The sequence below is a fragment of the Dipteris shenzhenensis genome, chromosome 6 (genome assembly GCF_047967505.1).
Source record: "Dipteris shenzhenensis isolate YYH24624 ecotype China chromosome 6, Dip_SZ_1.0, whole genome shotgun sequence".
Lineage (NCBI taxonomy): Eukaryota > Viridiplantae > Streptophyta > Polypodiopsida > Gleicheniales > Dipteridaceae > Dipteris > Dipteris shenzhenensis.
In genome coordinates, this window is record NC_141601.1 from 5,974,743 (window position 1) to 6,111,071 (window position 136,329).

Below are 136,329 nucleotides of genomic sequence, written 5' to 3' on the forward strand. Positions count from 1 at the left end.
TTGACATTGGGAAACCCCCTCAATTCGCCAAAGTTAGTCATGTGGATGATATTTTCCAAGCGGGAGTTTCCGACAGTTTAGACGGAGATACTATCCCGAATTGGCCTTCTTTGCAGGATTTGGGTTTCCCCGCAGCAAGGGTCGATGCAACCATGACGAGGTCGTGTGCAACCTCTTCGATGTGGTCGCAGTCGTCGACCGACGATTTTAGCATGGATATCTGCAAAACGGATTCGGAGAGTATTCCGGCCTTAGCTTCTGCCACGACTTCTAGTGGTCTGCTTGGCGAGCTAGAGATGGTTTCTGAGGACATTTCTAGCAACAAGAGCTCATCTGTCGGTTGTGGTGAGGTATCGCCTGAGTTTGTTGAATTCTCGAAGCTACATCGAGAGGTATCTTGCGGGACAGCGCGGCCGAACACATTCAGCGCTTTGCTGACTGAGGATTCTCCAGAATACTGGAGTAACATGCTCAAGCAGATAGTGGATACTCCAGTGGAGCATGAGGGTGCTGAAGCCATTCCGTTTTAGAGAAGTAGGCCCAAGCGATCGTGGCACTTGTCTATGTCGGAAATGGCTTCTCACGAGGCTGCGTTCCTTGTTCAAAACGTCTGAACGATAGTTTTGCTGTGGAGTGGAAGAATGCATTGCAAAGACGGCGATGTTTTGCCCTGGTTTACCTGGAGCCGGATAGTTACCAGAAACAGTCTGAACCCCGCTCCACCTGATGTTGCCACTCGTCCCTTAGGAGGTCCTCAGTATTCGTTGGACAAGTATAATGCTCAAGTAACGAGCTAATTGTCGTTTAATACTGCGATAACATTATTCTTTACAGTCCATAATAAATACACGGGGATAGAGGACAGATCTGCACAACGTCTCAACGACGTATCTTACTCTTTAGTGTGTAATCGGTTAAGCCTCTATGCTTTTTGTACAGCTTGATTAAATGTGGCAATATCAATTGGTGTGTATCATGGATCTCAAGTTTCACGAGGTTTTGCTAACCAATTTTGCAACTCTGGGCGTTGTACTTGTGAATGTGATTGGAATAGCGTTCAAGATGAAAAATTGCTCCACGGCTCGTCACAACATGCTATTTTTCTCTACAGATTTGCTAATGACTCGCTGGAAATTGTGACACGAGTCGTAATAGTGATTGAGCAAAGGGTTGTTTTTTTTTTAAAATTGAAAGAGCAAAGGGTTGTTTTACATTTGCTTTTGATCCCGTTTACGACTGCTTTTGGAGTTTTGAATATCTACGGAACTTCGATGAGGATTCAGGTCGTATCTAATCCGTACGACGTAGCTCCTCTTTTACCATATAATGAACCTGCCCACCAGTAGATTACTTTTGGAAGTCGAAAATCTCACCTGCAAAGTAAAATCCCAACTTCCCAAGTTACCAATAAGAAAAAGTATGGAGAGACTCGAGATGGAATGTGCCAATGGCTATCTTGTTGTTGATGGGTAGAGTCTGCATTGATGATTGGAATGCTGAACAGGGCTTGAATGCACCTTTCTTGTTCAATAAGATGGGATGTCTTGTCACGTACGTAATATCGGAGGGACCTGGGAAGTTGAACTTGTAGTCTTGTTGACGGTTTGCTAGCACAGAGGTCAGCCACGCTTCATTACTGGCCTTTTGGCATTTTGATCGCAAGTCCTCTCCTTGTGACGCAAAATTCGATGCTTGAAATTCCGTTAGCCCATTCAATTGTCGCACTGAACTTAATATCGCCGAGCCATTGAATTGTTGGAACTTGGAACTTAGAAAGCTTCGTCAATGGCCCGCTAGTTGAGAGAACTGAAAGCTTAGAAATATGTTATGATTGGAAATATTAGTCGTGCCAAATGAAAAGGATTCACGAATTTACGTTGCCCTTTTTGCTCAAGAGGCTATGTTAGTAGGGTTGTAAATTACATGCTCAATTGACAAACTTGATGAGCCCAAGGACGCTCATATATTTGTGAGCTCAAATAGGATCAATGGCTCTCAAGAAAAACCAATACAAAGTTTGGTGTAAAACTTTAAAATGTACATATACACTTGAAATGTGTGAAAATTGTTTTTTAAAATGAGTCTTTACCTTGGCTTGGCCACATGAACTTCTCTTCATAGTCTTTGTAGATGGAGACCTAAGAGAGAACCTCTCATCCAAGGAAAGCATACATTGTTAAAGAGTTCATTATTTTTGGGTACGATGCTTTTTCACATTGATGTGCTTCTGAAGGACCCTCGCTAGGCTCGTCCTCTATTGGTGCCAAATCTATGCTTCATTGTAGATGCAGATGTTTTCAAGGAATGTCCACTTTCTACATATTAAATTTTCATCTTTTGGGCAACCCCTTGTAACATGCTAATGATATTGCTAACTTTTCTAGATTATACTATTAAAAACTTCTTCTTGTTGGCATCCCCTTCTCATATATCCTTTAGTGTTATGGCCATTTTTAAAAATTTGTTATTTTTGTGATGAATGAATACCAATGATATTACGAACTGTCAAGAGATTTCTACCCTTAACATGTTCTTTACTTCATCTTCATTTTCTTAATAATAACATTTTTGCTATATTAGAAGAGGCTTTATTTGTGTTAATATTTGAAGACTTGGAAATCATATGATGAAAAAGCAAGTTTGAATTTATTATTAATCAAAAGAACAAATGTTAGTACACATATATCATAAAACATTTAATTGTTCATATCAAACATGAGAGCATACTACATATGTCCTTTTAGAACCCAACACAATGTATTACAAAATGAGCTCATCCACCTACACCAATTGTTAGACTATGAAATATCTCTAGTAAGCTCAAATCATGATCATACTCGAATCTAAGCAATGTTGAATGTATAAGTGTATTATAGCCTCAGTACCTCTCCTCTCTAACTACATGGTACCTTCCCTCTATCACAATGTTACATCTACACCCAACCAACTTGCTCCTCTCTAGCCGTTCCATCACTTCAAATGGAACCGGCATGACATGTGAGAAACGGCATGATATGTGGAATGGGCATGACATGTGAGGATGAAAAGGCATGTAAGAAATAATAATGATAATGATAATTTTTTGACATAGCGTGCATGGGATTTTTCAAAATTTTAAGGATGCCATACCTCAATTACATGCAAGAAAGGAATAATGGGGAACTTAGGACTTGCTCATTCTGGTATGAAGAGAATCACTTCCATACTCCTTTTGATGATGCACTTGAGGAGTTCAAATAGTGGAAATTTCATCAAACTAAGGGGAAAGGCTCAAGATAGAGCGTGTTCTACAAATACTTTCATACTGGAGAGGTTTGTTCTCTAAGATCAAGCAAGAGGCTTCCACTGGAGTGATTTGAGCTCTCGAAGTTGGAGTTTCTTATTTGTAGAAGAATACATTAGACAATGGAAGCATTTTCTACTGTAGTATTAGAGGGGTATTATTTTCCCTAAGAATAGTTTGTTTCTACTAGAACAAGAGGGGGTCAAGGAGACTAGGTGTTATTGTTGCTAAACCCATGTATGCCTAGATAGAGAGATCAAAGATGGCCATCATTGAATTCCAATAGTTAAAATTCATGTGCGATGTCTTTACTTTCATATTGCATCAGTTTATGCCCCTAATGGATCGAAAGGCTAAGAGAGGACTGAGGTGAGTGTTGCCATACCTTGAGGAATGTTGCAAGAAGTCTCAATTGATGCATACTTGCTACAAAGTGGGGATTGGAGTATGGTTGAGAAAACCAATGATAGATCCAACGGAGATAAGAACAAGGAGCATCAAAGTTGGATGCTTACGAATAACTTATGGATACTTGAAAGGTCATTGTTTGTATAGAGTTGATGAATCATGTGTATCTCTTCTTTTTCAAATGGTCAAGTTCCTTCGTTTTTCCATCTTCATGCTTCCATTGCTTTTATGCTATTTAAGGTGGATTATCCTTTGTCAAGGAAAGTAATGCAATCCTACTGCCATCTCTAACCATAGGCTTGTTTTGCTTTACATGGTTTATTCAAAGAGTAAAGATACCCCCTCACATACTTATTTTCTCATCTCATGACTCTTGAGTTGACACCACTATTCTTGAGCTTGGTCATATGCTCCCTTGTTATTAAATGGGGTATAGGTATCAATAGTTTACTTCTCAATTTGGTCAGATTAAGGCTTAAGTGATAAGGGATCTTGCATCTCTCTTTCCCTGAGCAAAGAAATTAGTTTTAGATTGCTTGTGCATGGATCATAATGATGGAATTCAATTAAATTTTGAGGGGAATTGGTTCTTAAATGTAGAAATTGGAGATGAATAAGGCACCAAGTAAGAGCAAGGAAATGTTTGCAAATTCGCGATTGCATGTCCAAAGCTCTCTTTTAGAGCATTAGAGAAAAGTACTATTTCAAGAGAATCTACATAGTTGGGACACATTATGTGCTTGCAGCTAATATGCCAACTAGGTCCAAGAAACTAAGAAATTGCTAGGTATCTCTCAATCTAGAAAATTTGATGGGGATTTCTTGAGCCTAGGGTTAACTGCCATGGCATGATAAATTGTGGTGATTTCTCTTATATATAAAGAACTCTAACTTAGAAAGATGACTAGTACAAGTAAAGGAAAAATTCTATGAGGGTTACACTAAAAAACCCAAATTAGGTCTTTGAGGAGATACCAACTTGAAGATGGAAAGTTGGTGAGAAAAGGCATTTGATGATCATGGAGAAGCCTTTTCCCATTTGAATTGAAGGAGATATTACAAGTTGAGTAACAAGGTAATTTCCAAGTGTTACACATCTTGAATCCAAGTAAAAACCATTGGCTATCCATATATTCAACTTGAATCATTAGCAGTTATTGCTACTTTTGAATATTTTGGAAGCCCCAAATGATCATTATCTAGAATATTAAAGAATGGTTGGTGGGTTGGTGCACTAGGAAAGGAAAATACCTGTGTGAGATGAAAGATGTGATTGATATAAGAATTTGTCTTATAGTAGAAGAGTGTTTTCTTAAGGTGCATATGGATTTGGAATAGTAGGAATCATCCAATTGCTTGGAAGAATGGATTGAGCTACCCAAGAGTTCCCCAATTCTTTTTAAAACAAATGAAAATTTACACAATTTGTCATTGTGTAGTAAGCTAGAACTTTTTCTTCAAAGATTGATACCAACCACCCTTTCTACAAAGTTTGCTAAATAAAATGTCTCCGGCTTGTTTTGGTCATGCCAAATCCAAATTCTAATAGAGTCACTTAATTGAATGAATGATAAATATAAAGAAAAGAGGCAAGAACTATAGAGCTAAAGAACGTGAATATCATGATTGGAATCTTATATAATCAAAACATAAATGTGACATGTATTTATCGATCCAATTATGGACATGCCTACCCTCCTCTACCATCATATTCCTTGGTGTGCAATTGATTTATTATGAAAAGTAGTGTTGTATCCTTATAAGATGATCATGTGACTTAAAGGCAGCCACACACCGATGAGGCTCACTATATCCATATACCTTGTATCGCATACATTCAAGGGGTAATTATTAATGTCTGCTTACATACAATTGATTAAGTTATATTTGTTCTAGAGTAGGTGATTTCCCCCTTGTGTTGAATAAACATACAATTTATTAAGGTATATTTGGACTGGATTCTGTGATTTCCCCCTTTTATTGCATAAATAGACCCCTATGCGTGTATTTTTGTCTCATTTTTGTGTGAAAAGTGGTATTACTAAAAAATCCTCTCTTATTTAATGCATGGTTTAGGATTACATATTTTCCAGTAACCACCTAGAGGCTACACATTGACAATTGTTGGATCTTTCATTTGGGTGTAGTTAATTGTCAGATTTGGTAGTGATGCAATGAGTTGAAGTCTAGTCAAGATGATGGTAATTGATGCATAAGAGTTACAACCACTAGATGAGGGTCCTATATAAGATCTTTAACATTTAGTGAATGTCCATATCAATATAGAGGCAATAGCTTCTACCTATCAATAAGGACTCCCCTTTTGTATTATCTATAAATGAAAAAATTTGAGGCCAATTTCGCTCAATTTAAAAGGAATATGCACACATGCCTAAGTAAGGAGGAAATATCTATCATTTTTTGGGTTTTAAAAGTGCATGTAATAGCATTCTAATTTTGAGTGTTGCTTTTGTATTATCTATAAATGAAACATTATGAGGCCAACCTTGCTCAATTTAAAAGGAATATGCACACATGCCTAAGTAAGGAGGAATTATTTATCATTTTGGGTTTTAAAAATTCATGTAACAGCATTCTAATTTGTCCTTTGAATTATTGTCTTAATAGAGTAGCCTTTTTCTCTACAAGATTCTTAATGCCAAATCAATTCATGAAAACTCTAATAGGAGAATGATATAGAAAGTGTTTCAAGGCTATAAAATATATGTGTATCCCATTTTGAAAGTCAAAATGGAAGAATTTGTGCAAAAGAATTTGGAATTGGAAATGAACATTTTATCTCTATTTTGTTACTGAGATTATTTTGGGCTTTGCATTAGCCCACTAATCCATTTCCTTACAAGGCCCTTTTGAGATTTCACTTCTCCTATAATGGTATGTTGGGTTGTTCAGAGCAATCCCTAGAGAAATACCTCACTACCACATTGGCAACCATGAAATCAGTAGACACAACTATCTATGATGTGTTGCTGGATGCAATCCCCACCCCCCCTCCTCCATCAACTAAACCCCATGACAGATTCCAAGGTTCCATCAACATCGCCTAAGAGCAGCCTATGGATTGCAACCAAGCTAATATGGTGAGTAAATTTGAATCATTCTTGTAGAAACTTCTAGCTTCCACCATTTGTATTGGTTTGCTAATTGTATGTTGTTACATTGTTTTGCAAATCATGGGACCTTAATCTCTTAGATTATACCTAGTTATAATGAGGTTTTAAGACCAAAGATTGTGTGGGATTTTGCCCAATGAGTACCCTTTGATGCATAATCCATGATTTAGAAGATTTGATATCTGATTTCTTTGATCATATTAGTTGGATGGAATGTTGAGTGATCGATATGGTTAAGATTGCAAGCAAGCTTGAATAAAAATGTGAATGTGACAACAAAGTTTGTAGTGCATCACCTATGGACAAAGATGGAAAGGTTTTGATGATCACTTCCCTATATTTTGATCCATTATGAACTAACGCATGCAAGCCAAACCTAGGCATGCTAGCTCTCCTAGAAAGAAAGTTATACGTATAAAGTACTTGATTATGATAGAGACATGTTTGAGATGAATATAATATGATAGCAAGGTTTTATATTGCCCTTTAATTTTTAGTTAGTCTTGCAATTCTAAAACAATTATTGATAGTATGCATACAATGCTTACCATACAAAGCATTCTTTATTGCTACTTCTATGCAATCATGATAGCTCAAATAACCCTCATCCTCTCTCAACATGAATTTATATGTTGCTTTATTGTTTGGAAAAATAGTTCCATCCTTCTAGTACCCACTTCACATAGTTTAAAAGAAAGTAAAAACCATTAAATTGAAAATTTGACATTTGTATTCCTTGACTATACTTGCAACAAGCCCATGTTCATCTTTTGAAGCCAACATGTATGTCAATAGTTGGTGGAATTACTTTCATTGGTAAGGAAATCATATTCTTTATGTGTAAAGCATAGTCTATTACATATCATATATTAAGGAAATTACACAACAAAACGAAATCTAGTTTTGATTTATTCATTTAAAATTTAAAGTTTTCATTGAGACAATACTTTATTAGTTAGAAATTCTCTATGAAATACACAATTTATAAGTTAAAATCAGTACAAATCTTCAATAGAGACAAATCGAACTATGCACATTCATGAGTTATATGAAAGAAATTATTGATATCAATGAATTATATGAAAGAAGCATAGTTACCTTGATAGAGGCTACTAAAGCATCGTTAAACTTTGAATAAAGTAGCTAAATGGCCTATAAATGGTGCAATAGTTAAATAAGGGAATTTATAAGTGTACCTTAATAAGTTTAGTTTTAGATTGAGTATACTTAAAATCCATGTTCATGCAATAACTGGTAAAAGTACTATTAGCTATATTATATGCTTTGTGACTTCCATTATGTATCTGTAACAGTTTAGACTTGAGTTGTATCATAATCAAGGGTGCGAGGATTCCTCCTAATAGCAAATGGCAAACCTAAAATCTCTATGTGGCTCATGTTATGAGATTGGGGATTTATGTTTTGTTTTCATATATAAATATTCAAGGTAATCATCTTTTCTTAGAAGATATAGAAGGGAGATCTAAATTTAATATCCACCAAATATGTAAACATTTGGTAGGTGGTAAACGATTATGTTAAAAGCATGCAAAATAATTATCTGGGTATTCGAAGATATGCTTGGATATTTAAATACAATTTATAATACATATGTATTTAAAGACAACACGAGTTTTTAACAAGTGTCTCCAAAGCATTAAATGCCCTCTTTGAATAACTGTGTATTGAATTCATTCCAATTGCAATAGTTGTCAAGACAACACATGTGTAGCTCAATCAATAGAGTCTTGATCATTGTGAACAAGATCAAAAGTGGCCCCTCTGATAAAGAGACACAACACTTCATGTGAAGATAAGAAGTACCATCTCAAGTGAGCAATTATGGAAGAGTCATCAACATGAATTACTAAGCATGTTAGTTGCTATGGAATTAGAGGCTTTATGACTTAGTAGAGAACCTCTTATTGTCAAGTAGCCATACAACTTTGCTTCCCAACCCCTCTTGAGGGTAGGGTACCACCCTAGCACCCCTTATTATGTCCAAATGAAGTTTTTGTATATTATCAACCTTCTGTAAGCATGTGCAACATAAAAACGTATCATTGTTGCTTGCAATAGCACAGTGCAGCCATGCATCTATGAAGTGAACACCTCCAGCTATAGAGGTGAGGCTACATTGAAACTATATTTTGAGGTAAGCCTACATTGACACTTTGTGTTACTCATTGGTGCAATCGATGGCTCACTCCACTTACTAGTGGTCTCCAAATTTCAAACATACCAATATGGGTGCTCTAGTGCCCTCCATGAGAACAGGCAGATTGTCGTTCAACCAACCATATTATTTAGATATGGAGTGCTCTTTCCATGCCCTCTTAAATACAATTTGGCAAGTTCGAAAGCAGAATTGGCCAGCCCTTCAGAATTTGATATCACAACCTAGATTTAGTAGATTCTAGGGGTCTTTTGAGCCACCTCAAAATTTTTAATATCTAGCTGTACCAATTTAAGGGAGCAATTGAAGTAGGGCCTATACATATTTATTACATTCTATGGAGAGATAAGCCAATGAAATTGTTCAACTTCTCCTATAGCATATGAATGGTGCAATGTGATGGTCTTGTGGAGGCCTTAACTTGAGCACATTTACACAGTGCTAACTACAATGGCTAATTGGCCATTTTAGTTATGATAGTGAATCATTTAGGCCACATGCTTAGAAAAATCAGGGCAAAATGGATTTACTCAAAGTGGGGGATACTTTAGGTGCTGAGGGCCAAATGCATGGGGAAGTTTAGTCCTTGGAGGATTGCATGTGGACACACTAGGGCTAGGTTATGGTGTTTACACATTGGGCACCCAAGTTTGGGTAGTAAGGGCATGCCTTGAAGTGGTTGCTACTTGGTGCTTGGTGATTTGTGGCGCATTGCCCCATTTCAGCCCACCCCTCACCCATTCCTTGATTCCAGTTCACAAATGGTTCGCATGAGCTTACTTTCTAGTAGGAAGACATTGCTTCCTTGCAAACATGTCAGTTTAGCTTCTTACATCCAGTTGGTGTGTAACCACACGCTGCCCTGGTATACATCACCATTGGGTAGGGCTCAGGCACTCTGACCGTGTGTACCTACCCTTAGTCGCTCGAAGGATGTGTGTGGCAATACTCTTAATTGCAGCCCCATAGTTAGGGCCTTAGCACATGGATGGGGCTAGCATGGGTTTGGGATGGGAATCTTTTTGTCATCATTACTCCCATCCTACACCAAGTGGTCTAGGATGGATTTAGAATGGGAGTAGCCACTTTTTCTCCCATCCTGGACCATGGCCTCTAGACCCTGGCAGCCAAAATGGGTTCCCCCTTTTTAGGGATTCAAAAACATGGAAGGATGACATGTGTCCTTGTCCCCATAAGGTCCCCACCTCTTAAACACATGAAATGATGCCATGTGTTCTCTTCCTCCTAAACCCATGCCTAGTTCTTTTATTCTTAGCACTTGGTGGGATGGGAATAGGATAGAAATATGCATGGGACCACTTGGGACCACTTGGGACCACTTGGGACCACCTTTCCCCATTCCCATCCTATTTCTTCCCATGTGCTAAGCTCCTTAGACCAGCCACAGCATGGGAAGGCACTTGTCTTACTCCAGCATTCCAACGGTGGACCGTGGGTAGTTTAGCATCAACCGTCGTTATAGTAAAGTGTATCGTTATAAGTATTGGCCGATTCATTTTCCACCGCCCTGCGAAGTAGGCAGTCCGTGTTCATTCGATCAACTTTCAAGGTTGACGGTGGAATTGCTATCAGGCAATTGTTCAGTTATCACGGGCGTTCTGCTCGCCCTCGTGAAATCGTGAAAATGATCAAGAAATTCAACGAGTCACGACTGGAGTTAATAAGGCTGGCCAGTCGCGACTGGCCAGTCGACCGGGGCTGGCATGATCTTGATCCAAGCTCGGTGACAATGGTACATTCATGGGACTGCTCATCAATGCCGCTGGCGCATGCTGCTGTTCACTCCTTCATCATTCCAAAATTTCCCGTCTACAGAACGCATCACTGCTTTGAAAGAGTGACCTGTGGCAGAAGCCCTGACAACACGGAGGCGTATTAATGCGAGACTTGACAAGCTGATCTTAAATGCTTTGAAAGATGTTGGACAGTTGGAGTCTAGAGAGAGGGCGGTGGGGGGCGCTTGTTGTGGTCCGCGGTGTGTTGTCTTGTGCGGGGATCGATCATCGATTATAACACGGCAACGTCGATTCCAAGTCACAAGGATCAAGCTGTCGAGATGACTCTGGGGCTGGCGTGGGCGTGTTGGGGAATCCAGTCTCGGCCAAATTCGAGGAGCACCGGAAGTTTAGAACGTGCAAACAGCTATTCTGGAATCTGGGGCTCCAGCTCTCAACCGATGACAGCATACATTTTGATGGTTTCTTGTTGCTCGTTCTCGACAGCGGAGATTTTGAAGGTTTCTTGGAATTCTTGTAGCTTCGGAATCGTTCTCGCTCGCAAAAGATCGAATGTGACAATTGAATTGATAACGGGAGTGGAACGTGTTAGCAGCAAATGGCCGCACCATCTCATCATTCATCAGCTGCCAGCATCTAGGCTAGCTGGATTCTTTCTTCTTCCTCGCTTGCTTTGGAAGTTGGCAATATTTTACATTGAAGCCGGGCGGTTTGTCTTGCAGTGGCAAAAGGTTGTAAAGGCCGAAACACGATCCGTTTCCTCAATCAGCGCTGCTACTCGCGCGGACTTTACGTGATAGCCGCAGGCGACGGAGATTCCCAAAATCCGCCCAACAATTTCCTATACCTAGTAGAAGCCAAACGAACACAGGAGCTAGCTGGAAACAACCTTGTTGTGAGAACTTATATTTAACAAGGCCTCTCCAATGTTAATGCTCATCAAGATTCTTCGTCGAGAAGAAAATTGACACTCGAAACTTTTTATAAATTATTATTGTCTTCAGTCTGAGCGGGAGTCACGACACCGGTGCGTCCAGGCAATGCTGTATCATGTGCGATGACCCACATGGTTTCAGCTTTCAACCTTCGATTGTCTACCGTCTAGAACGTGACATTCTGGGATGTCAGACCCATTTTGCTGGGGCGTGCATGAATAGTCCTGAATCCTGAGTCCTGACCCCCGGGACAACAGCCCATTTTACGTCGGAAAGAAAAAGAGAGAGCCTGCCAAAAGATCCTGATGATTGCATTCACGTCCAATTGCTGATAAAAAACACATCGCACAGCAGCCAGGGCTGCCAGGCTGCAGGCTGCAGCAACATCAACAGGCAACGAAAACATGTGGCATTGAATGCCCACTCTGCACAGGCTGCCAAGCCTCAGACTCCAGTCCTGAGTCGGGACACAGCCGTCCGTCCTCCATGGTCTATTTGCAATTTGGCAGCTTTGGCTGTTTGTCTTGGCTATTCGTCTTCACACACAACTTTTTTGGCCTGCCCCATGGCCCATGGGGAAGGCCTTAGAGCGCATTCCCGTGTGTGAGGCTTCCTAGCATTTCTGCTCATGTTCTTGCATGATGGAGCATTGGGTAGCATGGGTTCCAACGTACCTCGTTGAGTCCCTGCAAGGTATGGGATCCGATTGCACACAACTGCAGCTATTCATTCAAAGAATTTGAGGGAAGCTTGCAAGCTTATCGGCTGGAAACCTTGTGTCAGGGAGGTAGCACCGCAATGCTTGCTGGGAGTTTCAAATTTTTTGTCTCCAGCAGGGTGGTGGAATGCCATGGATGAACTCCATGAATGTCAGGACAGAGCATGGGAATCGTCTAGGCATGGATGAAAAATGCCAATTCTTGGCTATTCCACTCAAGCAGGGACGTACTCTTAGAGCTTATTCAAGCAAGGGGTTGGTTTGCAACCCAGCCTGTCCATATCAGCACAACTGGTTGCTACTTGAGCCCCTCCTCTTGAGTAGGGGCCATCAAAAAAACCAGGTTTTCCCTCCAAGTGAATCCAAATTCAACTTTTTGGTTTGCAATCCTTTCCTACGCATGAACAGTGATGGTTCTTGGTTCTTCTTGGCAAAGGGAAAAACATTTTTCTCGATTATTTGAGAATATGAGAAAAGGTATGATTGGTCCACTTGTTGATTGTATTCAATAAGCACCTCGAATTTCAATGTACTTATAATGTGCCAACATATTATGGTGGAGGAGATTTGGACGTAATCAACCACTCTTTCATTTTGTGTCGCTCTCCATGCTCAGGCTTCCATGATCAGCCCTTGTTTCTTCTTTTCATAGTCACTATTGAAGGCCACCTAGTTGCCTGAATAATCCCGGTAGCATTTGGATGAAGAAGAAATAGTGAAGCTAGTGTACATTCCACCACTATGCCATTCCAAGTAGGCAAACACAGAAACCCTACCAAGCATGCCCACCATGAGGAACCACAATGTTAGTGCTCCATGGATGGGCTCCCTTGATTCAAGAATTGGCCTCCTTGGAGATATCGACATTGCCTTGTTAGCTATCTATGCTATAGGGACTTTCTTTGCTGGACATCTTGGTGATTGAGCTCCATAGGCAGTTCTAAGGATAGATAGAGGAGTGGAGGTGAGATTTGGTGAACGGCAAGGCAACCATGATCGAGATCTACTATTGTGCCTATTAAGTTTCAGGGATGAGGAATGGGAAGCCTCTAACGGATGAGGATGTGAAGGATGACATTTTGTTGTTCTTGTTCGCAGGCATTCATATGAGCATGGTGACTAAAACGATGGTGTGCAAGTATCTTGGCAGAGCATCCGGTGTTGTTTGATAAAATCATTATAGATTTTGATCAATGAACAATCCATGGAGTGTTAGGAATTCACCCATCCTTGATAACCATTATAAATTCCTCCTTTCAATTGATTGCTTGATGACTGCCAATAGCTGTTTGATTTCGTTACTTCTTTGCCACTGCAAAAGTAGATAGCTGCAGCGAAGAGACCGGAGGATCCATTGAGCCGGGCGAACCTTCCATGCATGATGCTTTCATGGCGATGGTGCAACAGAGGCTCAAGCTGCAGCCACCAGTGCAAGGAGCATTCCGTGTAACAATCAAAGACATCTCCATGCCTGCTTTGTTGAGGTAAGGAAGAGTTGTGGTATTTTCTCACTTTTGCGTTCTCACCTTGGTTGTCCCTATTTCTCCTTGCCTTGTAGGAGGGTTGCTGCTTTGGTGTATTCACACTGCTCATAGAGCATTGCTTTCCATGTATTGTTTTCTTTTCTATACTTTTATCAAGCGAAAGGTGCACTTGCATTGTAGGCTACATTGGAGTCTTAAGATTCACTACTCTTCCTATTTTGTTGCTATTCAATTTCTATCTTGCTTCTACACAATGAGTTTTATAACTTTGAAAATATAAGCTAAACAAGATGCTTTCCTTGTTGCTATCTCTCGTACTCGAACAAAGATAGTTATGAGCTTCAAATCTTGCTTGTAAAACTGAATCTTTTAAGAGACCCTGCACATTAAGGACCAAGTCTACCATGTTAGCCGTGTTGGAGTGGTAGAAGCAGTTGTCACTAACAAATTTACACAGCCCAATAGCATAGCCTTCTCGCCTAATGAGGAGTGCCTCTATGTGACTAATATCAGCTCCTCCATTAGGAAAGTGCTTTTTGTATCAATCGTCTAATCGTATTGTCTTCTTAATTCCTTGATCTTTGTTAATCGAAGAGTGCGCTTATGTAGACATTTTTGCGGCTTTTGGTGGTGGATCTTATGAAGCCATACTCCATTACCATATTTGACGTACAAGAAGATTGGGGGGGGGTCATGAATAGGCAATTGTTTGCATCGGTTTATGAACTTGGTGCAGCATCTACCATGGCATTGGGGCATCGGACAACATCAAGGTCGACTGTGTCGGGAGGGTACACACATCCAGCTCCAATGGAGTGCAAGGTGGATATTGAATTTTAATTCTCAATCTATGGGGTTCCACTCATTGTTGATGGGAATCATACCACTCTTATAACCGATGGAATAATGATCCTAATCTATATCAATGGGCTCATTATCAACTGAATCCCGAGGGATACTAGTATAGGATCATGCTTATTCACAATTTATGGAGTTTTTGGTCGATGATCAAATGGAAGTTCAAGGTGAAGGAATTCCATTCATGTTGAGCTTATAATTTTCCGGTTCACTATGAATTGAATACCCTCAATCCCTAATAGCATATTATAGGAACTATGCTCATGCTCATGGGGCCCTGGGTGGCAAGGATGGAATTTTAACTCGAGGATTTGGGTGATGTTTTTTGTAAAAGAAGGAAAAGACCGACTGTATTAGTGGGGTCGTTATCCCCTCAAAAAAGGAAGACCGTATCCAAAAATTGGCCCACCAAGGGGCTGAGTGCCCTAGGCATACATTGCATGTAGCATACTCAGACTCACCATGAGGGGATGTGAACTCAGATTTCTAGAAGGGTATGACTAACCACCGGCTCGATCAGCCAGATTGCGAGGTTGAAGTCCCAAAGGTTCCCTCTTACCATTGACATTAGCACCTCCTCTTTGAAACCCTCTTTGAACTCCCACTCTACCAGAAGAATCAATGCCTTGAGGTAGGGCCAGCTTGCGACCAGGGTGGTCGGAAGTGAGGAGAAATCCCCAAGGGGGGTATGCAATTTGGGTAGTGTTAAGTATAAACATAGGGAGGGAGGGAATTCAAAGAGATTGGAGCCAATGAGTTGCTTTAATTTTGCTGCAACGAGTTTGATTCTTAGGTCATTTAATAAATCGCATAGGAGATGCCAAAGATGAAATCACATTCCCATGAGTAGCTTGAGTACATCCATGATATATTTTTGTTGCGTCATGAGAATATGGTCTGTGTATTTCTAAAAGTGGTTCAAGATTTTGTTAGGCCCAATCCTATTAACAATGTATGAAACTGCATGCACGTAATTGGGTTGTATAGACAAACACAATCCTTGAGGATGTCACTATGCAAAAACCCATCCATCACATGTGAGCAAGCATACCTTTCATAATATGTTTAAAAGCTTACATTCTTTTAGATATTGTTTACCCCCTTCCACTTTTATATACCTATTTGGATGATTTTTTTTTAAAAGAATCACTATTTATATTATTAAAAAGCTTCTGATGATGGTGTTCCTTGTTGCATGGCTTTCCTTATTGCGTGGCTATCCAGTTACGACTACCATAATTACATTGGATGAGCATTTTTAAATCCCTTCATGCATGCAAAACCACATCTTTGGATGAAAATTTTAAAGATTCACTATGCATATTTACAAAATTAATTACAATAGATAAGCATTTCTAAAATTCCTCATGCATGTTGGTTGTAAGTCCCCTAGCTGTATCACACCTCTCTGCCCCCTTCCATCAAGTAAGGTGCTAGGTTACATGTTTATAATGTGCCTCCTCTCTCCCCTCCACTTCCCTCCCGATCCTCGGGCTCGGGGGAAAAGATATCTCTTGTAGTTGGTACGATGGTTGCCTTTGTTATAAACCTTTGGTTACCTTCATTGAGGCATGTGTAGGTTGTTTAGGGCTATGCTAGACATAATCAAGTAACAATTGGATTATGTTTGATACACTACTATAGATCACATGTCTACATTTGCAACAACAAATATGCAAAATGTAAGATTGAAAATGCGATGGTAATGGAGTTGTACTAGTGACTAGGCTCATCAATATGCGATGCTCATATCAACTCATTTTGCACCAATTTATGGTGTATATTTTTTAAAGAAATTGCATCACTTTGCGACTAATTTATTTTTAAAAAGTTGCATCTTACACGATGCATCCAATTGTTTTTTCCCCCTTGGGTAGTAGTAAGTTGGGCTTTCTTTCTTCTAACGACTTTAATGTACGTACATCTATACACACATACAAAACCCCTTCTTCTAAGTAAGTTAAGTCCTTTAAAAAAAGCAAGAAAAGCTCCTATTTTGCTTGATAGAGTTACAAAACTTGATACACTATGTAATGAAAATTTAAATGTCTATTTGGACTTCAATTCTCAAAAAATGGAATTCAAATTACATTAAACTAGGGTTTCTATGAACACTAATTTTAAGAATGTAGTGCAAATTGAGCTAGAGCCACACATACTTGGTAAGACTATTATGAAAATAGATATAGGACAATGTCCATGAAGATAATAGTAGCAGTAGTGATGAAATCAGATTCTATAGTGATGATTCCTATTTCTTCTATATCCAAATTCTTGGTTCTATGACACGAAAAATGGCACTCATCGATAGTAGGTATGAGTATGCAATTTGATTAGATCCAACATACTATATAGCTTGTAGATCAAGGCTGGGGTGATCGATATATGATGAGCTAGGTATGCTACAAACTGAACCTTGCATATAAAACAAACTTGCATGATCTTTGACAACTAGCATGTTAGTCTTAAAATGAAATGAAATACAACCATTACAAGTGGTTACCACTTACTATGGTTGATCACAATGCAAGGCAATATTTGTCATATAGATTTCACTAGGGAAAAAATGGGGTCTCAAAAGGGCCTCATAAAAGGAATGGATTGGGGAATGGGTTAGGGGCTGATGCAAACCCCATCGTGGGGTCTGAAGGGGGACTTAACCCCCTATCTAGGTAGGTTAAGCCCACAATTGAGCTAGATTCCTATCACATTTATACATCGGTGATGGGAGGGCCACTTCGAAATTCACAATTCAAAATTCAAAATTTGAAATCCTTGTCCCCCCTCCCTCCCTCCCTCCCTCCCTCTGTCTTCCTTCCCTCCTTCTCCTCTTCCTCCTCCTTCTCCATGCTAACATGCTCCTCCTCCTCCATGCTCTACTGCTCCATGCTTCCTCCTCCTTCTCCATGCCTATTGCTCCATACCTACATGCTACTTCTCCTCCACACATGCTACCCCTCCACTTTAGACCCTCTTCTTCATTCTTGCCTTATCTTTGATTAGGGCATCCCAAGCTCTCCCTACACTCATTAACTACTCATGGCACCATTTGAGGGCATCTCCCATGTGAACTTACATTTGGAGGCTCAATATGCAAACACAAACAGTTAGGGATTTGGGGAAACTTATGAAAATGTGCTCCATTGTCTTTGTTTGCAAGGAAAGAAGTATCTTGGCCTTCAGGGAAGGAACCTCGTATCCTATCATACCGTGCCAAGAAGAGAAAAAGTGAATCTTACCAAAAATAATGCAACACCATAGTTGAAAATTTCATTGAAACACTGGGGAACCAACCTTATTAATTAGTACTAAATACCACTAACTAATACAAGCTAAGTACTAAAGATGACTATTTAATACTACTAAGAAGTAACACTAAGCAATTATTTAGTTGCTATTTGGTACTACTAAAATAACTATGGAGATGACTACTTAGAAGTGACACTAAGCATCTATTTAGTACTAATAAAGATGAAATCTATTGTCTCATAGTACTAAATAATGTTTCTAAAAGTTTGTTGAGAGTTGTGGTGCCATGAGCACATGTAGAGCAAAGGTATGAGTAAAGGGCAAGCTGGCACATGGCATGGAGGAGATATCCCACATGTGAGCAATAGAAGCTCCACACAACAGCTTCACAATGACCCATGCTCCACGCCTTCAATTCCAATAGCTTGTCGACCATCAAAGCCTTTAGCGACCTTTTGCTTTAATGACTCCTCTGCCAGCGCCTCATGTCCAATGGCCAGCTCCATCGATGCCCACAGCAATAGCTCCTACAAGCTAGCCCATGCACAAATGATGACCAAGCCTGGCCTCCAACAAAGTAGCCGCCTCCATCAACGATGTTCTTCAAAACTACCATGACACAGAAGCCATCTCCTACGAGCAACGCTTCGCAGTCAACTGCCCTACATACACAAGCTCTGACACTCAACCCAAACAACTCCCAAGTGGCTTCTGCAGCACTCTAGCCTAGCCCAGTGTGCCATCTATGACCTTCACAACCCTCTCCAGCAAATAACATGCATGGTTCAATAGCCTCCCACCAGCCGACCTGAGCGCCACAACTCCGAGCTCACAGCGGGTCACAGCTACTCGAAGATTCCAATGAGTTGATGCCTCCAACGAAGAGCAGCAACTACTCCAACTACTATAAAATCCCACAAGACTTTGATTCCTGCTCCACGAGCCCGAATTCGCAGACCTTCGCATTCGTCGTCCATGTATAGAGAAGCAAAAGCTTTCCTTCTTTGCTAAGGTTCCAGCCTTAGACCATGTGGCAAATAAGCCACTCAACTAAGCATGTATGACCTTAGATTAGTCTATGGTTACGAGTTTGACACTTGTCAAGATAGTATTTAATTGTGGTTAGATTAAGAATCGCCATCATTAGGTTCAATTGCTTGGACCATGGTTAAGTTTTCTTAGACTTGGGTTAACCAAGCTAGGTTAAAAAGTCACCACAGTGCCACCTAAGCATAGAGTCCCTTGCTAAGCACAGTATGGAATTCAACATGTGAATCCGTGCGCCACATCATCAAAGGCCCTCTTCTTCACAGAAACTTCGAGAAGCTGTAACTTGCAATCCAGGAAGAATTTAGACATGCTCCAAAAAGGAAAAGTGATCGTCTTTTTGAGCTCTACACGTTGTCAGATAAGAATCATTGTTAGCAATTAGACACTACCAATATTGAAAGAAATCAATTGGTAAGACCTTTGCAACAAATGACAAATCAAAGCATGAAAGCACACATCATTGTCATAAGCATGCCAAAAGCACAAGTGCATGAGATGACCATAGCACGAGTCATGGCATCCACATATAAAGCATCAAGGCACATGGAAGAACAAAGCATCATGCATTAAGGTACGTCAAGCGAAGAAGCGAATGCCATCGACATGAAGCATTGAAAAGCAAAAACCTTGCCAACCTTGCCTATATTTTGTAAATCAAACCTGACCACCTGAGAGTAGCCATGTAAGCACCCAGGGGAGGATTTGATATTGTAACTCACATCTGACCACCTTGCAGTAGCCAAAGGATCATGGCACCAACGGAAGGTGTTGAGAGTTGTGGTGCCATGAGCACATGTAGAGCAAAGGTATGAGTAAAGGGCAAGCTGCCACATGGCATGGAGGAGATATCCCACATGTGAGCAAGCATATGGATGTAAGTACCCTCATCTATAAAATGGAGGTTCATTTGAAGTAATATCAATCAAGCACTTTGCACTATCTCAAGATTCTCTTTATGAGTCCAAGCTGATCTATCTTGGAACCTAATTGACTTGAGGTACATGTCATGAGCACTCTCTTCATCATGTTTCCACACAGGTTTCATCCACCTTAGAGCGCTCCATAGATCCTGAGGCACGCATGTTTTAACAAACTTTTCAATGTTATTAAAATCATGATTGTAATCAATTAAAGTCTTACTAAACTATACTATTTCTTGCACTTATATAGTACTAAAATACTACTAATAGTAGGTAAAGGGAATGGACATAGTGGAAGGAGTGTTTAAAATAAATAGACAACATGATATAGCTAGTACTAATTAGTACACTAGACTTGATATTTGTATAAACAGTACTATTTAAGGATTATACATAGTTGTTCTCTTCATTGCACTAACCCTTTCTTGATGATTGAATATATAGTGCAAAATGAAAGCCAATCAATGCATTGGCATACTTATCAATGTACCGTCATGATTTAGATTTGCTATTTTTAGGAGATGGAAGAGATAAAAAAGCAATCCTCCTTTACATTTTAGATGATAAGTAGCACAACACACTATTTGTGCAACATTGCTTTATGATTGATTACCAATAACTCATGTCTCAATGACCAAAGTTCAAAAGACATTGGGTTTGGTTAAATGGGGCAGCATCTTAGTTCAAGCCAGCATGCCCATTTTACTTCATTGCAAGGTTAGGCATTTGATTGTTGGTCCTTGTTGTTTCTACATCATTGTGAATATGCTGCAAATTTTAAAGTGCTATATGAGGATATGCTAGGTATTTCTTTTTGACTGGAATTCAATTAACATGGAGATTTTTGGTAGTAGCCATGGCAAGGGAGAGCATGATGATGCTAGTGTAGTCATAAAGCACGATGGTGTTGGTGTAGTCATAAAGCATGTACTAATGGCCAAGCAATTAGACAAAAATAGTGTGAAGCTTTAGAGTGCTCATGAGATTGTGGGATGGTTGATCTGAAAGATGGGAAATGATTTGAAGAAAAGACTTTTCATGGAAGTAAAACTAGGTGATATTGATAGGACTAATGCATGGGATTGCGATACCATCAAAGGAACTCACTTGAGGCATTGCATATTTGGTTTTAGTTGCAAATATCCCACAAAATCCTTGCTTAGAGGTTTATCATGTGTTTGTTAATTTTGCATGGATCAAACATGGGACAAGTGCACCAATTTATCTCATGTAGTATGGCAACCTACACAAGCTAGAGCCCATCCATGGGGACAAAATGTAATAGCGATAGAGGATGATATAACATTCTCAATGGATAGAGACTAGCTGGCTAACATTCTTGAGATTGGTGACCATTTTGCATTACTCATGACTCTTAAAAGCAATGACAATGATGAGGACTATTATGTGGTTCTATGTAAGCAACCAAAACCTTCCTCATAGAGCAAGTCAAGGATGCCTAGGGTAATATGGCCAACATTGGAGATGAACTGGTGTATGGAATCTACTATGCTAAACTCCCTACCAAAAGACATAATAGTGTATCATGTCCCCATGGAGGTGCACAAAGAAATCTTGGCAAACTTTTCGTTGTGAGGTCTGCATGATAGTGAAGAGAACTATGTGCAAATCCCATTTGGACATCATAATTCTATTTGGTATTGTTGACACTTATTACAAGTAGCTAGTGCTTTAATTTTGTTTTAATACTGCTTTAGCATTATTTTATCACTCTGTAAATAAACAACCATAAAATTTTCCATCACCTTTCCTAGAAAGCAATAATGCATGGTCCTTTGTATTTTCTGTAATTGAGCTACAATCCATAGTATGACCCTAGACTTTTGCAAGAACCACTTTAGGAAAGGTAGAGTATTTGGCCTAACCATGCGATTGACATCTTTAAACTGGGTGCAGCCCATATTGAGCCTCAAGGACCATGATAAAATAATTTTGGAACTTGTTATAGGCATGCAAGAGAAGCCTTGTCATGTCAAGTATGAGGCATTTGGTGGGATGATTTGGGTGCTGCCTTGTGATTGGCTCTACGATCCATGGTTCAAGGGCTAAGAATGAAGTCTCTTCATTGAGTGGTGATGAGGGGATGTTGCAAGCCAACAATGAGGGCTTCTCACAGGCTGATGATGGTGGCAATGAGATGTTGAAGGCCAATGATAAGGAGCTTGCACCATGAAAAGATATGTAGTTGCTCAAATTCTACTTGCACTGCATCCATCTTCTGTGCATCCAACTGCCTTGCATCCACCTTCCCTACATCCATTGGCTTTACATCCACCTTCCCTACATCCATTGGCTTTACATCCACCTTCCCTACATTAACATACTCCGCATCCAACTACCATGCATCCATCTTCCCTAGATCCTACTACATTGCATCCCTCTATGCCTTGCATCTAGTTTCCCTGCATCCACCCGCTCTACATTCAACTTCCTTGCTTCCATACTTCCCTATATCCACCTTTCCTACATAAAAAATCCCTTATACACATTCCCTATGCCTTGCATCCAACTTCCCTACATAAAAGATTCGTGCATCCACATTCACTGCATCCACCTACCTTGAATCATGGCTCTGCATTTAAACAAAAAGTAGCCATTTTAATATAATTACAAGGATAATGACACTTGGTATAGTTATCCATTTACAAGCTATCTTCAAGTCCTATATAATGGTGGATACTATCTAGCAAAGAGGTTTGTGCAAGCAATTCTTGTAACATGTCATGTGGTAGCTTTGTGATTCTTTGCTGCATACCTTGCCAATTTGCAGGCTTTGGATCTAACCTTAAAAATCTAATAGTACTTTTTGCATCAGACATTTCACCATATTCTCTAGCAATCACATCAATGAATAGGTCAAATAGATGCTCACCATGTCCAACTACCATGGCACTGATGAAATGGACCTCATATGAAATCCTTTTGGGATAGTTTCTCCAAAATCTACTAGTTGCATCAAGTATGGCACAACAAGTACTTTGAGAGATCCCATCATTGGGATCTCCATCAAATTGGGATGGAGTGGTGCATAATTGATTTGGGTTCCATGCTACTATTCGATCATGTCATCAATGAGCACTATGTGCATTGGATTGAACTCAATGCCATGCAAAGCCAATGTGCTAAAGGGCTTCGGAGGTAACACAAGTCCTCTAGTCGTATTTGATGGTAGTGAGCCATGAAGGGCTCTAGATTTCTCTCATACATACTACTACATGTAGCCATCTCACAAGGGGTCTACAAAGCTACCAAAAATTTCATCAAGCCCGGCCATAACTCACGGTTCCTAACTCATAAATGTCACCCCATTGGACTGTGAGGAGAATTCTTCCACCACCACTTTAGCAATATGCCATCCATATAAAAAATAAGATGCTTCTTTTGAGGAAAGACATTTTTAACATCACCTATAAGGAAGAAGGACATATGAAAAATGTCAAAAATAATACTAATACGAGACCGTATATGAAGACATGAAAAATCAACAAGTCTAAATACAAGACTAAAAACAAAAAACAATAAGAGGTGTGCATAGATAAATGGATAGTGCACAAAATCACAAAAATAGCTCAAAGAGCATTTCATTCAAAAATATCAAAACCATCTCAAATACAATGTTCTCAATGCTTTGAGGATCTTGTCCTATTATTGGGTGTGGTCATTTTGCAGGCTCATTTATAGGATCCCTTGGATTCTTTTTTAGACTATGTTTTTCATTTGAGCTAACTAGGAGAAGGCTACCGAGCATAGTGTCATCCATCATGTCATCTTATTCACAACTATAACGTAAAACAATAGAAATGATTTTAGCAGCCTCTTTAAACTTTTATGAATTATGATTCCCATCTTATCTTTCCTTTCTTCCTTCTAGTCTACTAAAACATCCATGTCATCATTCATAAGCTTCACAGCTTCCTCTATAATCCCATCCAAGTCATCATCTTCAAGGCTATCTATGTCTTTGTTTTCCTTCTCTATAGTGTCAAAACAAAATTATTTTACACCAAGAATGCAATTGAAATTAAGCACATACAAGACTTAGAATATAACTCCAAACCCTTGCTATCATGTTTCTTCTTACTATTGTAGAACCTTATAACACTTCTCTATTTTGGTTTTACTTCCTCCCTTCATTGCACCAATAGCCTCATCTTTTGACCTGCTTTTACCTTGTGAAATAGATAAGAAAATACAATAAACTCTACATGTTTAGTCCATATGTAATGCAATAAAAAAGAAACAAGAAAAAGGGAAGGATGCCAAAGATAAATGTTACCTTTATTCATGGCCATAGCCATAGCCTCTCCCTTCCCATCTCCCTCTTCTGGCTCTGAACCCCCCTTTGTAAATTCTCTCTCAATGACCTCCTTTGACTTTCTTTTATCATTTCCAAACATCATCTTTGTCATAATCTTTTATCTCCATAGGGGTTCTCACCAAACACTCCACTTCCATCTACCATGATATCCTCTATGGGTTTACCACATGAGGCTTGTGCAGATCCATGTTGGTCTTTCTTCATGTTGGGGAATAATGGTGTATTGCCCGGAGTTTGAAAATCCAATCATGGATAGGTGCACTCCCAACCTTCTTCGTAGCTTATGTAACATGAACTCCACTTGCATTTATGTTCAGTACTGTAGGAAAATAATTTAGTACTAAACCATATATGCCACTTTTGTTCACACACAAACTACTTTTACATCAAATTTGGGGACATATTGACAAGAATTGATTCCAACACAAAGAAGCTAATCACAAACTAATTTATCACTCAAAGGGGGGACATATTGACATAATGACATGTTGTAGAAGAGTCTCCACCTTATTTTTCATTTAGTACTGTAGGGAGGCATTTTTCATTTAGTACTATAGGGTTGTAGTTTGGTACTAAACCAACTATATAACCTTCTAATACTTAGTCACTACTACAATACTACTAAATCAATACTAGCATAACATTTGTTAATTTTATTGTTCATAATTGCCGTGATTTTTTGCTCTATGGACTTGAGCTAGGTGGCAATTGTTTCCTGTAGCTTAACCACTCACGACTAAGTAGAGAAATAGAAATATCAAATTAATGAAATTAACAACCAATATGTAACACTACTCCATTCTTGAGACTAAATGAAATTAACAACCAGTATGTAACCCTACTCCACTATTGAGACTAAATGAAATTAAACACACCTGTTCTCAATACCATTTCTAGTGGAAAACTTCCATAAAATAGGGTAACATTATCTATTTCCAAAAGAACGAGAGATCCCATGTGAATATGGGGTGGAATTCCAGGTTGACTCCTACTTTTTTTTGGGGGAAAAAAGTGTTTACATTATATATTGACCAAAAGATATACAATCATTTCCAAAATTACAATCTTAAAAGCAGTAAGACTTTTCCAGAGTCTGGCAACAAGAGTCTGGCAACAAGGTAAGTAGTAGCAAGAAAAGAGCTCATTCTAATTCTAACTCAGACTTGTGGTAGATGGTTCCTTTGAACTGACATTCTTCATTGAAAGATTTGAGGTGCTCCTACTCACGATCATGTATCTCTGAGAAGAACCAGTCAAGATCGTTGTCATAGATCCAGGAGGCCTGCTACCCAATAAGCAAAAAGATGGTTTGCATTAGTAACATTCAGGTTGAACTGATAATCATTTTTGGAAATCCAAATAAACTAGAAGGCATGTGCATGAACAAGTTCCCAGTCAGTGTGTTTAACTTTTGTTGCATCTGCAAACAGTATGGCTTTCCAATTCACTGGCTCTCCTAGCTACATCTGAATCATTTTCCATGCTTTTTTAGTAGACAAAAATGCCATGAAGAGATGGAAGACAGCTTCTTGGGTAAGATAGCATCTACATTTGCCATTGCCTTTTCCAATCCTCAACCCCCTCGAGTTGGTCCACACCGCTTTATGCCAGATAAGCCAGAGTAGCGTAGACATCTTCTTGGGGATAGATTTTGACCAACTATAGAAAAACCTCTGCTTTTAGCAATGAGAGGAGTCAAAGGTATTCCATGTAGCATTCAGGATTGGGATCATGTCTCCTATGTCCTCATATGGAGTGGACACAGGAAGCAAATGAGGGGAGAGGATCCAACTAAACTCTAAAGCATAATTTAGAACCGCTCCCCCCTTCCACTGGATGTCCCCTTCCCATAGAGATAATCTATTAGTTACAAACATAGCATCATAGTTTGTAAGTCTGAATTCCCTTTTGATTCAAAGCATAGTTTTCCATATGAAGTTATCACTATGCCACAGCTGTCCCCATGATTGTAGACCCTTGTTAGAAAGTAGACAAGCTATTGCTTAGGACAACATTTATGTGAATTGAAGAGGACCGAATGGAGTCAAGGCGCATAAATGAACATTTCCCAAAAAACTTGAGCTATGCTTTAACTACAGTCCATAAGGATTTCCACAAGGAGCTTCCCTTTGTAGAACAAGGTTTTAGGCGGTGCCGCACACAATTGAACAATGATTTAATTCATCTATTGGCTACTACAACTCCACTTGCATAGCTTCATCACCACCCTTCCTTACTAGATGCTACTTCTTCTTGAGAGTCCTAACTCCTAAGTCATCTCTGCAAGCTTTGGAAAAGCGTCTCCTATAATAGCTAGACTCTACACTATAGCTTCCTTTCTCCAAGTAGGCTTCTATTCATCATAGACACTACACTGGCTATATTTGTCAAGTTGATCTCTCTCATATCTCCTTTTAAGCAATAGCAAACTTGTTACTTGCCAATCCCTCCATTATGCTCATGTTCTCAATCTTAAGCTCATAGCCTCATGTGAGGCTTCTTCTTATAAGTGTCACATCAGAGAGGAGACGGATGTGTCTCAATCATCTTTGGATCTTGCAAGCGTTTTGCTTGTGTAGCCTCTTCTTCCACTTGCTATGCTAGAAGTGTTAGAAAGAGTCATGTTCTTTAGGTATCTTTAAGGTGAGAACTCACATCATTTTGGGATGTTTTTAACCTTTGATAGGATATTCTATGTAGCTATAATTTTGGGATTATGTCTATCAAAGCCTTCTAGTTCTCAAAAGTATTATGCTTATAAATGAAAGAGATTGATGGTGGGATATGAAAGGGCATGGATTTTATGTGATCATTGCATTGCAACTACAATCAAGGGAGGGCCATAGTAACTTTGTTTGAATATTTCATTGCAATACACTTCATGGAATGTAATTTGATGGTTCAGATTTCAAAACTTTTGGGCATAGTCTTCTACCAACAAATCCTTATGTTTCAATTGTCGAAGTTTCTTCAGTATTGCTTCTGGTGTTTTCTCTTATCTGAATCTTGACAGAAAAGCTTGTTTCAAATCATCATAATCCAAAAAGTGATTCATACCATATTCAATGAACCAACTCATGGCCTTGCCCACCAAGGTTGCTGCCAATTGTTCCTTCTTGACTGCATCGCCAAGCTGACCTTCGAAACCACTTGCTACCCATCAAGTCTCAAATTGCCCAATGTGACTATCAGGGTCTTGTTTTGTCTTACCACTAAAATTTAGCAATGCGGACTCTGGGGTTCTACATGTTGACTACTGGATTGATTGGAACTGCAGGTTTTGCTCGATTTACTCGAGTGGATCACACAATTACCTTTGCACTCCTACATATGGCCCAAATGTTGCATGGTACCCAAAAGTTGCCCGAATGAAGGTTTTTGATGGAGACCATGTGAGATTTTCTACATTAACTGCATCTTGGTATTTTGAACTTCCTCCAGAACTAGTGGAACGATCTTCACTGGATGTTCTATTACCAGGAACCCAGTCTTCATCTTTCGAACTCAGAGCAGTTTCATCCAATTCTGGCAGGATTCCAGATGGTTCTCCTACCTCTTCTTGCTTTCCAACCATCTCTCCAAGTCCTTCCTCATTTGCATCAATACGACCCCTTGCCTGGGCCCTTGTAAAGTACTGATGACTAATATGCCAAGGAGATGACTCTGTTTCCCTCCATGTTTGGCATCCGCTACCACTCTCTCCATGAACATTCTGTGAGATTGCTCGACTCCTCCTTTCGGTCTTCAAATTGAATTGTATGTGCTAGCCTCAATGCTCCCTGACATTTCCATCCATGATTTCTCTTGCAAGGAATTCTAGCCTCTCTTACTGCAAATCATGGATTAATTCCCACACATTGCTGATGATCTCTTGAAGTGCTTCACAATTCCCACCATTCACAGTTGCCTGTTAGAGGTTCCTTAGTGCCTAGAGAGCACGGTAGAGAATATTGATTTCTCTCTACAGGTGTTGGACATTCTCATTCCACAGACTGGATGCTATGTGTGCATGTTCTACCACATGCGCTCCATTTCCATAGCATTTACATGAAGGAACCATATGCTCTCTCTCTCATGTTCACCATGAAAAGTGGCTAATTGCTTTGCAGGATTGGATTACTTGTAGGCACGGATTGTGTTGACTTAACCGCTTTAATCATTAACTATTTCAAGATTCAATTCATTTGTTCTGATTGTCCATCCCCTTGCAGGTAGAACACCTACAGCTTCGACATGTTGACTGCCTTCTTTGTCTTTCAACTCATTTGCTGAGATTAAATCCCAAAGTCAACCTATTAGTAGAAATACAGCATCTTCAAGAATGCATTCAAAACTTCTGAAAGAAAACACATCAATTCAAGATTTGGTGCAACATGGATAGTCGATTAAGCAAACAACTAAACATTACTTGTATTATAAATGCTTCTATCACAATAGCATACATAGAATAGGCATAGAACTAGACAAAACAGAGTCCGATCAGAAACATCATATCCGCATTCGGAATACTGCATGACAGATGTATGAGTCGAACAACTAACTTCCTACATATGGTAGTTGCTTACTAACTTGCATACGTGCCTCATCAGTGGTTGCACAGCTAACTCCCATTAAGGTTTTCCATACATCCTATATCATTGCTAAAGATAAATAGTTCATAAATAGGTTTGCTCTACACTCACCCACAATAACTTGTTCATAAGATTGTTTCAATGGAGTTATAAGAATGCCCAGATGTTCTTGATACCTTAGATGTTATAGCATGGATTGTTCCCTTCTTTGGAGATAACAATATTCTTGGAATTTTCTTTTATAATCTTGATCTTGTTCCCTTGGACATGGCATGAGTGTATTGGGAAATATCTAAAATTTTATCAAAGCCCAATGTGCACCAATGACCAATTTGCCATTAATGGTAATACAAGCATGCTTGGTGAATTAGTATTATGTATGGAGAAAAATAATATCACATTTGTTGAACCTTTTGTGCTATTTTCCAATCACATCAACCAATAAAAACTTCTATCCTTGACCTATGAGAGAGGGAGAGATGGAGGATGTGAATGAGAGAGGGAGGGAAGGACTTATGCAAGAGAGAAACCTAATGAGCAAGGGAGGGACCTAATGAGATACTAGAGATGAAAGAGACTGAAGAGAGAGAGAGAGAGAGAGAGAGAGAGAGAGAGAGTACTACTAGAGGGACAGAGAGAGATTGATAATCCTCATTAATCAGCAGAGTGATCAAAGATCACAGAATCCTAGATATGCAAGCAAAGATTTGTTGAGAGTTGTGGTGCCATGAGCACATAGATTAAAGGGCTAAGATATGTGATAAGAAATGTATTAAAGTAGCCACCCTAGGATGTGGACTACATGATGTGGAGAGGCCTATCATGTATTGTTGAACACCTATTGCAAGAGATATAGATTTGCTATCTCCCTCTTATGTCTTATTTAGTGTGCTTTGAGCCCCCTTAGTTCTTCCGCTGATCTTGTGTGCACTAGGCTAGTACGATCTGCACTTTGTCATGGTATCAGAGCACAGGTTTAGCTCTCTTAGTTTAGCTCATTAGTAGTTCACTAGGATTGCTCCCATTCCTAGATTAGTTTTAGAATGTAAGATTAGTTTTAGATCTCGAGAGTTCTTTATTTAGAGCATTCAATTCATTGTGAGCTTGAGTGTTCCTTGGAGAGAGAGAGAGAGAGAGAGAGAGAAAGAGAGAGAGAGAGAGATTTTCCATCCCCATTGTTCTCGTGAGAAAAAGATAGGGAGAGAGGATTAGAAATATGATTTTGAGAGAAAGGTAGGCTTTAGAGGATTCTATCAAGGAGAGCAGCACCTCTGACGAAACGACCTTCTAGGCTGACTCTACAACCAAGGCTCCAAGACTCCAGCTATGCCTACAACGACTACACGAGCAGCCCACACTCACGCTCCATAGTCTTGAATAGCACTCCTCTATGCTAGCAAAGACCTAGCCACAGTGGACTAGTAGCTCCATTCAGGGCACCTCGAGCAACTAAACGAATGCCCAGAAGCTCCTGCAGCAACCTTTTCTGATTTCGCTTTGCTTAGAGACATACTCGTACTCGAAATCACCTCTCATCCCATGGAAGCTGCGAATATGCACTACGAGGCTTCATGCCCAAGCGAAGAGAGCTGCCATCAATGACCACTCTCTCTTGCGCCTCCTATAGCTAAGGCTCCTCCAAAGTGCACCCAAGGCTCCATCGCCATCTATAGCTGCTAACGACGCATAAGCCACCTAACCAACTTCTCGGACAGCCATGCACACCAATGCATTCACAACTGCTACTAGGGCAAGCGAATCCTTCAACAGCCAGTCGCCACAGATGGCTCAACCACCTGCAATAGGCTACACCGACCATCCTCGACTGAACGATAGTCTTCACCCGCTTCATAGCCGGGCCCATCTACGTCTCGACTCCTTCTGGTCCTTCTGCAATAGCAACGATGCTTCTCTAGGACCTCCTGCTCCATGGTGGCTCATAACCAACAACGGAAGATTCTCCTGCATCGTGGACTCACAGGCACAACTTCAAAGCGGACGTGGTTTCTTACTCCATCCTTCAAGCAACATGCTTCGTGCTTCATCGCAACACACACATAGCCCATTCACGATAGCAGCTCTAGAGCATACGCCACCGCATCGCCATCATGAACACCTCTGGTTGATAAGTGTCATCGTCGTCATCGCTTTCTCCGAATCGCCATGCCCACGCCTCTGATGTCGTAGCAGAGAAGCTTCAAAGCTTCCATTTCTTTGCTAAGGTTCCCATAAAAAGCCACGTGGATAAGGCTTAACTGTGGTTAAGTTAATCCAACCACAATTAACCTTGGTTAGTTGGGTGTGATCATTGACTGCTAGTTAACTTAACTTGGGTAGAATTAACCTTAGTTAGCAAGTAGATAGGGTTAGTTAAGCCACATCAGCATCCACAGTCAACAGTGCCTTCTAAGCACACAGCCTCTTGTTAAGCACAGTATGGAATTCAGCATGTGAATCCCTATGCCACATCATCAAAGGCACTCTTCTTCACAAAAACTTCAACAAGGCGTAACTTTCAATCCAGGAAGAATTTGCACACACTCCAAAAAGGAAAAGTGATTGACTTTTCAAGCTCTACGTGCTTGTTAAATCAGAATCATTGTATGCAATTAGACACTGCAAATATTGAAAGAAATCAATTGGTAAGACCTTTGCAACAAATGACAAATCAAAGCATGAATGCACACATCATTGTCATAAGCATGCCAAAAGCATAAGTGTATGAGATGACCATAGCAAAAAGCATGGCATCCACACATAAAGCATCAAGGCACATGGAAGAACAAAGCATCATGCATGAAGCTACACAAGGAAGAAGATTGTAGATTCAAGAACCAACAGGTCAACTACACAGCATCGTCATCAAGCCGTGAGCCAAATGGTGACATCAATGGAATGTATTGAAAAAAAAAATCCTTGCCAACCTTGCCTATATTTTGTAATCAAACCTGACCACCTGAGAGTAGCTATGAAAGCACCCAGGGGAGGTATTGACATGTAAACCACACTTTACCATCTTAAGTAGCAATGCAAGCACTAAGGGGAGGTGATGGAATGTAACTCACATCTGACCACCTTGCAGTAGCCGAAGGATTATGGCACCAAGGGGAGGTGTTGAGAGTTGTGGTGGCATGAGCACATGGATTAAAGGGCTAAGGTATGTGATAAGAAATGTATTAAAGTAGCCACCCTAGGATGTGGACTACATGATGTGGAGATGTGGATTGAGGATATCCACAAGGAGTGATGTGGATGAGAGGATGACACATGTGTTGACTATTCAAAGGGCACTCTCTTTATAATAGGCCTATCATGTATTGTTAAACACCTATTGCAAGAGATATAGATTTGCTATCTCCCTTTCATGTCTTATTTAGTGTGCTTTGAGCCTCCTTAGTTCTTCTGCTGATCTTGTGTGCACTAGGCTAGTATGATCTACACTTTGTCAAGATTTTGAATTTTATGCAATACTACTATACTATCTATATGTACGGTTAGAACTCCTTTATTTTTGTAAAAAAGAGTACTTTTTAAATACATTATATCAAGCTTAGACCCAATTAGGATTCACCATTTTTGAACATGCTTTGTTTTGCAATATGTATCACTAACCAATAGAGGGTGCAACCTATGTGCCTAATCCACAGTCTGACAATTACCATCGCAAACTTTACAATTGTTATTGCCTTATTCATCTTACAGATGGAAGATATTAAGAGAGCTTATTGGATGCACCTAGGAAGGCCATGACTCTAATAGGATTGAGTAAAGTAATATTGGCATTCTAATCAAATCACCAGCCACCATAAAGGTAAAAATAATTTCAAAATATTATGGTTAATAAAAGGCCTATCAATACCCACCTTTGCCCCACATGTGGGCAAAGGCATCAACATGATTGACATATTTGATAAAGTTGAGGAGGATGAATATGTCTGACACAATCTAGATGTCGATTTAACTGTTCAAAGTTGATGTCATAAAGAAAATTGACAAATATGCATTATCTCAAAATGGAGCTCTATCACAAGATGGCACTCTTATAGAGTTGAATTTCAAAGCACCAAAATCGGGTCTCCAAGACCTCATTGCCACAGAACAAGTGTTTGAAAGGGAACTCCAACACTCTTGGTGTGTTAAGGAAGATGAATTGTCTAGCCTCAACCTAGACTCCAAAGAGAATCTGCAAATCATTCAGCGAAAAACTCAACAAAGTTTCTTGCATGTGGCTAGAAGCACTTGACTTAGCGTTCTAATGCCTCAAGTTAATATTTTCTAGTGTCCATATTGTCCAACCACCAAATTGGAGCAAACCATTCCACATTTATGTTGATGCATCTTCCCTTGCAATTGGTAGAGGGTTGATAAAGAAATAATAGAGCCAAAATGGTCTCAATTGATCTACTACAACAGATGCACACTATCAAAGCCCAAACAGAACTATTGTACCATAGAAAGGGAAGCTCTTGATCAACGAACTTTCATACTACCTCATTGAGAACAATTTTGTGTTCCATGTCTACAATTTGGCCTTGCTATACCTTGTCAACAAGACATATCTTACCAATAAGCTAGCTCATTGGATGCTACTCATACAAGAATTTGGTTTTAGTATTCTGCCTAGTCTAGGTTCCACACATGCAATCATGGGCTACCTCTCTTGACTTGAAAGCTGAGAAAGGCCAAATTTATCTACCAATAATTCTTTGGATGTGAATCTATTCGAGGTAGAGGACAAGGATCTGACTTTTGTCCTAACATTGTATGAAGATACGTTCCAGATTGTCGATATGAAAAATTTTATCAATCATTTATCTCATGATTGACACAAAAAGCTCACCCTACAAATTCTTCATCATTGCAAAAGACAACTCTGCAAATTCTTCATCATTGCAAGACAACTCTACCACATCAATATAGATACTAAAATTTTGAGTGATCATTTATCTTTTGATTGACACAAGAAGCCCTTTGCAAGTTCTATATCATTGCAAGACAGTTCTACCACATCAACATTGATACAATTCTTTAGAATTGTGTGCTACCACATGAAACAGAGGTCATATTACACAAAGAACACCAAGGGGTCTCTGGAAATCACTTTGCTAATGACATCATGGGTAGAAAGGTCTTAGGCTAGACTCTAGGGGTTGACAATTATTGGCAATGTCGTAAGTTTGCCTAGCAATGTGTTGTATGCCAAAGATTGGGGTGCCCCACCATCCAACATTAGATACTGCACAATGCATTTATTGCCATCAAGCCATTCTAAAAAAGGGTCTTGGCTTCATTTGATCTTTCAAACCAATAGCTAGATGTGCCAACAGTACCTACATCTTAGTAGCTATCGACTACTACACCAAGTGGGTGGAAATGCAAGCATTGCACAACAACTTGGTAGCAACTATGGCACAATATCTATATGAAATGGTTATGGCACATTTCAGTTATTTGGTTGAACCAATTAGTGGTTAAGGAGCACATTTGTTAGACCAAGTCATCCAACGATTGATTTCCCACCACTGTGATGTGATCATATACAAAAGATTAATAGTATAACACCCTCAAGAAAATGAATAAGGAGAATCATCCAACAAGATTTTGCAAAATATTGTGAAGAATCTGTTCAATGAGAAGTGAACTAACGGGGATGACAAATTGCACTCCATTGTATGGGCCTTCCACACATTGTTTAGGGTAGCCACTGGACTGACCCCATTCAATATCTTCTATGGTATTGTTCCAATGGATTTCTTAGTTTTGGGGCTCCAAATTGCTGTGTCTAAATGACTAAGTCTAGACAAATCCCTTTCCCATCAAATGGACCACCATAAATACAACAAGAATCGCTCGCAGAACTACAAATCCTCAAAAACACAATGAAATCTATACACCAAAATATGCATGATCTTCCAAAACTCACAAATGGAAAAGATAACAAGCGTGCTGTGTGCAACTCCCCCCATAGGAATGGTGCTCGTCTTCCATTTCCTATGTATTTGATTGATTCAATAAACTTGAGTAACAATTGATACATGAGTGCTCATGTACATCCCAACATGCACAAACTGGAAGTAAGCCACACACACCTTTCAAAATAGCTTGCCTTTTCTAGAAATAGAGTTTGATTTTCCTAGTTTCGCTAGTATGCTTAGGCCAAGCCTCTAATGTTCCAAAAATTAAAATATGTACATGAGCATTTGTAATTTCAAAAAGTAGGCTTTTTAAAGTAAGCCTTGTTTATTCCCTGCATCACTGGTTGTGCCTTACACACATAAAAATATGGTGAATCATGCTTGCCGCCAATAGCCATCGCCCAATTAGTTACTCTTCCCTTGAATTCACAACATCCATCAATAATGAAAATATTTCAAGAATAAGAAAACTTGGAATCAATCACTATTATTCAATCTTTCAGCATTTAAGAGATACAAAATCAATAAATTATAGATGGACGGTGCACACATGTGACACATACCATCGCATGGTGCACACAATGCTACACATGCATAAAATCATACAGATGGTGCACACACTACTGCTACACATATTGTCATCGCATAAGTGGTGCACACATTGCTACACACTCATAATACAGCCGTATCCATATATCCAAACCATGCATACAAATGGTGCACACACTGTTACACATACCATTGCTCGTTGCATAAGTGATGCACACATTGCTACACACTCATCACATAAGTGGTGCGCACACTACTACACACTCATACAAACAACGAGCACACACTGCATCAGTTGTGCGACAAAATGCTAGATCTCACAACTAAATACTAAAATATTAAAAAATAATGGGATAATCCCAATTCTCATAACATTCCTCTTGCTTGATATCACAATTTTTCCTCAATTGTGTGACAGAAAGGTAGTCAACAAATCAAGGTACTGGCAAAAATATCTTGCAAGCATCTACTTTGCATCCTCTACATGGTGGTTCTTGAATGTAACAAGATAAATGGCATATGAATTTCCACGTCTTGTCTTAGTGACTTGTGTGTTAATGATACAGTTTGGCTCTAATAGCTGGGTCTCTCCTTGAAGCAAATTTTCCTCCTCTACAATGGTCAAATCAGTGGGTTTCCACCACGAAAAGGTTTCAAGAGATGACATGAAACAAATTATTTAATTTGGTTATTTCACACCGAACATCACCATATCAATTTAGATTGTTTTTATTCTAGTAATGTCCTAATATGGTGGTAATTCTAACCAATAGGCATTGTCATTGATACGCTCTAAATTTTTAAAGGGACCATAGGATTTAGGGGCCAACTTTACAACAAGATGTGTCACAGTACTCGTAAGTTAACGCTTTTCAATTTGTAACATCACTAGGTTGCCTTTTTCCAATATAACTCTTTTTCTCCCCTTGTTTGCTCGTTTATTATATACAACTCGTGCTCTATGTTCTTACGAACAATAGTCGAAATTGTAGAGAAGTCCTCAGTGAATCGGTCAGCAACCTCTATAATTTCCCCCTGGTTGTACTAGAGTTTCAATAGAAGGCACTAACATGTTCTCACTCATTACTACTTCCTCTACCTTGAACCAGCTCTTAAATAATCATGAGAGATGGTAATTCTTCTACGTCAGGGAGCTTTTCTCGTACATAAGCTGCAGTCACAAATGACTTCCACTTCTCATCTTCTTTAATCCATTCAATCCTACAAACAATAAGTCATCATCATCTCATTCGGCTCCAATGGATCACAAGGTATCAGCAATCCCTTTTATTTTCAACACAGTCATTCATGGTGGACATATTTTTCTTCTTGACATTATTGAGCTCATTCCTTGGCTATTGCATAGCTTTTCAAATGTTTCCCATGCATCTTATACAATCTCCAAATCCTATATATGGCCAAATATTCCATTAGTTACATTTGTCAAAATTAAAAACATGCATTTCTTATCCTTCTCATTTCATCCTTGCTAGGACTCTTGAGCTGATCTATAGAAAGACTCTCTTAAAGGTCCATTGGTTGCTCTTATCTCCACTTACATATCCCAAATATCTTTACCAATCAAGTAGTTGCACACTCTTAACTTCCAAGTTGATAGTTGGTCTTAGTTAACTTTTCAATGCAATTTTGCCACACATTTTTTCGCTCCATAACTTTGGACAACAAGCACAAAAAAAATTTCATTCTTCATAGCAAATGCCTCAATTTATAGCTTTTGCTTCATTTCTATGATCCCAAAATAGGTACATCAAATTTCTCTACAAGTTCATAACAACACAAATCCGTAAAAACTGAGTCTAGATCAACACAACATGAGATGGGCCTTTAGATTAGGTCTAATAGCCCTCTTTGTGTTGTAGTGGTTTACTCAAATTCTATTCTTTTGAGCATATAAAGTGCATATCTAAAATCATGAATGTGTGTTGGGAAATAGAAATGAGCAAAGGAGTTTGAGTCAACACAATACAATATGGGCCTTTGGACACAAGTCGCTTCCTTGCGTTGTAGGTACTTTTCTTCCACTTCTTCTAGAGGCTTTCATTTTTGCTCTAGACCTTGAATTAAGGTGAGATAAGAACATTAAACAGTAGCTCTGAATCTTCTCTAAAACTTTAATTCAAAAATTAATTCAAGATTTAGCATAAATCTTTAGATACCCTATGTTCTTCTTATAGGTCCCTGCAGGCTATACCTTCCCCTTGCCACCTTTTGATGTAGAGTCTATTTTGATATATAATGGTTTCCAAGATTTAGAAAGCAATAGAGAGCCTCTTCTAGCCTTGAAAATGCAACCCAACATTCCTCTAAGGTAATAAAATTTCCACAATTATGTCTGTAACATGAAAATCCTTTCAACAGTCTACAATGTCTGTGGATCTCAGTTTTCAACATTCCACACACTAATATTGGATGAGATGTCATCCTCCACACTAGTGGTAAATGAAATACCAATCTCCACAATGACTATGGATGAGATGTAATCCTCTTGATTGAGGAACACACATACCATTTACTTGTACTAGATCCCCAACTGTGTAGTGCAAGGAAGAGGGAGAGCTTGAGCTATACAAGCATAAGTAATGGAGGCATACATAGCTCTTCTTCTCCTATAGTGTTTCATCTTCTCTACACAATATAAAATAGTGAATGGCTGACTGTGTGTCTAGCTAGCTATATAGTTATGATAGCTCCACTCTATCATTATTAACATAAAATATTTTGGTTAGGTCCAGCAATGGTCACACTACTACCGGCCTTGATCAAAAGACAACAAAGGACTTGATGAGTATGTTGGATACATTGTGTGAAAAACCACTAGCTTCTAACAAGGTATTTCTTATGAAGCATGTCTCGATCTAAAGATGTTAGAAGGTGGATCTATAGGCTGATCATTTGAATTAGTTCAATATGAATACAAGCCAACTAAGGTCTATAGGAGTAAACTTTGATGATGAGGTTCGAGCTCTCCTGATTTTGTGTTCATTGCTACAAAGTTGGGATGGCTTGGTCATGGCTATGTGAGTAACTCTATTTCTAGGTCGATGTTGTTGGTGTTCCTTAGTGAGGGAATGCGACGAAAAAGCATAGGTGGAACATCAGGTAATGCTTTAACTCTTGAGAATAGGGGAAGACAAAGGGAGAGTGGAAAGAGCCCGAGACATCACAACATGTCAAGAAGAGTTGATCCAAATTCAAAGGTAACTTAATGTGCTAGCATTGTGGGACAAAAGATGGAACATGAATCTACTCTCACTCGCACTCTCACTCTCAATCGCAGAGCTTCTTGGGTATGCCGTCTTGCTTTCTCTGCGTATTTTGAGTTTTTTACTTAATATATCACCGAGTTTGATCTCGACCTCTTCTCTAAAGTTGTAGATCTCAATCTCAGCTTTCCAACAAAAAAATATCCCCCCAATCTGAGTTTTGGATCAAAAGTCATGATAAAAATAGTGACTATTGTTTTTGTTGTGGGAAGATGCGACCTTCTTTTCACCACTTTTAGCTTCTTTTTCCACTTTAACCTACTTTCCATGCCCTTCACGACTATCCTGCCCCTTCCATGGATCATTCTAATCATAGTAATATACTTTATCTCTTTTCAAGGCTCATATGGACCCTCCTTTAGCACCTAAAAAGCTGGATGCTCCTTTAAACCTGCAAAGCCTTAACACAACTCCAATGCATATATATATATATATATTATTTATTTCATTAAATACAAAACCATTTGTTAGTATTTTCAAACCTCAAAATCGACATGAAAATAAATTCCACAAATGACTACTGATATAAGCAAAATTTTTAATCTAAAAAAATATGAAGCATCACAAAGTTGCATTAAGATTTAGATCAAATAAATAGGTAAAAATGTGTCCTAAAGCAATATACAAACCACAATTATATTAAATAAGTACTTTTGACCTTCTATCCATAAATAGACCCAATATTTAAAACATCCCCTTCCATTAACAAACCTACTATGATATGTGTTTATAAAGTTACCACACTGAGATGGTAGATTAGTTGAAAGGTCAATGATCAACCCAAAGCAATGATATAGGACCTGAAGGAAAGCTTAAGAACCAAGCATAGTGCCCATGATTCAAATTGGGTAGACACTGGACCACAATGTGAGAAGGTGCAATATTGGTAGGATAACCATGATTCCCTGCTATTAGCTTTTGATAATTTGGAGAGGTAATCCTCTTAAATTTGTGAAGTTGAAGGTAAGGTGACTCTCTTGCACCACACCTACTACAAGGTTGTCAAGGAGCTTGCCCATAGTGAGCATTAGAAAGGTACTCATGTGCAAAAGGTTTTGCACATGAGTACCCACTCACACGAACATAACATAACATTTATCAATGTTATAGGGACACACTAGGAAATACTATGAAAAATTTGGATTTCATAATTTTTTTGGTATCATTAGCAACCATCAAATTTCATTCAAGGGGACTACCCATAGTTGGAGTTGTAGCTGCTCATTTCAAATGTCCCTAAGCATAGTGTAAATGAGTGAATGGTCAAACCAATAAATATAATTTGTTCCTACCTTCCTATTTGACCCATTATTTCTTGTCCAGATGTGGTCCAATATGCTGTTGTTGGTGTGCAAATCAATTGTTGAAGATTTAGTTGTTTCATGAGTGAGTATAGGGGAGACCATCTTGTTATGGTATTAGTATAGTCAATGTTGAAGTTGCCTACTATGTATGTGTCCATTTGGTCCGTTACTTGCATTATTAGTTTTTCGATTGTTGCAACAAGGTTTACACTTTTTGTTCTAGGTGATTTGTAAACATTGATTATAATGTACAAGTGTCCTGAGTCGGAACAATGGATTGTGAGTAGCGCCTCAATGCCATTGTTGCTGTGGAATTCACTGCATATCAATGTTTTTTTTTGGGGGGTAACATGTCACAATGGTTAGGCCATTGTTGCCACAAACTACTTTGAATCTAGGGAGTTGGAGCTTTTGTACCTATGAGTCTTTGCAAGTAAAGGAAATTTGATGATAGAAGTCTGTGACAGCCTAAGATGTCTTCTTTGTAGGCCTTACTGATCTCGTGTTGAGCGATTGCAAGTTTGGAAATTTATTCTGAGGTAGGGAGAAGTCAAGTTCTTTTGTTTCCCATTTTGATTTTGTTCGGAGTCTTTAAATTTCTTGCGATACATTGTCATCAATTTTTATGTGCGTTGTCTCCACTTTGTTAAGTAAGTATAAATTTGAAGGGTCTTGAAGAGAGGGATGTGTATAGCAATCCATGAGTTCTTATGTTTGATGGATTGAATGCTAGTTTGTCCATGCATAATCCTTGTGCTCGATGTAATGTTCTTACTACTCCTAGTTGGATTGGGAATTATGTTCTTGTAATAGTGTTTAGGCTGTTCCTTCCTGTTTGGAACTCTCTTGTTACTGGAAGAATTGGAGTCCATTGTTGATTTACTATTTCATTGCATAGATAATTGTTTTGTGCTCTTGTTCTCTTTCCAATTCTTTTGTCGGTGAGCTCAACCCATTACATTCCTGTGTTGCTTCTGTTTTCATAAGCTTTGAATAGGCCATCAGCCCCATTTACCAAGCGGTCCTCGACATCGAGGTTTCTTGAACATATTTCAATAAGCATTCCCTCCTTCACGTTTAGCTCTATGTGCAATCTAGCAGTTGACTTAGGGTCAGTTGGAATTTTGATTGTTTTACTTCATGTTTTATGCCGTGTGTCCTTTGCTTTTAGTGTATAAGCCATTGTTATAATTTGAAAGTCTTGATGATTATGTTTGTCCTTGAAAGAGTTTGTGTAAAAAAGATGCATAGTAGTATGTTTTTCTGGAGGTTGTTTTTGAAAATTCTCGTTAACACACCTAACGTCTTCATTTGTGTGTTGGTCACAACACATATTCTACTCAAAACTTGAGGGAGGTGTGTGATTTTTTGATGCATGGGCTTTGTTAGCTCATAATGTTGAACGTCATTCTTTCAGATAGAAGGCAACATTGTTGTGCTTGTAGGTCTATCCGAGAAGATTCATGCATCTTTTGTAGGGCTTGTTTGGCATAAGTCCCCACATAACAAGACATCCACTCCTCCAAATGGTTACATGTGGTTGTGTTTAATCTCATGCATGTGCATGTTTGCGGCGGCGATGAATGTATTCTGACCTATTGGAGAACCTTCATTAAAAACTATGAGCTCCAAGTTCTTGTATAGGGTTGAAAGATGTAGTAGTTTTTTTGATGATAAGGTAGTGTTGTTTGTTGTTAGAAGAGGCAAGTGCAATACAGAGTGTATGGTTGCCCCCTGAATGTTGCCTTGCTAATGTACGCCAACACCAATACCCTAGGTAGGTCAATGTCAGTAGTTTGCTTGTGGTTGTAGTATCGCAAAAGTACTTGAACCAAATGTAGTAATGTGTATGTCCATCCTGTGCCCACATCCCCTGAGAGGAACAAGGTCAACTATTTGTCGTACTCCATAGCATCAAATCTTCTAGGAGGAGGCATTGTTCGCTTGTTAGCTGCCTCACCTTCAAGTAAAATTCTTGATTTGGCATAGTTCTGTATGTCAGCTTCTCACACGGTAGAGCATGCTTATTTGTATGAGTTAAATGACGTTCCACTGCAAGGTCAAAGCCCTCATGTATTTGCTCTTTATCGGAGTCACTTGTGGATGCGTTCTTTGCTGGAATGACTTTGTTACCTATAATGTCATCAAGCAACAATTTGTTGTGCTGCTCCTTGTTCTATAATTAATTGTTGGTTTGTGTACTTGTCGTGCCATGTCGAAAATTCAATGGACAATGTATGTTCTTTTTCCTGGAAGGGTAGGTACAACAAGCATAGCTCCTTGTAATGATTTTTCGAATCTTTTACTAAGCTGTAGTTATTGAAGCCAATAACTTTTTGCCATTTTCTTTTGCACGAGCCTTTTAAGCTATTGTTGTACTTTGCAAGGCATAGGTTATGCATGCTGATGTTGCACTTGCAATACTTCTTTATGTGATAGTCAAAGAGAATTTCTGAACGCTCAGGATCCATAATTTCCAGTTGGTTATGGCATTTCAATAGAAGTGTCCTGTCTTCTGGGGTGCTTGTGTTAATATATGTGAAGTTTCTTGTGCCACTTGTGAGAGGTAGAGACAAGGCAACATATACAGCTTGTTGAGAACTTATGTGTTGTGTGTTTAAAATAGCATTTCCTACCTTTTGTACTCTCTCACATGCTATAGCATTCGAATCTATGCATGAAGTCATTGCTTGTTTGATGCTTGTGTCGTTTCTTTGTCTGTATTTGTCATATATGATGTGTAGTATGATGTTGCACCATGCGAGTTTAAGACAAATTTAATGTCTGTGTTTGCACCCCACCGTTTGAATATTTTCTTGTTGAAGTTGTTGGTGTAAATGTCTTTTGATTCTGGTTGTAGTAGCAATGTGGGTTGAGCTAATTTTACATGCAAAGTGTAAATGTATTCTTCCTCTGTCAGTGCTAGTTGTTTTAGAAAGTTGTTAAAGTTGATTGTCATAGTGGAAGGCTCCATTAAGACCTTGTTAATCTTCTTTATCTTGTCCTTCATGGAAAATGTGATTAGCATTGGATCTAGTGGCAAAAGAATGGAAGCTTCTCTCATAGGGGGTTCTAGAAAATCCAAACCTACAGTGCTTGTTGGATCATCTCATCTAGCACTTGTTTGCACGCATCAAAAATGGGCCTGTGCCTTTCTTCTCTTACAAGTTTTCTTATGCTTATGCATTTGAAGATCAATATTTATCGGTGGTAAGTTGTAGCTATCTGTTGTAATGTATTTTTTGACAAATTTAATGATGTCTTCATTTGATGAAACCCTATATTGTGGAGCGTTGCACCCATAGAAACCCGTGGTCATGTTGACTGCCTCTATTTCGGAATTCCATAATGAAGAAGTAGTTAATGACTTTCCCAATGATTGATTGATATCGCTTTAGGAGTCATTTAATTGATTGAAACCTATGAAGATAGTACCATGCTATTATCACAGGATCGAACCTTATAAGTTGTCTAAAGGGGCGTTGATCAGGTGTTGGTCCTATTGGATGTGATGTGCGGCACAACTCTTGCAAGCATGTAGTGAGTGGATTCCAAAGTTTCTCTATAGATGAGAAAGTAATGAAAAATGTGGGCCGTCCAAACTATCGAATCATAGCAAACAAGCTCTTTTTGAGCCTTTACTTGTAATCCAGGGACGTATGAAGGCATTGAAAATCTAATGTACCCAATGTTTGATTGTAGGAGCTTCTCGATGTTTGTAGTCTCCTTCCTTGTAGCTATCCTTTTCTCAGTCATAGCCAAGTAGAAGAAAGGACCTATCGAACCAAAATTTTCATGGGCTGCTTTTTGATTGAGTATGCAAATTGACGATCTTTGTTCATGAGCTCCCATTGTGCCACGTCTTGGTAGCTTGTACATTTAGGTATGTCATATTTCCTTGACTGTCCATACAACAAAGTGGGAAATGCAAGCTCCTCACAAAATTTGTCTTTGATTATACTAAGTGGTGAACATCCTTCTGAAGGAGCAACAACGATTGTTTTATTCTCATAGTCCACAACTTGTTAAGAGGTGTATATACCATGCACTAATGTATCTGTGTGAATTTCATCATCTCCAAGGAGTGGATTGTCGTTACAATTGTTTTCTTCATGATATCGAACACCCTCCTAAAGATTGAGGATGTGGTCAACCCATAAAGGATTCAGTTTCACATTGTTCTCCTTATATAGTGGTGTTTCCAATAATTCTTTCAAAGTGTGTATTGTTAATGTGGGATGTACAATGCCACTCATGAAATTGTGTGTGTATTCTAATTTTCATTTAGTAGCAACTAACACTGTTGATTCGTCTGTCCAAAAGCAAAGTACTCTTTGTGCTCTATCGACATAAGCAAGAACATTAATAAGATATCGCAAAAACCATACTGCCCATCGTATGACAACTCTCTTGTTTATGTGAATGGAATTCTTATTGGAACAAGTCTACCCTCAATTTCATTAAGTTTGCATGTGTATGTCATCTTGTTCAAAGTTTCATATGCGTGTGAGAAAAAGCATGGGCACCTTATTTTGCTTCACTTAGTTTGCACACAATGTTTCTTTCATTAGTGCAGAGTGGTTCTTGTGTCAACCCAACCTGGCTCATGAAGTCACACCAACATTCCCTTACTTTCAATATTTTTCTTTTAAACATGAGAGAGCCACAACAAGCACATGCAGAGCAGGGAGTGTCTTCAATGGCCCGTTTGTATTCTTCTTCAAATCGAGTGTTGCTTTGCTTTCTCTTATACTTTCTTGATTGACTAAGGTATAGAGCAGGTGCTTCTATTGTCACTTTATTTGGAAGGCTTGGTCTTCTTCATTGTTCCCATCAACTAAGACCGAAAGGGGCACTCTCACTCTATAGATTTTTCGTTCTATTGCCTTTATAGTATATGTTTTATGTGGGAAGCCATTGTAATACATTTCTGCTATTTGCACAGCAGGCAAAGACTTGTAACTAGTGAGCATAGTTGTTGAGCAGGCAAAGATATCTTGTAACTAGTGAGCATAGTTGTTGAGCAAGGCTTGAACATGCTCTTGAGGCAATGGCTCAACATCATAATAATGCACTGATAGCTTATACCAAGGAGATGTTCGGCTTTCATCACTACGAATACTTTCTTAGAGTAACATGAAAAGTTGTTCGTATGAGAACTTCTTGAAACAAAACGCTATGCAATGGATGACATTGGTGCTAAATGGGTATTGCATATTAAATTGTTCGATTTTATTCTTGTCTTATTTGCTATCAAAGTGTTATCAGGTCAGCCCAAAATGAATTGCACGAGTGCTTAAATCACATGCAAACTAAGAATAGATTGATCGGAAGCTTTGTGACAGTAGCTGAATCACGAGTTAGCGATTGAATTAAAACACATTCAATGCTCAAATTAAAAGGCACTCAATAAAGATTTCGCAGACACTCGACAGAGAATCAAGCAAACTTACCTTTGAAAGCGTTGCTCCCTTTGTTGCGTAATATATGTTCATATCCTTGTCACAACCTTTTCCCTTCATGTTCTTGTGGCACTTCCTCGAAAGATATTGCTTTGCTTTCCAACTCCACCCCTGTCAGTTCGCTAAGGCACTGTGACAAGGGAGAGTAGCCTACGGACGAAAAACCAACCGTATCAGTAATTGAGTCCAGGTAAAGAAGTGCGAAAAAAAGATGAGGGGAATCGAACATTAGAGATAAGGACATGCATGAAATACCGATCGACTCCGAGTCCACACCGTTGCTTTTTTCACCAACACATTGCCCAAACTACTTCTTCAAATATGAAGTGACCAAATCGTCAGAAAGAGAAGAAAATGAAAAGGAAGTGAAGGAAGAGCAAAGTAGAACATGAAGTTACGAGATTAGAAGCGGAGTAAACCTCTCGAAAACGTCATACTCTCGGTGTCCATGGGCTCTACTAAGGTATCCACAATCTTGCTCCCTTCCATAGTCGCTAGCAGAGATGAAGGCTGATTCACAAAAGACAAGCTGAGAGGCAAGCTGTTGCAGAACACGATCGTGCGCGTTTAAATGGAACACAGTAACCTGGAAGAGCACGTAGCATCGACTGAGCGGTGGAAGCCCGCCAAACATACAGAGAATCCCAACAAAATGCGCCATGCACCAAAGTCGTGCGCCAATCAAGAGGCACACGTGCCTAGAGCACTACCCCCAAGTGGCTGAGTTGCAAAGGGCCTCAAGTTAGCAACTTTCTAGTAGCTAGAGCCTTGCCCCTAGCTAGCGGGGCAGTGCTAACAAAATTTTCAAAAAACCGACATCTCTCTTACGTTAACTAAGCCCTTCCCTATTTCTAAATCTGGGGAACTGCCTCTAAATTATAGAATTCTATTCCATTGGTTGGCACGCACTCATACTAATGAGAGGACTTTTTGTCCACCGTGTCACCAAAAGCTGATTTCATAATCGTCGCTTGCCTGTTAGTCCTTGAGCTACCCATTACCAGGTCTGTTGCCTTCATCTTCCGATCGAATCATTTCCAAAACCGACCATGGTAGGAGATGGCAATCTTGTGTTACCTCCTCCCAAAATTGCCCCGTCCATGTTGTCATCAGATTTTGCTAATCTGGCTTCAGAGGCGAAGCGCATGGAGGCATGCGGAGCAGACTGGTTGCATATGGACATAATGGTTAACTCTTCTAATCCTCCGTATTCTTGCAGAACGATTTGCTGCTATAGATTGAGTGCATCGCTGTCATCTAAAATTATGATATTTGATGGTACTCATTGTTCAATTGCGTGTTTTGCTCGTGCAGGATGGGTACGATGCTTTCTCAAGTCTATCTCATCTTTAGAACGTTTCGTGATGTGCATCGTCCTTGGACTACTAAAGAATTCGTATTAGCCGTTTCGTGATGTGGGCTGGTAAACATGTTTTCGGGATGATTGTCCTTAGCGATGTTTGTGGATTCTGTACCATTGGCACCTGATCACACCCTCCATTGATGAATTGAAGGTTTGTTTAAGGCTAGCATCTTGTTTTCTATTGACTCGTGTAGGTAGGTAACGAATGTTGTGCGTACTCACAGGTCTTATCGAATTGTCATCCTTTTATCTCTGTTGTCTTGGCCTAAGATGCTTTTTTATGCATTCGATATTTGATCTCCTTTTAGGTGAAACATCAGGTCTTATCGAATTGTCATCCTTTTATCTCTGTTGTCTTGGCCTAAGATGCTGTTTTATGCATTCGGTATTTGATCTCCTTTTAGGTGAAACATGCGGTCCACGTAACTGTCATTTCCATCCACGGCTTGTTGAATTCACACGTGCTGCTTTCCGTAATATGTATCGGGCTGATGGAAGCTTTTTTGCATAGGATTTTCTATATGAGTTTCATCCTTTGCTCTTGCAGACCAAAGTTGCTTTGACATGCCTGTCTGTCTTGCCACCCATGGACATGCTGAACACACCTCAGCTTTAAATTTATTCTTTTGGAAAACTAATCCTAAAAGTTGCGATGTCTTGCGATACATGTCTGTCAAGGCGTTCAACCGTCTGACACATGGCAGATTGACCACCTGGGGGGCTGATTGATGCCTCAGCAACTGAGGGCCGATGGATGGCTTCCTGGCTGACAATGCTGACCAGACTTGCTGAGGGTACCTAGTTGACTTCAATTTGTATACGGGAAGTCCCCCCTTTCCTCATTCTGTAAAGAGAGCATTTGGATTGCTGGACTAGGATTGATGCAACAGCTCATTACGGTTTTTATTGAGCACTAGCCATTTTTCGGTGCATGCCCTATTCATTGTGTACGCTTTCTTTTTGTCATAGCATACGTAATACCTTACGTGTCAGAGTGGTTTTGGCTCATGCGAAATTCTCTCTGATGTGGAGGTGGCATAGCAGTGCTTCCCTCTTCTGGCTGAGTTTTCAAAGCCAGCATCAGCCTGACTTTGAACACATTTGGAGCAGCGAGTCTTGGCAGCTTTTCAGCCTTGACATTGCTTCCTCTTGAACATGGTGGACTGCTTTGGTTGAGCTCAGTTTGGTGAAAATGTACAATCCTAATGTTATTTTTGGTAGTACGTTTTATTTTATTATCATTTATTTCTTGTTACACATGTATTGACTCATGTGTGTGTTAGCCCTTTTGTGTGACAGATCTTAGACGTGATGATCATCTGGATACAATTTTGAGGATTCTCATTCCAGATGTTACATGTTTGCATACAATATCATCCTCGGGATGATTAGTTATCTTTCTGTAGTAATGGTATCACCTTTCCATGATGATGTTACTGTTCCGTGGTAACTGTATGCATCATCATCTGATGATAGAATGATCAAGCTGCTGCATGTGGTGTTTATCTCATATGCTGGATCGATTGGGCAAGCCAAGGTTGGTACCGAATTACCCTGCACATGGTCATATACTAGTTTACTTTCCAATATACAGATTGGTTGCTCACCTGTCTAGGGCATCTAGTTTTTGGTGGTTAACCAACACATTCAGAGCCTTGGTGTGTCAGAGGAGATACACGATTATATGAGATGTGACTTAATGCCTTTGAGAACCCATGGTAAGTGTAATGGGTATGACCTCCATAATGATTTAAGCCCTAGTCGAGAGTAAGCATTTAGGCATCGCATTTGGTGAGACCTCTGTGCCTTGTTTAAAACCCAGATGCGTTTCTTCTGAGTGTTTCTAGCTTAGGTTTTTGAAATCTGGGAGTTTGGTCAGCCCAAGTGCCCGAATCTTTACGTTAACCGCAGGGAAGGGGATAATGTAAGGGCAGTGAGGTTATGGGCTAGGTTTAAAACCCTAAAGCTATCTCAGGCCAATCCAACCTTTATCAAGCCTAATTTTACTTTTTCGGGTTATGTGCACTTTTAGTGAGAGGAGTTCCTGTTCGAATCGCAATTTCCTGCGTAACTCCTTGCTTGCTACTCGAAATGGCATGTTGTTTGCTCTAGTGCATGCCCCACGGTAATTGTTGGTAGATTACACAGGTTTGGTACATGTTTGATAGTTTTTCCAATTCATCCTGTTCCAGGTTACCTCTCTTGGAATTTGTAATTTTCTTCGAGGTGTCTAGTTCACTCCCTGCTTCACCAAATTCAAGTTTGTTAGTTCTAGAAGAGAGCCTAAGAGCAAATTTATCCTTCCAAGCCTCAATTGCTGACAGATCGCCACCTGTTGACAACAGCGTTGACAACTTTTTACTTCTGCTTGCTGAAAACACTTGTTTTGGATTCGCAACTTAGTTGCAAGAAACATCCTAAAAGGTTAGGAAACCCCGTTTCCTAACGTTTCCAAAATTGAGACGCTTCCGAAACTTAGAAACGTTTTGGAAATGCGTAATCTACAAATGCGCCAGAAGAAAAGCCAACAAGGGCAGGTATTGACAAGAGATGATGGCAGGCTCTTGCATTATCATGGTGGGTGCATAGCGAAGGCTTTGGAAGTAACACAAGACTCGGATTAGACGATCTACATGGGTAATGACTAATTCATCAATGCACTACACAAATCACATCTTCAAGGATCATCTGCTCCGTGCCCTCCAAGAATCCAATTGCTTGCCTTGCGCACACATCTAGCTTATATGGTGCATGTTTTGTTTAACTACTAGCTTTTGTATGTGAGCAGAAATGTACTTTATTCAGCGTACCCCTGCCGTTTCCTATCAACTCAAGTGGCATTTCAGAAATGTTTTCCTGCATGGAAACGTTTCATGCAACATAGATTTGCAATTCGCCTATCGAAGCTTTTGCTGTGCTCTTCTCCAACGCTTGGTCTTCTGATAGCTATTCTAATTTATGTCCTCACCCTATGTTGGTTTTCGCAAGGTTTTGTTGAGATTTTTAAATGCAGATTTCTAGTTTCGTTGTAGATTCAGGCTTGCATGCATGTGGAATAGCTTTGTTTTTGTCTATTTTTCATTCTAACTTATTTTAGGCCTGTATGGAATCTACAGTCATAAGTAGCTAAAAGATTTATTGATACCCTATCCGGGATGTTTTAAGGAGCTTTGGACACCCTGTGCTCTCTCTCTCTCTCTCTCTCTCTCTCTCTCTCTCTTCCTCTCAGAAAATGTCTTCCTAATCTGCCTCATCCCCTTCATGACAGAGGAGATGGTAGAGGTTATGATTGATGCTACGGAAAAGGAGCGTTGTCTTAGAACCCAATAGATTAGGATGGAGTCGGCTGAGGATATCTATCAGTAGTATGCCTCAAGAGGCACGAGTGAAAGAAGCAAGGACACCATAAATTTCATTCGTATACTTCAGCTTCATCATATGATGGTTCAGCCACACGTCACTGTTTCAAGAAGATCGAATTTGGAGAAAAACATGTTCAGATTCAGGTGATCATAAGGTAGAAGTATTGCTATCTTGGATGCAGCAATTTGATATATACTGTGAGGGAGGAGCCTGAAACCCAAACGAGATGAAATCGCAATTCACTTTGGCACCGTGGGACAGTTTGCAATCAATGCGGGACTCCTCTAGAGCAAATTGCGGTACTCGGGGCAAGATGCCTGGCGCTGGAAATTCCGTACACCCCTTGGAAAACTGCTGAAGCTGTGGAAATCAAATTGCCAACAAGATAGAATGCTGGGAGAGAAGGGTAAGCAGCAAAACACAGCACTAGGGCCCAAAAATAAGGGCTGGACAGCCCCGAAGTTCTTTATTGCAACATAATAAGGCTTTGTACAACTGGCTCTCACAAGAGCATGGACTGAGTACAATTTGTGTGTTCTAGAGCTCTGAGGCTCTTCTTTTACTCCAACCTGAAGGCAAGAGCTTTCTAATAAGCTGGGGCTAGCTTTTAGCTTTTTCCCAAGCCTAAATTAGGCGTACTTTTCTTAGAAAGCTGAGCTTTCCCTAAAATCATCTTTAGGGGGCTTTTCTTGGAAATTAGGTTGGAATTCTTGATTTGGCCTTATGGGGTCCATCATAAAGTAGGCGTCCACATCTTGGTGCTTTTTGCCTTGTAGGACCTGTTTTTTGCACTTTTTCCTTAATTCTAGGGCCTTTTTACACTCCTCTTGGTCCTACACATTGCCACAAACAAAAACCAACACTTTAACTGGTTAAAGGTTAGACTAATGCATGCATTCTAGTTCTTGGACTATTTCTAGTCCCTTATGGGCGTCCCCACAGTTCTCTTTTTACCAATGCAAAGCAAAAGTAAAAACAATAAAACTTATTCATGGTTAACCAACTTCACCATTCTTTGACCGAAGTCAATTCCAATAAAGATTACTTTTTAATTTTTCTTAGGAGAAGTCCCAAATGGTGACATCCCCTCGGCTTCTAAACAGTTGTCCTCAAATGAAAAGCTTCTTGATACAATTGTAGAACTTGAGGATACTTTGAGAAGAATTCTTCATCTACCCACTTGGCATCAAGTGCTGAATAAATCTTAAATTTGACAAGGTATTTACGGATAACCTTGCCTCTGGGTCCTTTCTTCTCTATACGATATACAATTTGTTCTAGTTGGAGGATCTCTTCCACCTCAGGTGGCTCTTCTTGAACTGGTTGTGTGGGTTCTGGACCCTGGTCCTTGATACTTCTTTAGAAGACTCACATGAAAAGCATTATGAATCTTCCAAGTCTCGAGCAGCTCTAGTCGAAAAGCGACTTCATTTATGGACTCACTAACTCTGAATGGTCCATAATACGTGGGAGACAACTTTGGGTATACTTTCTCTTTTCCTTTCATCTTTCTGAGCCGTGCTTTTTCAAAACTTTAGTAACACCCAATCTCCTTCTTGGAGATTCATCTCCCTCGAGTGCTTGTTTGCTTGGAGATTCATCTCCCTCCAGTGCTTGTCTGCTACCTTCTTTTGCTTTTGTTGAGATCTTTCAATTCCTGTCCAAACTTGAGAGAAAGCTGTGTCTAAGTCTTAGACATACTAGTCGGCTGCAAATATCTTGTTCTTTGTTCTGAGGATAGGTGGTAGAATCACCTTTCCATAAATAACTTTGAATGGGGCTTTTCCTGTGAAGCTATGAACAGTGTATGCAACTTCCACGAGAGGAAGATACTTTTGCCATTCGACCTTTTGCTCGGAAGCATAACACTTGATACCATGGAATTGGCATTTCACCTTGTCCGTATGACTGAGGGTGAAAAGAAGACGAAAAGTCCAACTTCATCCCCATATTATCAAATAATTATCTCCAGAATAAACTAGTCATTCTAGGGTCTCGATCATTTACAATCGACTTAGGCATCCCATGGTGCTTGAAGATCTAGGCCAAAAACAACCTGGCCATGTGGTCTGACTTAATAGTTTTTCTTACTGGAATGAAATGGGCCTGCTTGCTGAACCTGTCAATGATGGTCCATATCTTATCATTCTTGTATCTGGATCTAGGAAGATCAACCATGGTTCTTGCAGTATGGGCAGTGGCATGAGAAGTCATGGGGTCTTGTGCCTATCATACTTTACCTTTTGGCACGTAAGACATTCAGTTACAAACTTGTGAATTTCTTTCCGCATCCTTGGCCAAAAGAAATATCTCGCATCCTTGGCCAAAAGAAATATCTCTCAATGGCCTGTGTGGTAGACAAAATACCTCGATGCCCTACATAAGGAGGAGCATGACATTCTTCCAAAACTTTGGCTCGCATGTCTTGAGTCACACAAAGATGATCAGTGTTCATGAGAAATCCATCTTTCAGTGTATACTGGCTGGATGATACTTCCTGCTGAATATTTCTCATGGTCTCTCCGAAATCTGGATTTTGTAAATAAAGCTCTTTCATGGCCTCCAAGTCCCGGTGATATGCTATGGTGACATTATTCGCTGTAGGCCTTCTAGATAAAGCATCCGCAATCCTGTTCCGAGCTCTTGGAGTATAGACAACCTGGAAATGAAACATGGACAGAAAATTTGCCCACTTCATCTGCTTTTCTGAGATCTTGGTCTGAGTCAAGAAATACTTGAGGCTCTGGTGGTTGGTCTTGACTGTAAAGTCAGCTCCAAGAAGATAATGCTTCCAAATATTTAAAGCATGAAATTATTGCTAGCATCTCTTTCTCATAAACACCCAAAAACATCTCGTCATCACGCAGCCTCCTGCTTTTATAAGCTATAACCCGGCCTTCTTGATGGAGGGCAGCTCCCACACACTCTCCACATGCCTCGCAGTCCACATCAAACAGTTTTTGTAAATCTGGAACAACAAGAATAGGCTCGGTCATTAGCTTTTCTTTGAGAGCATTAAAAGCTGTCCTTAGTCTTTCTCCCCACCTGAAAACTACATTTTTCTTGGTCAAGTCATGTAAGGGGGCTGCTATATAAGTAAAGTGTCTGATGAAGCGTTTGTAATAGGAACAAAGCCCAAGAAATCTGCGTGCTTCATGTACCGAGGTGAGCTCTGGCTAGCTTTAATCTTGGCTTGATCCATCCGAATCCCTTCCTTGGAAATAATGTGTCCAAGATAATGAATCTCATCAAGAAAGAATTCGCTCTTTTTGGCCTTAATAAAAAGCTTATGATTTATGAGTTCTTGAAACATAGTAGCCAAGTGCTCTTCTTCTGTCTTAGAAAAGGCCAAAATATCATCAAAGAAAGTACTTGTAAGGTACCTGTAAGATCTTTAAACTTTGTCCATCATATGATTGAAAGTGGCAACCCAAAAGGCATCACCAAAAACTCAAAGTCAAAAAGTGGTTCGAAAATCTGACTTATGCACATCTTGTGAGTGGATCCTTATCTGATGATATCCACTTATTAAATCAATATGGCTGAAAATATCCCCCACAGTTCGCCTGCATTTGCAAGCCCGTTGGGTGCCTTGCGTCGTCTCCCGACTGATGGATCCCGATATGCGCCTGACGGACAGATGTCTTTACCGAGGTCTCCCGATATGCGCTTGACGGATCCCGATATGCGCTTGTCAGATGTCTTTGCCGAGTTTTTGGACCGTCGCTACCAAGGAAAGTAGCAAAACTACGCTTTGATACCAATGAAACCCAAACGAGATGAAATCACAATTCACTTTGGCATCGTGGGACAGTTTGCAATCAACGCAGGACTCCTCTAGAGCAAATCACAGTACCCGGGGCAAGATGCATTTCACTGGAAATTCTGTACACTCCACAGGAAACATGCTGAAGGTGTGGAAATCAAATTGCCGACAAGATAGAATGCTGGGAGAGAAGAGTAAGGAGCAAAACACAGCACTAGGGCCCAGAAATAAGGGTTGGACTGCCCCGAAGCTCTTTATTGCAATAGAATAAGGCTTTGTACAACTAGCTCTCACAAGAGCACGGACTGAGTACACTCTGTGTGTTCTAGAGCTTTGAGGCTCTTCTTTTATAAACTTAGCCTCCAACCCGAAAGCAAGAGCTTTCTAATAAGTTGGGGCTAGCAAAATAGCTTTTTCCTAAGCCTAAATTAGGCATACTTTTCTTAGAAAGCTGAGCTTTCCCTAAAATCATATTTAGGGGGCTTTTCTTTGAAATTGTGCTGGAATTCTTGCTGATTTGGCCTTGTGGGATCCTCCATAAAGTAGGTGCCCACATCTTGGTGCTTTTTGCCTTGTAGGACCTGCTTTTTGCACTTTCCCTTAGTTCTACGGCCTTTTTACACTCCTCTTGGTCCTACACATTGCCACAAACAAAAATCAACACTTTAACCGGTTAAAGATTAGCCTAATGCAACATTCTAGTTCTTGGACTATTTCTAATCCCTTGTGGGCGTCCCCACATTCTCTTTTTACCACTGCAAAGCAAAAGTAAAAATAATAAAACTTCTTCTTGGTTAACCACCTTTACCATTCTTTGACCGAAGTCAATTCTAATAAAGATTACTTTTTATTTTCTTAGGAGAAGTCCCAAATGGTGACAGAGCCAATAGAGAAAGCAAAGATTAACTCTGCTACCCTTTTCCTTGATGGTTCAGTAGCTCCATGGCCCTTTTGGAGTATGGCCCCTAGAGGATTAAAAAGGCTTTTTGGAGTGGAGACTATGTATGTAAACCCTCACATTTTGATATGGTGCCTCCAATTCCTAATTTGCTTAACTTTCTTGCCTCCTCACAATGTGTGAACTCTCTCTCTCTCTCTCTCTCTCTCTCTGCGAAGTTTGAGTATTATTGTGCACACATCAATCCCTGGTATTGGAAACCTTACATAGAGGGGCAAGTCTCACCCCCAGCTCAATGTGCCATATAACCTTGGTGCATACTAGGTCACATTGACTAGGAGAGGAGGCTGCATCCTGGGGGGAATAGCCACCTGATGCTCACCTTTGTACTCTTTGTGATTGTAATGAGGTAGAGAGGAAGGAGCACGGACTTCTCTTCTGTCCTGCACATGCACACGTCAGATAAAAGTCTTTAACACATCTTATGCTTATCCGTCCCCTATCAGACATACTCCATAGCCCTCAACATTTGGCAGCACTCGAAACTTTCTTGGCACAAATGCTCACGCATCAGGATCAGCTTCTTAGCCCCAGTTCTACAGCATAGGCACATGACTCAAGCATCGGTATGCCATTACACTGACCTCGGACGCTCGTACTTTTCATGATTAGGCTTTGCCTTTGTACTTGTGATCGGGTCCCATAGACCATATTTTGGTCTCCAGCGGATGGTTGAGTTTCATGTGCCAATGGACTTGTATAAGCCGGGCTCCCGATCCCAAGAGATCCAAGTTTCACTTCTAATTCCATTTTTGTCACATACTCGATAGGTATACTCTCTCTCTCTCTCTCTCTCTCTCTCCCCCCCCCCCCCTTGCTGATCATCCGTCAGCCCTCTCTCTCTCTCTCTCCGTCGCTCAGCCCTGCAAGGATTCCCCATTTACCCCCCAGTTAGTCTCCACAATCAAGGATCAGGTTCAAACTGAAATGCAAACAGCGAAGCAAGAGGTAATTGTGGGGTTTGGAGCAAAGGTGAATAAAGCTGATATCCAAGAAGAGATTACAGAACATGAAATCAGATGGGATAATGCATTAAAAATCAGAATTGGGGGACTCCCAGATGGATGGTACAATGAGGAGGATTCATTCAGTGATACTTCAAGCACATGTTAAAGCAGCAATGCCTAACATGGACTGGACAGCCGATGAGGATGACAAGCCTGATAACTCTGAGGATGGTGGTGAAGCTTCAGCAGTCCGTATTAGTCATGGTAAAGGCCATGCTGTTACTACATTTAACTCGCGAGATTTAAGACTCAAGATCCTACAACAATCCTACAAGCTGAAAGGAACTAAGCTATGGATAGCTGAGGAACTTACAAGATCTCAATTGAAGGATAAAGCAACGGAGTTAGCCAAAGTTAAGGCTGCTAGGAAGGATGGAAACTGGGCAGTGTACCGCAGAGGAATAGTACTCATTAAGGAATTCAAATCCAAACCAAAAGACTCAGTCTTAAAATGATGTATGGCCAATTATATATAGGTTAGGATAGATTTAGGTACTCTAAATAATTGTTGCTTTATGCACTCCTTGGGAGCTGCCATGTGCCCTCCCTAAGCTGTTGTATTGGATGGTTTTTAATTGTCAGACCTTTCGTCTCCCATAGACGTTAATAGACTCTCTCTCTCTCTCTCTCTCTCTCTCTCTCTCTCTCTCTCCCCCTTTGGCACTAAATGTTCTATTCTGATATTTGAACTCCACAAGACACCAGAAAGTAGATGATTAGACCTTGACCTTGCAAAGTTAATCAGTATTGAGTAGAACTCCAGTAGACACTAGAAAATAGATGTTCTATGCTGATATTTTAACTCCACATAGCGATCCAATCCTTGGCACTAAATGTTATATGCTGATATTTAACTCCACAAGATACTAGAAAGTAGATGATAAGACCTTGACCTCGCAAAGTTTTGCAGTATGGCAGTCATGGCATTGTAGCCTTATCTAGGCATACAGCTTCTAAATTATGTATTTTTCATTGTGCATGCATGCACACGTGTGTAAAATATAAATGTGTGTGTGTGCGCGCGCGCCTGCGTGCGTGCGTGTGTGCACGTAATTTATTATCTTTACATGTATGTATTCGTATTTTATACTTGTGGCATTTCCTTAGGAAGAGAAGACATGCTCAAGTTTCAAAATGTCGAGCAATCTTTGAAATTTTTCAACGTTGCATGTTCAAGGAAGAACCATTCGATCTATTAAGTGTAATTTATAATAGATAGGTTTTTGAACGGCATTAGGAATTCAAGTTCTGTCTGCAGTCTGCTGCTATACTGATGTATGTTTTTATGTCTGTGATGATGTGACAGGCATTTTGTTCCAAACTTAACAATCGGGACCCCTGTCATACAGAGCTTAAGGAAGCACACAGAGTAAATATTGTTTATATTCTACTTGGGAAAAGCTGTGACATATAGGTACTTTTAAATTGACATGCTAGTGCAATGCATGCTTGATGGAATCATCCTGAACTTGGAATGCAGTGCTTTTTTGGACTGCCATCTCATGGTCACAAACCCTTCAGATTATGTTAACCAATTCGCAAAAGCTGGAGCTTCGGGCTTCACCTTTCATATTGAAGCAGCGAAAGGTTGTGAATGGTATCCAAAGAAATTCCAAGAATATTTGGGGCATGCTGAACTGTATTCATTAAATTTTTAGGGCCTTTATTACAAATGATCGTTGTTACTGACAGAATCATTCATTCTTTGGATTTCTGAAGGATTAAATTTCTTGAGTTCTGTCCTGCTGTGCTTTTCAAGGGTGTTCTTATTTGGAATTTGTACTGTAATAGATGGATGGAAAGATCTTGTGAAGAGTATCAAATGTGCTGGCATGCGAGCAGGAGTTGCACTAAGGCCAGGAACTCCTGTGGAGGATGTGTATCCTTTGGTGAGATTACTTTAATGATTTGTACGTTTTGGCAAATTGTAAAAGTCATTCCAGGACTGTGTGTTTTCTTCGTGTATAGTTTGTTTCGTCCATCCTTTTACAGGATATTTGAGCTCAGTCTAATCTGACTATCCCCATCATTCACCAATTTGCCACCCTTCTTCTTGGGCTTGCTGTCACCTGGCTTGCACTTGCCTTGCCTTTGGGGTTGACCTTGACATACAAGGCTACGCTTATCCTCTCCGTATCCTTTGTACTTCAATTCCTGAGATTCCTTCTGCAGGAGCAATGGCACCAGCTCCTTAAACATTACTGGTGTCGCCCTCTGTCCTGCTACGATTTTATGACGAAAGGTTTGTAGCTCCTAGGAACCATGCCAAGCAGAAGCCTAGCCATCCTCGCCAAATCCATCTCTTGACCAACTGCTGAGAGTTTGTCCCTGACCACCTTCATCTTCGTGATGTGGTCCTGTACCATGTCCCCTTCATCCATACTTATGTCATAGAGCTCCGTCTCGCAGTCAAGAATCCCGCATTGTTATTCACCTCATATATTCCCTTCAATATGTATTATGGTCCATGCAGCAAAGGAAGTGTTCGCCAATTGGATATGAGGTAGCACCAATTCGTAGTGTTGCCAATGATTATGGCTAGGGCCTCTGTGTCACGCATATCACCCAATCCTTCAGTGCTAGTGGATCCGTAGGCACAGTCACCATAGCAGCTGTTGTTATACTGGAGTCACCGTTGGCTGAGGTATTAACTCAACTCCCGTCACAATCTCCCATGTCGATCTCACCACAAGATGGCTGTGGGCCTTCATCTTCCATAGTGGTAATTTATCTCATCCAACTTGCCAGTTTTCCCAAAGTTCGGGATTGGATACCTAGCAGCCATAACAATGAACTGAAAGAGATAGGTAGAAAAGCATACACCTTTCTGAACCTGAGTCTCCCCTGTCCTCACAAGGGCAATGTCCTTCAGACATGATTCCCTAGAGCTTTGAATTCAAGGTCGTCCTTCAGCAAGGTCAAGGGGCTGCAAGCTCCACTACTTGTGAACTTCTGTCAGAACTCTGTTACTATGTTAGAAATCATATAACAGAGGGTATATACAGCGGAAGACTAATACAGCCTAGGAACTCACACAGTGGTATTTATGTGGAATCCATAACTTCTTTCCTTATGTGTACTTGTCATAGATTTGCAGCAATTAAATGAGCAATACATAGGAGAGATGCAGAACCAACAAAACTTATATTTTCCGTCCACAATACAGAAGCAATGTCCAGTGTGTCACCCTCTAGTAGCTGTGCTCAGCCTAATCTCTGCCGCTCCAAGTCCTCCTGGATGAGCAATAATCCTGGCTGAAGCGCTGCTCCAAACTGCTCCTTGAAGTGCTCTTCCAGTGGGTGATTTGTGTGAGCCCAAGGGCTCCCTTTTATAGGGCCATAGGCCCTCCAAAATGGACCGACCAGACAAGACGATGCCCAGTTTGTGAGGCTGACCTGCTGGTGTGTGGGTTCAAACTTCACCCCCACATGCAGCCAGTTGGCTGCCCTACCAGTCCTGCCTGGCCACGTGGCAGGCTTATACTGGCCTGTCCTGGAGCCTTTCCAGGCCTGTTGCTGGCCAAAACACCCGGCAGATCTTCCCCTGTCCACTCTGGGCATCCTGCCTTGATCCTGGACCTGCTGCAGCCCAAACTCCTCTGCTCCAGATCCGTACAGCCTTCTGCCAGCCTTGATGATCCCAGGCTGTAGATGCCTTGTTCCAGCTCTGTACCATGCTCTGAAAGCACCATTACAGGAGGCTTCTTGCATCCGTACAGTCTCTGATGGTTGCCAGGCTCTAGACGACCCTTTCTACCTGTGCCAAACTGCTCTGAACTGTTCCAGGTGATTGTGCCTATGCTCAGCTTTCCTCTGTCCATTGGATCTGCTCCAGACGTATGCCACACCCTCCACTGACATCTAGGTAAGCTCCTGAGTGCTGTCCACGTGGCAGTGTGTGTGCTGCCCATGTGGCAGCCCCCTTTCTTGTATTTTCTTTGTTAGCTTGCTGCCACATGGCAGCCCATGTGCTGACCATGTGGCAGCCTTGCCATCCTATCTTGGTCTACCTCCCCCCCACGCTCTCCTCATATGGGAGCTTACAAATGGGGAGGTAACCAACATTTCTAGCTTTTTAGCTTTTTCAGCTTTTCTAAGCACCTTGTTCCTAGATAAGTGCTCTCTCTTAATTTGTTTTGATTTGAGAGGGATTGCAATTACTCCCTTCTAGCTGCTTTCACCACTTGGATCAGCCACATTAGCCTCTTGGCTGAATTGTGATTGAATTAGATCTCGCCTGCTTGCTCCCATCCTCTCCTGCAAGCTGAAATCAAGCCTACAACTCACACCTTTACAGGGATGTGCAATTTCTTTTGCTGCTGATTTTCCTCAGTGCTGATACCATCTGTTATTGGCCTAAAATTTCACCCGCCTCTTCAAATCCTATAGCAGAGTGTCTACTCCCAGTCACTGGTTGTTGAGATCACAACCAGCAAGTTGATTCACCCAGAGTATGCTTCTGGAATTTGCGACTTGATTTGGCTTCATCTTTGGCTATCTTTCATCATTTGTCGTCCTGTGCTATTTGAAGAGCTTAAGCAATACATGGATACCAGTTTCATGGCTATTTCAATCGGAGTCTTGGAGATTTACCTGGCTTTTTTTCAGGGTTTTCAGAGTTACTTCTTCATATGCAGATCGTTATCAGAGGCTATCTTCTTTCAGCTATTCAGTTTTGAACTCCTGCTTTGAGGGGAGATCATTGTATTTATATTAATTATATGTGATAGGGCTATTCAGTTTTTGGACTCCTGCTTTGAGGGGGATCATTGTATTTTATAGTGATTATATGTGACGGGTCCTCTAGGTCCATTGGTTCTGTCTGGAGCTCTGGATTACTATTACCAAGTTTTACTGTATGAAGAAATATTATGTATTTATAGGGAGACCATTGTATTTACAGTGATTATATGTGACAGGGCTTCGATGCCCATTGGCTCTGTCCAGAGGTCTGGATTACTATTGTAATTAAAGCCAAGTCTCACTACATTAAGAAATATACCAGGGTGTAGCCCTTGAACCTGATTCACACCCCATTGGGTGCCGGTGTCTCTTATCTTTTTCTTCAACCCTAGTGTTGTATGTGAAATCATGATTTCAGTGTGAAACCTATTTAATTAGTCAATGGAAATTTGCCTTCCGTAGCACAATTGTGACAAATAAACTTGCAATTGCGAATTACTAGATTAGTTAAATCTATTAGATCAATCACGATGCACATAGATTAGCATAGATCACATCACAGTTTTTACAGAAACTTGATATTACATGTTGAGAAGAAGCAATAACTTCAGCATCGTGTAGGTTGAGAGTGAACAGCACGTGGATATGGTGCTTGTAATGACGGTGGAACCTGGTTTTGGCGGACAGAAGTTCATGCCAGAGATGATGTCCAAGGTAATTATTGCATCCATGGATCTATCCTTGAGCAGGCTAATTGTTAGATCCCTGGGCAGTTGGTTGAAAATGGGCAACCTTTTAAGTTCTTATGCTGATTATTATCCTAATCACCTCCTGAAACATTCAGGTCAAGGTTCTCCGACAAAAATATCCATGGCTTGACATTGAGGTAATGTCATTTCTAACGCAAGAGGGAGATATCATGAAAAAGATGGTGAACAAGTAACTGGTTTTAGATCATCTATGTGCTATCATTACACTCAAAATGCTTAAATTTATGCAGGTGGATGGTGGACTAGGTCCTTCAACAATTGGAGAAGCAGCCAATGCTGGTGCTAATTGCATAGTTGCTGGGAGCTCCATTTTTGGAGCACAAGATCCGGCCAATGTTATTAACATATTGCGAAAGAATGTCCAGGAAGTCCAGATATCCTAGCATGCTAGGTAGGTTGTTTTTGGAAGACCATATCTATAATTGCAAAAGTCAGTGGTGGCGTTTGCATAAATAAAAAATTGTACCATGTTGTCATTTAAGTTTTATTTATACATGACAGAGTTGTGTAATTGACATTATGGCATGGCATCTTTTAAATTATATCTCATATTAAGCATTTCATTTACAAGAGGCAGCTGCTGCATTATACCATTCTAATATCCATGTGCTAGCATGATGAAATGCTTTCTCTACAATGTTTGTCGCTGTTGTGGAAAATTTTCAAGTTTTGGGGCCTGGCTGCTTTTATATTGGTCAATTTCCTTCTTGACAGTTGGCAATTTGGCTGATAAAGATGTAGCAATATGGTTCCTTGAAGGAAAAAGCTGGTGTTACATCACTGCATGCGGAATTCTTTCTTGCAGATTCAAGCATAATATCGGGTACTAATTTCTATATGGTGATGAAATGTCTCCTGTTACTACATGGTTTCATTCCCTCACCAAGGTCTTGACATGTTGAAATAACTGACGTGCAATTACTCAAAACACGTCTGTATTTACATCTTGTAAAGGGAGAGTTCTCAAAACCATGTTAGGTGTTATACTAGGTTACGTCCGTATTTTGTTTTATTGTTCATCCTGTGGGGGGCTTTGTTTCAGATAAATCTGTCCTATTTTGACGAGGATTAAGTGGGATTTGAGGACTTTTATTTTCAGCCGAATCTGTCTGTTTTGACAAGGATTAAGTGAGATTGTAATGATCTGAACGTCTGATATATTTAGTGAAGGATGCTGAAGAAAAGGCATAAGTCTGTCTTATAGTTAATTTGATACATACCTCTTCATAAATCAATGCATGTTATGTGCAGTCCTCTATCCTTGGGACTGTGGGTTGTGTTAATGGCCTTTAGACTGTTCTCATGGATAATGTCCAAGGCTTTTCAAAAATTGACAGATTTAGTGCCTTTCAAATCGCTTTATTATTCCAGCATGGACGGTCTAAGCTGTTTCTGACTTGAAAAGACCACTTAAACCAACATTACCAAGGAGGAACTACAAAATACTTGATGGGCATATGGTATTTCGTTGGAACTATTATAGGGCTTGGGGCCTACAATAAATTAGCAGCTGCAATTTACTAGGAGCTTCATGCAAAATTTGATGCAACACACATTAGCACCATCATTAGAGACACTTGTAATCAAGTTTCCTCTACACTCCACTAATTGTGATGGCACCATAATGAATCTCAAATTTGAAATTGCAAATATATCTGTTAACCACCACTAAGAAAATCTTAAGGGCAAACTTGTGACTATTGCTTAATTGGAGTTCTCATATCATAGCAAAAAAGTGCAAACGACTAAGTTTTCTAAATAGAATCCTAGTAACAGTTTTTCGTGAAGGAGTCATAAAAAAATATTACCCAAACCTCTAGGGTCTTGTGGATTCATTTGAATTCCAGTTCGAGATGACCATGCACATGGTAGTAGTTTCGTGAAGCAGTGAAGCTCCCTTGACCACAATCTCAAAATTTGAAATTGCAAATATATCTCGTAACCACCACCAAGATATTGCTAAGGGCAAACTTGTGACTATTGCTTAATTGGAGTTCTCATATCATAGCAAAAAAGTGCAAATGACTAAGTTTTCTCAATAGAATCCTCGTAACAATCTTTCTTCTTGAAGTTGTCAAAAAATATTATCAAAATCTCTAGGGTCCTTTGAAGTCCGGTCAGAGATGACCATGCATGCAATAGTAGTTTCGTGAAGCAATGTAGCTCCTTGACCACGTGGCCTTTCTAACCAACTAATAAACAATGTTTTTTAAACCTTAGGATAGTGGATTGCATTGCATGTATGAACATAGCTTCATTTATGGTTACAAAATTCATGATCCCCATGGTCAAGCCCTTTGACATGGTATTAGCATGGTTCTTACTTTGACTTAGTACAATGCCATGCAATGTCATGTGGTTTTGATTTTCTTTTGTTTAAAGGAAGGTCATCTTTATAAGCTCTCAGCTTGTGTTTCAAATTGTTGACCTCGGTTGCAACCAATGCTTGCTTAATCAAGACATGTCAAGGATCAGCGGTTGACAAAGCTTGTGAATCTTAATGACTATAGTAGCTTAACCATTTGTGATGTTAGTAGGCATATGCTTGCCAAAAACTTGGTGTTTTAAAGGAAAACATTATTTTTGCGAATGACTCAATTGCCTTCTTGATTTTGATATCCTAAACCAATCTTGAATCCATGAGATGTAACTCAGAATTGCCATTGGAATATAGAATTCCAAGCACATAATTATCATTTTATGCTTCCAATTGGGTTACTTAAGGAGTGTCGCCTTGCAACCCTATAGATAAGAACTTAGAGTTGGTCGATATTTTTCTCTTACTCTTGAGTTGGTCTTGTTTCTTGTCCCTAGTCTTACACTAGCATAGTCAATCTTTGTATATCGAGTTTTGCACAATGCTTTGATCGCCAAATTGTGCAGTATGGGGTGAGAATAGTATATGTATGGTCGAGTTTACTATTATAGTATGCAAGAGCCAATTGTTTCCTTTATGTTACACACACACACGCCCACCCGCCCACCACATTCCTAACGACTTTTTGTTAAGAATGGATATACAACATAGTTAGATTCAAAAAAATCATGGCTCTTACCGCAAGTAATGAACCAAATGACAAAGGATCTATATCGTTTTTCATTGGATATTGGAGCTATGGCGCGCGCACAGCCTATGTACACCCGGGTTTAGCAAACTCTCGTCTTCTTGCTCATAAGCTCAGTTGGCTGTGGACTGCATGTCCCACAGACTGTGAGAATGGTCACATGGTGAGACTTTTTCTACGTCTAGGTGCGCCAAGACCATTTGCTGAGTTGAGGATGCTCCACTTAAGTACAGTCATCATTGCCTTGGTAGCGTCTCCATCTACTTCAATATACTCAGCTTGTATGCACCCTTCCAGGAGTTCTTTGTGGAATCTAGAGAGCTCTTGAAGCTTGGTAATAATGGCAAGGGAGCCGCTTATTACATACACTTCATACTCAACCTCACTAAGCCCTTCACTTGGGCAAACAAAATAGTGAGGGCATGTTTACCATTGATGATGGCAGCGCAATCTTCTCTTCTTGAATCGATAGACACATATGGAGGGGTCTTTCAACATAGAGCAAGCGTATAAAGCGTTAATGCTCTAGTAATCACATTGATGGTCACGCATGCTAAGGGACCACGTGGCATAGTGTCTCTTATGGCCATTCTCCTTGGGCCATTTCCCTATTTACTTACATACATGGCCGCTTGTCTACCTCTCAAGACACTCTACTATATGGCCATTCCTATCTACATAGCCATTTTTATGATCTCTTATGCTCCATATGATCTCTTATGGCACTCTACTATTTTCCTAGTTAAGGCCATATGCAAGTATCCTATGTACTTGAATATTTTTCCTCTATATGTGTATGAATATTATAGTCCACTATTTCCATATTTATTGGCCATTCTGTCCTAGGCAACTCTCTTATTTGTTTTCAGGGATGCAAATAATATAGAAAAGTGTATTCTTAGAAAAATGTGTGTGGGGTGTGTGTGGGGATTATGGAATCTTTCCAACCTGTATGTTTTGTACTTTAGACATCAATAATGTCCAACAATGCTATGACATTCTGGTTAAGGCTATGATCCTAACTTAAGCTTGTTGGATGGTGGCAGGTATCAATGTTGCTGGTTGAGGTTTTGTGCAAAGGTTCTACCATGCAATTTTTAATTGAATCCTAGTATTAAAAAAATTTAGTATTCAACTACATCAACTCTTTATAAATACCTCTTTTTTATTCATGTCGTGTTCAGTGGTGTGCATATATTCTTGGACCTTCTTGAGGGATTCTACTCTTATCTTAACAAACACACACATACACCTATTAATATTTCTCAACATACACACTCACACACTAGCACCTTGTATATTTATAAAAAACTGATACATTGCTTTGTTTGATGCAGCTCACCTAGATGACATCATAGTGATAATGGTCTCTATGAAAACTTTGATGTAATGTGCAATTTTTTCCAATGACCTTCAAATTTATTGGCACCTTCTAAGCTTTGGAAGATGTAACAGTTTATCATGGTTATGTTGTATCGATTCCCCCCCCTTTTTTTTATATATAATCCTCAATTTATGGTTACCAAATTGTAATTACACGTACCCCAGTGCGTACCTAGAAGATATGGCATCAGTACTTTGTGGCACGAATAATGTTATCTTGTTGATGTAACTATTGATATATAATTTTTTTTTGAAGTTATCTTATATGGATCCTATGAATTTTTTGAGCCCTTTAAGCTTTATCATTGTGTCTAAACTTTCCTCATTATAATACCTAACCTTATTTGCAATGCTAAACATGGTTAGTTTAGAAAATGCCTACGTATGGATAATTTGGATAAGGGAAGAATAATTAGCATACCTACTCTAAGAGGTGCCTTTAATCTACTCAATGGCAACCTGCCTATTTAATAACCCCCCTATCCCCCTACTTAGTCCCCACTACCTAAGAGGTGCCTTTAATCTACTCAGTGGCAGCCTACCTATTTAATAACCCCCCTATCCCCATACTTAGTCCCCACTACCTAAGCTTCCTGCTACTGCTACCACTTGTCATCTCCCTCTTGTTGCCTATTCCCTTACCAGCTCACTATGGGGTCTACTCGGGTTTCTCCTAATCCACTTATCCAGTTGTTGTCATCCTACTTGCATGTTCTAAGCTGTCGCCCTTGCTCTAATACATGCAACACATCTTGGTATCCCCCTCTATACTTCCTCTTCACTGTATGCCCACCACTTCTCCCTTGACCGCTTGCTTGCTGCGCCCTTCTCTGCAACCTTACGAGTTATAGATGCAGATCACCAACCTTAAATGCTCGTTAGCCATATGCTGCCACCCTGATCTCTCCTAGCTCGTTGACATCCTAGGTGCTGCTCAGCCCGTCGTCCCTATTTCAGTACATGTCTGGTCATCGTGTACACTTTGCTTCATTGTTACGTGCGCTGCATCTACTTTCGCTCCCTTAATCTCCCACTAGACGCGACCTCTCTAACCTCTCTCGCACCATGTCCTGCGACCATTTTCTTCCCTCAATCCTACAAGACTTTCTTAGCTTCATTTCCATGCTTGAGTCATGAAAGTTCTCCTTGCAACCTTCCACTTTTTCTACTTACTCTCTGCTGAGAACCAGTAACTCTTCATGCACTCCCCCTAGCATGATAATGCTACACGTAGCAAGACTTCTCATACTCATTACGGGTGTTAACCTTTATAAGGCTCAGCTACGTACCTCAAGTCTTGTCAACCTTTTGGTTGACTGTAAGATTTTGTATTCATTAATTAAAGTTTTCATTTATGATTATTTGTTTATTTTGCTAGTTCTTTTTTACCTCTCTACATTTTTATTCACTTGTCCCCTTTAGTCATACTCTAGGTTTGGACTAACCTTGTACTAACCCATTGGTTAACTTTAAGATTTAGTTATTCATTTCATTTATGATTTTTTGTTAGTTTTTTTGCCCCTCTATGTTTTTATACTCACTTGTCATATTCTATTTTTAGCCTCTACCTTTGTGTGTATTCCCCCATTATGTATGTGAGAAAGCTGCAAGTGAGACTTCTTACCTCTCTTCCACTCTCTTCACACCCTATTCTAGTACATGTCTGGTTATCGCGTACACTTTGCTTCATTGTTACGTGCATTGTGTCTACTTTCGCTCCCTTAATCTCTCGTGCCATGACCTCTCTGAGTTCTCTCGTGCCATGTCTTGCTTCCATTTTCTTCCCTCAAGCCTACAAGACAGACTGAGGTTCATTTCCATGCTTGAGTCATGAAAGTTCTCCTTGCAACCTTCCGCATTTTCTACTTACTCTCTGCTGAGAACTAGTAGCTCTTCATGTGCTCCCCTAGCATGATAATGTTGCACGTAGGAGGACTTCTCGTACTCATTAAGGTTGTTAACCTTTATAAGGCTCGACTACGTACCTCCTCAAGTCTTGTCAACCTTTTCGTTGACTGTAAGATTTTGTATTCATTAATTAAAGTATTCATTTATGATTATTTGTTTATTTTGCTGATTCTCTTTTACCCATCTACGTTTTTATTCACTTGTCCCCCCCCTTAGTCATACTCTAGGTTTGGACTAACCTTATACTAACGCTTTGGTTAACTTTAAGATTTAGTTATTCATTTCATTTGTGATTTTTTGTTATTTTTTGGCCTCTCTATGTTTTTATACTCACTTGTCATATTCTAGTTTTGGACTAACCATGTACTAACCTTGTAATTTATTTGTTTCCTTTTCCCTCCCTCCTTTTTTTTTGAAAACTCTTTGCATTCACCCCCCTTTTTTTCTCTTTGAATGATACATTACTCATTTATCATTTAACATTGATTCCTAATAATTTGAATTAATGCCTTTTTTTCAAAATAAGTATTCTTATAACCATTTGCTTATATGATTATTGATAGAAAATGTTAGAATCGAACACCCCTTCATATAAAAGACCATTAGAGTGTCCGCTTGCCTGGATCGTGTCAAAATATCCTTCATCAACCAAATGATGGAGAAGGCTCGAAAAGATACTAAAAAAATAAAAGAAAATCTTAGGACTAGATCGTACCTTCATAGAAAAGCCAAGACACTTCTAAAATAATGGTGGATTTCCATTGACACTTTCCCTTAAATTCTATCTTTGCCGAGCTAATGGTTTAGCTTGTTGTTTATTATTTTGGATAGCAATAACAAGCGTGGAGGGAATGCTTGGATACCTATCACCTATTTAATCACCATTAAAGTTATAACTTTGATCATTGTTTGGTTCGTTGGTGGGTATAGTTCCTTCCTCGTCGAATAATTGGCATCAAGGATGCAATTATCCTAGCCACACTACTACTATCCCTTTGTTACTACCTTGATTATTATATTGATCTGCCCACTTTTTTGTAATCAAATACTGATTTCCTTTTTTGTAATCCAATATTGAATAAAATGTTATCGTTTTTATTCTCATTTTTTAATAATAGTATCTTTAAATTTTACTACTTTGAATTAAATGTACGGTTCAATAGTGTGATGGGATATTGAATTGTCTACACACACATAATTTTCCCAAGTAGCCTTTGGTCAGGCTACTACCATATATTTCTTTCAAAGGATATTAGTGCTTTCGGATACATATTTCTTTTCCCCCCCTCTTTATACTTACTATGCTAACCTTCTCCTCTTTTGGAGATTCATGGGATCCCTTCTCTTGTTAAGCTGGGATACGCGGCAACTAATGCCAATCTACCCATTCCCCCTATCGACACTCAATGCATCTTGTCCTGTTTTAAGGGGCCGAATGTCCACAAAAAACTTTTAGATTTTGAAAAAAGAGCCGCTCTTGAAAAAAACCCCTCTGCCTTTTCTATTGCATCTGTTAATGACTGGATTGGATTGTTGGTTGCCTCTAAACGAGATCAAATTTTCTTGAAGCATTCAATAAACTACTCTCTTCTCTTCCTCTTATTGATTGCCAAGATTCTTGTGACCTTAATTTCTATTCCTCAACCCTCCCTTCTATTGTCAACAAACTCTTTCAATTAAATAACATTCCTCCTATCCCTTTAGAAACAAAAAATGCTCCTGACATTGTTAACCCATTTATCGACTTTGATCTATTGGATAATGAGGAAAAAGAGGCCCTTTCATCCCTAACTTCCCAACCACTCTCTACTTCCTCCCAGAAAGGTATATCCCAAGTCTTCTCAAGTGCCATTCCTCTCGTCCCCCCTCGTCAACTTGAACTAGACTCTGTTTAGTTAGACCATAAGTTATGGGATTTTGAGGTTATAAATCATAGGGCCCTTGTTTTAATTTGTAGTTTCCCTTCTGAGTTTGTTGATTACTATAAATCAACAACTATCCTAGCTAAACATCTACTATCCAATGACTTTTGCTTTGAACTTAGCCAAATTAAACTCTCATACATAGATTCTTCAAAATGTTCTAGCTCTGCCCTTATTGCCAAAACTAAAGGACCAATCAATCAAGATAAAAGCTGTGAACCCAAAAAGTTTCTCAAAAATTGTTGGAACACGTTCAGGCCCATGTCAATGCAAAAAAACTAATCCTAATTCATCATGCTCTACCTCTATCATTTGGTTTGATCACCTCCTTTGGTATGTGTTTTTAAACCTCCCCCACTTTTTCCTTTCTCCTCTGGACCAGCTCTAGTGTATGCATTTATTGGTTAGGTGGCTTCTTTTCCATACGAAATTCGTTCAACACTCTTGGTATATTTATAATTCCATGAATACATGTTAGAGGTAGCCCACAATCTTGCTCTGTACACCCTCAACTCCCCCTTGTTTCCTCACGTACTAATACACCAATTTCCAACACAATTGAAGCAATTCTCAAACCAACCAAGGGAACAGAATCTAAAAGGTTCTCCATTACCCCTAGTTCTATGGGGTCTACTTCAAAGAAGCCAAGGATGTTTCGAGGATTGAAAGAATTCACTGATACTACCAGAGCACTTGACTTCAATCCTAACAATGATCAGCTAAGATTTCTTACTAAAAGACCCAATGGGCTACTAAGCCTTAAGAAAAAGAAATATAAAAGTAAAAGGTTTATCCATCTTCTTTTTTAAAATCACTTCCCTCTACATAGATTTAATCAAACACCATGGTTTCTTAACCCTGATATTATGGAGCCAGCGGCCCCCTTGGAATGGGTTTGAGGGCAAGAGCCCCCGAGGCAACGGTATATGGAATATTCCTTGAATATTCAATGGATGACTAATCAGTTCCACTGACTAGGTTGACTAGTCGGTTCCACTGACTACATTGATCCAACTGCCGCCCTCATAGCTATAAAGAGGCGACCTCCCCAGTCCATTGTACCAGATCAAATCTTCCAGTAGAGATCTTCTAGCTAGTAGCTCTTCATCTAGTATCTATCTAGATCGCCATCTAAGCTCCATTATTGTGGGAGTGCACGGGTGGATGGAGCCATCATCTATACATCAGTATTGTAGGAAAATTTTGTTCCTCTCCAGTTTATTGTGTACTCTCTATTCTTTGTTCAGTTTTTGTTCCGCTGTACCATGTAATTTAACATGGTATCAAAGCCCAAGCAGCTCTAAGGATTGAAGAATAGAAGAGAGGCTAGGGCTTCAACAGCATATGGAGTGATGGCAATAGGAAGCAACTCAACAAGAAGCGGCTCGAGTTCAGCAGCCTGCTGCTGCACGAATAATCCAAGCGTTGAGGATTCGCCCACCAGCCTTCACTGAAGGCAAGCTAGATGGTACGAACTACACTCTATGGAAGTTTAAAATTACTGCTATTCTGGATTCATATGAGCTTCTAGAGACAGTACTAGGGACTAACCCAGAACCACAAGGAACCCCTGACCCAGTAAATCCAGGGATTATGATACCTCCTAATGCCAACCTTTTATGAGCTTAGAAATGCAAGAATGCAGATGCTCTATGTGCCCTAGTTACAAGTACTACTGATAGTGTTTTAACCTTGATTCAGCATACATCTAAGGCAACTGTGGCCTAGAACATATTGACGAGTCAGTATAAGATGCGAAATTAAATAAGGATCAAGAACCTGGAGAATCAGCTCTCAGCTGAGAAGTTTAATGAATGAGTGACAGCGGAAGTGTTCATAACCTGAATCAAAAATCTACGTGACCAAATGGCTGGTGCTAGGATACAAAAGACTAACGAAGAGCTAGCTCGACGGTGTCTCTCGATATGTCCACCAAGGTTTGATGGATTGGTAACAGTGCTTAACACTCAAGTGAGACCCCAACCATTGTCATTTGAGGAGTTCTGTGCTTTACTTATGGAGGAGGAATTGAGTCTTAAAGCTCGAGATGCAAGCGACAATGGGGATGTTGCATTCTCTACCACTGCAAAAGGCAAAGGTGTTTCCTCCACCAAAGGTGAGTCCTCTACTAGTGGACAAAAAGAAGAAGAGCGGCAAGAAGAAGTTTTAGGGAGAATGCTTCTACTACAAGAAGAAGGGCCATGTGATTGCAGATTGCTGGGTCAAGAAAGTAGATGAAAAGAATGGTACCCTAAGAAGATAGTTAAGGGGAAGGAGACATCTAACATAGCAGAAGCAGAGTTGGATCTATTTCTGGCCATTGAGGAAGAGTGTTCCTCAGTTCAAGAAGCGTCAACCACTGATTCATGGGTGTTGGATAGTGGTGCCTCCCGTCACATGACCTGCAAGAAGGGTCTATATTGTTCCATGCAGCCTCTATAGGAACCCATCACTGTGACGGTTGAAAATAATGCAAAATGCCCTATTGAGGGTATAGGTACGGTTTCATTTGTTTCTGTAAATGGAGATTTCAAGAAACTATCTAATGTGCTGTATGTTGCACAAATCAAGAGAAATTTGATATCAGTTGCTTCCATAACTAACCTTGACCATGAGGTGAGGTTCAACTAGACAGAAGCAAAAATTTTGGATAGTGCTGGCAATCTTGTTGGCACAGGAGTAAGAAGGAACAACCTATATGAGCTAAGTGCTCTTACAGCCACCACTGGAGTTGGCACAAGCAGAATTTGGCACGAAAGATTCGGCCACATTGGATTCGCAGTGCTGAAGGAGATGCAGAAGCAAGATATGGTTGCTCATTTACCTGCAGTAGCAGAAATCAAAGAACCATGTGAAGCTTGCATGATGGGCAAGCAACAGAGAAAGGCATTCCCACAAGAAAGCAAGAATAGAGCAAACACTCCTCTAGAGTTGGTGCATGTTGACTTGTGCAGTAAGATGCCTACACAGGCCTTGGGGGGATCTTCCTATTTTTTATTGATTGTTGATGACTATAGTAGGAAGATGTGGGTGTACTTTCTTTGCAAAAAGGCTCAAGCTTTTGGTAAATTGAAAGAATGGGTATAGCTTTTTGAAGATGAAACAGGAAGAAAAGTGAAGAAAATCAGATCAGATGGAGGTTGTGAGTTTGTTTCTACAGAGTTTGGAGATTTTTACAAGAGCAAAGGGATCAAGTGACAAACCAGATGACTCCACATACGCCTCAGCAAAATTCAGTTGTTGAACACCGAATGTAAACCACCGTGGAGATGGGGAGGTGTATGTTGAAAGGTGCAGGACTGCCAAACCACTTTTAGGCTGAGGTTGTCAATATTGTAGTTTACATCCTTAATCGTAGCTATACAAAGGCATTCAAAGGTAAGACACCACATGAGGCTTACAGCGGTAAGAAGCCATCTATCTCCCACTTCAAAACATTTGGATGTGAATGCTATGCGCATGTACCAGAAAAAGAGAGAAACAAGCTACAACCAAAAAGCACCAAATGTATCTTTAGGCTATTATGATGAGAAGAAAGCCTACAAGTTGTATGACCAAGAGGCAAAGAAGATCATAGCGAGCCGCAATGTGGTGTTCAAGGAGTGGCCACTTGCAGTGGAGGCAGAGAAGAGCTCTTCCACTTTATCATGCAAGTGAAGAGGTAATTTACTATGGACCTATCCCAGGAGCTATAAAGGAGGAGGAAATATCAGATGATGAAGGTATAAGTCACCAACCTGTTATTACACCACCGAAAAAGCCATTGCCGCAATGGGTAAGGTAGCTCTACGACCATGATAACCAAATGCCTATGTTTGTTGAGCAGCATGCAGATGGACCAAGGCAGTCTCATAGAATCGAGGAGCAAAGGAGGGCTTCTACTCACATAGTCAATATGGCCTTGATGGCTGAGATTATTGCAGAAGTAAAGGAGCCTATGAGTTTGGCAGAAGCACTTGCAGACCAAGATTGGAAAAACGCTATGCAAGTAGAATATGACAGCATTATGAAGAATGAAACTTAGGAGTTGGTAGATCGACCACCTAACAGAAAGGTTATTGGCACCAAGTGGGTTTGGAAGGTCAAGTACAAGGCTGATGGGACTTTGGAAAAGTACAAAGCCAGATTGGTTGCATAAGGATTTTTGCAGGTTCAAGGGTTTGATTTTCGGGAATCTTTTGCTATGACTGTCAGAATTACCACTATTCACACAGTACTATCGATGGCTGCTCATAAAAAGTGGCCAGTTTATCAAATGGATGTTAAATCAGCATTCTTGAATGGTGACCTCAAGGAGGAGGTGTACGTGGCTCAGCCACCTAGGTTTGAGGCCCCCCATTCAGAGAAGGTATGTAAACTGAAGAAGGCTCTATACGGGTTGAAACAGGCCCCAAGAGCATGGTACCAACAGATAGACAAATTCTTTTAAAAATTAAACTTCAAAAGATGTGCCTCAGATGCTAACTGGAAAGGTGGAAAATCTGCTATTATTATTCTATATGTGGATGGTCTCCTTATTATAGGTGACTATGAAGACATGATCTAGCAGACTAAAAAGGTGTTAAGCGCAGAGTTTGAGATGACAAACTTAGGCTTGATGCACTACTGTTTGGGGATTGAAGACTGGCAAGAGCCAGACAAGATCTTCATCTCGCACAGCAAAAATATGCAAGGGAGATCTTGAAGGCATTTGGTATGTCCGAGTGCAAGGAGATAGCTACACCTATGAAGGTAAATGCGAGGCTGTCTATGGAGGATGCCTCACCACCAGCGGAGGTATAGGAAGTTGGTCGGCAGTCTCATCTATTTGTGCAACACCAAACCGGACATTAGTTTTGCTGTTGATGTTTTGAGCAGGTTCTCCAATAAGCCCCGAGAGAATCATTAGAATGCAAGGATGTTAGTGCTCAGGTATGTAAAGGGCACTCTTGATTATGGCATCACTTATGGTACGGGCACTTCCTTGGCTGGTCATTGCGAGACTTAGATTGGGCTAGAGATGTTGATTCTAAGAAATCAGTTTCTGGATATTGTTTCTCTTTAGGTTCAGGTATCTTCTCTTAGATCAGTAAGAAACAACCAACAGTGGCATTGTCTTCTATCAAGGCTAAGTACAAGGCAGCATGTTTTGCTGCTTGTGAAGCAGTGTGGCTGAGGAGAATCTTAAGAGGATGAGGCAATTGTACTAAGGTGTGACAATCAAAGATGCATGGCCATTGCTAAAAATCCAGTGTTTCATGCGCACACAAAATGCGCACACAAAATATATAGAGATTTTGTATCACTATGTGCGTGATTTGATCGAGGACAGGATAGTGGAATTGTTCTACTATCCAACAGAGCAAAATGGAGCAGATATCTTCACCAAGGCACTCGAGAAGGATCAGCTTCAGGGTCATCTTCAGAGACTCAGAATTGGGCCGAGAAGGTAGTTCATGTATGGGTGAACATTAAGGGGGGGTGTTAGATATGCTCAATACCCCACCCTCCTAGTAACCACCAGTGGTCCAAGGTGCTCAAGTTATAAGGCCCCCATATGAGGAGAAGCCATGTGTGAGCCCGAGACACTGGATGGATCCTGACTTGCATGTCAGATGAGGTCTATCAATGAGACCGTTGATGGTAGAAAGGTGATTGTGTGGGAGCCCCTTATTCTTGGTAGGGCCTGGGGGCTAGCTAGGGGGTCCCAGGGGGGCCAGCGGTGCCCTTGGTATGGGTTCGGGGGTGAGAGCCCTCGAGGCGATGGTATAGGGAATATTTCTTGAATATTCCATGGACAACTAGTTGGTTCCACTGACTAGGTTGACTGGTCGACTTCATCGACTAGGTTGACTGGTCGGTTCCAACAATTACGCTGATCTGACTACCGTCCTCGTAGCTATAAAGAGGTAACCTCCCTAGTCCATTGTACTAGATCAGATCTTGTGGCTCTCCCTCTTTCTCACCTTCTTCCATTCCACTTTCGGTGTTGAGATCTCTCAATTCCCTAGTCTATCTTAAAACTATTTAGGGCTTCACTAATGATCCATGTAGAATACACATAACTATTTACATAAAGGAATGACCGCCAATGTTCTATTCATGCCACAAGGGTATCAATCTTTTGGACTCCCAACTTTTGAGATAAGTGGACCCTCATATCCTTGGGAAGCCAATGGATCATATTTATCAAAACTTATTTCTCAAACTTGGGATCCATGACTATAATAGACAACTCAATGATAAATAAAGGTAAGATTTGACTATCTTTGTGAAGAAACCATCATATGCTCTAGGTAAAATGGAGAGGATTTGTTATTAGCTATATGAGGCATTATTTGTAGATGTTAAAGTTTTGAACACTTGCATGCCCATCCTCTTGTAAACTCTTCAATACTACATGAGATCATGATATATGTAAGTATAACTAAGTAGTACTTTGTTCATCAAGATATTACAAATGTGGACTAGGTTACATGAAAAAAGGAGTGACATCCCAACAAAAGTTCTCCTACTCAAAAAGTATGCCCATGGGTCATAGCATCTTGGTAAGAGTTAAGACTCACAAGTGATTACATCCCTCATCTCATAGGCATGACTTGAAGTGTCAACGTGTATAAACCAAATCATACATGCATAAGCTTAACGAATGGACTTCCATGAGAATCATTTGAAAAGCACTTTTCTTGCGAGTAGTCTCGTGGCAATGTATGGCAATAAGAACATATTTATTAAAGAGGATACAAGAGTGGATCCTCTCATTTGAATCAAGGGCAGACTTTGATTACCATTCATCGTCAAAATTATGCTTTCATGTAGAGTAGTAGTCCCAAATATAGAAACGATGGCCTACAAATTTGTCACAAGAGCACAACTAACATGCAATGCTTGAAACGTTTAAAGAAAATTGACCCTTCATCATATCCAAGGAAGCTCGAGGTTAAATAGTAAATTGTATATAGCAAGACCCCATGACAAGGTATTCATGTTTAAAAGAGGTGGGAAATAAGGAGAGCAAAAAGATAAACTTCTATCAAGAATCGTAAGAATGAGAACCATGCTGAGGCACCTCTTATACGATGCGATACAATTCTAATTAAGGAGAAGAGGACAAAAGAGGAATTTATAGTGGGGTGAACAATAAGTTTCAAGGTCTATATCTACATGGTTGTACGCCACTCAAATAGAGGATGAACCTTTAGGATAAGTATCAATTAAGAAAAGATCTAGCAAAGAGCACTTCCTATATGCATTTTCCTCTCTAGCAAGGATCCAAGCAAAGTTGAGGAGCACTAAGAATGTTTGTGTCTAAAGATCCAAATGATGTAGCAGCTATTTCAAGAACTATAAGCTCAAAATGTGAACTCTAGGGGAGTCTTTAGCCTTGAAAGATTCCCTTTAAGTTCTGTGAATTTTTTATAATTTGAAAGAAAATTATTGTTTTGCACGACTTCTTTTGACAAAATATAAAAGCATCATATTTTTTTTCAAATTTTGTCACAATCGTATTTTCAAATAGGAATCGTTAAAACATTTCCTTGGAATGGATTTGTTTTGTTAGCAACAGGTGCACATTAAATCCAATGGCTTTTGGATTAGTGACAATGCCACCCAAAAATTGCATAAAATATAAGAATTTTTCAAAACACTTACAATATAGATCTATGAATCTAATGCAATTAAAAGGGCCACAACAAATTCCAAACAAGATACAAATGGCATTGCGTCACAAATGATACATGCCAGTGACCCTACAAAGAGAAGTACTCATGCACTAGAGCCAAAACTTTGTGGGGGTAGAAGGTGTAGATCCTTCCTTCCCCAAGCTATCCAAGCTCCACATGACCTCCTTCACTCAAGCGGTAGAGCAACGTTCTCACAAGAAACTTCGACATATTCACAGCAACTTTCATAGGCGAGAAGATATTTGTGCATCTCAAAAGCTTGAAACAAAGTATACAGGCAAAGGGATCTCTGTGAATTGCTACGAATTAGACTTATGAAACAAAATGCTTGAATTATATAGAAAAGGCCTGAATTATATAGCCAGGTTAGGTTAATCTGTCTTATAATTATATCCACTGATACTTGGTGCACACTGAAATGCCTTCAGGACATGGTTTGGTCCGTATATACATTGTCATCTGAAACTCTTTAACATAAAATTTATGAGGCAATTATCAAACTAGCCCTGGCGAATGTGCAATCCCTCAAAGGTACAACTTGAACAATGGGCTCAGAAAAAACGGGGCTGCCATAGAGAGAGACCTTCTGAAAACCCCGGAAAAACCCTCCTCTCTCTCGTCTGTTTCAGAACCAAACTAATATTCAAGGCCAGCCTCGCACCACAAAGCGATTTTCAGTAACAAGCAGAGAAAGAGAAATCACTCTCTTTTGCATCCTTCAGCATGGTAGGATGCTGTTTAAGCACGAATAAACTGCTAATCATTAAAAACATACCAAATTCATTGGCACGTTCACACAGACGAGTGATTAAAGTTCCTAGGTAAGAGAAGCATCCTCAGAGACCATGATGTCATAGAAAGTAGAGACCTTAGCCTGTGGCCACAGATAATTTTCATATCAGAGACCGCATGCATTCACAAGTTAACAATCCATCTCCTGTCCCACCTGTAAAGCTCATAACGTAACTTCTGGTGATTTTCAAAGGTCAATAACAGGTTTCCTCTCCCAAGTGTCAATCTTATATCCAGCATAAACCCAATTAAGGCACGTGCAATTTGATTTCTCTAGATATAAAAAATGATTTGACATTGAGAGGCTGGAATGAATTTCTTCTTCTGGACTAAAACATCTGATTTCGTTAAAGAGAATACAAGCAAGCTCATCTTATCAACTGGGATGTCCGTGATAAAATCCAAGCTGCTGCTGCACCCAACTGTAACAAACTGTGAAAGGAGATACTGATGTAAGAAAAGCAGCTGATATCTGGTTTCCAGGTTTCCTCCAGCAGATATGAGATTACACACTCACATTCGGGACTTTCGCAAAACTATTGTGCTAGGCAAATAAGCTCAACATGCTTCAGGCTTCCTTTGGCAGTATATCTTCCAATAGATTCCCCTGATTGTACCCATGACCAGCTCCTTCAATCTGCTCCCATCAGTAGTTTCCCACTTAAGAAGGTCATCAGCAACATTACTCGTTCTCCTGTTATACAATTACTTATCACAGAACTTTTTGCACTTTTGCCATTCAGCTCTTCTACAGCAAAACAATTTGCTGCTGCAAGGCCTCAACAAAGAATCACACCTAGTCATGCCATCAATCAGGGACTGTAAAAATGGCACCCATATCTGAAGCCCTTGAGTGGGCTTCATATTCAATTGAATGATTTTTAATTCAAGTTTGATTTGTCCTGGAGGATCCATTGCCAACTATAGGCTGGCACACATGCCCAATGGCATTGGCAGTCGCATGCTGCAAAATTTGGAAGTCATACTATGTTTCCCTAAATACCATTAACGTGACCACCTCAAATCATCCAAAGTATGTGGCATGATAGAAATGCATGTTGCTATGAAGCAGGGGCCTCAAAATGATCCATTGCAGCTGGCCCTGCGTGACAGACTTGCAAAATCTATATATTGGAAACACATTCACATCAGAGACAGCCAAATGCGAATTGAAGAAATGATGCTGATGGAAGACAATTTCTTTCCCCTAAACTTCCTACTTTTATTGTGTCAAGATGACAGAGTTTCCACTAGACAACACTCCATTACTTTCAGAGAGATATGAAATGCTCCCATTCCCATTGGCAGCTTCAATTGAGAAAATTGAGGACTCTGGCAATGCATGATTGCCATTAGATAGGGCTGTTCTTCTAGAGTTACAAGAATTAACATGAGCATTTACTGAAGGTTGTGAGACCCCGTCACCTAAAGCAGGTGCACGACGTGGAGCGGATCTGACAAACAAAAGCATACAGCATTATGGTTAGGCAAAATGCCAAATATTTGATACGCAGACAATATCACAAAATGGAGTTCCTAAAAATCGAAGGCAACATCTTTCAAGCCAAACACAATGAAAGTACTGCAAAACATGAACAAAAGCTGGCCAGCTGGACTGTGAGCTTACCTTGTATAAAGTAACATATACGCTCTCTGTTGCATCACCTTATCTACATCAACTTCTTTCACCTGTTTAGTACAATAGTACAGGAATACGTTTTTTTTAAATTAATGGTTTCAAAATCGTTGAACAATATCTTCGAAACATTTTAGCATTGAAGGGCCGAGCGATGAGCAAAAGCTCACACCAAACTGACCTTACTGTCATCAACTTTGTACCACGATCCATGTAAATCCTTAACATAGCAGATGTAGTGCCCAAAAAATGAGGCATTCAACATATCCACGTGCACCACAACACCATAGAGTTGGTAATGTGGTGGCCTATCACCCTCCTCACTCATGTAAAGTGACATATCCAAAACTTCTGGGAAACTCACTCGCTTGTTAAGTTTACCAAATTTCCCTGACTAAGTGAAAGCACACAAAACAACAAAATTAAGCATAGCTGACTTCAATTTAGGTGACAGAAGCTTAGGTTTTAAGTGGCTTAGAGCTAACCTGAAATCTCTTTAATGCAATTGTTAAGATGTTTGGAGCTTCATGCACAACCAGTCTTTTCCAGGCTTTCACGTAGGCATTGCATCTGTAGCACAAAACTAATTAGATTCTGAATTGTTGGCTTTTCTAAGAAGAATAGACTCTGAATTCAGATAAGATCTAGCACAAGCGGAATAGTTATCGATATATACAGAAAGGACACGAGTGGTGCAAACACCTGTCACATTTGTACTTGTTTTCACCATCTAGCCATTCAGGAGCAGTGAACTGAGCCAGCGCATCTTCTAAAGTCTCAACATTTCCTTGAATTTCCACCGCAAGGTCCATCATGTTCTCATAGCGGTGTGATTCATGATGGCATTGCATGCATCTAACCTACAAATATAAGATAATTATCAAGCCAAGTTGAACACAAACGTCCAAACAATTGCCGGCACATTTCTTCACCATGTTAAAAGTGAGCCTATAGGATCGATAAGAGCAACTTGTCTTGAAGCAGACAAGATAATCTTAATTCAGCAGCTACAATTTGAGTATGCATCAACCTGTGACTGAAGATGCCCCCCAAAGATATGCTGTATTAATGTTGTTTCTTGTGTCCGTTGATCAACTGCCTTCTCTCCTCCCACTTCATCAAGACAGATGGATTGCATGGAATCGATCGCAAACCTATAAGGTGAAGAGATTATGAGTTCATCAAATCAAAGTGTTATGGCATATTAATAACAGAAAAGGAAATGTTTGATAGCATCGCACCATATAGCCACTGTCAAGATGAACTGAGTGAGCGGTGAACATTAAAAAATATGACCAAAGCTTTTGCAAGCTTTTTACCTCATGAATTCATGTGCATCTTCTTGCCGTCCATATCCCAAATGATTACCAATGTTCCGTATCTGAGATAGAATTCTTATTGGTGAAAAAGGAACTTGACTTTCCCTAACTCTTGAGACATGGCTTTGGAGCTCACACATAAAGCACCAATCACTTCTCTGGCCTGAGCAGACATGCACAGAAAGTATACCAAAATCTGAGTTCAACTGAGACATGGATAATGAAGCATCATGAACATTCATTTTCAGCTAGAAAATGTACCTTCTTTAAACCTCTTCCTCAACTTAGCATCCACAATTAATTTTCAAAACAAATCAGAACTGTCATGAACTAAAGATAACATGAAAGGAAACGCACATTTTTCTGCATGGCTTCCTTCAAGAAGATAAGCAGCAAGGGGTCGTGTGTATGTCAAACACTGCAAAACTACATTTGCAAAGCAGCTGGACACACCACCGACAAACATTTAAAAAAATCATCACCTCAATCATCAAAACAATCTTCACAATATGCAAGTCGAACCATTCCATTAATCCATGCATGCAAAATGAAAAAGATATGTCAATATCATTTGAGGCACGTCCTATTACAACTGATTTCCAGAAAGAAATCCTATGCACTTTTTCTTCCAGCCATAATCACACAGCTTCTCAAGTATCGGAAATATTACCTGTTCCCACAATTGATCAGGCCACAAGGGGGAAGCCTCAACCTATCCCAGGTAAAAAACTCTACAAAATAGTCATAGGGAAATAATATCTGCAACAAAACAACCAATGTTTGTCACAAGCCAAATCAGATTCCGCTCCTGTTTACGTAAGATATTCTTAAAAATTACCTTATAGAACCATGTCTGCATCGCAGTTACTACCACATCCTTTGCTAATACTAAAATTAAAATCCTGTCCTCTGTCTACCAGAATACCCTTGACAAAATTTCAACTATAATGCAACTAACGCGATTTGACGATAGACAAATTGATCAAATCACTAGCAGATTTTGCTTACCTTGTTGGGTTTGGGAAGGCTTCCATCTGTAGTGATCGACGTTGAACCTATAGGTGTTTTTACACGGACCAACAACTCTTCTGTAGAGGTGCCATTAACTTCCAGATGCTCATCCTTGACAAGGCATCTAGAATTCTCTGAGCTTGCCACAGTATGTAAAGCCGTCACTGCGCTTATAGATGGTCTCTCCAGCTCCTGACATTCCTGTTTATGTCCCTCCCTCCAGTGCTGAACTTGACATTGCTGAGAGCTGCAAGTCAAGTAAAATTGAACAAAGGAAAATTTGGTGTAATGGATTGCTCAAGGGACAATAAATGGCAGAGAAGAATGTCAGAAATCGACAACAGGTACAAAAAGGGCTCACACATGTTGACGGGCTATTTGAGAACATGCCTTAGTAGCAAAACTTAATCTTATATTTAGAGGATTCATCAAAACAAATTCATTGAAAGATTTTGCATAAACTTTGCCTTCCTTCCAACTGTCATGAAAAAAGTTGCAACCTCAAACACTTTATCCTGACTCCAGCACAAGGGCACTAAGAAAATTCCTATACACAGTGTCTTGTCTCATAAGAGTGTCAAAGAAAAATGAGACTGAGCCAGTGCTTTAATTCTCATGGGATTGACATACAAGCTTACACCACATACTCATAAAGGCCAGGCTAATCCACAGCTTACATTGGCACATAATCAGCAAACTGCAGTATCTTCCCTTTCACAAATTCCATCAAAAACCAAGGCACAATTGTTTTATCATCTTTCTGCAATCCTATGCAAAGAAATGTTTTACTGACTAGAGGAGTGTCAAGTTGTCCTTGTTGAGATTTGAGACTTAGGGATCTTTTGTTGGGATGGATGAGGTATACTACATGGTCAAGAGCACTCAATGGACCAACCAAGATGAAGCATTATATAAAGAAAGAAATGAATAGGGAGGCCAGTAGGACCTCTGGATACTTGGGACTGTCCTAGCCTAGGGATGACATGAGCATGGTAATCTCTCGGGATGCTTTGGGGCAGCCAAGTAGCGGTATAGACACATTCAGAGCAGCAGATCTGCCCACACAGGCAATGGCAGAATAGCAATAGCAATTTTTGGCTGGGATAGTGGCCAGTTGGCCTCATACCAATGGCGTAGGTCAATTGTAGTAAGTCCATGTCACTTTCTTCACAATTTGCTTGGTAATTCATTTATTGCGTATCTTTATTTTTCTGAAAAATCAAGTTCTTTAAATTAGGATGTTTGCAAAAAGAATACATATGTTTTCCTACTGTTTAGTCAGGTACTAGTTGGCTAGGGCCTGGTATTTGAGGGTGGGCCTCCATTGAAGGAGTTGTGGGCATTAGGGTCCCACAAGTTGAGACGTATGTCTATATGTCTGTAAAAGAAATGTAAAGACCGCACCCTACCGGAGTACCCAATCTTGAACCAATCAAACGCATACTGACATGTAAATATTAACAAGAACGTGTACAGTAGTCTTGCGTGTGGGCCTGTGAAGAAGCAAGAGTCAAAGAGACACAAGAAGAATGTTTACAGTAGGGGCCGGTGACATGCAAGAGTCAAAGAGATACAAGACGAGACAACAAATAATATAAGCCTAATCGATTTTGTGAGGAGGCCAATCAAACTCAAACTAACCCTAGACTAGCCCTTTGAATAGAGCTAACTGCCAGAAACAGGGTGAAAACAAAAGTAAAATCACCAAACTGCATTTGTTAGTCATGCAAACAAAGAGTGGATAAAACAACCTTTGTCCAAAATGTCAACATGTGATACGTGGCAAGATGATGTTGCATGCTGATGTAGCAGACATGACATGTGGCATGGGACACATTGCAGCCCATGAGGTGGCACAGTGGGGACATGTGAAGGGCCATGCATGACCCATGGTGGGAACGCAAGTCCCCCATGCAGTCCACCTGCCCCATGCCAAATTGGGCACAAAATCTCACGCCTGAAGCTCCCCCCTCCTGCATCTATAAAGAAACATCCATCCCTTCATTCCACACACATCTTCTCTTCCTCTTGCTGGTGCATGCTCTCCTCCTGCTCCTCCACAGCAACAGCCCTCTTCTGCAGCCCTGCAGCAGCACCTCCACATCAGCAGCTCCTTCTACTGCTATAGCAGCAGCAGCTCCCTCTTCTGCAGCAGCAGCTTCTCTACAGAAGTTTTCCCCGCAAACAGCTCCTCCTGCAGCAATGTCTCCTCCTGCAGCAGCATCTTCTTCTGCAGCAGCTCCTCCTGCTGCAGCCTCCTTTTCTGCAGTAGATCCTCCCACAGCAGCTCTTCTCTACAGCAGTTCCTCCTGCAAGCTGTTTTCCCACAGTCCAGCAGCAACACACTTCCCTATGCAAATCTCCTACGTCCCAACACCCAACAGCTATTGAAACCAGCCTCAAGGCTAGCAAGACGGTGGTAGAACATTATCCAAAACAAAATCCTTCACAATAGAATACTCAAACACTCCACAGACAAATAGGGGGAGCTAGAGCGCTCCTACTCAAATACAAAGACATAGACTGGCCCCAAAGCCTTGGTGAACCTTTCGGTATTCATTATTGATTGAAGAGTGCAGCAAAAAGATTACACAGTGAGTACCAACTCACTCGCATTCAATGCCCTTCCCTCACCCAATAGCCATGTATCACAACACATTAGCCTTGTGGGGCTCTGCTATCACACCCATGTGACCATAGGCATCCATACTCAATGTAAACACCTGCATTTAACATGGGAGCTATTATTTACAGCCCAAGCAAGGCCACACACGCCCCAGACAGTCACAATCCACTGGGATACCCAAACAATGGGTGAAAGTGTCACGAGGGCGAGAGTTTAATGCTCGCATGTGGCCTCGACCCCGGGAATCAAGTGGCGAGGTCAGGGGATGAGGGTGTGCAAGTTTATCCCTAGGGAATTGTGCTTTGGGGCAAATGCAAGTTCTAGGGCCAAGAGGGGCCCAAAGAACCTTAGAATTAAGGTTTCTCATTGGTGGGCTTTTAAAAAGGCCCCACTAGAGGGGGCCTAGGGGCCAATGAGGCCCTTGGGGGCAACCCAAGGCATGGGCTGCCACGTGGCAAGCCCATATGCAGACCTTTTCGGCAAGGAAGCCCAAGGAAGGCCTTGGGCAAAGAAAGATGGTGCACGTAAGTTCACAGGGGGAGAAAGAAAGAATCCCGTGCGAGGTGACGCCGTCAACAATATGGTACGACAATACGGATGGGAGCTTTTGTACGGTGATCCACGTGCTGTTGTACGGCCATGCACGCCCATGTGCGGCCATGTACGGGCTGTAGTACAAAGCAACTGCAACCTCAACTATGAATTGCTCACGGGTGAGTGAAGGCTTAGGAGAGCTCACTAAAAACAGATGAGTAAGGGCAGGCTGGTTGTTCCTTTGGGCAGCTTGCAGGTACGAGGTTGATAGGCTGGCTGTTGCCTCGGGCTGTGTACTCAAGGTTGGGCGGTATTAAATGCCAACTACCCGGGAGTGAGCAGAGCAATGACCAGCATATTATATGCTTGGTAAGAAGAATGCACACACCGGTTATGCTTGGGGGTCATGCTGGCCAATCAGCAGTGGGCTGTGTTTTTTAAAAGACTTGCTTGGCAGGGTGATCACAATGTATGCTTGCAGATCTTGTTGTGCTTCTGAGCATCGGGGGCAGCTCAGTTATGCTCTCACCCATTGTTTGGGTATCCCAGTGGATCAGTGAACACTTGTCATTGATTGAGGAGCATGTGGCCCGGCTTGGGCTGTAAATAATGGCTCCCATGTTAAATGCTAGTGTTTGCACTGAGGATGGATGCTTATGGTCATAGGGGTGTGATAGCAAAGCCCCGCAAGGCTAATGTGTTGTGATGTTGATTCCTACTGCGTGAGGGAAGAGCATTGAGCACAAGTGCGTGGGTACTCACTGTGTAATCTCCTTGTGGCACTCTTCAATTAATAAAGAAATACCGAAAGGGGGGCCAAGGCTTTGGGGCCAGTCTGTGTCTTTGTATTTCAGCAGGAGCACTCTAGCTCCCACTATCGTCTGTGGAGTATTTGTAGAGTATTCTATTGTGAAGGCTTTTGTTTTGATTAGTGTTCTACACCCTCTTGTTAGCCTCGAGGCTGGTTTCATGGTTCCATTGCCGGGACATCCCCATCTTTTTTATAGAGGTGAGCCTGTAATTGTCTATGGTGAAGTGTTGTTTGCTGTAATTCGATTAAAGTGAGAAGAAAATAAGTAAATATGTCTTTGACAAATAATGATTGGGATATGGAGGAGCAGTCCTCCCAAGATGAGCAAGAAGAGCAATCTATGCATGAGGGAGACTCCCAGGATGACCAAAATGTTGAGGCACACCAAGTGGTAAATGCTTTTGGTGTGGGTGCCTCTCAGAGGATGCCAATGCTATCTTTAAGACACAATTAGTGAGCGTTGTGGGAGCACTCACGCAGCTCACACAGGAACCAAGGTTCCTTGAGTTTATGCACACTCCTTTGAGGTCCAAGAAGGGAAAGAAGCATTCTCATTCAGGGGAGCCTACTGGATTCAAAAACAGCCATTTGGAGTGAATCCATTGTATAAAGAGCCTCCAGTAATGCCAAATGTACACGGAGTTTCAGGGCAGCAGCCCTTTCAAGGTCCTGGTATGGTTATGCATGGCCAAAGGGCTGATTTTTTGAATTTACGGCAGCAAGCTCTTCCCCAACCCTTTATGCATCCAGGGTATTTTGGTGGGGGTTCAGTATTTCAAGCAATGGCTGGTCAAGTTGATCATGGTCAAGGAATGCTTGGAAATTACCCTATTGGTTTTCAACCGGGCATGCAAGGGATGTAAGGCAATATATTTGGGGAAATGCAGAATGTCTAACATGATGTATGGCAATATTGGCATGCAGCCAGGAATGCAAAATGGAAGGTCATGAACCTTTTGGAATACCTAGGGCTGGTTTGACAAATCCTCTAATGGGTAGTGGTAGCGCAGAACAGGCTGGAGGGCCTCCATTTTTGCAACCTATGTATGACGATCTGACACCCAAAGGGAAGGTAAAAAATTACAAAGACAGTGGTGCAGCAGTGAAGTTTCAGACCTTTAATAGGGCTCAGGACAAGCTGAAGGCTTTAACTTTTGTGCAGGAGTTTGATGCAGCCTTCTCAGCAGGGAACTTCACTGAGTAATATAAAATGCAAAGCAGCCAACTTCTTGAAGGGGAATGCTCTATAGCAGTGGACAAATTTGCTTCTCTACAATAGAGCACCCACGAGTTGGCTTCAGTTTAAGCAGGTGTTTTCAGCTACCTGGTTGACTACTACCTTTGAGGTAGATGTTATGACAGCATGGCACAAGCTGGATGCAGCTCACTGTCATAACTTGGAAGAGTACAACAAAAAGTTTTGGGAAGCTCTCTTGCTGGTCAGCTCTTATAGGCATGTGCCCTTGTCAGAACAGATTGAAAAAGACAGTTGTGGGCTGCCAAAGGAAAACAGGGACTACTGTACTAAAACAAGGGTTACAACTCATTGAGAATGCTACCACAGCTGATGCATTATTGTTGGAAAAAACCAGCGGGTATAAAAGCAGTAAGTCTGAGACTTTCAAGAAAGCAAGGAAGCCAGGGAATGCTTCCAAGCCTCCTTTTAGCAAAGGGAAGAAGCGTGATAGGCCAGGTTCTAATTCGCTGTCCCGTGAGGAAAGGAAAGCCTTGATGGAGGCTAACAAATGCTTTCACTGTAAAGAAGAGGACCATATGGCACGGGATTGCCCAAAACGCAAGCAAAAAGGGAAAGTGGCTGATAGGGAAGAGGAAAAAGGCAAGAAGCCTAAACCATTTGCAAGGTTAATGCTTGATGTTATCAGTGAGCACCCTAATGATGATGCTATAGAGCTTTGCAAGGCATGGGGCAAAGTCAAGGATCAAATGCGATTGATTTTCTTTGACCCAGGTGCTTGTGCAAATTTTCTCTCTCCTGAATTGGCAGGCAAACTTAGAATCTGTGCAGAGGAGATGGGGCCTATAAGTGAAGCAGGATTGGCTTGTCCAGGCTTTAGCACTCCGGTTACCCCTATCATTGGAAAGCTCCGATTGCATATACCAAGCTTTGTGGACAACAAGGAATTTTATATAATGCCTCTTGAGGGCTGTGATGTATTGTTGGGAATGCTTTGGTGTCACAGGGTACATGCTTTGGTAGACACATTTAATCAAAAGATCTCCCTCGAACAGAGGGAAGAAGCATGTTTTGGATGTCAATCTAAAGGGAGAGTCAGTCCGTGTTGTATGTGCTTCAGCTACATGCTCAATAATGAAACATCATATTTCTGCATACTTAGTTTTTGCAAAGGATACTAGGTCTAATGATCCACAATTTGTAATCTCTAAGCTTGATAAAGAGCGAACAAGTTTTCTAAATCAGTTTAGAGAGTGTTTTTCTGACTTGTTGCCGGGTGAACTTCCATCTAAGAGGCCTGAGGACCATGCAATTGATATAGTGACAGATAGTAGTCCACCAAACAAGGCACCTTATAGAGTGAGTGCAGCTCAGCAAGAAGAAATCCTGAGCCAGCAGGTGAAGGACCTTTTGGATCAAGGGCTAATTCAGCCTAGCTCTTCCCCTTACTATTCACCAGTTTTGTTGGTGCAAAAGAGTGATGGTTCTTGGAGAATGTGCATTGATTATCGTGCACTCAACAAGATAACCATTTTTAAAAAAATTCCAATTCCAAGGATTGATGATATTGTGAGAAAATGCAAGAGAGCAAGAGTGAACAAGATGGAGAGTGAGCTGAAACTAGTTCACTCCCAAAGTGTACTGAACTCAAGTGATTGAAGTGAAGTACAAAGAAAGAGATGAGGGTTTTGTCTAAGTGACAAAACCCTATCTAATCACTAACCGTAGTTAGAGATTAGACCATGGTTAGGGGAAAAAACCTCTAAGAGGGAAAAGTGCCCCTAACTCACTTATTACATTACATTGGCCATTGCCTAGAATATAATAATAATTCTAACAGATATCTTGGATAGATTGGAAGGATCAGCCATTTTCAGACGCATAGATCTCAAGAGTGGGTATCATCAGATACGCATTGGTCCAAAGGATGTGTCCAAGACAGCTTTCAGGACTAGCTTTAGGTTGTATGAGTTCTGAGTTATGCCATTTGGGCTTACGAATGCTCCTGTCACTTTTAATTGAATGATAGACAGAATCTTCCATGAGCATAGGGCTTTTGTGGGCACTTTTTTTGATGATATGATTGTGTAGTCAAAAGATGAGGCAGAGCACAGGAAGCATCTGGCAATTGTGTTTACAGAACTCAGCAAGCATAGGCTGATTGTAAATGCAAAGAAAAGTAAATTATTTATGCCTGAGATTCACTTTCTGGGCACATTATCTCAAAAGATGGAGTGCGCATGGATCCCACAAAGATTGAAGCAATTCGCAGCTGGCCACAACTAAAGAATTTGCATGAAGTCGAAGCTTTTTGGGCTTATGCTCATGCTACAGGCGATTTATACGCCATTTTGCTGAAATTGCTTCACCATTCTATGCTATGCAAAAAAAGGGAGCATCCTTCGTGTGGGCTGAAAAACAAATTGCAGCATTTGTGATGCTAAAAGAAAATCTTAACACAAACCCACTATTGATCTTGCAAGATCTTCAAAAAGCTTTTCACGTCAAAGCTGATGCATGTGGAAAGAATGGCCTTGGAGCGGTCATTATGCAGGAAGGACGGGTAGAGGCCTACGAGAGTAGAATTTTACATGATGATGAGAGACATCTTGGCATTTATGAGAAGGAATTGCTGGCTGTAATTCATGCCCTTGCTATATGGAAGCACTATTTGCTTGGGGCTGATTTCACAGTGTAGAAAGATCATCAGTCTTTCAAATATTTCCTCGCATATGCGATGGGCCAATTTCTTATCCATATTGCACTTCCAGATAGCTGAAATGTGCTTCCATTCAGGCACTCAGCCACAACCCATATTCAAAGGGCAAAAGAGTGGTTGTCGTACAGCCCATACAACCACGAAGCCAGCACGTAGAAAACAATGGCCATTAAGCCGCTTGAGCCCCCGTTATTCTCATGCAAAAGCTGCCTTTCAGATCCACACAGCCCACGTTGATCGTCCGTACTGCTCCGTGCGTACATGTACTGCCATCATTAATGACCCCCATACACCTCTTATGTGACCATACAGCCTACCATCAATGCTCCCGTACGGTTCGTGCCTACACGTACAACCTGCAATCAAAGACACTGTACGGACTGTCCGTGCAGTCCGTACTCAGCAGCTCTCAAGGCTCCGTACATCGCCATACCAGCAGCATTTAATGCATTGATTCCCCTTTCGTACCGTCATACGGTTCGTATGCATTCTCTCCGTGCAAGCGCCAACTTCCATGAGGCCTCCTCTCTTACGTGATTCTGCCCTGCGCCATTCTTCCCCGTCCAATCTTTTGCCTAAGACCTTCCTTGTCCTTCCTTTCCAAAAGAGGCTTGCTACGTGGCAGCCCATGCCTTGGGTTGCCCCCAAGGGACTTCATTCGCCCCTCAGCCCCCCTCTCTAGTGGGGCCTTTTTTAAAAGGACACCGATGACCAACCTTAATTCGAAGGTTCTTTGGGCCCCTCTTGGCCCTAGAACTTGCATTTGCCCCCAAGGCACAATGTCCTTCAAGGCCACATGCGAGTATCAAAACTCACGCCCACGTAACATACCCCTCTCTTGAAACATGGCAAGCCACCTCAATTGTATCTGGATGTTACAAGGATATGCAGTAACTGAAATACATGTGAATATACGGTCATGAAATCATGTATTACCAAGAACATATGATAATTCAGAACCTAGGATAGCAATCCATATAAACTGCAAAAACCCACTCATAGTAACTAGTACACTGATCATAGAAGTCCCAAGGCAGATATATTGTCAGCAACAAGTAGCACCTCTGGTGAAACAAACAATGTCACCAAGCGACCTCTAGATAGCTGATCCTGTCTGTAACATAGAGACAGAGGTACTACCCTCTGTAACATAGAGACAGAAGTACTACCCCTCTCTTGAGCATCAGGCAATACTCCACACCTATGCTCTACCAAAGAAGCCACAACCAAAGTCAGCTCAAGCTGAAAAGCATCTAGATAGAGCTGTAATATCTGAGGTGTATCTGCCAGATCACCCTCTTCCAACCACTTTGCATGTAATGGAATATAATTTCTGAATTTTACCAAGTTGGCGGGAAACTCTACCTCTGATCTTCCTTTCCTTATGTGCCAAAATATGCTATGGAACTAAGATCTCATCCAATTCCTCAACCTCTGGTTGCATCTCATCAGGCATATCCTCTGACACACGTCACCCTTCAAAGGCTTAAAGAGACTCACATGGAAAATATTGTGAATCCTCCAGTAATCCAGTTGTTAGAAACTCACTGTGCCCACCTGTGAGCCCCCGATTTGAAGGGACAAGGGGCAGTGAGAGGTAGGAGGGCTGGGGGGAGAGAGAGACTCAGGCCGGCATCATAGGCAACCAGCACACGGGCTGGTTGCAGTCTCCAACAGCAGGAATAAAGGGGCTCTAGGCCTCACACAGAGGCACCAGGAGCAGCATTGACTGGCCACCCAGGGCGCCCTTAAATAAGGGCTTGTGGCTGGCCAAGTCAGCCCAACCAGGGCCAACCCTGGTCGGTTTTCTAGGGCCCATGTGGTCGGCCACCAGACAGGGTACCGACCCTGCTGGTCGGTCAACTCAAGGGGCCTGGGCAGTGCCTATAAAAGGCCTACTCCTCCATTCCTTCCAGCATCCAATGCAAAACTGAAAGCCCCTCTCCAAGGCTGTGTTCAGCACTCAGATCTGGAGCAGTTGGTGAGAGAGAGAGTCCATCAATATTCTCCAGCACTTTGCTGTGTTTTGTACTGCTCCCTTGGAGCTATTTTTCTGCCCACCATATGGTGGATGAATATACTCTCTTTCTCTCTCCGTCCATATTTATTTCTAAGATAGTGTTTGTTGCATCTGTGATCATCTATCTGAGTTGAGTGTGTGTAAGAGTTGGAGAGATCTTGGGTGGAGGTTTGAGTGAATCGCAGTGCAATGTTGATTCATGAAGACAACGGAAAGTCCAAACTTTGGCATGAGCGCTTCGGTCACGTCAGCTATGGAACCTTCGCTGAAATGTCAAAATCGAAGATGGTGGATGGACTTCCACCAATTATAGGCAAGGATGGTGTCTGTAGGGCTTGTCTAGAAGGCAAGCAGCACAGGGACAAGTTCCCACAAGAGGCCTCGTTTCGAGCCAGCAAACCACTTGAGTTGGTTCATGCCGACATTTGTGGCCCAATGTCTACAGCATCGTGGGCAGGATCCAGATACTCACTTCTCTTTGTGGATGATTTCAGTAAAATGACCTGGGTGTATTGCTTGCCCAAAAAGTCACAAGCTTTCGAGAAGGCGACAGTTGAAAAGGAGACAGGGGTGGATGTCAAGACGTTCCGTACAGACAGGGGGGGAGAATTCACCTCAAATGAGTTCAACACATTTTGTCGCAAGCATGGAATCAAGCGACAACTCACCACAACACATACTTCTCAGCAAAACGGGGTAGCCGAGAGGAAGCATAGAACCACCACGGAGACAAAGCTTGCTATGCTCCGAGGTAGGAACCTTTCTAAAGCCTATTAGAGTGAAGCTATCAATACAACCATACACATTCTCAACAGGACCAAGACGAAGGCCGTCAAGGACAAGACTCCATATGAGGCATTTTATGGTAAGAAGCCCTCTATCACTCATCTTCGCATTTTTGGTTCTAACGCATGGGTGCATGTGCACAAGGAAGACACGACCAAGCTTGATTCCCGGAGCAGAAAATGTATCTTTGTTGGGTATAGCGAAGAATCCAAGGCCTATCGACTCTTCGACCCAGTAAAGAAGCAGATCCTTATCAGTCGGGATGTCATCTTCGAAGAAAAGGAACCTGAACCCCAGGAGGAGCCTCAGATAGAGGAGGAGGAGATTGTTCAACCCCCGAACCCACCCCGCCCCAAGTTGACCATCCAAGAGGTGAAGAAATCGGAAGCTGATGTTCCACAAGGTACTGAGGAAGAGCAGGATGTTCCAGAAGCAGTTCCAGTTCCTCCTTCCACTGAGAAGCAAAAGAGGTTGCCCCAATGGTACCTACGGACATTGGAAGACTCTCGGGTCACCGAAATACCTAAGAGTAGCAGTTCCGGATTGCGACAGTCCCAGCGTCTTCAGAAGACCCCATCCGTGAATTTTGCGTTGGTGGCTCAGCTTGAAGAGCCAAGGACCTTCGAGGAGGCGAAGGACAATTGTCACGATCTGTGACGTATTCCTTTCTCTTTCTAGACTTATGAATGGTTTAATGAATGGACGCTTGTGGAAGGGTATGGCCTTTCGACGGGACGCTTGCCCTTTCGACGGGACACTTCCTAATGAGGCATAACCCTTCACAAGAGACATTCCTATTGTAATGTACCCTCTCATCAAGGGTCACACCCTTCACAAGGGGTACACACCTCTTCATGCACATACCCTTTGGAGTACACACCTTTTCGTGTGTGACTCTTCACTCTCTATATAAGAGAGGCCCAATTGTATGGATGACAATCACATCCACCCTACAGATATTCAAGCAATACAATTATTCCTTGTTCTCTGCTATCTCAATCTCTTTTCTGTTCCTTAGCACACTTCTAAATATAGTAAATCTAGGATTTCTTACAGTGGTATCAGAGCAAAAATTCGCTCCTGCCTGTAGGAAATGCCCCCCCACCTTCTAGCGCTGATCTAATACATTTTTGCCGCTAGAAGGACATCCGTGCACATTGTGCATGGAAGAGATGGAGAGGATGAGCGTAAAATTTTTTAACGCCTACCCGGCCTAAAGTCATCCTGGCCTCTCCATCTCCCTCACATCACAAGTTGATGTGAATGGACACGACCAAAATCGTGTCTTTTCAGGTGCTTGGGCTGTCCCAAAACCAGGGGACGCACCTTTTCCACCATGGGACACACCTTTTGGTGACGAGTCTCGACTCCTCACTCATGGGACATACCCCATCGTGGGCAAATGGACATACCTATTCATGCAGGGTCGCACCCCTTTTAACAATAGGGACATATCCCCTCATGAACAGGTGCACCTATTCCAAGGGTCACACCCCTTCGAATAGGCACACCTCCTAGGCCCCAAGTACCTACAAAAGGGTACCTCAGGGGTAAAAAAGGGAAAAAAATTAAACCCATCCCCTACCCCTAGGTTTACCCTAGCTACCCTAGGGTTAACTAAACCCCCAAATTAATTTTTTGGGGCAACTAACCCATTAGGCAGACCAACGAATCGTCGCAGCCCTTTCCCCACAAAACTGCAACATACGAATTTTTGGCCAGCCTTGCGCAACACCTGCGTCAGCCGTACAGATTTTCCGTACCAGCCTGCGTCAGCCGTACGGCCAGGCACCAGCCTGCGCCATCCTCGCTCTTTCTGCCTGCGCCATCTATCGTACAATCCGTACGGTACTTGCGTACAGCCGTACGGTCCGCCAGCCTGCACCGTACAGGCCGTACGGTCAGCGCAGCTCTGCATCAGCCTGCGCTATCTGCACGACCAGCCCCCCCCCTCTTGCGCAGTCCTTGACCAGGCCTTCACATTCCGTTTGGCCTCGCCAGCCCTTTTTTTCCTTTCCTGCGCAGTCCTTGCCAGCCAAGCCTCGCTCCTGCCAATCTTTTCCTGCGCAGTCCAGCCCTGGAAAATGCTACGAGCTTCACCATCGATAGCCTGCAGCCCCTCCTTGCTTTGCCATTTTCGCCCTGCCAAATCAGCACCAGTAGCAACTATTCGCGCGATGAAGACAGCCTGTTGACAGCCCGGACCAGACAAGCCTCGTTCTCTTCTCGCAAAACACTGCAACATGGACCTCCGGACAACGATTTGCAGCCTTCTTCTACGCAATAACTTGGCAGATTAAAGTATTGCCAGGTGGAGTCTTTCCAATCTGCTTTTTAAGGATTCTCTTTAACAAATTACAGCAAATGAAAGAATCCACATTAAAGCATGGAAACCCTTGGTAATTCACCCGGCCTTTCAAGGACACCTCAGGCATCTGCTACTACACAATATCGTGTTCAAATTGCACAGCCAGCCCATTTTGGAGCCTTTGCATCTTGGGTCTTCTGTGTCACGTGCCCTCCGAGTGACTTGGACCACAGCCTCTACCTTCTGCGTGAGGCACCTCAGTTACATTATTTCCTCAGCGCAGTACAGGTTGTGTTCCACGAGACACGAAGATATCCGGAACACGATATTCCTCAAGAGTTTGCTGTTCATTTTTGGAGAGAATTTTACCCTTCACCTTCGGCATCTCCAGGGTACTCTCCACCTCCTTCAGCTCCCAGATATCCTCCTCTACGGGTTGTACATTCTCCAAGTCAGTATTTACATTCTGAAGGCACTCCCTCTCCTGGATATCCTCCTCTTCCGACAGCAGCTCCTTACCCTTTTTCAGATCCGTGGACTCTGCTACCTACCCCTGTCTTATCACGAGCAGTAACACCTTTTTCAGAATCTCCAGTGTTACCTCCGAGAGGACCTCCCTTACCAGATTTCCACGGGTGGTTCCATCCTGCCTCGCCTGCCCCCTCCAATATGAGCAACCTCAAGGAGCAGCCCGAATCCTCTTTCAGGAATGGTACAAACTAGAGCACAAGTTCGCGCTTTTCTCACAGGGATTTCCGACATGTCACACCGCTCGCGTGAAGCCTCTCCAGAGATTAAAGAATCAAGTCCCAAAAAGACCCCTAAAGGCAACGTCCAAAGCGAATCTCTATTGCAACTTCAAATATCTCAGCTTCAGGACAGCATCTCCGACTTGGTTCAAAAAGTTCAACAACTTCAAGATTCTCGAAGTCCAGCACATACAGAGGATGACGTGACGCAACCCGACGACGATGCGGACTCTTTCCCACCAGAGGTAGAAAACACTGAACTACGTGCTCTCTACCGATTACTTCAAGCTTCCAAAACTAACCGACTTGACGTCAAACTTCCGGAAGCCTACACTGGTCAACGCAATCGCCGAACAGTTGACCAATGGCTCGCTAAAATGCGCATGTATTTTGACACTGTTAACCTCACGGAAGGCAAAAAGATCGCCTTGGCAACCTCCCTCCTGAAGGATACAGCATTTCTATGGTGGCAAAGACACTTAAAGGACGGAAAAAGTGTGTTAACATGGGAACGTTTTGAACACGTGCTCCGTAAGCAGTTTGTACCTGCCAATGCGGACTTCCAAGCACGTTCACAACTCCGACAGTTGGAGCAAACGGGTTCCCTGTCTTCCTATATCTCTCAGTTCACCACATTGGTGCTGGAGATTGATGGTTTAACTGAGGATGATCGCCTTCATGCTTTCATCTCAGGCCTAAATCCCTCGTTACGCATTGATGTTCTTAAATAAAACATCACCACCACAGATGGCGCTATTGCTTACGCAGAGCGCATTACAGATTTCCTAAATACAGGGAAGCAGAGTGCTAATCGCACACAGAACTCTACTATGGCCAAAGATGCTCACCCTCAAGATAACACCAGGTTTCGAAAAAACTTCGGTAATCAAGGTCAGCGACAGTCTCAAGATCCCCAGAAGCCTCAAAAATCATTTGCTGAATTCCAACAGAAGCACTCCCCCAAGGATCGTGTTTCTTCTTCTTCACAAAGTCATTACCGACATCCCCAATATAAAGGTGCGGCCACTGACAAGAAGAACAGCTCCAGCACAAAAGGACTTTGTACCATCTGTACAGGCGACCATAGATGGTTCGATTGTCCCAAGCGACCAAAGCAAAATTCCAATATGGAACCTAGCACTTCCCAAAAAGAAGATGCTACCTCAGCACAAGACAAGAAAGGAAAAGCTGTTCGAATGGCGAATACCATCCACCTGAGCCTTGCCAGCAACCCCGAACCTCACCTGGCCACTCAAGTACTTTGTGTTCAAGGATCGATTCGTGGAACAACGGTCACCATCCTCATCGACAGTGGCTGTTCTCATAATTTCCTAGCCAGTTCTGTGGTCGATAAACTTCGGTTGACCACAAGTCCTAGTCTCATGGACTATCAGATTGAACTCGCAAATGGAACGACTTTCTTGTGCAACACCAGGATCAAAAACTTGTCTTTTCGCATCCAACATTATACAGACAAGTTGAACTTCGACATTATGCCTCTTTCTCGCTACGATGTCATACTCGGACAACAATGGCTCTACGACTATGATCCATCAATCAGTTTTTGCAGCCATACTATCCAGTTTGTCCACCAGGAAAAACTTATTGAGCTAACTGGTTCTAGGGACTCTCCTTCAACCCCAGTTGCCTCTGCCCTACAAGTAAAGAATTGGGTTCGTAAACGCCAAGTAAAGACTTCACTTCTGTTGGTTACGGCAATAGAGGAGACACCAACAAAGGATCCTCCTGAATACCTCAACCAACCTTTTTTCCAGCCCTACCTGGATCTTTTTCCACAGAAATTGCCAAAGCAGTTACCACCTCGACGACCAGTGGATCACCCAATCGAACTTATTCCCGGCAGTAATCCACCGTCGAAACCTCCTTATCGGGTTTCTCATACTCAAAATGAAGAAATCCAAAGACAGGTCACCGAGCTACTCGACAAAGGTCACATTCGGCCCAGTCGCAACCCTTTCAAATCTCCTGTACTACTTGTGGAAAAAAAGAATAAGTCAATGCGCCTCTGCATCGACTATCGAGCCCTCAACAAGCTCACTATCAAAAACAAGTATCCATTGCCTCGCATTGATGACCTTTTCGATCAACTTCTACATGCAACACACTTCTCCAAGATTGATCTTCGTTCAGGTTATCATCAAATTCGTATACGAGAAGGCGATGAGTACAAGACAGCTTTTCGAACAAAGTATGGACACTATGAATGTTTGGTCATGCCTTTTGGGTTAAACAATGCCCCGGCCACATTCATGACATTAATGAACGACATCTTCAGGCCTTTCCTCGATAAGTTCGTCATCGTTTACCTCGATGACATCCTTGTTTTCAGCAGATCCCTACCTGAGCACAAACAACATCTTCACCAAGTTTTTGAAGTTCTCCGTGCAAATTCTCTCTACATCAACATTGAGAAGAGTGAGTTCTTCAAGACCCAACTTGAATATTTGGGACACGTTATTTCAGCTCAAGGTATCTCTGTGGATCCCAAGAAGGTCGAGGTAATCCGAAACTGGCCTACTCCTAAGAATGTTCATGATGTCCGCTCTTTTCTCGGATTGGCAAACTTCTACCATACAAAGGTCTATCAGTTTTCCGAAATCGCAGCTCCTATGTCCGAATTATTGAAAAGCACAGCAATTTTTCAGTGGCTTCCCGAAACAGAGTATAGTTTCCAACAACTCAAGCAAGCACTCACTACCACACCAGTTATGGCTATTGCTGACCCCAACCTTCCATTTGAGGTCATGACCGACGCTTCCGACATCACTACAGGAGCAGTCTTGATGCAAGAAGGCAGAGTTATTGCTTTTGACAGCCATAAACATTCTGATATCCAAACCCGATATCCGGTTTATGATAAGGAGTTTCTTGCCGTTGTACATGCTTATCGCTCTTGGAAACATTATCTCATGGGAGCCGACTCTGTGGTCAAAACAGACCATCACTCTTTAAAGTACATCTTTACTCAGCCAGTCATGAACGCTCGACAAGCACGCTGGGTTGAGTTTCTAGCCAACTTTCACATGACCATTGAGTACATTCCAGGACTACGCAAAGCAGGTTACCTCTAGCATCAGCCATGGTAATCTCTACATTATCTGTGGATGTTCCGAATTCATTCAAAGGAAAGTATTTCAATGATAAAGACTTCGGCACAGCAGTATCGGTTCTTTCCAAAGATCAACCTTCGACTTCCGAACAAAAGATTTTCGCATCCTATTCTTATACGGACGACCTTCTATATTATCAAGATCGCGTCTGTGTACCACATGACAAGGATGTTCGCCGTCTTTTGTTAAAAGAGCATCATGTAGTTCCTTATGCTGCCCATCCAAGCATCAATAAGACGTATCAGTTACTCAGTGCAACATACTACTGGCCTCAGATGAAAAGCGATGTCATCAAAATGGTTACATCTTGCTTATCATGTCAACAAATGAAAGCAAGTCGACGACTTCCAACAGGACTTCTTCAAGTCGACGACTTCCAACAGGACTTCTTCCAGTTCCAACTGAAAGGTGGGAAAGTATTTCCATGGATTTCATTACAACACTACCACGATCTTCCAGAGGTAATACTCAGATTATGGTAATTGTTGATCGCTTGTCCAAAATGGCACACTTTGTTGCTTGCAAAAGCAGTGCATAGGCCCCGGACATAGCCAAACTCTTTATACAACACATCTTCCGACACCATGGATTACCTAAGAATATCATATCCAACAGAGATCCTAAGTTTACCAGTCACTTTGGGATTTCATTGTTCGAATCTTTGGGTACAACTCTACTGTTCAGTTCCGCTTACCACCCAGAATCAGATGGCCAGACTGAAAGAGTCAACCAAGTTCTGGAAGAAATGCTTCGACATTACGTTCAGTCACGCCTAGCAGCTTGGGAAGAGTATCTACCACTCCTTGAGTTTGCTTATAATAACTCTTTCCATAGTGCCATTAGCATGACTCCATTCCAAGCAGCTTATGGACAGACTCCGATTGTACCAACAAATTTTGTACTTCAACATCGAGTGGCCCTAACTGATCAACTGGTTCAAGAAATGCAAGACATTCTACTGCAAGTCAAAGATCATATGCGAAAAGCGCAAGAGCGGTATCAACGGTCTGCCAACAAACATAGACGTCACTTGGAATTTAACACTGGTGACATGGTGCTATTATTTGTAGCCCCACATCGCTATAAGACGGTTAAGTCTGTGTTTCCTAAGTTGCGACCAAGATACTATGGACCTTTCCGGATCGTCAAGAAAAATTCACCTTTAAGTTACAAATTGGAATTACCACCATCATGGGGTAAAATCCATCCAACATTTCATATTTCTTGGCTAAAGACGTACATTCCAGGCGATGAAGCAATTCCTCCTGCAGGTGATTATGTCCCAGAAATCGAAGACGATTATGTTCTCCTTATTCCTGAGCGTATTCTGGACCATCGACAGCGAGAGACTCGACATCGACTTATCACGGAATTCCTTGTTCTTTGGCGAGATCTGGACGACTCCGACGCTACTTGGCAGTCTGATGAAGACTTACAGCAGTACCCTGATCTTTTACAGCAGTATTTTCAGAATCTACCGTGATATTTTCTACATCAGTTCATTATCTCCACCAGGGTCTTCTTTTGAGTGGGAGGGGATGTCACGATCTGTGACGTATTCCTTTCTCTTTCTAGACTTATGGATGGTTTAATGAATGGACACTTGTGGAAGGGTATGACCTTTCGACAGGACGCTTGCCCTTTCAACGGGACACTTCCTAATGAGGCATAACCCTTCACAAGAGACATTCTAATGAAGAGACATTCCTATTGTAATGTACCCTCTCATCAAGGGTCACACCCTTCACAAGGGGTACACACCTCTTCATGCACATACCCTTTGGAGTACACACCTTTTCGTGTGTGACTCTTCACTCTCTATATAAGAGAGGCCCAATTGTATGGATGACAATCACATCCACCCTACAGATATTCAAGCAATACAATTATTCCTTGTTCTCTGCTATCTCAGTCTCTTTTCTATTCCTTAGCACACTTCTAAATATAGTAAATCTAGGATTTCTTACAACAATCCAGAATGGCAGGCTGCCATGCAGGCAAAGATGGATGCTATCCTACAGAACAATACCTGGGACTTAGTGGCCAAGCCCCCGCGACGGAAAGTCATCGACACTAAGTGGGTCTACAAACTTAAATACAAATCAGACGGCAGCTTGGATAAGTATAAAGCAAGGTTAGTGGTCAAAGGTTTTGCTCAAACTGTAAGGCATGGATTTTGATGAAACTTTTGCTCCCATAGCTCGCATGGTTACTATCCGGACAGTGATTGCCCTTGCTGCCCAATTCCAGTGGCCTATTTTTCAAATGGACGTGAAGTCCACATTCCTTAATGAAACCCTGGAGGAGGAAGTATACGTAGAGCAGCCACCGGGCTTTCAAGATCCAAGGTCCCATTAAAGGTTTGCAGAAAGGCGCTATACGGGCTGAAACAGGCCCCCAGAGCTTGGTACCAAAGGATTGATGTATTCTTTCAGAAGATAGGGCTAAGTCAGAGCCCTTCTGAGGCAAACCTCTACTTGTTCATTGAGAAGGGGTTGCGATTGGTACTCATCCTCTATGTTGATGATCTTATCTTGACAGGTGACCATGTCAAGAAGATTTCTCAAGTCAAGGAGCTACTCATGTCTGAGTTTGAGATGACTGAGCTTGGGTTATTACACTACTTCCTTGGGATAGAAGTAAAGCAGGCCAAAGACAGGATCTTCATTTCACAGGAGAAATATTGCAGAGAACTTCTGAAGAGATTTTAGATGGAGGATTGCAGGACAGCAGTAACTCCCATGGAGGAAGGTAAGTGTTCACGACACATCTCAGCCGGTCGATACTCCTTTGTACCGACGATTGGTAGGAAGTTAGCTTTACCTTACCAATACTCGACCTGATATTTGTTATGCAGTTGGGCTATTATGCCAATTCTTTGCTTCTCCCAGGAAGACTCATTGGGATGCAGGTTTACGGGTGCTGAGGTATCTAAAGGGTACTTACACCTACAAGATCACCTATACCAAAGGCATCGAACTAGGTGGGTTCTGTGGCAATGATAAGGTGGGTGATGCTGACACCTGGAGATCAACAACAGGGTATTGTTTTTTACTTGCACCTGGTACCATCTCTTGGCTGAGTAAGAAGCAACCCACAGTGGCCCTTTCATCTACAGAGGCAGAGTACAGAGCCGCGTGTACAGCAGCTTGTGAGACACTGTGGTTGAGGTGGATTCTGGAGGACATGGACGTGTGTCAGGAGGACGCAACAATGCTGATGTGCGACAATCAAAGTTGCATAGCCATTGCCAAGAATCCACTGTACCATGCACGGACCAAGCACATCGAAGTTCATTACCACTTTGTTCGAGAGCTCATCATCGACGACGTGATCGAGCTTATGTACTGCCCGACTGCCGACAACTTATCTGACCTCTTCACCAAGGCACTTCCTCGAGAACAAATGGAGCACCTCATCAAACGAACGGGGATTGGCCCACAGTTGTGACATTGAGGGGGGGTGTTAGGAACTCACTGTGCCCACCTGTGAGCCCCCGATTTGAGGGGACAAGGGGCAGTGAGAGGTAGGAGGGCTGGGGAGAGAGATAGACTCAGGCCGGCATCATAGGCAACCAGCACACCGGCTGGTTGCAGTCTGCAACAGCAGGAATAAAGGGACTCTAGGCCTCACACAGAGGCACCAAGAGCAGCAATGACTGGCCGCCCAGGGCGCCCTTTAATAAGGGCCTGTGCTGGCCAAGTCGGCCCAACCAGGGCCACTGACCAGGGCCAACCTTGGTCGGTTTTCTAGGGCCCATGTGGTCGGCCACCAGACAGGGTACCGACCCTGCTGGTCAGTCAACTCAAGGGGCTTGGGCAGTGCCTATAGGGGACGAGCATTTTCCGAGCGAAATCTTCCGAGCGTCCGAGCGAAGGAAAAAAAAAGCTTCCAACTATGCAAAAATATGACAAAAATGGATCAGAAGAAAACATAGTTTCACTTAGAAATATGAAAAGTATTATAGGAATGCCTATTTTATACACGAATATTTATGTGAATCTTTGGGAATGGTGAGAACATAATGGGATGGCTTTTGAAGAAACCCACATGTAGAGTAGACTTATCTATGAAAATTCCCTTATGATCCTTCTTACAACTTTTTACTTAATAGGGGGTGACATTGAAAAACCTCTCTCACCCTATCTTCATGAAACAGTTTCTCCAAAGAAAACTCATTGAAGCAAGCCATCAAGGTAGTTTCGCCAGCGAAACCCCTTTGAACAAGGTCTTTCAAGGTAGTTTCGCTGGCGAAACTACCTTGGACAGCATTTTTAAAAGTGACATAACTTTCACATCCAATGTCCAAATATAGTCATTCAGCCACTCAAATTGATCGGAAAACCCCATTTGAGCACATCTATGGGGTTATATTTTGGAAAACCTTGCATATATAGTATTAAATATTACATGTATTTTATGAGAGTGATATATAAGCCCAAGTTAATACTTATTTACAGTAATTTAAACTTCTATAGAAACATGTCCATAAATATATTGTTATTAATACTATAAAAACACTTGAAAGATATTGCCATATGATATAAATGTTTTTAATAAGTAATTATTTATGTATAATATTATTATGTTGAGAGTGATTATGAGGGACGTTTCTTAAATGAATTATTTTTCAATACTTTTTTAAGGTAATAACAAGGGTACAAAGGGATGTCTATGAATAAGAAGATTTATGTTATGTAAAAATGAATGGGTGACTAGTTTGTATATTTTTATGATAAAGGGATCTAGTTCTAATGAAAATAAAAGTGTAAAAACCATGTTTCCTAAAGAAATACTATTTTTAAAATCTTTTGAAAAACACGCTCGTATAAACCTGCTCATAGGTTTTTGCTCGTAAAATTGACGCATCCGTGCCTATAAAAGGCCTACTCCTCCATTCATTCCAGCATCCAATGCAAGACTGAAAGCCCCTCTCCAAGGCTGTGTTCAGCAGTCAGATCTGGAGCAGTTGGTGAGAGAGAGAGTCCATCAATATTCTCCAGCATTTTGCTGTGTTTTGTACTGCTCCCTTGGAGCTATTTTTCTGCCCACCATCTGGTGGATGAATATACTCTCTTTCTCTCTCCGTCCATATTTATTTATGAGAGAATGTTTGTTGCATCTGTGATCATCTATCTGAGTTGAGTGTGTGTAAGAGTTGGAGAGATCTTGGGTGGAGGTTTGAGTGATTCATTCCCTCTTGATTTCTAACACCAGTAGCTTCAACCTGTAAGCTACATCACTTAACTTCTCTTAAACCTGAAAAGGCCCATAATATCTCATGCTGAGTTTGGGGAACAACTGGTCTTTTCCCCTTATCTTTTTCAGCCTTGCCTTTTCAAAGCACAAGAGAACCCAATCACCTTCATTAAATATCAATTCACGACGGCGACGATCAGCTGCCTTCTTTTGCTTTGCCTGAGTCTTCTAAAGAGCCTGCTTCACCTTCTTATATGCCAATGCTTTCAACATACCTATCAGCTTCAAAAATCCTATCCTTTGTATGCAAGATAGGTGGAACTTTCCTATCCCCTTCCACTATTTCAAAAGAAGCTTTCCCAGTGGAAGTATGCACAGTATTGTTGTAAGCAAATTCTACTAAGGGTAGAAACTGTTGAAATATGGAAGCAAGAACTAGAACTAGAACTAGAAACTGGAAATGAAATAACAAGACTGAAAGACTAGAAATACCTTGAGAAGAGTGTAGACAAGACACAAGCTAGACTGATGGATTACAATGATGTGACCCATTGAATATATGGGCCAAAGTACAAGACATAAAGCAAGAGTGCTTATGGGATAATTGTAGAAGTGCCACATGGCACACACTCAAGACATAAAGACTAGACTTAGACTTAGACTTAGACAAATGTAGAAATAGTACACTTAGTGTGCACTTATCTCCAACACCCTCCTTAAGTGGACACTAGGAGTAAGACAGAAAGACAAGACTAGAAGACAGACTGATAGACTGATAGACAAGATAGAAAACATGACAGACAAATGATTCTGAGACACCCCTCCTCAAGTGATATCCTCATATGGGTCCACAAGGGTAAGGACAAGATGGATCTAAAACACAGTCAGATAGACAAATAGACAGACAGACAAGACTAGATAGACAGAAGACTGACTGTAGACAAATAGAAAGACCAAGACACTAGAACCCCTTGACCTACATCATCGGTGGTCAAGGTGGTAGACAAAACATAGAAGTAATCAGAAAGCCCACTTCTCATCATGTGAGGAAGGAACAGCAGGATCAGCTGATGGAGATGTTGCAGCAACATGGGCTGAGGTAGATGCAGGAGCTGATGTAGAGGTTTTGGAGTAGCAGTCCCTCTCCCGGTGATTATCACGGCCACAAATGGTGCATGGATGAGCCTTGAAACAGTCCTTCTCCACATGATTAGTTTTGCCACAATGGGTGCAAGGCTTTCTTACCTTAGAACTTCCTTTCTTTGCTAAAAATGCAGTGTCAGTTACCTTGCGTTGTTGAGTTCTTTCTTCCTCTTGGAGAGCATTGATGATACCCTCAAGAGAAGGATTATTATGATACTTGAAGGTAGTAACAAGAGTAGCATAGGAGTCAGGTAAGCTTTTGAGAAGCACAGCAATAGCAATATCTTCGGAGATGGGAGACTTGACTAACGCAAGCTGAACCATAAGACTGCAAAGATAATTGACATGAGAGGCTATAGTAGCTCCTTCCTGCATATGTAGATCAAAGAATGAGATCATAAGTGCAATCTTAGAGTTTTTAGATCGGGCTCCAAAAAGAGTGTCCAAAGTGATCCATGCTTGAGGAGCAGACTGTATGTCGGAGATGTGATGAATGTAATCATCTCCAAGGCCGAGCAATATGATAGCATAGGCTTTGTCGTTCTTGGCAGCAACAACTTGCTCAGATGGACCTTCGGGAGCATCACGGTGAACAATGTCCCAAAGGCCTTCTTTCATAAGATGGCACTTGATTTTGATCTGCCAAGTATGAAAGTTGGACCCATTGAATTTGTCGATAGATATGAGAGAATGAGAGGAAGATGCCATGTGGGAAGGTCTTACCTCTTGCTAGGATGCAAGGGTAGTGTCTATTCCCTTACAATATTGCAGAAAATAAATGAGAGGAAGAGATCCCAGAAGCCGGTTCTCTCACCACTTTGTCAGGGCCATAGCATATGACAGCCCATCGAAGTAGGAGGAACCAGCAAAAAAAGGAGACTATTCAGCAAACTGAAAGATGCAAAGCTTAGTACCTCAATCCTGGGCAGAGATAGAGATGAAAAAGGGATGCAGATCTTCGTGCAGATGAAGTCGAAGAAGTCTTCAGCCTGTGCAAGTACGGATTCCGTACAGTCGTACGGACTGTACGGACAGCTGTACGGACTGTACGGACAGCTGTACGGACGGCGGACAGTGGCGTACGGACGGCGAGCAAAGTACGGCGTACGGACGGCGGCATACGGAGTACGTACGAAAGTACAGGCGGCGCTGTACGGATAGCAGGTACAACAGCAGGAGCGGGTGCAGATCTGTCAGTGACAGGAGATGTTGCGTAGATCTGGCGTGACAACAGATCTGGCGCTCAGATCTGTGGCTGAGCTGCGCAGATCTGGAGCACAGATCTGGAGCGCAGATCTAGAGTAAACAGGAGCAGCTCCAGCGCAGAAAATGGAGAGGTGCTCGCATCATTGGTGGGGCAGACAGGTGCAGCATGGACAGCGGCCTGAGGCTGAGATGAAGAGGCAGATGTGTGGAGGGGGGGGCGGTTCAGATATAGTGGCCAACAGGAGCAGCAGGCGGAGAGAGAGATAAGGTGAAAGAAGAAGATGAAGCTATGGCTGCAGCAGAGTGAGAGGAGAGGAGAGGGGATCTACATGCTCTGATACCATGTTGAAATATGGAAGCAAGAACTAGAACTAGAACTAGAAACTGGAAATGAAATAACAAGACTGAAAGACTAGAAATACCTTGAGAAGAGTGTAGACAAGACACAAGCTAGACTGATGGATTACAATGATGTGACCCATTGAATATATGGGCCAAAGTACAAGACATAAAGCAAGAGTGCTTATGGGATAATTGTAGAAGTGCCACATGGCACACACTCAAGACATAAAGACTAGACTTAGACTTAGACTTAGACAAATGTAGAAATAGTACACTTAGTGTGCACTTATCTCCAACAGAAACTGCTCCCATTGTGTCTTATGCTCAGCAAATCTAAAGAAGTCAAATTAGCCTCTTCCGACTGCCCATCTAACTGAGGATGAAAAAAATGAAAATCTCAATGTAGTGCCCATATTTTCAAAGAGCCCTCTCTGTCACTTATGATAGACTGAGGCATCCCATGGTATTTGAAAATGTTCTACATGAACAACTTTGCCATATGATCAGCTGTAATTTTCTTCCTTACTGGAATGAAGTGTGCCTACTTACTGAACCGGAATATAATAGTCCAGAGACCATCATTCCCCGTAGGCATCCTAGGAAGATCAAATATAAAATCCATGGCAATGCTCTCCCACGGTCTATCTGCGATTGGCAATGGCTGCAACAATCCAGGTGTTTTCTGCCTATCAAACTTGACCTTCTCGCACATGATGCATGTTCTGACAAAGGCATCCACATTCCGTCTCGAAGCTGGCCAATAGAAAAAGTGTTCCACTTCTTTAACCGTAGCATCAATGCCTCTATGTCTTGCATACGGTGGAGCATGACTCTCTTATAACCTTTGACCTTAGCTGCTTTGTGACACAAATGCCTCCATGCATCATAATGAAGCCATCTCTCACAGTATAATGGTCATGCTGCAGATTATTAGACAGCTGGTTATAAATCCTTGAGAAATCCTCATCCTAAGCATATTGGTCCTTCATTGCATCCAACTCATTGTGGTAAGCAATGGTTGCTGCGGAACCATGAGGCTTCCTTGACAACGCATGAGCCACTACATTATTTTTACCTTCCACATGCACTATCTGGAAGTGGAGGATAAGAAATTGGCCCATCGCATATGCTTCTCAGATAGCTTCGTCTAACTGAGGAAATAGTGCTTCCATGTAGCAAGGGCATGAATTACAGCCAGCAATTCCTTCTCATAAATGCACAGATTTCTTTCATAATCTTGCAAAATTTTACACTCATAGGCCACTACCCGTCCTTCCTGCATAATGACTGCTCCAAGGCCATTGTTTCCACATGCATCAACTTGGACGTGAAAAGCTTTCCGAAGATCTGGTAAGATCAATACTGTGTCTAGGGTAAGCTTTTCTTTTATCAACTCGAATGCTGCAATTTGCTTTTCAACCCACACGAAGGATGCTCCCTTCTTCTACATAGCATAGAGTGGTGAAGCAATTTCAACAAAGTGATGTATAAATCGCATGTAGTACAAGCATAAGCCCAAAAAGCTTCGTACTTCATGCAAATTCTTAAGCTGCAGCCAGCTGCAAATTGCTTCAATCTTTGCGGGATCCATGCGCACTCCATCCTTTGAGATAATGTGCCCCAGAAAGTGAATCTCAGGCATAAAGAATTTACTTTTCTTTGCATTTACAATCAGCCTATGCTTGCTGAGTTCTGTAAACACAATTGGCAAATGCTTCCTGTGCTCTGCCTCATCTTTTGAGTACACCATCATGTCATCGAAGAATGTTCCCACAAAACCCCTATGCTCATGGAAGATTCTACCCATCATCCGATTAAAAGTGGCAGAAGCATGCGTAAGTCCAAATGGCATAACTAAGAACTCATACAACCCAAAGCTGGTCATGAAAGCTATCTTGGAAACATCCTCTAGACGAATGCGTATCTAATGATACCGACTTGAGATCTATGCGACTAAAAATGGCTTGACCCTTCCAATCTATCCAAGATATCATCAATCCTTGAAATTGGAAATCTATTTTTTATGGTTATCCTGTTGAGTGCACGATAATCAATGCACATTCTCCAAGAACCATCACTCTTTTGCACCCAACAGAACCCGTGAACAATAAGGGGAAGAACTGGTCTGAATCAGCCCCTTATCCAAAAGGTCCTTCACCTGGCTCATGATTTCTTCTTGCTGAGCTGCACTCACCCTATAAGGTGCCCTGTTTGGTGGACTCCCACCTGGCACTATATCAATTGCATGATCCTCACGCCTCTCAGGTTAAAGTTCACCCTGCAACAAGTTAGAAAAACACTCTCTAAACTGATTTAGAAAACATGTCCGCTCTTTATCAAGCTTAGAGATTACAAATTGTGGATCATCAGACTTAGTATCCTTTGCAAAAACTAAGTACGCAGAAATATGATGTTTCGTTACTCAGCATATAGCTGAAGCAGATACAACAGGGATTGACTCTCCCTTTAGTTTGACATCCGAAACATGCTTCTTCCCTCTATGTTCCAGGGAGATCTCCCGATTATATGTGTCCACCAAAGCATGTACCCTGTGACACCAAGGCATTCCCGACAAAACATCACAGCCCTTAAGAGGCAATATATAAAATTCCTCGCTGTCCACAAAGCTCTATATATGCAATCGGAGCTTTCCAATGATAGGGGTAACTAGAGTGCTAAAGCCAAGACAAGCCAATCCTGCTTCACTCATAGGCCCCATATCTCCTCTGAACGGATTCCAAGTTTGCCTGTCAATTCAAAAGAGAGAAAATTTGCACGAGCACTTGGGTCAAAGAAAATCAATGCCATCTGATTGTTGACTTTGCCCCATGCCCTACAAAGCTCTATAGCATCATCATTAGGCTGCTCACTGATAACATCAAGCATTAACCTTGCAGATGGTTTAGGCTTCTTGCCTTTTTCCTCTTCCGTATCATCCACTTTCCCTTTCAGCTTGCGTTTTGGGCAATCCCGTGCCATATGGCCCTCTTCTTTACAGTGAAAGCATTTGTTAACCTCCATCAAGGCTTCCTTTCCTCACGTGACAGCGAATTAGAACCTGGCCTATCACGCTTCTTTCCTTTGTTAAAAGGAGGCTTGGAAGCATTCCCTTGCTTCCCTGCTTTCTTGAAACTCTAAGACTTATTGTTTTTATACCCGCTAGTTTTTCCCAACAATAATGCATCAGCTGTGGTAGCATTCTCCATGAGGTAGGACATGTTGGTAACCCTTGCTTTAGTACATTAGTCCCTGATTTCCTTTGGAAGCCCACAATAGTATTTTTCAATCTGTTCTAACAAGGGCGCATGCCCATAAGAGCTGACCGGCAAGAGAGCTTCCCAAAACTTTTTGTTATATTCCTCAAAGTTATGACGGTGAGCTGCATCCAACTTGTGCCACGCTGTCATAACATCTACCTCAAAGGTCAAGTAGCTGAAAACACCTGCTAAAACTGAACCCAACTCATGGGTGCTCTATTTTGGAGCAGCAAATTTGTCCACCACTGTAGAGAATTCCCCTTCAAGAAGGTGGCTGCCTTTCGCATTTTAGATGACTCAGTGAAGTTCCCTGCTGAGAAGGCTGCATCAAACTACTGCATCAAAGTTAGAGCCTTCAGCCTGTCCTTAGCCCCATAAAAAGGTCTCAAACTTCACTGCTGCAGCCCCTTGGCCATGCATAATCATACCAGGACCTTGAAAGGGCTGCTGCCCTGAAACTCCCTGTACATTTGGCATTACTGGAGGCCCTCCATCCAATGGATTCACTCCAAATGGCTGTTTTTGAACCCCACTAGGCTCCCCTGAATGAGAATGCTTCTTTCCCTCCTTGGACCTCAAAGGAGTGTGCATAAACTCAAGAAACCTTGGGTCATGCGTGAGCTTCGTGAGTGCTCCCACAACACTCACTAACTGTGTCTTAAAGATAGCATCGGCATCCTCTACATCCTCAGCCTCTTTTGACCATTTTGACTGAGAGGCACTCACACCAAAAGCATTTACAACTTGCTGTGCCTCAACATTTTGGTCATCTGGGAGGCTCCCTCATGCATAGATTGCTCTTCTTGCTCATCCTAGGAGGATTGCCCCTCCATATCCCAATCATTATTTGTCAAAGACATATTTGCTTATCTTCTTCTCGCTGTAATCGAATTACAGCAAACAACACTTCACCAGAGATAATCACAGGCTCACCTCTCCTTAAAAAAGATGGTGATGTCCCAGCAATGGAACCATGAAACCAGCCTCAAGGCTAACAAGAGGGTGGTAGAACACTAACCAAAACGAAAGGCTTCACAACAGAATACTCAGCAAAACACTCCACAAACCGATAGGGGGAGCTAGAACGCCCTGCTCAAATACAAAGACACAGACTGGCCCCAAACCCTTGGTGCCCTTTTCAGTATTTCTTTGTTAATTGAAGAGTGCCACAAGGAGATTACACAGTGAGTACCAACTCACTCGCATTCAATGCTCTTCCCTCACCCAGTAGTCATCAGTATCACAACACATTACTCTACTATCACACCCATGTGACCATAGGCATCCATACTCAATGCAAACACCTGCATTTAAGATGAGAGCCATTATTTACAGCCCAAGCAAGGCCACACGCTCCCTAGACGACTCACAAGTGTGCACTGGTCCACTGGGATACCCAAATAATGGGGGAAAGCAGCATAACCGAGCTACCAGGGGCAGCATAACCAAGCTACCCCCAGTGCTCAGAAGCACAAACAATATCTGCAAGCATACATTGTGATCACCCTGCCAAGCAAGTCTCTTCAAAAACCAGCCAATACTCAGTGGCAATTACTAGAAATAATAAGTACAGTGAAAACACAACCAACAGCTCAACGAAGCTCATTCATGAGCTAATTGCACACCCACTTGGACCCAAGAGCATGCCTTGTCAAGCTGAAATGTGCTTCCATTCAGGCACTCAGCCACAACCCATATTCAAAGGGCAAAAGAGTGGCTTTCGTACAGCCCATACAACCACAAGGCCAGCACTTAGAAATCAGTGGCCATTAAGCAGCCCGAACCCCCGTAATTCTCGTGCAAAAGCTGCCTTTCAGATCCATACAGCCCACGTTGATCGTCCGTACTGCTCCGTACGTACACGTACTGCCATCATTAATGACCCCATACAACTCTTAGGTGACCCTACAGCCTGCCATCAACGCCTCCGTACGGTTTGTACGTACCCGTACAACCTGTAATCAAAGATACCGTACAGACTGTCCGTACAGTCCGGACTCAGTCTAGATCAGACCTATTGGTGATCCCCTTCTTCCACCACAGGCCAGCCACTCCATATAGCGAGCTAATTCCAGCTCCTTTCTGCCCTGCACACTGCTAAATCAACCCGTTCTGCTCAGCCCACCAGTTCCTTGTGGCAGAGATCTACTCTGATCATAAACCTCTGCCATACAATTCTGGCCTGACAGAGCTTTACAACAAATACTTCACTGGGGTACAACCAGACCTGCATACTCCACTACAGATCAGTTCTCTCCTGCAACAAGACTCCCCTCAAAGCAGCCCTCGAGTGAATGGACTACCCAATTTATTTCAAAGCTGCCCTATTCTCAAAACTCTAGGCCCTTGTTGGGCAATGGGCAAGGGTGTTGAAAAGGAGTGCCATTTTGGTCTTGCCAGACCTACGCAATTGGGTAAGGCTGATAATCCAGTTCACTGTAAAGCAAAACTGTAAAAAATGCCACTGTTATATATATATACCTTTGTAAGACTAGAATGCCACTGTTATATATATCCATTTGAACCTCGCTTGTGGCCATGGCTCACTATGTTGAGCCCAATCAAAGTCTTGCACTTGGTCAGTCTTTGTTTGGTCTTCTTGGTCCCTAGGTCTTGAAGGTAGATTGCGTTGAAATATAAATAGCCTACGGGCAGGGGGCCCCATCTTGGCCCCTCAACCAATCCATTGTTTCCTTTTTTAGTTTTCTTGTGAATTTCGATTAAATTGCTGTGAAGGACTAGCAATAAATTGACCCCCACTCTACATTGCTAGTTCAAGGCGGTCTCAGTAGGTATCAGAGCCAAGGGACAAATTTCTTACCTTGCTGACTGTAGACATTGGGTAACCACTACATGGATAGTCCTTCCAGTTCAAAGAGATTCAAAAGAACCAAGACACCACATGGCAAGTGGAAAAAGCGAGTTTGGCTTAAAATCTGAAGAAGACAAAGTCCTTGTCCACCAGCTCAGATGTTTGCTTACTTCAATGAATACTCCCTAAATGCTCAGTACATGCTTGCTGAGTACTATTAGATTTTGCAGCGGATATGCTTTACTGGAGCCTTAGGCTCAATACTTAAAATTTGAGTCATTATGTCCCTTTGCCATCTGGGTCTGATAAACTACACTGATGTCATGTTTTGGTGCTGTGCTACCCGCTTGACCCCAACCTACATTAATTTCATGAACTACCTCTACCTCTACCTGCAGGCTGCCAAAAAGAAAGTTGTGGTTTCATAATGGTTGTCACGTCATCTCCATAATAGGATTCCAGTAAAGAGGGGTTCTTCCATCAGTCCATACCCGTCAGGTCAATATAAGTCAGTCGTATTCATCAATCTACAATTGTCACTTGGGTTGTCCCCTAAGCACGGCAGTCAGTCCTAATCGAGGAGTCAGTCACTCTTAAGTCCCACCTAAGCCCTCAGCACCTCCCCCTCCGACCACTGCCTCCGAAGAGCTTTGCCAGTTGCAGATCCAAAATGACCAACTCCGAGAAGAAAATGAGTCAATGTCAAGGTGATGCAAGCATCGAGGTGCGTGGCTGATCCAGATCGCGGCAGTGAGGTAAATATCATAGCAAGAGGATTTCAACATCCTCATCTGCCAACTCCTCTTTTCAGCCTGTGCGTCAGCGGAAGAAAAGACGTCACCAATCCTGTAGCTCTCATTCATCAACAGATGTGTCCCATCACAAATGATGTGCCTACCAACTTTTAAGACTCCTTGCGTATTTATGTCAAGCCAATGGTGCCTTGTTGCAAAAATATAAATGAACCTTGCAACTAAATAGTCCACGTACCATGCCCCTCAATTCACGCTTCTTACAGGAGCTCCTTATGTGATATAGAAGTTTGGGAGAGAGTGCCTGATCTGAGAAAAAAATGATTGGACAAATGGGCTGCAGACGAGTAGCAATGAGAACACAAAGAAAGGATGGCTCCACCATGGACAGTTTTTTAACCCTCAGAGAAACATTTTTTTAGAGGCCTGTAGAATGGATTTCACTAGCTGCCGCCATCTCTCTCTCTCTCTCTCTCTCTCTCTCTCTCTCTCTCTCTCTCTCTCTCTCTCACACACGCCACACTCTTCTCAACCAACCCAGGTCGACTCATGGCAAACAGCATGAGATTACAACAAATTCTTTACAGGGAGGACGTGACAGGGAGATGCCAAGCGCGAGACCTTGACTTTCACGCATGCCAAGTCATGCAGGAGGCTAGATGCCAGCCCTGCAAGCACACAACCCATCCAGGGCACAATCATAGCTTGATGGCAGGCTGTCTCGCATTACCCACAACTACATCCCACGGAGAGGAGCCGAAGATACCAGCGACAGATCTTGGACATGTTCCATAGACACGAAGAATCCAGATGAGATCCTATTCCGCACCCAGCAACAATCCCAATGAGACCCTAGTCGAGCCCATGCAGAGATCCGATAACTCATGACTGACACAAGACATGACACTACATGACAGGAGCTCCTTTAACACTCTAAGCTCCATCCTATTCATCTTGATGTTGTCCTAGTTTCCAGGAACACCCCCAATTCCCCCATGAATCTAGTGTTGTATTCAGTTTTCTTTCCTTGGTCTCATAGCTTTTCTGGCCTTCAGCAGCCAGTGAAGCCTCTCGAGGACGTCTCTCTCTCCATGTCCATCTCCTCCGCTACACATACTTTCTGCCCCCCCCCCCTTCTCTCTCTCTCTCTCTCTCTCTCTCTCTCTCTCCCCCCCCCCCTGTCCATCTCCTCCGCTACACATACTTTCTGCCCCCCCCCCCCCCCCCTCTCTCTCTCTCCCCTCATTTGTCCCTCCCATCTCTGTCCTCTATCACCCAGCTATAGACTCCCCCCCCCCTCTCTCCCTCTACCCGTCACTTCTCTCTCTCTACCTACCCCTAATTCTTTCCTCCGCCTCCCCCCTCTTTCCTCCCCCTCACTGTCCATCTTCACTGTTGCCTGAATCCTACTCAGCTTATCTGACACGTCATGCCAGATCAGGCTACCTTCCCTTTAGACTCCCTTCTGGCACCTTTGTTTTGCATTGCCTCTGTACCTAATCTGAGTTTTCTTTACAAAAAGCCGTACACATTGACCATAATAGCTGTTCCACAAACAATTGCCACAGCATAGAGAAAGTGATAGAATGGTAGCACGAATCGCCATGAGCTGGAAAGGATGTGCACATTTTTGAATATCCTTACTTTCTGAGGGCTAGCCTGCATCAAGTATACCTGGACCTGAACAGAAACTCATCACCAAGGATGTGTGTGCACGTGCACGTGCACATGTACCTACACTGTGTTATGAGGTTTTGACATACAGACAGACCGTAAACTGCATTCTTAAGTGATCGTGGTACTAACCTAAGGTAAGGCACACAGCAGAGAGATGTAAACTTATCACTACGTAATACTTCTGCAGTTCAAGCATTGTTTTAAGCAGTAAAGAAGAAGTAACTCACCAGTACTTAACAGCTTTGCATCTCGAGCATTGCTTTTTAGTTGGTGTCGAGCAGATGGCGCAAAGACCTAGACTTGTTGCGGAGCCCCTGCTTGAAGAAGATGTCCGGCTCACAACAGGACTGCTGGAAGCAGAAATATCCTGGAGGACTCCTGGAGTATTGCTGTCCGAAGACAAACTGCTTTTTGCAAAGGAACTCTCTGTTGCAAGCATAGACGAGAATTCTTCTGCAGCCTGTTCCTCAACCCTAGCAGCCTCTTCCGCTGCGAATCTCTGCAATCTCAAGATTTCATTTTTCCTGGCTGCTAATGCCTTAGCACGATGAATGATGACAAGACTAACGAGCACAACTATCGCAACGGCCAATAGCACGGCTGGGATCTCAACTTCCCCCGCCTCATGCATCTAAGTAATATCGTGCCTTCCCGCCGTGCAGGCATCAATGTAGTCAATTGAGAAACCGGACGTTGCCTTCTTGTAGAACCACAAGCAAATAAATTACAGGGGGGCCAGCTTCCGCCAGGCATACAAAACCGATCCAACAGCCGCACGTAGTAGAAAGATTCTAAGACACCTTATGGATCCAGGTCAAGCAACTCCTGTCCGAAGAGAATATGGCCAACTTAAGTGACCAGCGGGTGTTTGAAATGCAGATCTTCAACATCTATCAGGCTACAGAGATGTGATTAATACAGGAGCATTACACAGTGATATGACGATGGGATTCTTTTAATGCAGACAACAGTTAGACAGAAACCGCCAATGCGATGCCCAATGGGAAAGGACTATGGAGAAAAGTAAGGGCATTTATGGCAATCTCATGGGAAAGCGTCAAAAAAATGGCTTTGAAGGTCAGCCATCGATCAAGAGGGCATGAACACCTTGAAGGAGACGCAAATTTCCATATTGGATTTTAGGAGAGGACCCCAAGAAGTAGACAGATGAGGAAAAGGAAAGCTTTGCAAATTCAAGAGCGCGCAAACCGTCCAAAGGTCTCCACAATTCCACGCCTGGTTAACGTAAACCCACACCAATTGTGGCCAAGCCCAAAAGCAATGATGGATGGATGGAACAGGTTCAAGGCTCCCGATTGAAAGAAGCCGGGACGGATCCAAGCAGCCCCAGTGAAGATTGAATTTGAGCCCAAAAACAGTAACAGCGGATAGAGAGAAGGGCAGAAGGAGGGAAATGGGAGCGTGCAAAGGAGTAGAAGGGAGGGCAGGGCGGCTGAGAAAGAGCTTGGGGAAGGACCCAAATGAGAGTGTGGGTGTGATGAGCGCCTGGGTGATGAGCACAAGGAAGGCGAACAGAGTAAGCAAGCAGAGGTTGAAGCGGAAGGCTGGGTTTCGCCTTGTTTGGCAACAAATTGGCAGGAGGGGCGGTTGACGGTAATGATGATGATGATGATGATGATGATGCTGCTAATGATGATGATGATGATGATGCTGGGCAGCAGCAAAAGCGTATGAGTTTTCCTGCTTGTGCAGAAGGAAAGGCATAGAGACAGAGACAGAGAGATGGGGATTGAGAAAAAACTGGAGGTGCAGAGAAAAAGAGCAGGTCCAGTGGAGAAGCAGCAAGCAGCATCAAAAAGAAGGCGATAATACATATAACTCTTCAAAATGGTGATGCTGATGCTGATACAAAAGTTGAGAGGTTGAAAAGACCGGCATAGAAAGCAATTGAACACAGACTTTGAGCAAAGCTTCCCTGGGATGTGTTGTTGGATTACCAAGGACAGGCTCCAAGATCTCCATCTCCAACCTTATAACTTTCACAGCAGCAAAGGCTACAGTTTTATTGGAGAAATTGAAGCTGGAAAGGCGTCCAGCAACAAAACAAAGATAGCCTGATTTTGGGATCTCGCACGGATGTGGACGGAGGTGTACATGGTTTGTCCAAAAATTAAGGTGTCCGCTCCATACGCCCCTGCCCAAGTGGCTTGAATGAATGCATGGATATTCGCCCACCCAATATAGGTGTGTTTGTGTGTGTGGTGTGTTAGGGCTAGGGCCCTTTGCATGCCTCTCTCTCTTACACACACACACTCACAAATGTCATCTCTCTCTCTCTCTCTCTCTCTCTCTCTCTCTCTCTCATACACACACACATGCACACATGCACACAAATCTCTCTAGACATTAGAAGGAGGGACACAAGAATGCACATGAGGTCCATAAGAGTCCACTCTATTATCATATCTTGAAGTTCCCTTAAAGTCTAATCTAAAGCTTAGCTATAGAACCTAGGCTTTTGGATAACACCCCCAGTTTTATAATCTCGAAGTTAAGATCATGTTTCGCATGGTTTGTCCAAAGGCCGCTTTGTTTGCCACTCATCCTTCGGCCTCCAAAAACTTTAATGGTCCTGTGCAAATAGTAGGTAAGATGTCCTTACCACACAAATCTTAAATGGCATGACTAAGGACTAAGAGCCCCTCTAAGATAGCCTTCTTGAAGGTTAGAATAGGAAGGTGCTCTTGTAGCTCTAAGTCTATACAAGTTTCGTATGCCTTAGAGATGATACCTATACAATGCAATTAAATGGGTCTTACCAAGCCATTGACTTCATGATATTAATAAAATATATGTAGTATTGTATGATAGACAATAAACATCAATATTTTAAACGTTTGTCTATGCTCAATAAGCACCCCAAACATAGGCCCCAAAAGAAAATATTAATTACAAAGAGGAACCTCGGAAGGATCACGATATAGAGGGCTTAAATGGCTTTGTAAAAGCATGATTTCATGCTCTTGTCAAAGAGCTTTTTAAGAGTCTTTCATGATCAAATATTTAAGCACACTCAAAAGCCTTACTGGCCATATATTTAAACACACATCATCTATTAGCACGTTCAAATCACAACAATATGCGGAGGTCACAGTAACCCAATGGTAGGGTTGCCTGCCTACCTGGGCAACAGCGTGAACCCTACTTGTAGGGTGGAGCCATGGCGGGTGCCCCTTGATAGGCTCAAATGGATGTGTGAGTTTAAAACAAAAACACAACAATGCTTGCTACTCACGATTAGAAGAGATATGGGAGGATTAGTGAGCTTGGTGTGTGGGGTGCTTTAAAAGAGAGTGTAAAGGGGAGATTTCACGGGGGGGTACATAAAAGAATAATTCATAGTTGGGGAAGTATGTGTGTGTGTGTGTGTGTGTGTGTGTGTAAAGAAATAAGTGTCTATGTGTGAGATACATTTACTAATCAAAATTATTGTGTGTGTGTGTGTGTGTGCATCTCTCTCTCTCTCTCTCTCTCTCTCTATATATATATATATATATATATATATATATATAGTTTATTTTTTCATTTTTGTTCATTCTTCATTTGGGAAAGACGATACGAACGGAATCAATTGTGAAGCATGTCAACCCCATGATATAAAGTTATTACTTTGCAATAGTGATAAGTGAGCTAGTTTGCTTTAATCTATGGATGAGTAATTTTTGGGATGCTATAGAGATACTTCTTGAGCCTTGTAATTAATTTATAGATGTTTGTTTTTGTTAAGAACCATTCATGGAACATATATTGTATTTGAACATCATTAAAAGTATATGTGAGTAATATTTTGCAAGAATTACTAACTATAGACAATCGGTTTAGTATTTGATCCTCTAAATGATACATATATTTTGTAAATAAAGAAAAAAGATTTATGGGAAATTTTTGCATTCTAATGAGCACTTGAGCATTTTCTAATACAAACATTTTATAAAAGAACTTTGCAATAGATACTTGAAATGGGGACATTGGAAGTTTAAGATTAGTATATGGAAGTTGAACTTGTATACTCTTCCCTTTTAACTTAAGCTTTGGAAAACATTGGTTGTTATACCTTGTAAAAAGTACTCTTTTTGGCAAGATAACAATGAAGCTGTAAGATGACATGTAGTACTAAATAGTGTAGTAGTATTGCATAAAATTCAAAATCCTTTTCCACACATCGAGGAGCCTATGATCTCCAATCATGTTTTTCCCCACACTATGAAGATTTTTTATTTTACTCTCCCTCCAAGAGCACTCTCTCTCTCTCTCTCTCTCTCTCTCTCACACACACACACACACACACATCCTATTCATTCCCCCTCTACATTTACTTTACATTTTTTCTTCCCCCCCCTTCCCTTTTTTTCTTTAATGTTTTTCCTTAATTCGCTATCCTTTTCTCACCTCTCTTCCATTCTTCCTTTATATTCCTCGACTTCCTTTTTATTTCCTTTAATCATTTAGTAGAAAGTCCCTAAAGTCAACTAAACTATCCATTAACTAGCAAAATAACCCCTCAAAAACTTTCTCTTTTCTACCTAATTTCCTCTCTTTAGAAACTCTTTGTTTTTTATCTCCCATTTCATATTCAAATTCCTTTCTTAAAATTCCTCTATTCATTTTCATTTTCCAAAATTAATTCTCCTTTTCTTCCCCTTACTTCCCCTATTTAACCCTGTTTTTCCTAATTCTCCTAACTACCCCAATTTTTTCCCCTAATTTCCTTTCCCCTTCTCCTTGTTTTCCCCTAATTTTCAGTTCTCTCCCCTATTTTTCCTACCCTCCCCTATCTTCCCCTGATTTCCCCTAAAATTCCCCAAATTTTTCAAAATTTCCCCCATTTACGCTATTTTTCCTATTATTCCCTAATTTACCCTATTCTCCCCTATTATTCCCTATGTACCCTATTCTCCCCTATTATTCCCCATTTACGCTATTATTTCCCCCGCACCCCCCTATTTCCCTAATTTAACTCTCCTTTTTAATATACTAAACCCCTAGATCCCCACGTGCGTCGCTCTGTCTCCTCGTTTCACATTCCCTCGCTGTGCAATCTATGCACCTCGTAATGCGTCCCCCAACCCCGACTAACCTACTCTCTCCTATAAATTAAGGCCCTCCTCAGTGCCCACTGTTCACCTCCCCTACCCACACCCGCTCATAACTGTTGAGCTCCACCCTGTGCTCATTTCTCCCATGCCTGTGCATCCTTTGAGGCTTCATAGCTCCTCCTGTTGTCTGTCGCTGTGCCACATTGGTAGCACATGCCACAATACCTCGCGAATCGTGCACCCTGATTGTTTGCACCCACCATCATTCATGCCTGCCATCCCCTCCTTGCTTCAGATTTCTATTGCGCCTCCTTGCTGATTTGCACCTGCCATCCCCTCCTTGCTTCAAATTTCTATTGCGCCTCCCTGCTGTTCGCACCCACCATCCCCTATTAAGTAGCTTCTTCTCTAGTATCTCTACTCGCGGGTCCCGAGTCCCACACACAATTCTACTGCCCTCTGACCAGAATCATTTCACATGCCCACACTCGTTGGGGATTGGACAGTGACCACTGCACGTACACGACCTACGAGCTCTCTCCACCACCTTGAGCCCTCGATGGACTCACAGGTCCCCTCCATGCTCTTATACTCACATACTCTATCTCTTTTTATACGCTATTCTTTAAACTCCTTCGAGTTCACGTACCTTGTAAAGGTCCCCTCTTTACCTCACTAATTTCCTTTAGCTATTTAATTTCCCCCTTTCTCTAATTCCCTTCTCATTTTCCTTTTTCTTTTCTCCTATAACCCCCCCCCTTAATTTTTCCCCTTATTAATAACCCCCTTTCCCCCCCCCTTATTAATAAGGCCCCTTAATTTTTTCCCTTATTAATAACCCCCTTTTTCCCCCCTTTTATTAATAACCCCCCTTTTTTATTATATCTCTCCTTTTTAATGCCTCTCTTTAAATATTTAATTAACCCTTTTTAATTTCTTCTTCCCCCCTTGTTGTGCCCCCTTTTTTTCCCCTTCTTTACATTTTTTCATACTTATTTTTACCCCTTTAAATCCTTTTATATTTAAAACATTTGCATAAATTTCTTTTGCCTTATTTCTTTTGATGCTTCTAATTACTTTACACTAATAGTACATTTTATTTTTTCATAAAGTTTAAGTTTTTATTACTTCTAAAACCTTATCACTTCCCTCGCTTTCAATTCTTTTCCATTTTTTCATTTCCTAATTTTGCGAAGCTTTTAAAATAGTCATATCCCTTTTTAACCTTCTTTATCTATATAGCCTAAAGTTTTCTAAATGGTCTCTCCTAGCACTTTTTTTCTCTCCCTACTTTCTATATGCTCATAACTTTAAATTTTGTCCATTAAGCTTAAATTCTCATTCCTTTTTTTTGCAATGCTTATGTCTATTTCTTCATTACACCTCCACTTTATCACCATTCTCTTAACTTAATTCTACACACTCCATACAACTTTGCACCCATACTTTTTTATAACTAGCTTTGCAAGTCAGTGGTTAAAGGTTTATTTTTATTGTGACTCCGATAACAAGGGAGGGGTGTTTATGACACCTGTCTTCCCAACAAAGGTTTAACTGGTTCTCACCATGTTTTTCTTGTTGGATGGTGGCAGGTAGGCAAACTCCCCTCGTCAATAAAAGTGATGCTACCAATGACTTATCAAAGCTCTACTGCTCACATTTCCTCGTTTAGAAAAAATTGAACATCCTTTAATGATGCTACTTCATTTTTTATGGATATTTATTTCAAAGTTTATCTATTAAACATTTCTTTTCCTACTCTAAATTGTCTACTCATCACTATGGAAAGGGGTGTCGTAAATGTCTTCTACACACACACACACACATTTTATATACTTTACACACACACACTTTTTCTTTACTTTACAAACACACACATTTGTCCCCACACCCCCGCCCTCAACCCCCACTTTTGGTTTAGTCAAAATGATCCCCCCACTTGAAAGCTTCCCTTTTACTTTATTTGTTTACTTATTTACTTCCCTTTTAATTTCTTATATATATCTATATATATCATATATATACAATTATATGTATTCATATAGATATTTAATTATTTAGTTATGTAATTGTTCTTAGAATAATTATATGGCCTTTAATTATTAATTGTTGATCACTTATTGATTTTAGCTTACTTATCCTCTATTTTTTCGTTAATAGTTCCCATCTTAATTTATTAGCACTTTTATTTCTTTGTGTAAATTCGTGGCATAAGTATTTAGTTATTTTATGCGATGGTGGGCGTGCTCATATATAAAACCTCATCTAAACAACATTTAACCTTTCAACCCCCCATTAATTTTGCTAGAACATTTCTCTAATTAAAATTTCCTCCCTCTCTGTTTGTTTTTTTTACACCTTGGTTGCTAATTTTTTCCCTTTGCTCTGATTCCCCGATTTTAAGTTCTTTTGTAGCTTTATAGTTAAAAGTATTTTCCCCTAATGTTTTATACTTGCCCCTTAATTAAGTTTCCCCTTGTGTTTTTGCCTTTTAAACATACGTAACCTATTTTTTCAAACCTACTCGACCCTATAAACCTAATTACCCCCAAAATAAATCTATCACAGTTCTAAACTAAACCTAACCTCCCATTCTAACTTAACCCATGCATTAAATAAACTATCAACCCTTACGTGTTAGTCTTTCCCTCATAATGGCCACCACCATGCACGTTATGATGGCCTTTTGGCACCCTTTTTATGGCTCTTCTAATCTTACAACTACCCCTCTGCTACATTCTAAGAAGCATTTCATCACTCCGTGTTGGCTTCTTCACATAGCTCACCATTCTTTCCTTTCTTCCTCATACTGTCGTTCCGTATGAGCTAGCTTTGGCGAATCCTTTCTTCCTCATACTGCTCATAGCTCTCCCTTGACGCTTCCTAAACCTTGGTACCTTCCCTTCCTACTGAGCTTTCTCCCTCCCTTCTCACTCTATGGCCCTCTACCTCTTTGCTATTGGTTCGGCTCATAATCATCCTCCGTACTCTGGTTTCTTGATGGCAGCTTCTCACTCAGGTCTTTTTCTACCCTCCGGGGTGGACTTTGTACTTTCTGCATGATTTGTGTTGCTCTTTTCGGCCACCTCTCCTTGTTCTAATGGCTATCGGGCTCTTGTACACTATGCGGTTCTTGGGTACATGGACTTGGACTCTCTGCTACTCTACAATGCCCTTGCAATTTTTGCAGTTACACCTTTTTTTGTCTCTTTAAGCTTTCGGTTTTTCATTGTTGCTTCCTTTAGTTCCTTAGTTTGAGCCTTCTTTGATCTATTATTGCGCAGACGTGTGACAAAGAAGCTACTTATAGCCGTCTAGGTCCCTCTTAAGCCTTTGATCCCTCTCAGTTCCTTTTTTAGCAATGATAGTCGGCTTATGCTCTGTGGTCGCTTTTGTTGTGATAGGGTGATGAAACTTGGTTGTGGGTTTTGCATGTATTAGACATGTGTATTCCTCGCTTGTTTTCTTTGCCTTTTTATCTCTGTATCTTTTTCTTTCTCTTTTAATCCCTTTAAACCCACTTGGCTACACACACACACACACACATATATATATATATATGTATGTGTGTGTGTGTGTGTGTGTGTGTGTGTGTGTGTGTGTATGTATATGTATGCTTTTATTAATTGTTAATTGTCTCTCTCTTTATATATTTTCTTATCCTTCTATCTATTTTATACATCTTTCCTTCTTTGTATTTGTGGCTTTATATAATGTATGTATGTATGTATGCTTTTATTAACTTTTAATTGTCTCTCTATTTATATATTCTTATTTACATATCCTTTTATCGATTGTATACATCTATCCTTCTTTATACTTGTGGCTCTCTTTCATTCTTTAAACGTTTTCATAGTACATTTTGTCAATGGTAGTTTCTTTGTTCAAGTAATTGTAACACATAGTCTAGCGCTCACTTTACGCATAGCCTCTTGGTGGGATCTCTGCTGGTTACAATGACTTTGGCTTATGACACACACGCTCTCTTGAGCTTTGCATTTTAGTCACGTGACCTCCTTTGACTTTCTTTTCGTGCTACATCTCACTTAGGCATCTTTTACAATTCTTTGTAGCTTTGAAGTTTTGTTTGTTACAAGTTTAGTTGATTTAGTTTTTTTCTCATTTAATTTGTTTGATTAGTCTCTTTTATTCATTGGTTTATATATATATAGCTAGCTTGAGGGTTATTTGTAGTTCTCTTATATCTTTATAATCTTACTTCTAATTTACTAATGTTCCACTTTATTACCGACGTTGAAGTTTCCTTGATTTAGTGTGCCTAATCATTGGTCCCCCTTGGTCCGTAACCCCATTGCTTTAATTTATTCATTTTATAGCTTTTTTCCAAAACCTATTAGTAATTTAAAAAAAACTCCTTAGTTAATTCTATTCATTTAAGGCAATTGATTCTTTTCATTTGCTTTAAAACACATGTAGAAATTATTAAGCAAATTGTTGAAGCGAATTGGATTATTTTCCTTTGAGTTTTAAAAGTCTTTGTCTAGATGGTCCTTGTTGTACAATTAAGGGTGAGGAATACCCCCCATTAAAAAAACAGGGGTGTGGACTACCCCCCTGTAACAAGGTTTAATTTTTCTCTTAAGATGATCATTCATCTCTTGGTCTATCTCAAATGATGGTCCTTCTAAATGGTTGCAGACTAACCCCCCCTTTTTTTTCACACATTAATTTTGGATTATCTCCTTTTATTTGTGCTCCTTGATGGCTCTTTTTATGCATTAGAATCTAGAAGGTTGTGCATGTTCCTAGGTAAAGCAATAAGAAGCCAGGGAGCACATGCATTACCTATTTACCCAAATCATGCTATATTGTTATAACATATAGTGTATTTGGATGGTGGCAGGTAAGTGGACCTTGACCTTGGAACCTTGACTACCTGTTGGATTTGATGCCCTTTTTCAATCTCGTATTCCTATTTCAAACTCAATATGATTATAAATTCTCAAATTTGTTAGAATTTTTGCAAACTCTTAAAATTTTGCATGTTCCAACTTATATGTCGTAATTATTTTTGTACTTGTCTAATATATAACTTTTTATCCAAATGGTGGAATTCATTGTATGGCTCATTTATTAATGGGACTTTTAAATCTAAACACACACACACACACACATTGTCTTGCAAGATTCCAATCCCTCTCTCGTTATCTTGCATAGGTCCCTCCCTTGCTCCATGCCTCTCTCTCTCTCTCTCTCTCTCTCTCTCTCTCTCTCTCTCTCTCAAACACACACACACACACACACACACACACACACACACACACACACAGAGGTCAACGATACTAGTTCTTATTGTTTGGTGGGATCAAAAAGTAGCGCTAGAAGGTTTGATAGACGAGATGTTCTCTTTCTTGAATACATAATACTTATTCACCAAGCATGCTTGTACTAACATTAATATTTGGTGACCATTCATTAACTCAAGATTAGCCTCATAGCTTCTCATTGGTTTGCAAGATAGATCATGGAAGAGTGGCCATTTGATCGTGTATAGGATGTATGATTGGACTACGAATGCCATGGAATTTGAAGTCATTCTGAACTATTTCATTCCCTTATCCCTGACAACTAACACAACTTTTCTAAATGAAGACAAATCGTGCACATCTCTACCAAAATACTCCAAACAGAGCATGCGACACTTGACATTGACAGTTTTGTGACATTTCAAACAAATGACTAGAAACCTTGACTTGAGTGCATAAGTAAATTTTGACTAGTATTATATGACATCCAGACATGAAACAGATTGTGAATGAGACTAAACATTTTGACTAGTATTATATGACATCTAGACATGAAATAGATTGTGAATGAGACAACATTTTGACTAGTATTACATGACATCCAGACATGAAACAAATTGTAAATGAGACTAAATTTTTAAAGGAGTCAATATCAATGGCGATTGTAGATAACCATAGTAATGTTGCGTATGTCATCTCACCCATCCGCACAGGGATATCTTCGATGTCATTCATAGGTGGAGAGGGATTTGCGAGTTCAATCCATCCTTGACACAAGGCAACTCAAGATGCTAGAGAGTGCGGCTCCAAGTTGACGTGGCAGTACATTATGTTGTGGAGTCTGTTGTTGGAACAGAGGCTCAAGTACAGTATCAATACTTTGTGGGGCCAAGTCATGGATTGGGTCTTCAGCTTGTTTCTCAACCTCGAATTGAGCTTGTTTCTTTTGTACCCATTGTTGAAGTGCCTAAAAATGATCCTTCACCTCTACATTTGGGTATGGAGCTTCTTTTATTTGAGGCTTGGGAGTTGATGTGGATGGGCATTTGTGCTTTCCTTTTAAGAAGTCGTCTAGGTTGGATTGGAATGTTAGGGTCCTTGGTGGCCTCTTTCTGCTAGCGTGTAATTACATTCATAGGCTGTGATATTATGCTTGTCGGTCCTAGACTTTGATGGTCCACCCCAATGATGCTGGTTGGGATGTCAAGCTTGACCTTTGTTTGTTATGGGACCTTATTTTTCATGGGACAATCCATACAGGCATGCCCTATGCCACAATCTCTACAGGAGTGGTTGGAAGGTAGCGGGGCCACCATGATGAAGGCACTCTGCGATCCGGTGATTTTCTCCACAACCATAGCACTTGATTGTGCTCGATATGTGTTGGGACATACTTGATTTGCATAAACTGGTATTAGACCCTCTGCACCTTCTACATAGTACATTGGGTACTCTGCTTCATACTTGAATGGCAAGTCTACTTTCTCGACTTGCAGTTGATGTATTGGAATTGCCTGAGGAGCTGGATTTGGTGCTTGTGGATTCAGATTCCTGAGTAATTGTGGGACTTGTGTCTGAACGGGAACATGATTTAGCCTCAGAGTTGGGGGTGCTTGTGCAAGTGCTGGTTGCCTGTACATTGGCATGGGTGTCGCTTGGTATTGTTGAGGTCGAAGCGCGGGTTGTTGCGCATGTTGAAGATGCAACTGTTTTCATCATGGCCACCGACGACCCAGATATGGCACCACAACCTTGGCGATGGATTTGCTTGTGCAATGATCCTGGCTCTTAGGATCGGGCACTCATTTGCTGTATGATTGACCATGCAGTGTGGACACCAGACATTTTCTCGTCGTGGATATGTCTGAGTTGGTAGCTGAGACATGTGAAGTTTTTGTTCCATAGCCTGCATCATGTCTTCTTTCAGCTTCATGGCCATGGCCTCTAGGCAATCTTCATTTGATGTTTTGGCAGTGGACTTGGATTTGCCCTTTTTAGAGCGCTTATCTCATGTACTAGATCTGCCATCATCACTGCTAGTGTCAGAGTCTATCGTGCCATCCTCGATGTCAATGGCTCCCGTATGAGCAGCACTGAACGTTTCATAGCCTAATCTTTTTCATATCCTTTCGAATTTTCTTTCTGTCTTGTAATGAACCAGGCTATGAGGTACTTTCCATCAGGATGTGGGTCACATTAGTTTTCCCAAGGGGCGCCTAACTTGATTGTTATTATTTCTACGATTAAAGAAATTGTTAGCCTCTACATCGAGGTTGATATCCCCATCATCGTTCGCGATGGCATCCAGCCATGTTGTGGCATGGAGGAGTTAAAGGGATTTCTTGAATTTCAGGGGTAGAATCGCAGTAGAGGATTTTCAGAGGCGATGGTTGTAGCGGAGTTGTATACGGATTTGGCGAGCATTGGAGTCGGAGGCGGTGGCTCGAGTATAGCTGCATGCAGATTAGGCGATAGTTGCAAAGGGTGTCTCTGTCGCAAGTGTGGGTGTTGATGTTGTTTTGTTTGGAGGGTTAGAGTGGTGTTAGTGTTGTAGGTACCGTCGTGTAAATAATGTACCTAAGATTGTCCCACGTGTGTAGAGAAATGTGCCAGTGCAGACGGATCATCAATCGGAGGTCACAATGTAAAGATACGACCAAATTAGTGCAAAATGAGGCCCACACGGGGGCGCGAACGAGCAAGTGCTAGGGATGCTGAAATGGTGTGCAATGGGCTGGCAAAATACCCTGTAGCATGGTGTTTTCATGTGTGAAATCTTGGTTCAAACGGGGTCCAGTTTGGGTCCGAAACAGATGAGTTACGAGGGGTTAAAGAAGGGGAAAATGGACCTTTTTTGTGGGGGTTGGGGGGGGTCTTGGTCTTAAGGTTTGGTGTGAATGGGCTTTAAGTCTAACTGAGGGGTATTGACCCAACTCAGTTGACCTAACTGGCCCAGTTCGTGTAACTAACCTAATTATCCAATTAGATACCTAACAGTTAGTCTAACCTAACCTAGTTATGGTTTCAACTGACTGTAGCTAACTAAACTAACCACAGTTAGTTGAGTTAACCTACTACAATCAAACTAACCTAACTATCTAGTTAGTGTAACTAACTAACAGTTAAACTAACCTAACTGCAAGTAACCAACCGAGAGTTAAACTAGCTAACCTAAGTTAATCTAACCTAGCCTAAGTTCAAACTAATCTAGGTTAATACTAACCTAGCTATAGTTAGTTGGATGGTTAGGTTAGGGTTATTTTTAATTACTTTATTTAAAATAAAATATTTTTTTTGGGGGGGAAGGGGGCATCGCGCGGGTAGCGGCGGCGTCAGAGAGAGGGGGTAGCGCGTCAGAGGGGGGGGGGGGTTTCGGAACCGAGGGGGAGGAGTGTGGAGAGGAGGGGAGGGGTTGGTGAGGGGAGTTTGGAGGGCAATGGGTCGGGCACTGGGTGGAGTAGCGTGGAGTCGAAGGCACTCGGGCGCTCATTGTGGAGGCGTGGAGGCGGGGCATTGCATGCAGGACTAGCATGTAAGAGTTGCATGTAGAACTCGCATGTTGCATTTTGCATGTAGGAGTTGTATGTAGAACTCGCATGTAGAACATGCATGTAGGAGTTACAGGACTTGCATGTAGGACTTGCATGTAGGAGTTGCAAGTAGGAGTTGCAAGTAGAAGTTGCAAGTAGAACATGCATGTAGGAGTTGCATGTAGAACTCGCATGTAGAACATGCATGTCGGAGTTACATGTAGGACTTGCATGTTGGAGCTGCAAGAAGGAGTTGCAAGTAGAAGTTACAAGTAGAACATGCATATAGGAGTTGCATGTAGAAGTTGCATGTAGAACATGCATGTAGGAGTTGCATGTAGGAGTTGCATGTAGGAATCGTATGTAGAACTTGCATGTAGAACATGCAAGTTGGATTTCTAAGAGGGATTATTTCTAGCCTTATGCAAGTACAAGCGGAGCTTTGTTGCTACTCTACACACATATTCTGTACTACTTAAGTCTGTTGGCATAGAGACAACAGTTACCTTTAGGGCATTGATTGGCGACACAAATCTAGGACCAAGAAATGCTTGAAAAGACATTGAAAGCACCCTTACCTATCGTGAAACCCTTTGCTTAGTGTTAGGATCTTTGATCAACCACTCCAAAGTGGGATAAAGCACATTACCAATAGATGGTCAACCTCTTTTAACAAGTAAAGGATGCTTAAAACTACTAAGGGGTAAAGTTTCCAAGCTACTAGGCATTCCTACGGGATTCGAAGTGTTAATAAAAATATGAATGGGCTTGCTTTTTAGAAAGGTTAAAGGATAAACTTACAAGTTGGAGAGGCTATCAAGCAAATTTGGCAAGGAGGACCATGGTCCTCAATCATTCTATTTGTCCTATATGCATCATCTGATTATCTTGTTGGTGTGCCTCACATTCTAATTGCACAAGTTCTCCTTGTTGTGTATATATTTTTTGTGGGTGGTCACTCAAATAATCACAAAAAGTTAGAGTGGACTTTTGCAATAATGTGGAAAGCAAGATGGAGAATGGGGTTGTAGATATATAACAAGCAGCCTACAAATTAGCAACCTTTGGGTTATAATGGCATTTATTAGCTGAAACACTTCATGGGCCCAATCACACTTCCATGATTAAACCATTTGGGCTACTAGATAGAAAAGTTATCCTCTATCTACAATCTATAACCTTGAACCTTGCAATACCAAGTGAAGTGACCTTTGGACGTAACTCTTGCTAGCCTTTAAGGCCATAAATCCTCTATTCTGTTCTTTGCAATATTCAAGAGTACAACATTTGAATGATACTCATATCAACAAGGTTAACAAAGTTTTGAAGAAGGAAGGCCTTCAATCATGGGGCCAATTGTGGTGGAGAGGTGAGCTCAAATGGAAAACATCGATTAAAATCAAGAGAGGATTCTTTTTCACCAATAATGATCGGAAGAATCATGAACAGGTTGGTTTTTGTGGAGATAAGCACTCAATATCCTAGGGTGGCAACTGAATATGTATTACGTTACTACCCTCATCCAAAATTCAAGGTAGGGGGGGACAAGGTCCATATAGAAAATGCATGGATTTCCTTTAAAAATTTCAAATATGCAAGGGGAAAATATGAAAATTTCATGTCCAACCTCCCACAAAATATAAGGTATATAACTTGAAAAATATGCAAGATTTTAAGATTTGTACATATTTTTCATAATACGTGAGGCCCAAGGAGGGGGTCTTTTGAACGAGGGGGGGTAAAACAAAAAATACACTAAAATATGAAAACCCATGTCATTTCGAAGCTGTTTTAGAGTAGAACACAACCATGCTAATTTGACTAATTTCTACTCATGGCATATTGTTAACTTCATGTCATACTCAAGATTTTGATAGGTATCCTTACCAAAGGGAGTTGCGCCCTAGGCTTAATATAAAGGAGGGGATTTCCAGTTCTTTGAAAAAGAAATCAGTTGGATGGGCTTTTCTTTTTTTCCCCAATGCCAACCCCCAAGCCTAACTATAGCTAAATTGTCTAGAACCATAGATTGAAGCACTCTGATAATTAGTGGACATGGGAGAAATGATTTTCAAGGATCTAGCACAAAACCATCCCAGGGAAAATATCTAAATTGCTTTGGTGCATCCTTCACAAGGTAGCTTTGACAAAATCTAGAGGGGAAATGATAGGCAAAGGAAATGGGGGATCAAGTGCCTAGGACACAAAGAGGATATCTTCCATCTTATTCTAACATGCCCTCATGCAAGGAGGGTGAAATTTTATTTAGATGGTTAAAGGAGTACCCTATTATTGGAATGCTATCCTCTCCTTGGGTTTAATTAAAACCAAGTGGGAAAGATGGCATTTTCTAAGAGCACATGCTCTGAGCTACATTTGGACTTCTAGGAATAGTTTCAATTTAGTTTGTTAACTCTTAACATCAAGGAAGTGTTTATACATTGGTCGAATAGGAAAAGGCCAAGTGGATGCAATAGATCAATGCCATTAATGGGCAATTAGTCAAGCTAATGCAAGACATTCAGGAGCAATTATAGGTCCACTAGCATTTTACAAGTTAAGTAGGCATGGGGCATGATATTCCAGATACACTTAAACAGTAGATCAATTAGTTGCCTCTTGGTGGTGAGATATCCTTAGCTTGATAAATAGTCAACCCTTTTGGGTAGGCCTATTGTTGCCTTTTGAAAGAATTGTCACTTCTCAATCTACAACTCTTTTCTATTGAATTCGCTTAAATGCAAGTTTAAAGAATTGTCAATTCTCGATCTACAACTCTTTTCTATTGAATTCGCTTAAATGCAAGTTTAAAGACAATCTTCTATGTTAGAAAAGTATATATATGGAGCAATTTATTTTTTTATAGATGAAATTATTGGGTCATCACATGTATTTTCTTACTATCACACACAAAACCACTTTTAGCCCAAAAATATAAGATGCATGAGACTTTCCCAATGTGGATTAGTAACTACTCATCTGATAATTCTATCTACTCGTGTGTGTGGGGGAGGGGGTGGGAGAAGTAGAGTACAACGTATAATCCATTAAATTACTTAGGGAATCATTTTGTGTGTGTGTGTGTGTGTGTGTGCACACGTGCGTGTGTGTGTGTATGTTTTTAGGATCTTGTGTCCATAAATCCTCCTAATTTGAGAGTAGCCCCTTACTTAATTGCAAGCATTAAGGAACAAGAATACAAACTAGCCAAACTACTGAAGGACATTATATTACTATCTCACATTTATGTATCCAGACAAGGGTGGTCTTCATGCTCATATCACATAACAGATATATGCACATACTCCTTGTTAATCTATAACAACATGATTACATAGAAAAGAGCAATTGTAAGCTAAAGAATTCACATAAGCCATGTGCCAAAGAAAGCTGTTTTTTTAGGTATTCAAAACAAACTTCTTTCCAAATCAATCTCAACAACAAACTACATGAAAATAAAGCTTAACAACTCATAGCATGCACTGAAGACCTCAATATGTGTAACGCCATATGTACTTGAGTGTATGACCAACCAATAACCCTATATATTTGAGAGGGCTTATAAAATGGCATTGCAAGGTCCAAGCTATTTTAAGGAATTAGTAACAGATGAAGATTAGCACACACCAACTTTCAAGGCGAAATGTATGGCCTCCTTCAAGGAGGATGAAGGATATTTTCAAGGACAGTTGATAAGGCCTCTCAAATGTATCAATTTCAAACAATATCAACATCTAACATAGTGGAGAACTTGTAGAGTGTCTCCATGTTATCTTTGATACTTTGATTCCATCCTTGCCTCATATTTTGGTAAGACATATAAAGTTGTATTCAACAGTCAAATGGATGAAAACTTTCCACCTTTCCACAAAATCTATCGATCAAGAGGCCACCTTGTCCTTTTGTTTTGAGTGATGCAAAATATATTCAATCTAAAAAATCCAATCCTCGGGCTTCAAATATAGCTCTACTACAAGGAATTAGTCATCAAGATATCAACGTGCAAAGGATGAGCATAATCTGTACTTTTCACCCTTGCCATTCTTCCATTTAGGCATGTTTTTTTGTGTGGTTCTAATCACTCATCAAGACTCTTTTTAGAAGATCTACCATCTCCCTTTACACCCCTTGAGTGGGCAAACATTTAAATATTTAACATAGTAGAGCTAATCTTGTCTTCAACTCATCTATTTATTGCTATTGTGTAGCCTTCTTTGGGCAATAGGATTATAATGGCTATTTGCAATATGCACACAATCCTCTGCTAATCACAACTGGCTCTATGACAACCTTGCCCTAGTACCAATTTGAAGCATGTATCAAGAATTGTGAAATCTTACTATTAGTAGATACTTGTCCAATATCAATGAAAGTATTTGGCTAATGACTACTAGGTCTAGCACTGTACTCATAACTCTCACAACCTTTTTGATTCCAAAACTAGTCTATCTAAAAATCTAGCCGAAAAGGCCTTTCAATAGGCTCATCCCAACCATACCAACTCTTCTTCAAGCTTTAGTTATGAGCATCAATTGAAAAATAGTAAGGAAGCATCGCTTTGCTAAGAGGGCTTGCATATTCACCAAATATTCACCAACCTTTGCTAGTGAAGAAAGGTTTTCCAAATCTCATCTCAATTTGAGATTCTTATGGAAAATTCCAACAATTGCAATTCTACACAAGCTAGAAAAGAAAGTTGTTATAGTGGCAAGTATCCAACCCTCTGACTTTGCACAAAGCTTGGCTTAAGAACACTCAACTAAGAGGGTTTTGCCTCTTTATCTGCCTTTTCAGTTTGCGGAGTTTGAATAGGCTCATCAACTTTTTCCTTCTTACGGTCGGCCCTGGCCTTAATGAAATGGCCTCCCAAGCCACACAAGAAGTAGGAGTTGGGTATATTCCTGTAGAAAACTTTATGGATCAGCTCGGCACCGTCACCATCCAACACGCGGATGGTATTTGGAGGTTCAACTACTAAATCCATAAGGACACAGGCTTGAGGGTTGCCCCTCGGGCTAATGAACCTTTCATCTTCGAGCCCTAGAAGTTGCCCTAGTGGTACACAGAGGGACTTTAATCGAGGGAACAGGGACAGCGGCAAATCTTGAAACTCCACCCAGATTGGAGCTTTGGAAGGAGGAGGCGAGTTCGGATTGAAAAGAGGGCTCTTAGTGATCAACCTCAAACTCAAACTTTGCATAAAGCGTAACCTTTGGTTTAATAACACTCAACTAAGAGCATTTTTAGTGATCGACCTTAAAGTGAAAGATCCACGACTTTTATTCTCATAAGCAAGTTGAATGCAGACATTTTGATCTCACTTCTCATAAACAACACGAATGCTAACTATTTTATCTCACTTCTCTCATCTCCAATCAAGCTAGTTGATCTCCTCTTAGTTGAGTAACACCATACATATGTGAATTCAGCATATCTCACACTCTCTCAAGAGCACACTCAGCTACTGCTCACACATAGTGCTTTCTTGATGTTTTCTCATAGCTTAGACACAATGGGAGTAAAGGATACTATACAAAATTCATGAAATATTCACAACTACTATTCATAATTACATGGTCTTCAGCTCAAGAGCTTTCATCCATGTATACGAGGGCAAAGAAAGGTGATGGCTATTACTTTGCAATAGATTTCCTAAGTCTTAATTTTTCTAGTTGGGTTGACTTTCCCATAAGTCTTGATTTTCTAGTAGGGTTGACTTTCCATAAAGTTCATTGAGGCCATCTTTTTCTCTCACAAGAAATCCCACATTTATAAGCGAGATAACCTCAATTCACAATTATATACACTCACATTTGTAACCTCACTGATTCCACTTCACAGCTATACACTCACAATTTCCTGCTTCAAACATTGTTGAGATGAATCTCCCGTAGCCCATGATTGGTCTTTGCATATAGTAGTAATTCATTGAGTGTGCACCTAGTTCTATTTGTGCATCTGTGTGAAGGGTAGTGGGCCTCTACCTTGCTTGATTGGTTTCTTAAAAAGCTTTCCTAATTGAAAAAGTGAAGCTTAAAGTGGCTTAAAGTACACCTCTTTAGTGTCAACTACTAGTGTACCTTATGCTCGTTTATTATTGGATTTAGCAAGGTCATGGCATGAGCTTCCATCTTTGTCAATGCTAAATGTGAAGAGAGCAATTATTGTTCACATATTAAAAAGTGAGCAAGTTTTTTATTCTCCCAATATCTAGGTTAGATTGCATGCTACCGTGGGGTCTTTGCTAAATAAAGGAGACCATGTACCAAAAAGTAGTCTATATGTCGTCGGTCCTTTAACCTTCCTTTTACTTTAGGGTACACTGTGGTATTTATATGTCCTCTTCATTTATCCATTTTCTTTGGCTAAATGGCACTAGTGCATTTCACATTAATCAAGAAACAATAATTGAAGGATAAAATAAAAGACTTAACAACTAAATACAGCAAAGCTTCCGTATATAGTTTACGCTTCACATGCGTATGCATTGATTTGTGCATGCACCCATGCTTACACATGAAATTGCACATATACTCGTGTGTGGACCCACTCGTTTACCCACAGTAAACGTAAGTGTAACCTACTAACCTTGAACAAGTATTGGGTTTCATGCCATCCATGTGACATGATAAGGATAGGGTTTGATGTGTTTGATTCGACCTATAACATGCTATTGTTTAATTCACTACGAGGGTTTATTTGCCCATGGCTATGAATGAAAATATGAAGGCGAAATGTTTTGCTACTTTTTCGTGCAAAGCAACTTGAATTATGGGCGAAGGAAGTGTGATATAGACTAAGGGTGGGGGCATGCTTATGCGTGTGAGGTTCTTGGAATACAGGAGCTGTCGGGAGGGAGGGAAAAAGTAGGGGGTCCATTCGTTTTATCCAGTCCCAAGGAAATACTAGCCATCCATTGGGGCTATGACTTATCCTTTGGTCATCATGAAATGCTCGGGTTTGCATAGGGCCCAACCATTGACGTGGAAGCGGCCTCCAATAATAGTGCTTAGGGAACTCGGAGTTTCCCGATTAACAAGATTTTTCTTACGATACGTGGGACCCAATTGGGAAAAGAAATCCCTGCCGGGAGATGGGACCCATGAGAAAAAGTTAATAATTGGGCGAATGATGGGCCTTATTCTGTTTTTCCTTCTTCACAAATTGTTCTCGAAGGATTTTTCAGAAATGTAGACACTGTAG

At 41.2% G+C, this 136,329-nt stretch overlaps 3 protein-coding genes across 4 annotated transcripts in view; 2 read left to right on the top strand and 1 right to left on the bottom strand.

Moving 5' to 3' along the window:
- The window catches only part of LOC147900693 (uncharacterized), a 2,397-nt gene extending 1,407 nt beyond the window's left edge, over nt 1–990 (top strand). The window contains exon 3 of the mRNA XM_087375812.1: nt 1–990. This exon is cut by the window's left edge and continues 710 nt beyond it. Coding sequence (XP_087231938.1) covers nt 1–530 — 530 coding nt within the window. The 3' untranslated portion in view covers nt 531–990.
- Nucleotides 991–46,279: 45,289 nt separating this feature from the next.
- LOC147900694 (ribulose-phosphate 3-epimerase, cytoplasmic isoform-like) lies at nt 46,280–61,901 on the top strand. The gene is made up of 8 exons (XM_087376190.1): nt 46,280–46,583; nt 46,711–46,715; nt 57,160–57,222; nt 57,334–57,440; nt 57,645–57,742; nt 61,157–61,249; nt 61,380–61,421; nt 61,536–61,901. The coding sequence occupies exons 1-8, from the start codon at nt 46,446–46,448 to the stop codon at nt 61,686–61,688; spliced, it is 699 nt and encodes a 232-aa protein (XP_087232316.1). The 5' UTR covers nt 46,280–46,445; the 3' UTR covers nt 61,689–61,901.
- Nucleotides 61,902–78,244: 16,343 nt separating this feature from the next.
- Nucleotides 78,245–117,257, bottom strand: LOC147900695 (ubiquitin carboxyl-terminal hydrolase 18-like). 2 transcript variants are annotated; one of them, XM_087375488.1, is made up of 12 exons: nt 117,231–117,257; nt 115,500–116,162; nt 82,003–82,252; nt 81,665–81,753; nt 81,352–81,437; nt 80,995–81,157; nt 80,706–80,829; nt 80,378–80,535; nt 80,161–80,245; nt 79,857–80,069; nt 79,667–79,728; nt 78,245–79,493 (listed from the first exon to the last, which is right to left on the bottom strand). In XM_087375488.1, exons 2-12 carry the CDS (start codon nt 115,901–115,903, stop codon nt 79,262–79,264), a joined length of 1,866 nt encoding a protein of 621 aa, XP_087231614.1. In that variant the 5' UTR covers nt 115,904–116,162; nt 117,231–117,257; the 3' UTR covers nt 78,245–79,261. The 2 variants fall into 2 exon arrangements, with proteins under 2 accessions (XP_087231614.1, XP_087231613.1); XM_087375487.1 differs by lacking the exon at nt 117,231–117,257 and having other exon boundaries at nt 115,500–116,349.
- Between the last annotated feature and the right edge of the window lie 19,072 nt (nt 117,258–136,329).

What these genes read in the sequence shown, in the direction of transcription:
- LOC147900695 (XM_087375488.1), bottom strand. Translation starts at nt 115,903, where the DNA reads ATGCATGAGGCGGGGGAAGTTGAGATCCCAGCCGTGCTATTGGCCGTT. An exon ending in CTGATCAATTGTGGGAACAG is followed by an intron (nt 81,438 to 81,664) that starts GTAATATTTCCG and finishes TGGTGTGTCCAG; the next exon opens with CTGCTTTGCAAATGTAGTTT. An exon ending in ACAAAGTTGATGACAGTAAG is followed by an intron (nt 79,729 to 79,856) that starts GTCAGTTTGGTG and finishes TGTACTAAACAG; the next exon opens with GTGAAAGAAGTTGATGTAGA.
- LOC147900694 (XM_087376190.1), top strand. Translation starts at nt 46,446, where the DNA reads ATGGTAGGAGATGGCAATCTTGTGTTACCTCCTCCCAAAATTGCCCCG. An exon ending in TGCCAGAGATGATGTCCAAG is followed by an intron (nt 61,250 to 61,379) that starts GTAATTATTGCA and finishes TGAAACATTCAG; the next exon opens with GTCAAGGTTCTCCGACAAAA. An exon ending in ATCCATGGCTTGACATTGAG is followed by an intron (nt 61,422 to 61,535) that starts GTAATGTCATTT and finishes AAATTTATGCAG; the next exon opens with GTGGATGGTGGACTAGGTCC.